The sequence below is a fragment of the Lampris incognitus genome, chromosome 14, assembly GCF_029633865.1.
Source record: "Lampris incognitus isolate fLamInc1 chromosome 14, fLamInc1.hap2, whole genome shotgun sequence".
Lineage (NCBI taxonomy): Eukaryota > Metazoa > Chordata > Actinopteri > Lampriformes > Lampridae > Lampris > Lampris incognitus.
In genome coordinates, this window is record NC_079224.1 from 8282696 (window position 1) to 8414301 (window position 131606).

At 46.3% G+C, this 131606-nt stretch overlaps 4 protein-coding genes across 6 annotated transcripts; 1 reads left to right on the forward strand and 3 right to left on the reverse strand.

The window, feature by feature from the left end:
• Window positions 1–43645: 43645 nt before the first annotated feature.
• irf4a (interferon regulatory factor 4a) lies at window positions 43646–58636 on the reverse strand. The gene is made up of 9 exons (XM_056293755.1): window positions 58559–58636; window positions 58097–58353; window positions 57727–57913; window positions 56797–56882; window positions 56176–56356; window positions 47238–47324; window positions 46468–46860; window positions 44009–44121; window positions 43646–43798 (listed from the first exon to the last, which is right to left on the reverse strand). Exons 1-9 carry the CDS (start codon window positions 58593–58595, stop codon window positions 43646–43648), a joined length of 1494 nt encoding a protein of 497 aa, XP_056149730.1. The 5' UTR covers window positions 58596–58636.
• Window positions 58637–60944: 2308 nt separating this feature from the next.
• Window positions 60945–89667, reverse strand: dusp22b (dual specificity phosphatase 22b). Of its 2 annotated transcripts, XM_056293758.1 has the most exons (8): window positions 89389–89667; window positions 74781–74828; window positions 74026–74059; window positions 73835–73917; window positions 72512–72561; window positions 71069–71143; window positions 66099–66270; window positions 60945–61305 (listed from the first exon to the last, which is right to left on the reverse strand). In XM_056293758.1, exons 2-8 carry the CDS (start codon window positions 74799–74801, stop codon window positions 61165–61167), a joined length of 576 nt encoding a protein of 191 aa, XP_056149733.1. In that variant the 5' UTR covers window positions 74802–74828; window positions 89389–89667; the 3' UTR covers window positions 60945–61164. The 2 variants fall into 2 exon arrangements, with proteins under 2 accessions (XP_056149733.1, XP_056149732.1); XM_056293757.1 differs by lacking the exon at window positions 89389–89667 and having other exon boundaries at window positions 74781–74950.
• ripk1l (receptor (TNFRSF)-interacting serine-threonine kinase 1, like) lies at window positions 88852–100201 on the forward strand. Of its 2 annotated transcripts, XM_056293754.1 has the most exons (11): window positions 88852–89456; window positions 91616–91772; window positions 93869–94006; window positions 94137–94374; window positions 95378–95527; window positions 96050–96126; window positions 96287–96362; window positions 96536–96780; window positions 96874–97162; window positions 97332–97484; window positions 98392–100201. In XM_056293754.1, the coding sequence occupies exons 1-11, from the start codon at window positions 89299–89301 to the stop codon at window positions 98682–98684; spliced, it is 1974 nt and encodes a 657-aa protein (XP_056149729.1). In that variant the 5' UTR covers window positions 88852–89298; the 3' UTR covers window positions 98685–100201. The 2 variants fall into 2 exon arrangements, with proteins under 2 accessions (XP_056149729.1, XP_056149727.1); XM_056293752.1 differs by having other exon boundaries at window positions 96536–97162.
• Window positions 100202–104811: 4610 nt separating this feature from the next.
• On the reverse strand, window positions 104812–119336 carry opn7a (opsin 7, group member a). The gene is made up of 5 exons (XM_056293756.1): window positions 119249–119336; window positions 111712–111874; window positions 110574–110701; window positions 109588–109922; window positions 104812–105465 (listed from the first exon to the last, which is right to left on the reverse strand). The coding sequence occupies exons 1-5, from the start codon at window positions 119334–119336 to the stop codon at window positions 104812–104814; spliced, it is 1368 nt and encodes a 455-aa protein (XP_056149731.1).
• Window positions 119337–131606: the final 12270 nt, after the last annotated feature.

Sequence of the window (131606 nt, forward strand, 5' to 3'; positions counted from 1 at the left end):
CTGATCCATACAGTAGGGTGGGCAACACTACCACTTTGTAGACCATAATTTTCGTTCTGGTCTGGAGGTCGCGGTTTTCAAAGACCCTTTTCGTCAGTCTTGAGAAAACCCCACTGGCACAGCTGAGGCAGTGGTGTATTTCCTCATCAATATTAGCTTTGGATGATAGGAGGCTTCCGAGGTATGTAAAGTGGTCCACATTTTCCAGTCTGGTTTTGTCAACATAGATAGTTGGGGGTGGAGCAGGGTTATTTGTGTTGGGTGGTGGCTGGTAGAGGATCTGGGTCTTTTTTAAGTTAAGGGCCAGACCAAGCTGCTTGTATGCCTTGGCAAAAGCATCCAGAATGCACTGTAGGTCCTCTTCTGAATGGGCCACAAGGGCATTGTCATCGGCATACTGCAACTCCATGATGGATATGGTGTTGGTTCTGCTTTTAGCCCTGAATCTGTTGATGTTCAGGAGTTGTCCGTCGGTTATGTACATGATTCTGACTCCTTGTGGCAGGTGTTTCCCCATAAGATGGAGGATAGCAGAAATGAAAATGGAGAACAGGGTAGGAGCAATGACACAGCCCTGCTCGACTCTAGTGTGAACCCTGAAGGGTTCCGTTTCATCTCCACTGCCACTGAGTGCTGTGGCTGACATATTGTCGTGCAATAGTCTCAGTATCTGGATGTATTTGTTCGGGCAGCCAATTTTGCCAGAACCAGCCACAGAGCCTGACGGTTCACAGAGTCAAAGGCTTTGGTGAGGTCTATGAAGGCCATGTATAGTGGTTGATTTTGTTCCTGGCATTTTTCCTGTAGTTGGCGAGCAGTGAAAATCATGTCCATGGTACCTCTATTTGGGCGAAATCCACTCTGAGACTCAGGGAGAATGTTTTCTGACAGGGGGAGGAGGCTATTAGCCAAAACCCGGGCGAGAGTTTTACCAGTGGTGGATAGGAGGGAAATGCCACGGTAATTTCTGCAGTCTGCCTTGTCTCCCTTCTTAAAGATGGAGACAATGAGGGCATCCCTAAGTTGTGCAGGGATTTCCTCCTTTTCCCATATTTTGAGGAGCAGGGTGTGGATGTGACTAAGGAGAACTGGCCCACCATCGTTCAGGATTTCTGCTGGGATGCCGTCAGGTCCAGTGGCCTTGTTGTTCTTCATCTTCCTTATGGCATCCTGCACCTCATTCCGACTGGGTGGTGCTCCCATATTCTCATTGATGGGTTGTTGAGGGAGTTGGTCAAGGGCCTCCATCTCAGTAGTTGTGTCCCTGTTCAGTAGCTCCTCATAGTGCTCTTTCCATCTGTTGGTAATTGACTCATTGTCTTTCAGCAGCATTAGCCCATCTTTGGAGCGAAGGGGGGCTAGACAACGGTGGCTGGGGCCATATAGAGCAGTTGATACTGATGACATGTACATTCTAGATAGTAATTTTCACTACATTCCTGCTCCCTCACTGTAAGCACTCCCAGGAGACTTGGTGATTAGGTAACTGATTGCCATTAAAAGCCTAGCCATGCCCTCATCCAGTAGTCCAAGAAATATCTGAAAATATGTTTCTTTTTTCTTGTGTCAAAAACAAATACCAGTGATAAAGAAGACAGACTCTCATGTCAATGTCACATGTCTGATGTATAAAAGATCACACTTGCACATACGTATGCTGGCTTTATATCCATCCCTTATCTATACTTGCTTAACCTGGTCAGGGTTGTGGGGGATTTCTGGCTTTATATGCTAAATGATATATATTATGGCTGTGGCTGTGTATACACGTACGGAGACACCATGGGTGGTGTATTCTACCCCAAAATATATGCTCACCCAAAAATACCTGGTGGGTATAAGTGAGATGGAGGGATGCTTCACTAAAAGTTTGGATCAGTAGTTCCCATTGATGTCTTGCACAAATCATGGCATTTGCATGGCAGATAGGAAGATGGACAGACAGTTCACGTTTGAAAATACCTTCTAATTGTTAGCCAGTGAAGGAATCCTCCCTCCCCTCTTCCACCCATCTGATGATATTTGTCAACATACATCATGAAAGACATTGTTTCAAGGAATGCCGCCGCACTAGAAAGTAATGATCTCACTCATATTCGGCGTCACTGCCGGAAATACGATCCCGGGGACACACTGAAAAGCTTTGTAGCCCATGTGAAAGCTCTGTGTTTGAGACTTGTTGTGTGTAAGACTTTGTAACACTAGCTGCTTCCGTGTCTTTAAGAATACACTTTCCAGGCTGGTGAAATATTTTACTTCTATTTTGGTACTTTGAATCCCATGACAAAATGGATTCAAGTGAAACGAAATGCAAAAAAAAGAGTCATGCGCTGTATTAGCAAATAGCATTATTTTGGGGATTAATTTCAATAATGAGGCAGTAATTCAGACAATTAATTCTTTTTCACACAGTCCAACTTGGAAACAACATGCCTCTGCTCGCCCAGTACTGACTCGCGTCACCACCGTGGAGGCCTTCACTCTGCTCCAGCCCTCGGTGTGTGGTATGCCTACTACGAAGAGAATGTAAACTCTGCTTGCAACCCGATCCTCCTCTGTAGCAGTGTGCGTGGATTGAGAGATCTGAAAAAGATTAACACACCATTGCGCAGTGTTTGAAGCCACCAGTGGTGACTAGTTAACCTGTAAAAGTTGGTTTTATGTTACTCGTGGCTAGAATTCCACCCTTTGTTTTGCGCACATCTCTGTTTTCTCCCTGAGCCATGGAAAACAGTTTGGTTTTCTATTCTCTTTGCCTCTGGCTGGCGTGTCATCTGGCTAACTTAACGTTAAGCCAATGAGACCAATTTACTGTTATGACTTCCCACTGCAGACAAGCAAGTACAGGGAACTATTTCATAATTAGCCGTCCTTCATGACAGATGACAGCGGAGGTGCGTGAGAAAGACTGATCCACCCCATTTTTTGAATCATTTCTTGGCTATCACATCAGCATCACCTGATAAAAACAACATTAGTCAGTTGTTTATTTAAACATTCCTGATTAGGACTGGTTGACATGACTGACCGATAATGCGATCATGAATGATCCTGATGAACGCCGATCAAGTTACGGCAGTATGTGCGTGGCGTATGACGCGCATGAGCAGATTTTGAATTTTCTGCAAATGGAAATGTTGATTTATTTTATGTAACATGTTTGAAATGCGTGACAAACCGCCCAGTGCCATTTTCTGCCTTGTTCATCATGAAACTAGATGGGAACATTTTCTTCGAGCCTGCGTGTTAACCATGGCGAAACGCACACCGCAAGTAATCAGTGATTTCCAGGTATTCATTACGGACGTTTCAGACGCTTGCATGAATAAATTTCCTCTGACGGGACGGGGTTTGTCTTGTGTGCTGTGACACCGGCTTTTCACAGGTGTCAAAGCCGGTCTGTCTGTAAGGACACATGTGGGAGAGGGGGAGAAGGGTGGAATTCTCTCAAAAGCCAGCCCACTCTCCCTGATGAAAGAGCTCAGAAGTATTAGCGAGGTGAGACACGAGCAGCGAGCTCACCTACGGGACGTCTTCAGGAAGGCTATCCCTACTAGTCAATGCTATCATTTAAATATTAAGATGCAACCTTAACATTGCATAAAGGAATAGAGTCAAGGGAGAATATGAATCATAGTAGAATTAGAGAAAAAAAAATGAAACATAATTCAGCCTACGTACCAACATCAGAAGCTTGTTATACGCCATTCGGTGTGTTGTCGGTGTCCTGTAAGCGGCATTTAGGATCTCAATTTCATTTCCCAGCAAAAACCTAATTCGGCTTGGTGCTCCTGGCAAACAAGGCCGGTTGTTTCAGGTTGTTATGTTCAATGAGACACGTGCACAGTGAACAGACCACTATGGTGACTCACCAGACGCCTGCTGTTTCTAAACAGGGAAGTTTGTGTTCTGAGACACTCTGCAAGAGACCGGCTCTACCTTTCTCAGGAAACCGGCAGCGGGACAACTTGTGAAGGGATGTTTTCTTTACGACAATCAGTGTTTTTCAGGTCTGAAGAGGGGCGGGGGGGGGTTACGTTGAGGTTAAAGGGGAGCTGGGATGAATCCTTGTTTCCATTTCAGTCTCGTCGCAGGAGGTACGGTGTCCTTTGGTCTGTCTCTTACCTTTGACCCAGGCCAGCCGGTGACATCAGAGAGAGGGAGGGCAGAGCGAGGCCAGAAGAAGAAGGGGGTCATCCTTGGGAAGTCACAACGGCCTCACTTGTTCTCTGTTCTTCAACGTTCGCTTGAAATCTGAAACACTTTCAAACTGGATTGCCAAAGAACTGCCAACACTGACTTGGAAACTTTCCCTAGTTGCACCATGACCGCTTGTCACCGTGGCGATGCGTCAGTGCCTGTCTTTAGCATCACCGTCACGTGTTTGCAGCGGTACTGAACCAAGATGGCTGAGTCCCCGCTTCCACCTCAACACCGGCTATTATTTATTTGGACGTACAGCTACAAATATGGTACGCTCTCACAACAAGAGCAAGGCCGTGTACACGGTGATGGTCTGGGAACTCCATTAAGACGCGTGAAGTGGTCTCATATACACAATGGGAGGGTAAGAGTCAAAGAGTCAGGCTCCATGAAAGCATTTCCCGTCCATTGACCCAATGTCATTCAGTGCCTGTTATGTTTTGAACGGAGATCAAAAACAATCCCTTTGTAATATGATCCACATTCAGCATCAAACAGTCGCAACTAACAAAACAACAAAAGCTGAGGTAAATGGGGTAAAAAAGAAACAGTAGAGGAAATGGCCCCTTACAATGCCATTGTAACAGTAAAGACACACGTAGGAGGCTGGCACTTTCCTTCTTCCCAGATGGACACACCTCTCCACCCGTAATGCCCAAAAAAATTCATAAAGCCTATCTGGATGTGTTGGCTCATGTTGGATCATGGAAGTTTCCAAAAAACAGAAGTTAATTAACAGGATAATACTGGCGGTGAATGAAATGACTCAATACTGGCTATGAGTGGACAGAGATACAAGAAACCGTATTCCACATGTGTACAGAATGACTTGCCATTGAAAAGAAATAGTTTAGTGGAACAAATAGATAATTGCCCCCCCCCCCCACCCCAGCATCACAGGAGCTAACTGTAAAACGTCTGTGAACAGAAACCTGGCATTTGTACGTCCCCTGACGATATTCCACCTTAAATCCAGTAATTGCAGCTTTGCAAATTGGAATTTGTTTTCAATTAAAACAATTTCCTTAAATATGAAAACGAGATTTGGTCACAAGACCGATGAGTGCAGTGTGTGTGGAAATGATGTAGCGTGGTTGGCATGGAGACCCTCGCCCTGACAACTGAAATGTAAAGGATCACCAACTTTCATTTCACCTTTATCCAGTTTTTTTAATCTATTTATTTATTTATTTATTTAATATTTATTTTACTTTTATATCTATATTTAATATTTATTTTAATTCTTTATTTATATTTTATATCTATATTATTTTATATTTTATATTTATTTCAATCTTATATTTCTATGTTATTTTATATTTATGTATTTTATTTTTTTTAGCATTTAACCTCATCAAATTTACAAAGGACATGTTTTTTGAAATAACCAGGGGATTGCAGGGTGTTGGGATAAAGGAGGGTTACACACCTGTACACCCACAAGCCACATTATAAATCTCCCAGAATTCACCTCTTATGTGGACAGGACTAATAGTAAAATCTGACATTTTGGTCACATCAAAACACAGTACGTGACTAAAACTCTGATTTAATACCTCCTATATCTCCTGTGGGTAAACAGATACATGGGGATTCATCGCCACTATAAAAAAAAAACTTTGTGAAAGTGTGTTAATATTAGTGATGTTTACATTGAAAACATATACCATATCATGAAAATTATTGTGTTTACTTTGTTTAATTTGCTCTACCTTTGCTACCTCATGCATTTATGCACATAAGCATGGTGGTGTATGGATAGTTTGTGGGAATGTTTCCCATTAAGTGCGCTTGTAGTTTCAGTGTGTTGGTGCATTAAGTGCGCTTGTAGCTTAGTGTGCCGGTGCATTGTGTGTGCATAGCTTCAGTGTGTTGGTGCATTGTGTGCTCATAGCTTCAGTGTGTTGGTGCATTAAGTGTGCTTGTAGCTTCAGTGTGTTGGTGCATTGTGCGCTTGTAGCTTCAGTGGGTCGGTGCATTAAGTGCGCTTGTAGCTTCAGTGGGTTGGTGCATTGTGGGCTTATAGCTTCAGTGTGTTGGTGCATTGTGCGCTTGTAGCTTCAGTGTGTTGGTGCATTGTGCGCTTGTAGCTTCAGTGTGTTGGTGCATTAAGTGCGCTTGTAGCTTCAGTGTGTTGGTGCATTAAGTGTGCTCATAGCTTCAGTGTGTTGGTGCATTGTGCACTTGTAGCATCAGTGTGTTGGTGCATTGTGTGCTCGTAGCTTCAGTGTGTTGGTGCATTGTGCGCTTGTAGCTTCAGTGTGTTGGTGCATTAAGTGTGCTTGTAGCTTCAGTGTGTTGGTGCATTAAGTGTGCTTATAGCTTCAGTGTGTTGGTGCATTAAGTGGGCTCGTAGCTTCAGTGTGTTGGTGCATTGTGCGCTCATAGCTCCAGTGTGTTGGTGCATTGTGCGCTTATAGCTTCAGTGTGTTGGTGCATTAAGAGCGCTTGTAGCTTCAGTGTGTTGGTGTTTCTGTACCTGCAGCAGATTGTGTGTGAATGTGAACAATCGCTGTGCGGTTTTACCACAGGAAATGCCCTTGACGTGTTTAGCGTTTAGCTCTCGGCTGAACTGAAAAGACACAAATTCCAGTCATGAACACACTTTGTTATGATTGTCCTGGCAGGAGTTGACAGGAAAAGTAAACAGTCAATATTCCCCCGTCCTATATCGAGTTACGCTCGGCCAGTCTCCTTTGTTAGTGCTACGCGGATTTGTATGAACAATAAGTTCAAAGGTGAAATAACTGTGTCTCGTAAAGTCATAACGTGCCTACGTAAGCGGTCAAAAGATTTTGGGCCATCTCTCGTATTGTAATCTCGCGTACTTTTGTCAGAAAGACAAATAAGGGCAGCGTGGCTTCCTGTGCACAAACCAGGCTTTCTTGGGGACATTCGGCGAAGCGGGTTCCTTCAGAGACGTGGCTCTCTTCGCCGAAAGCTGTCAGTTGGGGTGAGGCCCGAATCCAAACACTCGGAGGAGTGGAAGTGAGGAACATGTTTAAAAACAACACACACACACACACACACAGTTCCTCTCTCTCATTCCTTTGTGGATTTTGCAGCTCACTTAATAAGACAAGTGACGAGTGAGACATAAACAGTGTCCATAGTAAACACTCCTGACTCACGTTGGCGTGGGTGGGATTTCTATGCATGGGGATCGGTGTCGGCGAGGGTGTCTCCTGTCTGGCATGCGATGTGGGCTGAGGGACATAAACAAAGCCGACACGCCCGCTTTTCGTGTGATGGCAAAAGCCTCATCATGGGATACTGTGACCCGTCCCACGTAGGCCGTCAGCCTCCAGGTTTACCAAGATACGGCAACCGGTCCACTTCCCTAATCGGTGGACTACCGGCCCCCCCCCCCCTCTAGAAACAAGAGGTTTTACCCTCTAACTACCTCGTGAAAGATACGATAAGGCATAATCATGGCAGGGAGATAAAAAAACCCAACAATTAAGCTCATGTTCCGTGGAACAGGCCAACCCCCCCCCAACAATGACAGGCTTGTGAAAGGAGAAGGAGAAGGATTCTGTAACCTACTTCTGATGATGCTGCACCATACAGTAGAAAAGCCAGCTCACCGGGTGCTGCTCGGCGGTGCAGCGGTGCCCCGTAGCTGGTGCTGCGAATGCTCACAAACAGATCAGTGCAGACGCCCCTATTCAGGGTAACTGTGATTGCCTTTAAATTGCCCCTGATTGCAATTCACTGCTGAAATGATTTATAACCGAGAGGAAAGTTATCGTCAAGCTTGAAAAGATTAAGAAGGGAATCACAGCGGATTGTACGGGGAGAGGTTTTCGCTTTTTCCGGGGCCCATAAACGCCGCAGGTTTGATGTTTGACCCCGCCTCTCGTGTGTTTGAGTGATGACGTAGCGCTCGCCCGTTGTGCTGTTTTAATTGCTTACCTCTGTTGAGTCTTGCACGCTTTCAACTGCTGTGTTGCCTTTCCGGCCAAGACTACTCCTGGAGTACAAACCGATGGTTTAAGTTCGAACCGTCGTTCGGGTTCGGTTTAACACGGGACGGAGCAGACAAATCTCTACAGTTATGGCGTAGAAATATCACGACGGTTATATAACGACACGCTTCTGCGTTTCTAGTGACGAGCTCTGCAACCCGAGAAGCTGGACTCCCCGAGCCGTTGCAGCTAGCATTGTGGGTATTGTATGTTAATGAGGTCAACAGAGTAGGATGTGAAGGCACCTCAATAGGCCGTCTATGGTGATTACAGGGCTTGGTCTAAGTTTACACAGGACACCCGAGATAAGACGACAGTGTCAATGAATTACCGAGCCCATAATTGCCTTCTGCCCTCTGTTTATTTTTCTTTTATTGAAAGTAACAGGCAGCATGATCATGCTGGCTGGCTGACTTGATCGTTGGTTGGTGAAAAGGTTGAGTTCAGCTGCCGTAGATCGTAAATAGGTGAGGCGCTGCATTTTGTCAGGACAAACCAGGTGGGAATCTAGACGCATTTTATTGTTTGGAACAATGAACGGTGATATATTACCTCGTTACGGCATGGGTGACGGGAAGATGGTGGCACAAATTCATGTTTGCAGCGGCCTCACCCAGTACCGGTGTGGGAAAATGGTGGCACGAATTCACATCTGCGGCGGCCTCACCCAGTACCGTCCGTGCAGTGTCTTTGTCACGTCTGCATGTAAGTTTGTGTCTTTGTTTGATGGCTGGGAGAGCTGGCGCTGGATCGGCTGGAGAGCTTGGTCTGATGCGTCCGGTGGGCCCAAGGACCACGGCCCCTGCCCGGAGTTGTGCCCAAAGAGGAATACCAGGGGCGGTCTGACAGGACGCGGAAGTGGAGCAGGCTAAGCTAACTGCTAGCCCATGCAGACCGGCAGTTCTGATAACACTGCGGGTGGTCTGGCAGCAGCCTCGCCTGGCCTTGGCTGTGTTTTTAGTGTCATCGTGTGGAGTGCGGGGAGGTGTGTCGAAGGTGTCTGGCTGGAGAGGTGGCGCTGGATCGGCTGGGGGAGCCTGGTCTGCTGCGTCCGGTGGGCCCAAGGACCACGGCCCCTGCCCGGAGTTGTGCCCAAAGAGGAAATACCAGGGGCGGTCTGACAGGACGCGGAAGCAAGGCAGGCTAAGCTAACCGCTAGCCTATGCAGACCAGCAGTTCCGACAGGTTGGCTGGCGTTGGTTCCCTGGACAGCGGACTTTAGTTTAGTTTAGATATATGTGTAAGTCTGGATATGTGTTCTTGTAGTTCTTGTAGTTTTTGGATATGTGTTTGTGTTGCACTGCTGTGGGCTGGGGGGATGAGATTTCGTTGTCCATGAAATGAAACGAAATTAGGAGCTTGCAGTTTCACGAGCCGCCAACTTGCTGCAACCACATCCACGTATTTGGAGACGGGTTTCATCGGTATGTAAAATCCATGGCTAAATTGCATTACATAATATGCAGCCTGTGATCTGTAATCAGCGTTTTACCGTAAATGAGCGGCTGTTAACCTCCTTTAGATAAGCAAATTCGATGAAAAAAAAAAGCCTTATCAGCCGGGATACAATCGTGCCTCTTATTCGGTGCTGCAACTTCACAGGAAGCGTCGTTAAATGGGAAAGCTATCGGCCCTAATGATGCAATGAAGGTCATGATTTATGTGTTTGTCTACTGTGAATAAAGTTTCAAATTTACGACGCAGGAATTGTTTAGTGTTTATGGTGCGGCCTGCTAATGAGGACAGCGGAGTAAAAATCTATTAAGATCCTTGGAAATGAGATATTCTTATCTTGAAGTCAAAGGTGCAGAAGCAGCAGTGTGTGTGTGTGTGTGAGAGAGAGAGAGAGAGAGAGGGAGGAGAGAGAGAGAGAGAGAGAGAGAGAGAGAGAGAGGGAGAGAGAGAGAGAGAGAGAGAGAGAGAGAGAGAGAGAGAGAGAGAGAGAGAGAGAGAGAGAGAGAGAGAGAGAGAGAGAGAGAGAGAGAGAGAGAGAGAGGGAGGGAGGGAGGGAGGGAGGGAGAGAGAGAGAGAGGGGGGGAGAGAGAGAGAGAGAGAGAGAGAGAGAGAGAGAGAGAGAGAGAGAGAGAGAGAGAGAGAGAGAGAGAGAGAGAGAGAGAGAGAGAGAGAGAGAGAGAGGCATCTCTCTAACTGTTTTCACAGCTGAGAGCGGGAGAGAGGCCTTTCCACACCTCCCGACAGCTGTGTTCGGCCCAGTCACGCCACACGGAGGTGGCGTTCTCCACGTCCAACACACGGCCCTCTGCAGATTCTGTTACAGATGACGCACTACGGCCCGAAACGAGCAACTCACCGGCTGAAAGATGCCTTCCTTCGAAAGCCCGTCTGCCAAACAAAACATGTACCAATCGAGGCAGGTCTTCTCGGTCTTTCAGAAATATTCATTCACGCATGCCGGGTACCGGCTCGTTGTCGAAATGCAACCCCCCCTCCAAATCTTCTCCCTCTCCCCCTCTCCGTATGCCTTTGAAAGCAGCATTTTTTTCATCCCTCTTCCCCCCCCCCCCCTCCCCCGGTCAAAAAATGTGTCACGAGTGTTTTAATCCATGCAAACCGGGTGAGAATGTGCACATTGCACTTGTATCTCAACGGGCAGAGCTCCAATTCCACCTATTATGACGCCTCCATTATTCTGCAGCTTATATCAGAGCAACGAGACGTTATAACGTTATGGGGCACTCCCGCTTTCTACACACTGATAGGGGTGATTAAATGTCTCCTGGTCCAAAGCTAACACGGTCCCATTGTTGTGAACCGAACAGCGGCAGTTTCATGATAAGTGACAAATCACTAATCAGCCATTGTACTGGGCAACGAGAGAGAGAGAGAGAGAGAGAGAGAGAGAGAGAGAGAGAGAGAGAGAGAGAGAGAGAGAGAGAGAGAGAGAGAGACTCACCCACCCACACACACACACACACACACACACCGAGACGGGGGGGGGGGGAGAGCCCTTAAAAAGAAAGCCCGAAGAGCTTTCTATGCAATAAAAAGGAAATCCCAATTAAAATCTGGTCCAAATTGCTTGACAGTGTCGGCCTGCCCATTGCAGTGTGTGGGAGTGAAGTATGGGGTCCACTCAGTCAGCAAGACTACACTAGATGGGACAAGCATCCAGTAGAAGCCCTGCATGCAGAATTCTGGTGAAAACTGCTAAACGTACAGAGGAAAACACCGACCAATGCCTGCAGGGCAGAATGAGGCCGTGTCCCGTTGATGATAAATATCCAGAACAGATCACTTACATTCTGGATGCCCCTTCAAATTTCAAATTTCAAATCCAAGAGCTAAGAAAGAGTCCCCTCGGTCAGCTGGTTGTGAAACTAACTGACCTCATAACCACCGACACAGATGGGTTTCAGACCAGCACTGCTAACCAACCCCAGACTAGACTAAACCAAATCATCGCACAATGCACAACTCACACGTGGAACCAAATGACGAAACAAATCAGAATGTTATCGGGGCCCTAAATAGAAAACACAAACTGGCTGCCTGTCTGTCCACTGTCAGAGACAGTCGGCAGAGACACGTCCTCACCAAGTACAGGCTCGCCGACCACAGTCTAGCCACCGAAAAGGGCAGACACACAAAACCTCTTGGCTACCAAAAGAGCAAATATGTGGTCACTGTACGGCAGGTGAAGCCGAGACAGAGATGCACTTCCTGCTAAATTGTGAGACATTCCAGAACGTAAGAGGAAAACACCAGGAGACGTTTGAAAACCAGATCCAAATGTTCTACTCTGGATGAGAAAGAACAATAGCCACTTGTTTTAGGAGAGGGTCAAAGGTCACACCTTGCGGCACAATATGTGTCAGAATGCCATAGCCTAAGGTACAGGCGTAACTTATGGGGGGGGTCAGGGGGGACATGTGCCCCCTCGATATTTAGAAGAGGTGAATTTGCCCCCCCCCCCAAAAATATATCATGAATGGCTAGCCTATCTGAAAGTGGCTTTTCTTTTACATAAATAAGACATTTCCACATAAATCGACGTAGAAAAAGGGCAAATTGGTGCATAGAAATTCACCAGAGTGCAGGAAATTAAATGTGTGATGCTCAAAATTTGAGAGAGAGATTTTGTTGCTTTTTAATAAAGCTTTTGATGCAATTTGGCATGAGGGCCTATTTTATAAACTATAAACTGATGTGGCGTAGGCGGGAAAACATACGACACAATTCAATCGACGTACACAAGCGGTAAATGTGCTATCAAAATTACCAGAATTGGGAACAAACAAACTGCAAACTTCACCCAAGGGGCGTGGAGTGACCCAGGGCAACCCAATCTCTCTGACCCTCTTCAACATTTATATGAATGAACTGGCAAAGTTATTAGAACAATCTAGTGCTCGTGGTCTCGCTTCGCATGACTCCGAAATCAAGTTCCTCCTTCACGCAGATGAGCTGGTTCTGCTGTCGCCAACAGAAGAGGGTCTACAGCAAAGCCCGGCTCTGCTTGAAAAGTTCTGTGAGACCCGGACCCTGGCCATCAACCCCGAAGAAACTGAAATAGTTATATTCCAGAAAAGGTCCAGGTGTCAGGGAACAAAGTACAACTTCACCCTAGGAGCACCTGAAATCCAGCGATCAGCTAACTACACATAGCCAGGTTGAAGATCAGCCCCACTGGACATCTTAGCTTGGCCGCTAGTGAACCGAAAGAGAAAGCAGGAAGGGCTTTCTATGCCGTCAAAGAGTCGACACATGCTGCCATCCCAGTTAGGACCCGGCTCACAATATTCCAGCTGCACTATGTGGCAGCGAGGTTTGGGGTTCCTGGGAAAAACATCCCACCGAAAGCCTGCATGCAGAACTTTGTAAGAGAATCCTGCGGGTCCAGAGGAAGTCTCCCTACAATGCATGCAGAGCAGAACTGGGCCAGCACCCCTCGAGTAATTCACATCGGAAAAAAGAGCCATTCGATTCCGGAAACGCCTAAAAAAATGAGTGACCCCCAAATCCTGTCATTATAGATCCCCTCAAAACATAGAGAAGAGTCCCCTCAACCAGCTGGTCCTGATGCTCAACAGGCGGACGTGAGACCCCTTCTGACGCCGCTCATAATAACCCGCCTCGGGACGGCGACGTCGCTCCTCGACACATCCCACCCGAGCAACCCGTCAATCGACAAAAACGCAATGATGAAACCTATTGGACCGGAACACAGAGGACAGACAGGCGGTGTCTCGCTGTGGTCGAGCGGTGGTGGAGACGCAGCTCCACTTCTTCACCACATGCGACAAACACAAACGTATAAGAGAAGAATTCCACCCTAAATACACAAAAACACAAATACGTGTTGACTCTGCCCGGGCGGTCCCCTACTTATTGGGTGAGAAAGCCCAACGTTGATGGGGCAGCAAAGTGTGTAGCAGCTGCCACAAAGTGAGGCACAATGAGGGACTAAAATCACGTCACTAATATCTGTCTGTCTGTCTGTCTGTCTGTCTGTTTGTTTGTTTGTTTGTTTTCAACTGTCTTATCTTCTCTGTATTGTTTGTTATGACATGAAGTATTTTGCATCATATGTTATGAATGCTTTGGCAGTCTGAGAATGCCTGTCATGCCAATAAAGCACATTTGAATTTGAATTTGAGAGCGAGGGGGCGAGAGCGAGAGAGAGGGGGGGGGTGGAGAGGGAGAGAGGGAGAGAGAGAAGGAGAGAGACTTGACTTAAAAAAAACAACTTTAAATAAAATGTCACAAATTCACAGCAGCTTTGAAACGAAGACTCAGACACAAACAGAAATGCCATTATCTAAACACAGAGCAATGTTTGAGAGAGAGAGAGAGAGGAGGGGGGTGGAGAGAGAGAGAGGGAGAGAGAGAGGGAGAGAGAGAGAGAGAGAGAGAGGAGGGGGGTGGAGAGGGAGAGAGAGAGAGAGAGAGAGACTTGACTGGAAAAAACAACTTTAAATACAATGTCACAAATTCACAGCAGCTTTGAAACAAAGACAAACACAGAGCATCGTGAGAGAGAGAGAGAGAGAGAGAGAGAGAGAGAGAGAGAGAGAGAGAGAGAGAGAGAGAGAGAGAGGGAGAGAGAGAGAGAGAGGGAGAGAGAGAGAGAGAGAGAGATTTTACACGTGGCAAATGGACCCTTGATATAACCCCTGAACAGATCTCGAAGCAGTGTGTCTCACCTGTCCTACTCCCAGTTTATCTCAGCTTGAACCTTAGGCGCTGAATGTCCGGGGACAGCTTTTAACTGGTGAAGCCCCACAGGGCGAGCCTCACCCAGGCCTGTCCGGGCAGCTTGTATATTTCGTATCAAAAGAGGACTGCACAGGGGAAGATGCATTGAACTCAGCCGTGGAGCTATGGCTGCAGGGTCCTCCTGAGGCACCGTTTGCACTGTTCGGAGGAGGTGTTGATGAAGGAGAACCTGGCACTGTCAGGGGAGGGAGGAAGACACAAAATCAGGCAGCCAAACACAATGAAACGTACAGGAAGTCAACTTGCGGTAACCGTAGGCAGGGTCGAAGAAGGGAAATTAAGATAATTACCCACTCGTTTAATTTTCTCTCTCTCCCTCCCTGCATCTGTCTTGAATTCTCTCCCCACCACTTTAACCCAAACTGAAAGAGAATGACACCATGGCTAAAAGCATGAGAGTAAGAGAGAAGTATGAAGACAGCGACAGAGAGACGACAGCGTCGGGGCATCGGGCTGAATAAGCCCGCATTGTCTCAGGTGGGTTTTGCAGCTTCACGGGGGGGAACAATGGAGTCTGTTCTAATTGCATTAGAGGAGATATTTCATGTGAAAACACCTCAGTAAGGACTTAAGGTGAAAACAAAACATCAGCGCGTCACTCCATACCTCACTGAAAGGGAGGCCCACCAAAAAAAAAAAGAAAAGAAAGCATGGTGTCAGTGAGGAGGTGATGATGAACACCTGTAGAGGAGAGAAACCCTGCAAAGTGAGTGCTGATGATCTGTGGCTGCTGTAAACAGCCCAAAGAATTTTGACTTGTCAAACACCCAATAATTTTCCCCAGCTGGGCTACGCAGTACCTTCTGACATGTCAAGTCACATTTTTGTGACAACTTATCAGTTGTTATTGTATTTTCCATGCAAGTCTGCGCCCCCCCCCCCCCCGACAGACAAGAGGTAAGAACAGACAAATATGAGTATTGTTACCCATATTTGATTCTTGATGCATGCTCTATAATCCAGGTAAGAGAATCAAAGAGGGTTGAATCACTTCATCTAAATACAATGTTTATTGGCAGATACATTTGTTTCATACGTTTGTTTCATGCATGCACAGATACATTTGTTTCATCACTCTTTGGAGTGATGAAACAAATGTGTTTGTTTCATACGTTTGTTTCGTGCATGCAGATACATTTGTTTCATACATTGTTTCATGCATGCACAGATACATTTGTTTCATGCATTTGTTTCATGCATGCACAGATACATTTGTTTCATACATTTGTTTCATGCATGCACATATTTGTTTCATACATTTGTTTCATGCATGCACAGATACATTTCTTTCATCACTCTTTGGAGTGATGAAACAAATATGTTTGAAACAAATATGTTTGTTTCATACGTTTGTTTCATGCATGCACAGATACATTTGTTTCATCACTCTTTGGAGTGATGAAACAAATATGTTTGTTTCATACATTTGTTTCATGCATGCACAGATACATTTGTTTCATGCATGCACAGATACATTTGTTTCATCACTCTTTGGAGTGATGAAACAAATATGTTTGTTTCATACATTTGTTTCATGCATGCAGATACATTTGTTTCATACATTTGTTTCATGTATGCACAGATACATTTGTTCATGCATTTGTTTCATGTATGCACAGATACATTTGTTTCATGCATTTGTTTCATGCATGCACAGATACATTTGTTTCATCACTCTTTGGAGTGATGAAACAAATATGTTTGTTTCATACATTTGTTTCATGCATGCACAGATACATTTGTTTCATGCATGCACAGATACATTTGTTTCATGAGTGATGAAACAAATATGTTTGTTTCATACATTTGTTTCATGCATGCAGATACATTTGTTTCATGCATTTGTTTCAAGCATGCACAGATACATTTGTTTCATCACTCTTTGGAGTAATGAAACAAATATGTTTGTTTCATACATTTGTTTCATGCATGCAGATACATTTGTTTCATGCATTTGTTTCAAGCATGCACAGATACATTTGTTTCATCACTCTTTGGAGTAATGAAACAAATATGTTTGTTTCATACGTTTATTTCATGCATGCACAGATACATTTGTTTCATCACTCTTGATGAAACAAATGTATCTGTCAATAAACGTTGTATGCAAATGAACTGATTCAACCTTCTTTGATCATATTCGATTCAGCTCTCAACCTCGACTTATGTACGGGAATGTGGATTTGGCGGCGCTCCGGTATAGCTCCAAGTTCTGGTTCTGAAAACCCTTGTGAAGTCTTGCGAATAGCAATTCAAGGTTTCAAAGTTGCATATCCATGCAGAAATGTGTACGAAAAGGTTTCCACTGGAGGAGGGTGTGGTTGTCTGACAATAGCTGAGGGTGACTGCAACCAGCAAGCCAGGTGGGGAGGGATCAAAGTTCATGTGCCGTTCCAAACCAAATGTCACTGTGATGCCACTCAGATAGGTAAAGAGGACACACACCATTAAATGCATGCCTGCACAGCTCCACACACGCACACACAGAGCCAGATGTAATGAGACGTATGTGGGAGGGTGATTCACTGGGAAAGACGACTCATTCAAATCAAGCGTTGGGCCTCAGCAGTATTGACTGCAGCACAACTTGTTCTCTCTCTTGGTTTCAGCTCGTCATGGCCGGCAACATGATCACTCTAGTACATATTTTTTGGAAACATTCTCAATCATTTGTTTATATTTTTTTCTGCCTCTTCTAGTAATCTTATTGTTTGTTGCACGTGCCATTAAAATGTCATTCAAAATTCGGATCATTTCGATTTGCTGAAAGGAGCCCAGATTAAAACGCTACATTGCGCTTGCACACATGTTCTCATCGACTCAAAGTGGCATCCGTCCCTATAGTACAAAATGAGAGGCCAGGGTCCTCTTTATTTAAAACCAGTGGCCTCCTAAATTCCTTTGTTAGCGTGTTAAAAGGACTACGCATTGGAACTTGCACCGGAATTGATTTGTTTGAACATATTTTTTAGTATAAATTCAGTATCAGTTCGACATTCAGCAAATGAGCACCAAACTCTGACTTAATCTGATTATTTTTCCTATATTTTATACGACAGTAAAAAAAAAAAGTGCATTATGCAGCAGTCCATTAGTACACACACACACACACACACACACACACTCATATAACAGCTTATCTTGCTCTCAGGGAAGCTGGAGCCTATCCCATCAGTCATTTGGCAGCAGGCGGGGAGACACCCTGAACAGGCCGCCAGGGTGGCACACAGGGCCAACACACACACACACACACACACACACACACACACACACACACACACACACACACACACACACACACACACACACACATTCAAACCTAGGGACAATTTTTAGTACGGCCGATCCACCTGACCTACATGTCTGGACTGTGGGAGGAAACCCACGCAGACATGGGGAGAACATGCAAACGCCACACAGAGGACGACCTGGGACGACCCCCAAGGCTGGACTACCCCGGGGCTCGAACCCAGGACCTTCTTGCTGTGAGGCGACTGCGCTAACCACTGCGCCACCATGCCGCCCATATATATGTATATATATGTATGTGTGTGTGTATATAAATATATATATGTGTGTGTGTGTGTGTGTGTGTATGTATGTATGTATGTATGTATGTATGTATGTGTGTGTATATATATATATATATGTGTGTGTGTGTATGTATGTATGTATATATATATATATATATGTGTGTGTGTATATATATGTGTGTGTGTGTGTATGTATGTATGTATGTATGTATGTATGTATGTATATGTGTGTGTGTGTGTGTGTGTGTGTGTAAAGTGTGCTGAAACTGTTCCTCTCTTGAGGAGTCACGTGTGTTGTTATGACCCCCCCCCGTTTTAAACGGGAGATGATGCTTCAAATTGTTTCTTTTAATTCCCGAACATAAGGGGTGTTTTCCTAAATTATGACATCAGAAACATATGCTGTTGAAAACTAGCTTAAATACCAAAGCGGTGTGGAGTCTAAAAGCGAATGTTGTCGGTTCTCTGAGGTCACGGACGCGAGTCAGAGATGCCACTATGCGCCGGCCGGCGTGTGTGCGCGCGTACTGCGCATGTGCGGGAGGGTCTGACGCTCAGCGCCGAGTCGCGTGACACACGCTGAAGCGGGAAGAGATGAAATGGCGGAGCGTACAGGAAAAATTAAAAAAACAACAACAAATCGATCTTTTAGGGTTTTTCCAAAAGAGGAGGAAGGGTAAGAATTTAGCCTATGTCGTAACTTTTCCATGGTGGTTGAAATTGCCTGCTGAGTTATGATACGAGCCGGATTCGGCACCTACGATGAATCGTCGCGATGAAGGGGAAACCCTCTTCTTCGTGACTGTTGGTGCCGCTTAGCTAGCGGGCCGTGCTCGTGGGATCCCGCGGCACGCTGCTAGTGTCCTTTAGCGGGGGTTTCTCGTAAATAAACCACGTTTCCATGAAACCAACGACAACAGTAACGACTCATTCATACTAATTACTAATATTTTCACAATGTGTGTGTGGTGTGCGTCTGTGTGAGAGACGATAAACGGCCAAGCTAAAGCACTTGGGGCCTTGATTCTTTTTGGAGGTTATTGGGGATGATCGGGGGCACCTATAAAAAATAGCAGAACATTCAAATTATGCATAATTAATTATGCAAAAATATGCATTTTTCTAAAAAAAATGGCTAAAAAACCACTTTTCTCGGCATTTCAGGTGATTCTGAGCATCTTTGATTTTTTTCACCGATATAAAAAAAAATTCTGGGACTTAGAAATGTTTTGGCATTATGCAAAATAAATGCATTTTTGCAAAACTGCACTTATGATCCTCATTTTTTTTTTTTTGGAGGTGGTAGGTATTGTTCCAAAGAGGAAAAATAGCAGAAAATTAAAATAATTATGCGTAATTATGCATAATTATGCAAAATATGCATGTTCTAAAAATGGCTAAAATCCGCTTTTCTCGGCATTTCAGATGATTCTGAGCATCTTTGATTTTTTCACCTGGGATCGACCCTGGATGGATGGACTAATATTTTATGACGTCACAATTCATAATTAATCTGGTGAGTAAACAACAGTTTTTGAGGTACACGTTTAAATTTTTCAATGAGTAAGATGTGTACTTTGAATGTAAATAAGGTGGCAGATTGCATAAAAAAGGATCAAAATAGAGCTTGTTTATCAACAACAACAAAAAAATAGGGGGGGAGGATCCCCCTGAACCCCCTACACAAGTCCCCGAATGTCCTCAAATCCTGGAAACGCCCCTGCCACGATGTGGAAATTGTCCTATTGCTGTGAGGTGAGTGTAGGCTGATTTACCAGAAACATGTGTTTTTAAGAAGTGTGTTCAGATATGCCCCCTACTGGATATAAGAAGTGGGTTTCAGCATCCAAGCTGAAGTAATGGGCCTATCGAGCCGTGACAGGTTTATTTGCTCAGTTTAAGAGCTTATGCACACTAAGAAGGAGTAATGTGATTGTGCTGTGCAAATAAAGAGTCATGTACATGTAATTTACTGGTGATACTGGGCTTATATCCCACGTCCAGTGACCCCTTTTTTTTTTTAACATACCTGGTGTCTTGGGAGTTGAATTAAGGTTAAGGCTAAGTAAAGCAACAACAATTTTACTGTCTTCAAAATAAACACTGAATCTAAGTTATAGGTGCGTGCCACTGCTGCTATTTCCCCCAACCTGTATTTTAGTGTCGCAGGACATTTAGGTCCAAAGATGACGGGATAACCGCACTTGATAACATGACTGTTTTGATTTACAATCAAAATAGTTGCCTTTGACAAACATTATCGCAGCCAAATATTACTTTGTCAACATCGACGGTTTTGCTTTAAGAGCTGCATGCTACCCAATCCTTTCATTGCGTTGTGTATGTTTACCTTGACTCATGAGACTTGGTTGGTACTGAAACAAGTGCACTATTCACTGTGAGTGATAGACAGGCATATGGCTAATCTTCCTGATTATAACACTGCAAATGTATGTACCGTAAGCAAACACACCCTTTGTGTTGGCATAATGATAGCCACATGTGAATGGTAGAGGAAGGCCGATTCCCATCAATGTTCAGCAGGTCCGTATGAAGCAGGACTAGGGCCTTTCCACCACCGCACCAGTGTCTGGTTTGTTGCTCTAACCGGGGTTGTTAAAACCCCCGTATCGCTGTTAAATATGGGTTTCCCAGAGGGCCCGAGGTGGTCTTAATCCTTAAGCTAGACAGGGCCTGTAAGTCTCAGTTAATGGAAGGTCAATATTAGTGCAGAGCTTGTGTTGTGTCCTTCTCATTTTTACACCTTGAAAAGCCCAACTGCAGTGGCACACTCGAGTAATAATGCTACCCTATTACGTTTTGTTTGTGTTCCAGATCCAGCCGGACAGACGTAGGGAACAAGCAGCAAAGCCGAATTGGCTGCACCCGGTTCCTCCTACAGCTCATTGGTTACTGCATCTGGCAGCTGGTCTTCCTCTTTACATCCAACAGCAGCCCTCCACATGACCTGATGTTTCCTCCTCTGTGGCTGCTCACTGTGGTAAGCTCATCTTCTGCCATTTGCCCTGGAACCATCACCCATAGCGTCTTAGCCTGACTCATAGCACGAGTCCTGAATATAGCAGCAAGCAATGGGTTTATTTGAGGGATCATTCAGTAGAACGGCACACGGATCTGATTCTGTTCTTATCCAGAGGTGCTGGTCCAGCTGTGGTTTGACTGACAGCCCCCTGGTTTCACAGACCTGCCCAAAAAAAAAAAAAAAAGAGCCGTTACCGTCTCTGTGTTTACATGGTGGTGCTGCGTTTCAAGAGCGGAGGCAGAGGAGGACTCCCTGTGTTTAGACTGTCTGTTTCCTGTGTGGCTGTTTGGGAGCCTGCGAGAGGAAAAAAGACGCTGCAGACCGAGAGCGATCAAACATAAACACTGAACAATGGAGCGATGGAATGAGCAGAATCTGCTCCAATGCCACATTTGCTATAGGGCATCAGTGTCATCCAAGGACAGCAGGACATACCATGTGAAATTTCTGGAAATGCTTTGCATTTCTACAGAATTTTTTTTTTTTAATTTGTTCTCCCTATTGATTAGTACTTTCAGGGTGAATTGCAGTCCACATGGAAATGTGGTGCTATTCTGTTTTGCATATCCCAGACGTTTCTTGTGTAAAAGTGACTTCCATGACAGATCTCTTTTGGTGTCTGGGGTCATTACGCTAAGTTGTGTGTTTATGTTAACTAATAGGCCCCACGATGCCCACGCTTGGCCTCCAACCACAGCCGAGGTGGGGACCAACAGGCACATTAGCTCGGCCGGGTGAGTAGCGGGCAAGTCCATCGGACTTTGATCCAGCAGCTATCAGAGGCAAACCTTGCTAGATCATTAAGCACTTTCTCTCCCCCGAGAGGGCTTGTCTTCTCTATCAAAGCCAGGAGCCTGCCTCCACTTTACACAACCGGACCCCGGCTCCTGGGTGGTCCCATGGCTTAGCTGCATAATAGCAACGCTGAGCTGTTCCCAGAACTAGTCGAATACACGGAGAATGCCTCATTTCAACCAGATAGGGATAGCCTGATAGCCTAGATGGGACTGATAGGCCACGCTGGGGCCAGACCCGGCTCTGCAGAGTAAAACAGATGGGACCTGTAGATGGGCTGACAGCTGAATCCTTGAAATGATAAAAGAAGTTTTTTTATGAAGTGTTCGCAAGGGTTGTTAGGATAAGTTATTCCCCACGAAGCATTTGAAAAGAAGTTTTCACTTTTTCATAAGGAGTTTTTTTTTATCACTTTCAGTTAGAAAAACTGTCTGTCTCACTGTCATAATATCTTAGCACGTAAAAATGTCCCACCTTTTTTTTTTTTATTGCGGTTTTAGTTTTAAGAAGTGAGGGTATGTTCTATCAAACGGCACAACGAGACTAGTTTTTCTCGTGTCTTGTGTCGTGTATTCCCAATTTTCCAAGTAGGTGCCAGGAAGACACAGGAACACAGACGACTTCGTGTCATTTTCGAACCTTTTCGGGATGCCGTAGGCCAGCGAAAGCCGCGTTGGTGCTGTGTAGGAAGGTCCACGTCAGTTTGACGGCCCTCCGTGAGACATTCTCGTTTTGGTTTTTTTTCTTCTCTTTAACCAAGTTTGTCTGGAACATTTCAGCACTTCATAAGAATTGAGGAATCCTGTGTTACAGCTGTTTGGTTTTACTCATCCTGAATGTGAAAGTCAGATTGCATCGAAGGAGGTCTGTGTCGGGTTCCTTGCTGTTTGCGTTGAGGAATGGGTGGACGTTACCCAGCTGCATCAAAAGTGTGGTCAGCGTGGGAGGTGGGGGAAAGGCCTTTGGCAAAGGGGTCGGAGTGGAGTCTGTGCCTGGGGGGGGGGGCTACATGTTGTCCTCCCCCCCGTGTCTGTCCTGCCACTGTCCCGTGTCCCTGACCTCGGCCCAGAACCTTCTCAGGATTGGAAGGTTAGAAAACGGGGTGTGGTCTGCTCTTCTTTATCCCATTTCCTGCGTTCCACACCAGCTCTAATTGGAAATTTGGGTGGCCCTGTTTATTTACATGGTTGAAATGCGCCGAGGTTGTATTTATATTTTCATGGTGTGTTCTCAGCAGTGCTGCATTACATTCGGCCTTCCCCTGAGACTGCTGTGAGGGGGGGGAGGGGGTTGTAGACCAGACCTAGACCAGACCTATGGCCGACTGTTTCGTACGTGTGTGTGTGTGTGTGTGTGTGTGTGTGTGTGTGTGTGTGTGTGTGTGTGCGGGGGGGGGGGGGTTTAGTTACGCTAAGAAAAGGCTTCATGCCAAATTGTTGTATTTTTTCATTTGGTATATCGGATACTGCAAATGAATTCAAATTATGTAATTATATTTCAGTCGTAAGATGCTCGATATGCACCGCTGTACTTTTCCTGTTGACGGAGAGACGGTCAGACTTTGAAAACTGTTAGTAACTAAGATATGCAAATGAGGGAAATTAATAGAATTAAAAAAAAAACAAGAACATCAAATAAGTTATGCTGTACACAAAATGCCCGCTCGTCGGTCATTGATATGCTCAACATAAATCGACTTAAAGTGAATATATTTTGTTTGCTTACGGGAGATTACTTGAGGAATAATCTGTAGTGCCCCGTCATTGCAAAAAGCAATCATTTCATTTCTCCACGTTAGGCTGTAGCCAATCAGAAGGTCCCTCAGGTCCAGTAAGCATACATGGATAAAAACTACCCCCAGATGAGCCATGACAGAGTGGTGGCAACGTGTGTTTATCTTGCAGGCCGAGGCTGCTGAGTGGCGGAAGGCAGGGCTTTCTAGTCAAGCTGTGGCTACAGAGAGCCTGGACCTGACTCTGGATAAAGTAAACACACACACGCACACACACGCGCACACACACACACGTAAATGCACACACTTCCTTCTCGTTCTCTCTCTCTCTCTCACACACACACACACACGCATGCAAACACACACATGCACTCAGTCGCTGGGCTGTCCTCCTTGCCCGTCAGCTGGAGACCACACACCCAGACCACACAGAGTCTGAACACAGCCTGACTCGCTCTCACGCAACACAGCCTCTTTATCCACCTTCCCAACCCTCCATCAGTCCATCAGCACTGGTTGTGAGAGTCGCTTTTCATGGAAAGGAAGAAAAAAAAAAGATAAATAGATTTTTTTTAAAAATAACAATATAGTGCCCCGAAATATTAAGTACCTGAAAGGTCCCAAAGTCCCTCATTTAATAGGACAGGGCATCTGCTGTGCTTCCAGAGACGTGAGTTTGATAGTGTTAACACGAAACAATCAAGATCAGTGAAAACGTCGGACATTAGGATTATTTTGCTTAGTAGGGACTGGTTTTTCCCCCCCTCTGGATTTCAAAATGTACAATGATATATCGCCCCCTGCTGGCGGGTGTTTTTACTGCACTTAGGTGGCCAGTCAGCTTTGGCAGTGAAAGATGGCCAGTCAGCTTTAGCAGTGAAATGGAAACGTCTCCTTGTGCTTCACTGGATTTAAAAGCCCTTTGTCCAAGTCGTCTTATCACACAACCACAAATACTCTCCAGTGGGACACCCTCGATATCCTAAACCCCCCCCAGATGTTCATGCCAACCAAACTAAACAAACAGCCGGCGGTCCACCCTGTCCATCCTCGCCACAGACCGCTGTGTCCTTATCGACCCATCTGTTTAAAGCTTGTCCATAGTCGTCCGAGTGTTTTTCCACCACTTTGCTGTTTCTTATCATCCAGCAACTGTTATGGCTTTCCTGCTGTCCAAACGTATTGGTTCAACCACATTGTCGTCTAAGAACTCTCGAATAAACACAGACATCCACAAACAATGCGAGGCGATTAATTGTGGTGATAAAGTTATTATTCAGGACGGGGTGCAATTCTTCCTCCCTGCTGCAGATTTTGTACTTCAGATAAATGCCAGTGAATACTGCAACTACACAATCAACCGCTGACAGACCTGGATTGGTCAACATGTAGCCGTCTGTGTAGCGACAAGTAATGGCTCCATTAGAGTACACCATCTGTCACTGGCCGCTGAGGGCTGACCGCGTGATGTATGTGGGGATATCAGGTTCAGGGGTCAAAGATCAGGGAAAGGGAAATGAGGTCAACATCTTAGGGTCAACTAGAGGGGTTTAGTCGGACTCCACTGGGATTAAACGGGACTGTCAGCAGTGGGCAAACAAACCCTGCATCTCGTGTGGAGTAGGCCTGCATCACGTGTCTTACCAATGTGAAGTCAACAGATTTGTCAAAAAGTAAAGACATTCGTAATATTAACACTCAAACACAAGAGTCATGAATATAGTGTATACCTTAAGGAGATTAAGATAATGTAAAATAGGGTAAGATATTTTATTGGCATTGTATACATACAATGACATTTCATTTGGCGACTCTCAGACCAGCAGCGCTAGACAAGATAAATGATAAAAAAAAAACGAGATAAAAACCAGGACAAACAGCATTGAGTATAAATAAGTGAGGTAGCAAATATGATGATGAGACAATAAAAGATAGCGGTGGCTTTACAAAGTTCAAAATAGTGCATGGGGTTATTGCACGTAGTTGTCCATATTGCAGCGGCTTTAAAGTGCGCAATAGTGCTACGATAGGATATTGCAAAACAGCGCATGGGAGATCTGGTAGATAATGTACATTACCGCCCATGTTGTATCAGTTAGTCCTCAGCAGCTATGGGCAGGTAGGTGGATGTGTGTGTGTGTGTGTGTGGGGGGGGGGGGTGATGGAGGCTACAGCTCTGGGGAAGAAGCCGTTCCTCAGCCTGTTAGTCCGGGTTTTGATGGTGCGGTATCTTTTCCCCGATGGTAAAGGAACAGACAGACAGTGGCCTACCTGGGTGTGTTGTGTCTTTGCTGATGTTGCTCACTGTGGCACATTTTCATCAAGTAAATGCATAATGGCAGGTTGTGACAGACGTCCTCATGTCCACATTTGTGTCACTGTATCGTAACAAAATAAAGAGGTGGAAGGGAAATCTTTTCAAAGCCTGAACGTGCTGGTGGCTTACTGATTATCGGCATGTTTCTGTTGATCCATGACTCAGTTATATTGGAGCGGAGCCCCGACAAAGTGGGTTTAGTTAAAACTCAAGTTTGTTAAGTCTGAGACGAAGGAAATGTTGGGTTTTCCGTTCCAGAAAGTGAGGTAACGGTGGTAACGGACTCCGTTACCATGGTAACTGACTCAGACTTTGGCTTACGTGCACCATGCTTGTTGATATATTTTGTCCTTATTTCTATTTCTTATTTTATCTTTATTTGTTTCTGTTTCTATTTTCTTATCTTGTTAGTTTTCAGCTATTAGAGCGTGAGTGTCTGCAATAGGAACCAATTTCCCGTCGGGGATGAATAAAGTATTCTGATTCTGATTACCTCTCTTTCTCTGGAATGGAAAAAGTAGAACAGATGAGTTTCCCTCATTTCAGGGTTAACAAAGTCAGAGTTTTCACTAAACCCGCTTTCTGGAATACACCCCAGAGTACACAGTACACATAACTGGATGATGGGTGAAGAAAAAAATTGCGCATTTGTAAATTTTGTATTCCAACTCACCTTTCTACCCACCAATAACACAATACAACCCTGTAAAATTTCTATTATTATTATTATTATTATTATTTCTATTATTAATATTCATTATTTATTTATTATTATTTATTATTATTATCGGGAGCAGCCGAAAGTATTAATAATAATATGACCAGCAGATGTCAGCAAAAGCCATTGACGTTCATTTTGGAATTTCTCATTTTTGATCTTATGCACAAGGGGACATTGTAAGTAAAGAATAAAAACCATCTCCACCCCAGGATGTTTTTTTACAGGGCAAGTTAAGAAAGTGACATTTTAAAAGAATTAAAACCAGTTCAAGTTTTTTAGTGCAGTTAACATTTATGGCTTTATTTCTTTGAGAAATATTGTAAAGGTCAAACAAACTCTTTCATTAGGGTCACCACATTTAACTGATTATTTTTTTAGGGTATGTCAACGTCTGCACAATGATATGTCAAAATTCTAGCAGAGCCCCAGATGCGTTTCAGTACAGTCATACAGTTTCACTGTCATACAATTGCTCGGTGTCCTTGATACCATGATTTCTTTGTATAAAACTTGTATTCATGGTTTCAATAGAAATTGTCTTGCGGGTCCTGGCTGGTGGTGTGGGGATGGAAATGGTGGGTCACACTGCTTTAAACTGAAACAGGACTACAAATGATGTGGCTTCCTGCAGAGGGGGAAACACCATGGCAAGCATGTCATTTTTCATACCAAAACTGCCTCTCTTTGCCCCTTCAGCTCGGCGTCAGCTCATCATCAAGTGGCGCAACTTGCAAAAGCAGCAGATTATAGCGGAAGAGGGGGGTGAACCATTAAGGGAGTTTTTCTCTCCCCAGGGTAGATTTTTGAAGAAAACATTATTACAACAACAAAAAAAAACAACAATTATTGTACTTGTTAGTTAGGTTGTGTTAGCTATGAAAAAAAGATTTGTGTTTCAATGATGATATTTTAATAATTTTTCGGTATGTTGAAAATTCAAATGTGCCAGAATTTCACTGTTTTGGGCTTGTCCCCAACACAGACTTTTTAACTAGCCCTCTATTATAAAGTAATAAAAGTGGTTAAAACCATTAAAGCTTTACTTTGCATTTTCTCATAATAATTTAAAAAGACATATTTCAAATTCGTATGTGCAATTTGCACATTTTTATAGTTAACTATCACTGTCCCTCGTACATCTGTCATTACATCACACCGAACATTTTTGAGCAATTCATAGATGCCCTGTGACGTCACTGTATTTTAGCACCACCATTTTTGTGTCCAGGTCACAGCTGCACAACCACTACTGTCAGAGTAGACTAGTTGTGATTCTAGAGTCTCTAGACACAAGAAAAGTTCATACAATATACCCGGGATATGTTGCGCTGCTGGCTGTAACAGCAGTTGTCAGAGAAACCCCGGACTACAATTTTATTCAATCCCAAAGGAGCTAGATCGGCGGAATAAAAAGCTGACTTCAATCAGAAGGGACCGCTGGCAGCAACTTCTAACTCCAGATTGTGCAGTCAACACTTTGTCACCGGTAAGTTACGTTTGCTTTTAACTTAGCTAATTATTATTTATATCTTTTAGCACCTTCTTTCACTTGCACCTTAATAAAAAGGCTTCAGCTGCCAGAGTTGCTCCAGTGTTCCTCTCTACCTTGATGCTTGTCCTCACTGAGAAGCACCGGACTGCTGATCAGCAGATGCGGGCTGAGATCACCCTTCTTGTTAAATATACATTACAGTACTTACCGGCAGCGTAAAGGTGAATAAGAGAGAAAATTGTCTGAGAGAAAAAGATAAAGCTGAAAGAGAAATTAGCTTGCTCAGGTCTGTCAATATCTTTATGGTATGCACACATGTAATATTCTACCATTCCTGCCTCTCTGTCTGCTTAGGAAGAAAAAATTACAACCCCATGAGCCCTGATTATGTACCCAGCCTGTTTGCACACACTCCAGCTGGACAGCGGCAGAAAAACATCTATGCCAACAGTAGGTTTGAGCATACCCAGCAGATGAAATAGGAAAGGACTGAGACTTTGGCCCCTAGCAGTGACACTGACCATGAGACTGTGGCCCCTTCAAGCACCAGTGATGACATCGGCAACACCATGGGAGTACAGGCAGACTCTGAGCACAATTACTCTCAAGCCACTCATAGCCCAGGTATCGTGGAACCATGCTCAAATGCAGCCTGCAAAGCTACAGTCAAGGCATTAACAAATGAGTGTGTTCAACTTAGAGCAGAGGTTAATAGTCTAAAGGAAAAAGTGGATCTGCTTTCTTTTAGCGAAGAGGCATTTAAAGGAAATGATGAAATGGTACAAGAACTCGCAGGCCTTACAAGCTATGCTAAATTACTGGTTGTCTTTACCTTTCTGTCAGGATTTCTGAAAGCTAGTCCAAGTCTGACTCCCTTTCATAGCTTTCTGTTAACACTGTTGAGAATGAGGCTCAATTTACCTGTATATTTTTTTGTCTGTTTATTTTGTGTGTCTAAGACAAGTGTTGCCAGAATATGTAATAGTACATTAGATGTCGTGTATGTTAGACTGTCACCACTTATATTTTGGCCATCGAACAAATTCAGGTCAGTCTGCCCATCTGTTTCAGGGATAACTATAGCAACTGCACATCTATCATTGACTGTTTTGAAATATTTATAGAGAAGCCAAAGAACGTGAGAGCTCGAGTACAGACATACTCTCAGTACAAGCATCACAGCACTGTAAAATACCTGATATCAATAACACCACAGGGTGTTGTATCCTTTGTGTCAAATGACTGAGGTGGACGCACAAGCGACAAGCACATCACCGAAAACTGGATATCTTGAGAAATTGTCACCAGGAGATGTCATTCTTGCAGATAGAGGCTTCAGTGTCAAACATACGGTTGGCCTGTATTGTGCACAGTTGAAAATACCAGCATTCACCGAAGGCAAGCAACAACTGCATCCACTGGAACTAGAAGCAACAAGGGGACTGGCTGCCATCAGGATCCATGTGGAAAGAGTCATCGGCCTGGTCAGGAACAAGTACGCCATCCTTCAGACCACCATCCCACTGTCTCTCTGCCAAGCAGCCACTCAAGGACAACCTACCTCCTTTGACAAGATGGTAACAATTTGCTGTGCTCTTTGTAATATTTGCCCATCTGTGGTCCCCACAGAATAGGCACGCAGTAGTTGCATGTAAAATGTAAAACTGATACATCAAGGTAATAAATGTGACCTTTACTGTAGCCTGTGGACTCATTGTATTTGTCTTTAAATAAACCAACAGTAATAGGGTTTACTTTTAATGCAAAAGCAACCTTGACATCTCCAGTAGTACATCATTCATTTCATAATGTCTCCTACCATTTAAAAGAGTAACTTTGTAGGGGTCAGAAATATAAGTTGTCTGCCATCTAGCATATATGCTATGTTTTATATATATATATATATACACTTACTTTCTGCACAATCTACGGTATTTGCATGTGTTCAGTGATGTCAGATGAACGCATACAGACCATAAAGACAAAAGAAAAAACAGCAACAGTAGATCAGGGGCCTCATAACATTTATTCCAATTACAGTGTCCAAGTAATTCATGAATCACTTACATTTCCTGTGATAAGATAAGTATGTTTTGTCTCCAGGTGCCATATCTTTGTGTCGTTCGCCCATCCTGTAACTGCGTATTGATAGGCATCGGTACTCTTGAAAGCCCTCGGGCTATCTCCGGTGTATGGGGATGGGTTGTGTACAAGGTAAATATAAATGTAAGGAAAAGTAAGTTGGGGCAGACGCTTCGTGGAAGTTAAGGGACAAAATAAAGCTGAAGGTAATAAATAGGGATCGCTCCCAATAATTGATGTTGTTTCCAAATATCCCTCTCTTCCTCTCTCATTCAAATGTGCAGTGTTGGCGGTCATGATGGCAATGACGGTCACAGTCGAAAACTCAAGTCACTTGGACACAAATATGGCGGCGGGCATTTCAAAAGTGACATATTTGGTATCCATGGATAACGTTTTTGGTTTTTTCAAACAACCACAGTGTAGTTGCCATGGAAATGAGAAGTGCCAGAGGCACATGAGCAGTCATGGCAGAAGCATGAGTTTTTCATGTCCACAAATGTAAGTAATTTGAAGATTTATATGCCCCGATCTGACCGTATGTTTATTAGGCGTCATTACTGAACAAGATACTGAGTGTTTTAGTTCAGAAATAATAAATGTCACTGTATTCACGTATATTCATTGTACATTGTACGCTAGCTAACAAGTTAGCTTAGCAAGTCTAAGACTTAGCAAACTTTTTCTCCAAAAAGTGAACGTTGTCCTTACCATCACGTGTCATTACCATCACATTTTACCGTTACAACTTCGGAAAAAAAGCATCATAATATCAAACTTATTTTGTAGGACGATCAAAGCTATATTTGTTCCAGACCACTTAAGAGAGCTTTTGAAAAAGAAAAAAAAACAGATTTTAAACAATTTTTTTCCCCCCAAAATTTCAAAAGCCAAAAGTGCCCCAAATTGAAGAATCACCCGTATATACATGCATGTGTTGGTGCCTTGTAACACTGAGACGTGTTTGACCATTTACGCTGAAGTCACAAGTGTGTTTGTATCGTTGTTATACCACCACTATAAGGCGCAATGCGACCGACTGACGGAGCGATGCATGCTGCGGATAGGAATTCGTGTCACATTTGAACGCAATCACCACAGTGGAAAGATGTGACATGTAATGCGTACATGACATTACTTTTGAACGGTGATGTTCGGAAACTGCTGGAAAATGAAAAGCAAAACGTTCATTACGTTGCTTTCCGGAAAAACAGTGAATGGGGATTTGCTTTTAAAGAAGGAGGTGCTGAATGCATGTCGGAATGGAGCGCAACCCACCTTGATTGTAACAACTAAGTATTGTTTTAGTGTGTTGTTACATTATTGTTATATTGTTGTGCATTGTTTTTGTTACATTGTTGTACATTATTGTTGTTACATTGTTGCTACATTGTTGTACATTATTGTTACATTGTTGTACATTATTGTTGTTACATTGTTGGTACATTGTTGGTACATTGTTGTACATCGTTGTTGTTACATTGTGCGTTGTTACAGTATAGGAACTGGCTAAGACAGAAATCTTAGGTGTATGAGTTCTTTATTTTCAGTCAATGGCATTAATGGTCGGTTTACGTCATGGTGATCTTCGTAAGTGTATATGTCTACCATGAGTTTATTTTTTCCTTTAAGATGACTGGCCTTTATGCTACAACACCTGACCACATAATATCAAGAGCCTGTGTGCTCTCTTTGGAATTTTATATATTTTTTATTTGTTTGTTGCAAATATAGGTATTAATTCTGGCAGAAAGAATTGGGTTTTCTAGTTTTCAGAGTTTTGTTGAGTTTCTTTGCCGATTGTGCAATTCAAGCAGCAGCATCCCTGAGGTGGGTTATGTATGGGCTGTTGAAGCCATTGTGAAAGTGATGTGGTTTAGTTATGAAGGAAGTAATTGCAGAGATTGAAACCCTGACCCGTAAAAGCAAAACAAACTAAATAAAGCCTTTATCCACCTTCCCACTTCAACATCACTTCTACTTTTGAGACTTCCCTGACATTGAGGTCTTGAACCATTTGTGTGCACTTTCTGCTGATGTTAACTCATCAATAGGATCCGTCTACCGTCCTGATGGGGAGAGCGTGGATATTTTGTCGTTTTCTGATTTTCTCTTCTCTTCGGCATCATGCGTACTCAGTGCTGTGGTTTCAGTTGGACGTTACATAGGCCTGGCTGGTGTGGGCATGAGTGTCCCCAGCGTTGGGAACTAAAGAGCTTCTTCCTTGCTTGCACAGACACAGAGACCACATAGGTAGTTTTCCTTCCCATTTTTACGCACACTAGTTTCAGCACAAGAGGAACAAGGTGTGATGTGAAGGCATGTTGCGGGATGAGGATCATGTTTTCCATTCCAGTAACCATCCAGTCACCTTACATACACTATCTACGATAGCCCATCATGTGTGTGTGTGTGTGTGTGTGTGTGTGTGTGTGTGTGTGTGTGTGTGTGTGTGTGTGTGAGTGAGTGAGAGTGAGAAAGAGAGAGAGAGAGAGAGAGAGAGAGAGAGAGAGAGAGAGAGAGAGAGAGAGACCTACTTGTCACTGTGGTCCTGTCGCCCTTTTATATCCATCAAGTATTATGTTCCTATAATTTCATCCTTTGTAATTCAATTTAAAGGAAATGTGATATGTGATAAGAATATATAGTATATATGTGTGTGTGTATGTGTACTTAAATATGTATATATATATATATATATATATATATATATATATATATATAAAATCCATTATTTTATGGATTATTTTGAGCACTTTCCCTACCATTGAGTGTTTCTTTCAACAAAGTTTATATATAAATACAGATGCAGGAAAAAAAGCTGTAATATATATCAGTACAAGCATATTTCATGCGTCGCGCACTCGTCAGCTGCTAAAGAGGATATGTATATATATATATATAAAATTAAGTGTGTCAGCCCTGTGATGGCCTGGCGGCCTGTCCAGGGTGTCTCCCCGCCTGCCGCCCAGTGACTGCTGGGATAGGCTCCAGCATCCCCGCGACCCTGATAGCAAGATAAGCGGTTTGGATAATGGATGGATGGATAATTAAGTGTAAAAAAATGGAAATTAAAAAACATTATTTTTCCTGGGTCTCAGGAGGATATATATATATATATATATATATATATAATTTTTCTGACAATCTCCAGTCATTCAAGCAGATATAAACACAATCCAGGATATATTCTGGTATGTCTCCGCATGGGCTTTAGGACGTGACCTTTGGTTCAAAAACCTACATGTGTGTTAGAGTATGTTAACTAAGACAATGTGTTTTACTCTACCGTCTGGAGTTTCACACAAAATACCTGGCTACTTTAAACACATCGTATGTTAAACACACGAATCACAAATCGGGGACTTTCATTTTGCAGAAACTATATTCAGCAAAGTTTTGTAAAGAATTGAAAATCCGCTGCTGTTTTCCAGTCCAGGAGAGAGAGAGAGCGCACCAACCCCTTGTTTGTTTTTAGGTTCAGTCAGTCATTTGGATGTGTTAAGTTCAAGTATGGTCAGTGACATATGGACTTGGATGTTAAGTGGACTTAGGTGATGAGAAGAGTTGAAATTAGGATCAAAACACTCAAAACGACAGGCACATTTTTGGTGGTTCCAAAGCCATCACCTTCATACTTGCCTCCTTGGTCGTTAGAGCAAGTTTCATGTTGACGGGATGTTTAGCGAGCACGTGAAAACAGTTCACTTACTTCATGCAGAAATGTGCACGACTGATTCATATTTTGATCAATTATGACCAATTGCTTTGCTTCTATCATAGGCTATGACCACACCAACCCACTTTTACTGCATTTACAATGAGAAGAAGTCGTTTGAGGGTTTTTCAGAAACGGCAGAAAATAAACCATGAGCAGTCATAATGGGCCCGAAACAACAAGACATGTCCAGGCACAAGTTTCACATCTGTAGGACTGATGGGGCGGCCTGGGTACCTGTTAGATATTAGTAGTAGTAGTAGTAGTTGTATGAGACATTCAGTAAGTAGGAAGTGACTTGAACTAGTCATGTGGCAAATTAAAAAGCATGTTAACAATAAAAGCTGAGTTATTAAAGCACTACAACGACCAAGGCCGCCATTTTGGCGGTTTTGAATTTTCAAAGTTTATAAGTTTGTTGGGGGGGGGGGGGGGGGATACAGACCTGCCACTCCCTGGATGCCCCTAAAATTGCATATATTTGCATTAAAATTAGTTTTAGATCTGTTGCACAAAAAAAAAGTTACAATAAGGTCTACCTAAAACGACCATGGGCCATTAAAAAGACAGCTCCTAATTTGCACGTGATTGTGCGCGTCATGTCAGTGTTTATGACGTGTGTTGGTGGCGTCATTTCCTTCGTGAAGTTCATTGCTCTGTCCTAGAAACACATTAGCGTCTCCCAGTGCAGAGAAATAGTCTAAACTTGTTTTTTTATTATGTCCAACATGTCTGGATACAGACGCCGTTACAGACGCACCATGAGGCGCTGCAGTATTTATAGGTATTAGACAGTGGCCATTTTAATTAACAGACATACTAACATATGTAATGCATTAATGTCTCAACTGGGTATTTATCTTGACAGAATATAGAGTTTAAAAACCATGGCAGTCATTTTGACGGCCCATGGTCGTTCTAGTAGTTTTTAAGTTTGGTCTTTGTTTGGACTATTTCAATATTTTCAGTTTTTTTGGGGTTTTTTTTTTTTACATTTCACGTTTTATAGGCCTTTTTACATTTGTTAGATTAGCAATATGTGTTTTCTGTTTTGTTTTTCAGGTAATATTTTAACTTTTTCAATTTTGCTATTCAAGTTCGGCCATGTCTCTTAAGTTTAATTTTGGTGTCAGTTAGTTTCATAACAGACATACTAACATATGCAATGCATTAATGTCTCAATTGGGTATTTATCTTGACAGATATATAGAGTTTAAAAACCCGCCATCATTTTGACCGCCCACGGTCGTTTTAGGTAGGAGGGAAATCCCGGTCATTTAAACAAAACAGGACAGAAAAGTTGTAATAATTGTAGGAATTCCAGCAAATAAAATGGGTTTCCTTGCTTTACAGCGGAAACTTGAACACCATGTGAGCCAAGTCTGGTAACACTGTTTACATGCAGGATGCATGGTGGGTACATCCTTGGCATTTAGAGCTTCATTTACAGCAACCTAACGAACCACTATAGTTAATAACAGTGATGCTTGAAAGTTTGTGAACCCTTTAGAATTGTCTATATCGCTGCATAAATATGACGTAACACATCATCAGACTTTCACACAAGTCCTAAAAGTAGATAAAGAGAACCCAATTAAACAAATGAGACAAAATATTATACTAGGTCATTTATTAATTGGGGGAAATGATCCAATATTATATATCTGTGAGTGGCAGAAGTATGTGAACCTTTGCTTTCAGTATCTGGTGTGACGCCCCCTTGTGCAGCAATAACTGCAACTTGTGGAGTTAGAAAACAACGAGACAGGAGACGTGAGAGTAGACGTAGTCGAGGTAGTTTACTAGCTCCAACTTAGCATGTCATACATTCGACAACGACACTGAACTGTCAACCGGAAGCGGGAGTGCATTATCTCACCCCTCGCCTCTTCCCTTAAAGGTACACCGTCCTCTTAGGTGAATGTCTCTCGTTATATAGATGTGGGTCACCACATAGGCCCCCCCAGAATTCACCTACACAAAACAATGCAAAACAGCAAAAGTGCAAGTCATGAACATAAAAATAGACTCTACAACAGAACAGTCAATGACATAGTGCAAAGTCACGGGGAAAACAGGTGACGAGTCGGGGGGCGGACCCTGCGGCCATAACGGCTGTGCTTCACAGGAGGGGAAACAGATGGGGCCGAAGCAGGAACAGAGGCAGGTGCCGGGGCCGACCTAGGAGGGCGCCCCCGCCGCGGGGGTAGGGCCAATTGCACTGGCTCCCCAATGTCGCAGTGAGCGGGCTTGAGACGGTCTATAGCGACCCGCTCTGGCCTGCCCCCCATGTCCACCACAAAGTTCTTATCCCCCGCCTCCAGGACGCGGAAGGGCCCGTCGTATGGGGGCTGCAGCGGGGACCGATGGCTGTCGTGCCTAATGAAGACGTACCTCGGCGATGGCAGATCCTTGGGGACGTAGGACCGGGGGAGGCAGTGTTGAGACATCGGAACGGGAACGAAGGAACCGGCAGCGCTCCGGGACGCACTGAGGTGAGAGGCGGCCGACCAGGGAGCCGTAGCATCCGGAAGAAACTCCCCCGGAACCCGCAGGGGCTGGCCATACACCAGCTCAGCGGAGGAGGTCTGGAGGTCTTCCTTCGGGGCCGAACGCAGGCCAAGCATGACCCACGGGAGCCGGTCCATCCAGTCGCAGCCAGTGAGGCTTGCCCGCAGAGCGGCTTTCATGTCCCGATGGAACTGCTCACAAAGTCCGTTGCTCTGCGGGTTGTACGCCGTAGTGCGGTGGATCTTCACCCCCAGGTGCTTAGCGACCGCCGTCCAGAGCTCCGAGGTAAACTGGGAGCCCCGGTCGCTCGTGATGTCACCAGGCGTGCCGAAACGGGCCACCCAGCAGCCGATGAACGCCCGTGCTACCTCTGCTGCCGTCGTGGAGGACAAGGGAATAGCCTCTGGCCACCTGGTGGCCCTGTCCACAATAGTGAGGAGGGACGTATAACCACGGGAGGGGGGCAGGGGACCCACCAGGTCAACATTGACGTGGTCAAACCTCCTCTCTGGAACCACAAACGGCACCAAAGGGGCCTTGGTATGGCGGTGCACCTTGGCGCGTTGGCACGCCACACACGAGCCGGCCCAGGCTCTAACATCCTTACGGAGCCCAGGCCAAACGAACTTGACGCTCACCAGCTTGGTCGAGGCCTTCACTCCCGGGTGGGAAAGGCCGTGGACGGTGTCGAAAACTCGGCGCCGCCAGGAAGTGGGCACCAGGGGGCGCGGTTGACCGGTGGAGATGTCACAGCGGAGGGTGGTGTTGGCCGCGTCGAACGTCACGTCCTCCAGCCGTAGCGCCGTAGGGGTCGACCGGTAGTCTTGCACGGTCGCGTCCTTGGCTTGGTCCGCTGCCATAGCGGCGTAGTCGAGTCCCAAGTGAACGGCGTTAACAACCACCCGTGAAAGGCAGTCGGCGACGGAGTTATCCTTGCCCAACACGTGTTGTATGTCCGTGGTAAACTCGGAAACCGCCGCGAGATGGCGCTGCTGACGCCCAGGCCACGGTTCTGAGGTTTTGGCCATACAGAACGTCAGCGGTTTGTGGTCCACGAAAGCGGTGAACTGTCGGCCCTCCAATAGGAACCTAAAGTGTCTGGTTGCGAGGAAGAGACCCAGTAGTTCCCTATCAAAGGTGCTGTATTTGCGTTCGCTCTCACGGAGTTGTTTACTGAAGAACGCCAACGGCTGCCAGCCCCCCCCCCCCACCCACTGCTCACACACGGCCCCCACGGCGTAGTCGGAGGCATCCGTTGTAAGGGCTATGGGGGCGGCAGGCGACGGGTGAGCGAGCAGCGCAGCGTTGGCCAGCGCGGTCTTGGCGGCCACAAAAGCCTCGTCCATCCCCGAAGACCAGTCCAGCTCGTCCTTAGACTTCTTACCCCGCAGGGCCTCATACAGGGGACGCATGATGTGGGCGGCACGGGGCAGGAAACGGTTATAAAAGTTCACCATGCCCAGGAATTCCTGCAGCGACTGTACAGTGCGGGGGCGGGGGAACATGGTGACAGCCTAAACCCTGGCAGGGAGGGGAACGGCCCCCTGTGGAGTTATGTGGTGTCCGAGGAAGGTGATGGACGACTCCCCGAACTGACACTTAGCTGGGTTGATGATGAGGCCGTGTTCGCTGAGCCTGTCGAACAGCTGTCTGAGGTGCGTCATGTGTTCCTCCGCCGACGCGCTGGCCACGAGGATGTCGTCTAAGAACACAAACAAAAATGGCATGTCGCAGAGCACAGAATCCATAAGGCGCTGAAACGTCTGCGCCGCCCCTTTAAGGCCGAAAGGCATACGTAAAAACTCAAAGAGCCCAAAGGGTGTGATGACAGCCGTTTTTGGGACATCCAGTGGGTGGACCGGCACTTGGTGATATCCCCGCACTAAGTCGATTTTGGAATAGATGGCAGCGCCCGCCAGGTGGGTAGAGAAATCTTGTATGTGCGGTATGGGGTACCGGTCGGGGGTCGTGGCATTGTTTAGGTGACGGTAGTCCCCGCATGGGCGCCAACCCCCGTCGGCCTTAGTAACCATGTGAAGAGGGGAAGCCCACGGGCTGTCAGAACGGCGGACAATGCCGAGGCGCTCCATAGTCGAAAACTCCTCCCTGGCTATTGCGAGCTTGGCCGAGTCGAGGCGTCGGGCCCGGGCGTAAACTGGGGGGCCCACTGTGGTGATATGATGTTCCACGCCGTGCTTGGCCACCGCCGAGGAGAAGGTGGGTGTGGTGAGCTCGGGGAAATTGGCGAGCAGGCGTTGGTATGGATCCCCGGTGGAGAGTGTGCTAGCGAGGCACAGCGCTCCAGCCCCCCCAAGCGTGCAGGGGTATGACGCAAAAGAGACGGCATCAATCACGCGACAGTTTTTAACATCCACCAGCAGGTTGAAAGCACAGAGGAAATCCGCACCTAGGAGCGGGGTGGATACAGCAGCCATCACAAAGTCCCAGCCGAAACGTCGGCCGCCAAAACACACGTCCACATGTCTGATACCGTACGTCCGAATGGACGTGCCGTTGGCGGCGTCCATCTGGGGGCCGTGACTGTCGGTCATCGTGTCCACAGCTTGTGCTGGTAGTATGCTGCATTGAGCGCCAGAGTCAACCAGCAGCCGCCGGCCCGACAAGGAGTCTCTGATGAACAACAGCTTGCAGTCACGGCCGGCGCCCATAGCCGTTAACGAGCGCCGGCCGTGGCGTTTCCCTGAACCCTGTAACTGCAGGGTTTGCGACACTGTTTTGCTTTTGCCCCAAACCTGGCATGGTAATAACAGAGCCCGTCGTCAGGTTGGCAGCGGGCTGTCACCGCAGCCGCGGTGTCCATGTAGTCGTACACAGGTGGTGGTGGGGCAGTCTGGTGAGGTAGCAGGGCATGCACAAACTGTTGTCGGTTGGCCAGGAAAACCCTGTCTGCTTCAGCAGCCAGAGAACGGTAGTCCTTGGAGGCGGCGAGAGGAGAACTGGCCAGTTCTGTGCGTACAGGTGCGGGGAGCTGCCTCAGAAAAATGTGTGTGAAAAGAAAGGCCGGATCAGCCGATCCCAGCACAGACAGCATTTTTTCCATTAACTCAGACGGTTTGCCGTCGCCGAGGCCATTCAGGGACAGTAAACGGTCTGCCTTCTCCAGCTCCGACATTTCAAATAGTTTCAGGAGGAATGTCTTTATAGCATCGTACTTGCCAGCAGCTGGCGGAGCTTCCAACAGTGTCATTGCTCCCGCCATTGTCGATGCGTCTAACGCCGCCACTATGTGGAAGTACTGCGTTGCATCCTGCGTTATCCCTCTCATCTGGAACTGGGCTTCCACATGTTGAATCCACGGCCGTGGATTATGCTGCCAAAAGTCGGGTAGCTTCACAGTAGCGGCGTAAATGCTAGCGTTAGCAATAGCCATGTTGTTAGCACCGGCGTCGGGGTCAGGTACCGCGGCAGCATTATTCCCGGCGTCTTCGTTGTCAGACGTACTCGTATTAGTAGTTCGATCACGTCGGGGTCACCAATGTGGAGTTAGAAAACAACGAGACGCCCCCTTGTGCAGCAATAACTGCAACTTGTGGAGTTAGAAAAAAACGAGACAGGAGACGTGAGAGTAGACGTAGTCGAGGTAGTTTACTAGCTCCAACTTAGCATGTCATACATTCGACAACGACACTGAACTGTCAACCGGAAGCGGAAGTGCATTATCTCACCCCTCGCCTCTTCCCTTAAAGGTACACCGTCCTCTTAGGTGAATGTCTCTCATTATATAGATGTGGGTCACCACAAACTAAACATTTCTGGTAACTGCTGACCAGTCCTGCACATCAGCATGGAGGAATTTTAGCCCATTCCTCCGTACAAAACAGCTTCAACTCTGGGATGTTGGTGGGTTTCCTCACATGAACTGCTCGCTTCAAGTTCTTCCACAACATTTCGATTGGATTGTCTGTGAATGTTCTCATTCATCCAGGTCATGGTTATCCAAAGGAGTTGAATCAAGTGCGACTGGACTTGGTATATATCCGTGAAGACGTTTCGTCTCTCATCCAAGAGGCTTCCTCAGTTCGTGCCTTTCTGACTAGACCAAGCTAGTCTGACTGGCTGGTGATGAGACTCAGAATTTATCCTCTAGGAGTCGTTGTCAGAGCTATTGATATGCGTGGCTCTTTGTGATCCGATGTTTACCAACGCCCGTTGCTAACAGCACCATAGATATGCGTGGCTCTTTTGTGTATCGATGTTATGGCCACGCCCGTCGTTATCGGATTGGATTAAGGTCAGCACTTTGACTTGGCCATTCCAAAACATTAACTTTATTCTTCTTTAACCATTCTTTGGTAGAATGACTTGTGTGCTTAGGGTTGTTGTCTTGCTGCATGACTCACATTCTTTTGAGATTCAGTTCACGGATGTCCTGACATTTTTCTTAAGAATTCGCTGGTATAATTCAGAATTCATTGTCCCATCAATGATGGCAAGCCATCCTGTCCCAGATGCAGCAAAACAGGCCCAAACCATGATACTACCACCACCATGTTTCACAGATGGGATAAGGTTCTTAAGCTGGAATACTGTTTTCCTTTCTCCAAATGTAACGCTTCTCAATTACAACCAAAACGTTGTATTTTGGTCTCATCCGTCCACAAATTATTTTTCCAATAGCCTTCTGGCTTGTCCACATGATCTTTAGCAAACTGCAGACGGGCAGCAATGTTCTTTTTGGAGAGCAGTGGCGTTCTCCTTGCAACCCTGCCATGCACACCATTGTTGTTCAGTGTTCTGATGGTGGACTCATTAACATTAGTCAATGTGAGGGAGACCTTTAGTTGCTTAGAAGTTACCCTGGGTTCCTTTGTGACCTGGCCGACTATTACACGCCTGGCTCTTGGAGTGATCTTTGATGGGCGACCACTCCTCAGGAGGGTAACAATGGTCTTGAATTTCCTCCATTTGTACAAAATCTGGGCAGCATGGTGGGGCAGTGGGGTTGGCACAGTCGCCTCACAGTAAGAAGGTCCTGGGTTTGAGCCCCGGGGTAGTCCAACCTTGGGGGTTGTCCTGGGTCATCCTGTGTGGAGTTTACATGTTCTCCCCGTGTCTGCGTCGGTTTCCCCCGGGGACTCCGGTTTCCTCCCACAGTCCAAAGACATGTAGGTCAGGTGAATTAGCCATACTAAATTGTCCCTATAGGTACGAATGTGTGTGGATTTGTGTGTGTATGTCGGCCCTGTGTGATAGTCTGGCGGCCTGTCCAGGGTGTCTCCCCGCCTACCGCCCAATGAATGCTGGGATAGGCTCCGGCATCCCCGCGACCCTGAGAGCAGGATAAGCGGTTCGGAAAATGGATGGATGGATGTACACAATCTGTCTGACTGTGGATTGGTGAAGTCCAAACTCTTGAGAAATGGTTTTGTAAACTTTTCCAGCCTGATGAGCATCAACAACGCTTTTTCTGCGGTTCTCAGAAATCTCCTGTGTTCTTGCCATGACACACTTCCACAAACATGTGTTGTGAAGATCAGACATTGATAGATCCCTGTTCTTTAAATAAAACAGGGCGCCCACTCACACCTGATTGTTATCCCATTGATTGAAAACACCCGACTCTAATTTCACCTTCAAGTTAACTGCTGATCCTAGAGGTTCACATACTTTTACCACTCACAGGTATGTAATATTGGATCATTTTCCTCAATAAATAAATGACCAAGTATAATATTTTTGTCTCATTTGTTTAATTGGGTTCTCTATCTACTTTTAGGACTTGTGGGAAAATCTGATGATGTTTTAGGTCACATTTATGCAGAAATATAGAAAATTCTAAAGGCTTCACAAACGTTCAAGCACCACTGTACATTTGCCTAGTTTGCACTAACATACCAATACTGACCGTCGGTTTTCTTGTCTTTGGTGTGACTTTGTGTTAGAGAAGGGGAGGCGAGGAATTGCGTGAGAGACGGTGCCTCGGCGCACCACCAGAGAGAACAGAACAAGACTGCTGGAGGTGTGTCCTGCAGTACCCCACACAGCCAAGGGGGAAACAATCTGTGATAACAGCTTCCTCCACTGCACCGCCACACGGGCGATAACATCGCTTTCTCTCGCATGTCACTCATGAATAACACAGAGCTGCACTGCTGGGACTCGAAGCAGACTAGGGGGTCAATAACTGGCCAGCTAGTCTTCATTTTAAACATCGTCACACGTCAAACATTTCAGGGGATAAAGATCGCTATAATTTTGAGCTGTCAAAGAATACCCTCAGGCTCTGATAAAACTTTCAAGTTTGCTATGAATTGATCCTTATCACATCTCTCTAAAATGTGTTGGTTTTTTTTTTTTTTTTGCCAAATGCTGTTTTTGGTTGCTTTGTTTTGCAAAAGTGGTGGTAGGTGCACTTTTGCTGCTCCAACGGCAAAACACTGAAGTGGGAGAAAACTTTTAACAAAAAAATGAAATAAACACACCGTTCATTCATACTTCTCTCCGTGCTACCACTTTTCACATTTGAGTTTCTCTCAGGGGCCATTTCTTCCTCTGCACCTGTGTTCTCCACTTCCTGTCTAAGTGGCCTGTCAGTTCACATTGGCCTCATACCCCCCCCACCACCACCCACCCCTAAACCGCATCCTTTACACTATCACAATAGCGCGTGCAAGCCAGAGCAAGTTGTGCTCCTCCACCGTCGCTCAAACGCCTTGATGTACAGCATACGCTCACACACATAGGAGTGAGTGACACAAATAAGGTGGTGTAGATGCAGCAGGGTCTTCCCCCATTCCACCCCTAAGTCCCATCGAAAGTTCTACCGTCAGCCCTATACCGCAATAACGGGGTTTTTTTTATGGTCTCTACCTGTGAGCTCTGAGCAATTTCCCATCAATACCCAAAGATCTAACAGGAAAAAGAAACACACACACACACCTTACAGTGATAAAGCTGCCCCTGCTGCTCGAGCCATGAAGAACAGAAACTGCATCCTCTTTATCATTACTGCACGGGTTCTTTTTTCAATATCTAACTTGTGTATTTTGTACACAGTCACGGTGTACTTATGTAGCAACTATCACATGCACAATCACAGGACACATCTCATTGACACAGTTAAACTGACAGTAGCCAGCCAGGACCTTCACACTTAATTTATTTAGAAAACATAATCTCCGAGACATTGTATACAAAAATACAAAATAAAGTGGTGCTTCTATATTTCTTTCACAACGGATGTGTGGCCACATTCGTGTGTGTGTGTGTGTGTGTGTGTGTGTGTGTGTGTGTGTGTGTGTGTGTGTGTGTGTGCGCGCGCGCACGTGTGTGTCACTCCTGAATGTGCTGCAGGGGTTTCTGGGTAGGGTAGTTGCCTAACGGGGCGCCGTTGGGCTCCTGGATGTGATCGTAACCCTGCAGGTAGTGGCCAGTGCTCTGAAGATGGTAGTGGTGCACCAGCTTTTTGGCGAACACGGGCTCCACCTGAAATTGAAATAATTTCTGTGTATGACATGGGTTCGCCGCCTCTGAATCACATTCAAAAAGCCTGTCTCCGGGGAAGAGGCTAAACAGGCTCAGATGAGGACTGGTTATTTTATCTAGACCTCTCGCTGAAACAAACATCGCTGCTCCATACAATTTCCAGAATAATCAAATCACAATTTCGAACCCACAGTCCTTGTTTTGTTATACCTGCGCTGTAATCATCTTCCTTTGGCGCTGTGGGTCAGGGTACTCATCTCCAAAACACAGTACCACCTGGTGCCTTGGTATGCGACAGCCATGATGGACAGAGTCCTGTAGCTCTGGAGGGAGAAAGAGAACGAGCAGATGAAGGGATAGCATCTCGAAAGAATAGATTAAGAAAAATCCAGACTTAGCTCATCAACACAATGCTCTTTCTCATTGACCTTTAAAAGGTGAGAGGGAACATTCATTGAATGTGCATGTGACACCATGAAGCGAAGACTCTTGCATCCTCGATAACGAACAATCAGATTTCGGAGCCTGTCAGTGTCGCCAAGGCCTCGCTTATCAGCCTCCACTGGTTGGTAGACCACAGGAGGTGGGTGGGGAGTCCCCCGGCCCGCTGGTCCTCGATGCTGAGAATATGAAAGGCTTCTTCTTTACCGTTTATGAGTGAGGTGATGTAGACGCTAACAGGGATTTGCCCACCGTCTGTCTTCTTTGAAGTTATTTTGGCTAACAAGCAGATATGGTAGACCAAGCATAGAGAGGAGACTTTACCAAGAGATCCTACGACATCAATAGCTGTCAACCTTTATATTTATTTATTTATTTTCGTGGCGGGCAAGGTAGTGGCGCAACAGCACTGCCCAATCTGTTTCATGTTGAATGCATTTTTGGGATTAGGGTTCAAACACAACTGCAATTACAACATATCACCATGGGTGTCAGTAAATTCAACAAGGATCTTGCTGATTGTGTCTTTAAAGTAACAATCCTGAAGATTTCATTTAATTAATGCTTGTGATGTAACTATCTTGCGTAAAACGAGGTGACACAATGCAGATTTTAATTTCCTGGTGAAAGCCCCGGCATTTGCAGTAATACGGAGAAATGCAAACATGTCTGTGGCAACATGCCCATCAAAAAGGCCAAGCACCCCACAGGAAGTCAGGGAGTGACATATTTTATATCACCCAGCAGTGGTTAGGGTTAGGGTGGGATAGAGTCAGGGTAGGTTAGCGTGGGATATAGTCAGAGTTGGTTTGGGTGGGATAGAGTCAGGCTGAGTTAGGGTTAGGGTGGGTTAGGGATAGAGTCAGGGTAGGTTAGGGTTAGTCAGGGTGTGTTAGGGTGGGATAGAGTCAGGCTGAGTTAGGGTGGGTTGGGGTTTGGGTGGAATAGAGTCAGGGTGGGTTAGGGTGACATAGAGTCAGGGTGGGATAGAGTCAGGGTGGTTTAGGGTTAGGGTGACATAGAGTCAGGGTGGTTTAGGGTTAGGGTGGAATAGAGTCAGGGTGGGTTAGGGTGGGATAGGGTGACACGGTGTCCCAGTGGTTAGCACTGTTGCCTCACAGCAAGAAGGTGCTGGGTTCGAACCCCAGGCCGTCCCAGGTCCTTTCTGTGTGGAGTTTGCATGTTCTCCCAGTGTCTGTGTGGGTTTCCTCCGGGTGCTCCGGTTTCCTCCCACCATCAAAAAACATGCATGTTAGGGTTAATACTCCTGTCTGTGCCCCTGAGCAAGCCAATGGATAGAACTGGAGTTGGTCCCCGAGTGCTGCAGCTGCCCACTGCTCCTGTACAACAGGATGGGTTAAATGCAGGGTCAAGTCATTGTATGTATGTACAATGACAAAAGTGTGTGTCTTCGTAGGGTTAGGATGAGATAAGCTGAACAAACGTTGTGGTGGACAAAGTAGTTTGCTGTTTAGAAATTACTCCCGGAAAGTGTGTACCGAAAAATAACAATTGAAATCTTCAAGATTGATTCTTCAGTGTTAAAAACAAAATATATTCTTATAAAAAAATGTTGTTTACATTTGATTTGAAGTTGTGAAAAGCCCATTTTCTGCCCTACTTGGTTGATTTTTTTTCTTTTATTGTATGTTTTGTATTTTCCCCCTTTTTCTCCCCAATTGCATTCTGCCAATTACCCTTTATTCCGGTCGCTGCGCCACCCCCTCTGCCGATCCGGGGAGAGCTGGTGACTCCTCATGCCTCCTGCGACACACATGGAGTCACCAGCCGCTTCTTTTTACCTGACAGTGAGGAGTTTCGCCAGGGGAAAGTAGCGCGTGGGAGGATCACACTATTCCGCCCCCCCCAGTTCCCCCTCCCCCCTGAACAGGCGCCCCGACCGACCAGAGGAGGCGCTAGTGCAGTGATCAGAGCACATTACATACCCACATCCAGCTTCCCACCTACAAACACGGCCAATTGTGTCTGTAGGGACGCCCGACCAAGCCATAGGTAACACGGGGATTCGAACCGGCGATCCCCATGTTGGAAAGGCAACGGAATAGACCGCCACAACACCCAGACGTCCTAAGAGGTTGATTTTGACTAGAAACGATCTCCATTAGTCGTCAGTGTTGTCTTCACTTTATTTCTAAGAAATATAAGATTTAAAGAGTAAATTGGCCTGTTAATTTTTTGTGTGAGCATTAATATATACTACCACTTACCAATTAGGAACTGCTGAGTGTCAAACAGCTTGCACGTCTTGTCTTTGTCCAGTTTGTTGGGTTTGTCCGTATAGGGTGCCAGCGGTCCTTCCCAGTACACTCGTCCCTGGCACAGGCGCTTAGCGTACAGCCCATCAGGAGCCATCCACAGAAGCACGCCCTTCTCCAGGATGTTGGGAAGGTTCTCGGCGCCCTGCCTCTGAGACTCTGGGTAAGGGCACGGGAAGAGGATGATTTCTGCCCCATACAGCCGTTCCTCCTGGCACGGGGAGGAGGAGGACGATGAAGGAGAGGAGGAGGAAGAGGAGGTAATGCAACAACCATCCAGACTAGAGGTGGTGACCTCCTTCACCAAGGACTCTCTGTAGAAAAGGGAAACATGGAGGCTGAAGTCTGAAAGAGAGAGATAAGCCTTTATCAGAAAGACAAGGTGTATAAGAAAACAAATGGTCATGTTTTCAATTTTATAAAAAGACGCTTGGATCTGTGATACTCTTAAGCGTGCTGAGGTCCTCCTCAGTCATTCAGTTCTCTTATCATCATAAGAACCTTTCATATGCTCGTGTGGCAGATGTATTTATAACAGGACGATGACTTTGTTGACTTAACTTTCAAGAAAAGGGAAGTAAATTTACAACGTCAATGTGGCTGTACTTTCTCGTTTCTAGTTTTGAAAAACAAATTGAAAACTAAAACAACTCATTAAGCTTGTATTAGGGTAGGTCTGAATGTGTGTGTGTATTTTTTCTGTGTTGGAGCTATGTCTTTACCAGATATGGCATTGTTGTGGTCCATTGCAAATAAGGCTGGTTGGGACTCTGAGGAGTATGTATAGAAGGATGCAGTGACCTGGAAACCTGGGGGGGAAGAACCTACATGAATACCATAGAAGATCATATTCCCCATGTTACTTTTATATCCAATCACCAATTACATCTGAGGGTAAGGACCATAACTATACTATACGTGACTGCACTATACTATATTATACTATACAATACTATACTAGAATATACTATATGATACTATGCTATACTACACTTGACTATACTATACATGACTATACAATACTATACTTGACTGTGCTATACTATACTACACTTGACTTGACTTGGCTTGACTATACTATACTATACCCATCATGGCATGGAGATATTTGTCTTTTTCTTCTGAGTAAAGACCCCATATTGAATTTAAAAATGAACAACTGCTTATATTGGATGCAACCAAGCTGTCACTGACAGTGAACCAATGGAGCGACCTGTCATCCAGTCCCTGGCAGCATCTTCAGTATGGTTTGTAGTTGTTTAGGAGTCCTGGGCTAGTACTAATAAATTAGGTGGAATTAATGTTTATTTTTACTCAATCTCGTGTGTGTGTGTGTGTGTGTGTGTGTGTGTGTGTGTGTGTGTGTGTGTGTGTGTGTGTGTGTGTGTGTGTGTGTGTGTGTCAGGCCCGGCTCCAGGGGGCGCTGTAGTTAGGCTTAGCCCCCCGAAGCAACATTCAGTGCCCCTCCCCCCACTCACCCACCCAAATTATTTCAAGATGTTTAAATCCTCTAAGTAAATCAACGTCGTCGTTGCATTATTTCATGTTGGTGCGCTGTTTACCAAATTATCATTTTAAATTCAATTTAGGAAAGATTAATTTTTTATGTTAGGCGGCTATGCAATCCAAATCATATCTGTTTTGCACATTTCCTTCACCTGTTGCGTCAGCAGGTGTCTCGCGAGCTTCAGTAGGGTAAGGTATGCTCAGTCGGTACACTGTTTTCGCTGCGCGCGAATTGATGAAAAGTCGAAACAGATATACGAAGATCCTTCAAGGTAGACAAAAGTAAATTACCAACTCAAAATGTTTGAAACGAAGAAGGAGGAGAGGGAACCGAACCTGGAGTTACTGAAGCTAGTCCACAGAGCGAGGAGCAACGGGGAACCGCTTCCGAAGTAGCAGAGGCATGGAGGGGGGAGCAACGGCCACGCGTAAGTACACGCGTATATGAAGGTGCAGTGCCAGCAGGGGGCGATGATTAACTCAATGCCAGCAACTCCCCGCGGAGGAAAAGAAGCATACAGCATTTTCCAAAATCCCTCCCCTAACCCTAACCTGCCTTCACCTCTTAATCATCGCCCCCTGCTGGCACTGCACCTTCATACACGCGTGTACTTTTCACGCCTGGGCGAGGCAAACCGTGACACTGACACTTTGGACCGGCGGGAGTATTACATGCTTTGGTGTGATACCGAGTTGCCAGCCCACCTTGAGCAAATTCCAGTTCGTGTGTTTAAGGGTCAGAAACGGTCTAGCGGTATAACCCCAGGGAGTGGCTGGAATACAGCGTTAAAGCTGACGCAGCATTTTGTTTCGCTTGTCGCTTGTTTGGAGTTGACTCGGTGTTCACCAAAATGGGATTATCTCACTGGCAGCATGCGATCGAGAAAGACAGAGGCCTGAACAAACATGCTGCATCGAAAGAACACGTCGAGAATGTTGTCAGAATTGAATTGTTCAGTGATTCTGGCGTGCATACCCAGTGCTAGACCGAAATAAATATTAACTTTACGGAGGAATAAACACAGTGAGGCGTCAGTTCTTCTCTTACCGGAATCAACGTAGAAAGAGAAACTTTACTGACAGATGCACACTGTTATATACGCACAGACCATATGTCAATCTCAGCGTATTTCATTGGCTGTTATCACAGTCCATCATAAAGTACTCATATGTACTCAAGTTTGCTTATGTGTTAATACAAAAATATAGATTTACTTCTACAACTGAGAGCACACTTATTTCATATATGTCAACACCCCCACTTGCTCTCATGTTGTTCATCTTCTTAACTCAAAACATCATAAGGTTTTCTACTTCGCATCATGCAACCTTTCACTTGCATGGTTACTCTCCAAACATAAACTTTGCAAACTTAATCAACTTAATTTTTGTTGCGGGTTTCGTCATCACATCTACCATCTGGTCTATTGGGCAATACTCCAGACTTATTTTTCTATCAGTCACAGTTGACCTTACAAAGTGATACTTTATGTCAACGTGCTTACATCTCTGTCTGCTTACAGGATTCTTTGCCAACGCTATTGCACCTTGGTTATCCTCATTAGACCTTAGGTGGTGCATACTGACGTCTGTCAATACCTTCTAGTACTAGGTACATACACTCTTGTGTAGTTGCAGCTAACGCCATATACTCTGCCTCACAAGTGGACAGTGCAACAGTGGGCTGCTTTCTGGTTTTCCATGAAACCAAAGGACAATTTTCATTTAGGCTTATACAATAACCAGTTGTGCTGCATCTGTCAGTTACATCAGCCGCCCAATCTGCATCACTGTACGCTTGTAGCCACAGTTTCTCATCGTCACATTTCCTGTAACACAACTCTTTGTCAGTTGTGCCTTTCAGATATCTCAGTACATCTTTTACAGTAATCCATTGTTCTTCTGTTGGCTCAGTTAAGTACTGTGACAGTTTACTTACTACAAAACTTAGATCGGGTCTCGTACATGTAGTCAGATAGATTAGGCTACCTATTATCTCTGTATTTTCTGGCATCACTCACCATTTCTGCATCATTATTGTACTTCAGTTTTTGTTCACATGGTGTTGCTCTAGGTTTACAATCTTGCATGTCAAACCTTTCTAGCATTTTTTCCACATACCTCTTCTGTGACATTTTCACACATTTATCACACTGGTCAAAATCGATACTAAGAAAAGGTTTCAATTTACCCAAGTCTTCCATCTTGAATTTTGCTGTGAGCATCTCCTTTACAACCTTCGGTGTATTTTCATCACTGGCAGATCAACCCATATTATAATTATTGCTTTCTCATTTTCTGTTTCCCTTGTGTAAACACAATGATCAACTGGATTTTGCAAAAACTAATTTTCGCTCAGATACTATGCAACATTTTGTTCCAGTTCCTGCCTGACTGTTTTAACCCATATAATGACTTTCCTAGCTTATACACCAACTTTTCATTTGTACTAGATTTCACCTCGTAACCCTCTGGTTGTTCCATGAAAATCTCGCAATCTATTGGTGCATGTAGGTAGGCAATTTTGACATCCATCTGATGTAAAATCAGGTTTTCCTGCGCTGCTTTCTGCATCAACACTCGGATACTGGTCAAGTTAGCAGTAGGAGAAAATGTCTCCTCATAGTCTACACCCATCTTTTGACTGTATCCCTTAGCTACATACTGTGTCGTGTATTTGTCAGATCCATCAACATCGTTCTTAATCGCATATACCCATCTACCCCCCACTGCATTCTTACCCTCAGGTAAGTTGGTCAGGGTAAATGTGTCATTTTCTCTGAGCGATTGCATTTCGTCATCCATTGCATTGATCCATGCCTTTGAGTTAGTTGAGGTTACTGCTTCCCTGAATGTTAGGGGTACATTACACATCAGTCTGTAACAGTAATCTATGTTTGTCAGTACCTGATCGTCACTCTCCTCATCAGATACATATTCACTTAAATAACCTGGTTTCTTCCTCACTCTAGAAGGGTATCGTGTAGGCTCGTGGCTGGGCTTGCCCATCTGTGTTTGGCTGTTCACCTCAGGCCTAGTTACTAGGACCTGGCTCTGAGCACATCCTGGACTCACGTCAGTATTTTGCCTGGTCTTGCTAGCCCTATTCTGCACCTCGAAGTCATTGTCATCAGGCATCATGTTAGTATGTGTCTGCTGCTCTGCAATCGTTTTTGTCACAAACTTAACCAGTCTGTGCTTCTGCACTTTCCCATTGTCAGGATAATAGACCATGTAGGCTGGGCTATTCATTTCATTACATTACTGTCACGTACCCGACAGATTCCTTTCTCACACCTCGAGTCTAGTTTTCTCTTGCCATGCTTATAGGCATAACACACTGACCCAAACTTTTGCATCCTAGAAATGTTAGGCCGTTTTCCTGTCAACATTAAGTAAGGCGTCTGTTTTGTGCAATTGCAGAAGCATCTGTTCCCCACTACAGCTGCTGTCTGCACTGAATAGGTCCATAACACTTTTGGCAACTCGCTCTCTATTAGCATACACCTTGCCATGTCAAACAGGGTTCGCCAGTTTCGCTCAGCTGTGCCATTCTGGTGTGGTGAGTATTATGTTGAGGTCTCATGCCTAATTGCATTTCTGCTGAGCAGTGCCTGGTAATTCTTTCCTATGAATTCTGTACCATTGTCAGATCTGATACATTTAATTTTCCCGTATGGGGCTGTGTCAGCTAGAAACTTCTCTGTTGCTTGCACCGTGTCATTCTTATTTTTTAGAAAGTACATGAACACTGCACTGGAATAATCATCAGTGAATGATAACGCAAACCTATACCCGTCTCTGGGTCTATTGGTCCCTCTAGATCTCTGTGTACCAACTCTAGAGCTGCTTTGGCTCTCACATCAGGCTCCTTATTCATAGTTTGGATACATTTTCCCTGAGTGCACACTTCGCAATGTAGGATAGGTTTGTCTACTTTGCCCTTGATTGTCATACTATCAACAACATTTTGTAATTTCTGAACATCATCGTAATTACAGTGCCCTAGAATCTCATGCCATGCCTGTATATCAAAACACGCTTTACATTGGTCATCACATTCATCATTTACTGTGTGCAAGTAGTATAGTCTGTTGTGCTCATGAATGCGGAATTGTGTACCGTCTCTGTCTCTTAGAACGTCCTTTCCTTTCCCGAAGATTACGGTCGTTCCGCTGGCAGTAGCTGCTTTCACAGAAAAGATGTCCTGCGGGTATGAGGGGATGTACAACGCCTGTCTCAGCGTCGTGTTGTGGCGTCGCCCTCTGCTGTCGATCAAGCACACCTCCGCGTCTCCTCTGCGCTTTGCTGTTCCGTTGCTCCTTGTGCCATCAGCCAATTCCACGCAGTGTGTCTCGGCCTGGAACCTGTCGAATTTCTTGAACTTTGCTATATCCGTGATGATATGTGAAGTTGCTCCCGTGTCCCCCATCAGACCTCTCATCTTGACACCGCGCCCTGGCTGGATCTCCGCGTCCCCGTCGCTCGTCAGGAATGCATCCGCCTTGTTGCTCGCCTCCTCTGACACTTGTCGCGCGTCGTCCCGCCACTGTCTCCGTCTGCAGGTTGCGTCTCGATGTGTGGTGCTTTTGCACTGACTACACCACTGCTTGCGTTGACATGCTCTGGCTTTGTGTCCTTTCAGGCCACATCTGAAGCACACTACGTATGTCCGCACTCTCGGCTCCTCGATCACCAGCCCTCGCCAGAGCGGGTCTCACACTCGGCTGCACTCGCGCCTTCATGACGATGTCGTCGGATGCTGTTGCGCGCATTTTCTCAGTGTCCTCATAGCTCCGTATTTTCGTTTTGAATTGGGCAAAAGGCCTTGTCACGTCACTTTGCGTGACATGAATAGCGAACGGTTTGAATGCTTCTGGTAGTCCCTTCAAGATCATTGCTACCAACAGCCCATCACTCAGGGTCTCACCAGCGTTTCTCAAGGCGGTGCTGGCTGTCTCTGCGCGGATAAGGTGTTCAGTCACACTCTCACTGCTCCACTTCTGAAGTGACGTCAGTTCCGTATACAGGCTAATTATCTGCGGCTTCCCTTTACCTGCATAATAGCCTCTCAGCATGTTCAGCGCTTCCCGCCCATCGCCCGCTGCTTCCCGCATTACCAGCGACAAACTTTTATCATCCAGAAACCGGATTAGCTCCGCACAGACCTCGGCATTTCTCGCTCCATCTGCTGCCCGTCCATCATCGTCGGTAGGCTTGTTTAAAATAGTGTCCTTTAGCCCTTGTAATCGAACATGGCCCAAAAATGTCGTCTCCCACAGTTATTTTCATCTCCGTCAAAGACGAGTCGAGACCAACGGTTGCTCGATCTTTCCATCCGGGGTCTTTCTCCCCTGCTGTTTGACTCGGCGACCCTTCTACTCGTGGTGCTAGCATGCTAACCCACACACGCGGTACGTTACGATATTTCTCTCGGTGGCAAATCGCTTGATAACGATCTCTGGGTAACTCTGGGCCCATAACCTGTTGTCAGAGTTGAATTGTTCAGCGATTCTGGTGTGTATACGCAGCGCTAGACCGAAATAAATGCTAACTTTATGGAGGAATAAATACACAGTGGGGCGTCAGTTCTTCTCTTAGCGGAATCAACGTAGAAAGAGAAACTTTATTGACAGACGCACAGTCATATTCGCACAGACCACGTGTCACTCTCAGCGCATTTCATTGGCTGTTATCATTGCCCATCATACAGTACCCGTATGTACTCAAGTTTGCCTGCGTTAATACAAAAATATAAATGTACTTCTACAGTTGAGAGCACACTTATTTCATATATGTCAACAGAGAATATGACAAGATGAAAAGAGGGAGAGACGAGCAAACGCTGGCAAAGAGGTGTCGACAATGGTCAACACAGAGCAGTTAGCGAGAAGTCGTTATTATCTCTCTGCTGTCGTTGATATGATAGAATCTCTAGCGTCAAATCGGTTAGCTTTTCAGGGGAGCAAAGACCCGTTTCAGTCGCGAGAGGAGGACAGTTGTGGCCCGTTTCTCTCTTTATTTGAATACGCTCTAAGGAAAGATCCAGAATTACAGAAAATGTTGATGATGATAACCGAAAATACACAATATTGTAGCGAATTCGGGGGACAATGCAACTACAGGAACTGCCGCGGCCGGGAACCGAACTCGTATCGCCCGCACCGCAGGACACATCGCTAACCGCTCGACTAAAGCGTCAGACCCGCCAGCCAGCGGCCAGCGTGTCTACTTATCCATGCACGTTACAATATATTTCACACCATATAAAATGAGCTGATTCGCATAATGAGTGATGTACTGACGGAGAGAATTGTAGATGAAATTGGTGAGTCCTGGTCTACTAATAAAGCGGACGGGACCCGACTAGGATTAAGAATACTTCCATTTTTCTGCGATTTGTAGCAGATAAATATGAGGTGAGGGAACGGCTGTTGACCATAGCCAGTGCAGAGACTTGTGGTGCACAGACGCTAGCGAACACATCCTGTCTGAGTTACAGAGAGTTGGACTCGGTCCATCCAAGATAATTAGCCAAGTCTATGACGGTGCGCCGGTGATGTCAGGAAAGCACGGTGGTGTGCAGCAGGTTCTGCAGGACAAATTGGACAGAGAGATACCGTACGTCCACTGTTACAACCACCAGCTACATTTAATAGTCACCAACGCTATGTCACATGCAAAAGAAATCGAACATTTTCTGGCGGTATGTGGCACACTGTACAGGTTTCTTAGGGAACCCACTGTAGCAGTTCACGTCAAAGGTGAAAAACTGAAGCGACTTCTAGAACAGCGTTGGACAGGACATTTGGCCACAGTAACCGCTGTACTCCGATCCTATGAGTAAATTTGTTCCTTATTGACTCAAATTGACAGCAGCTACAAATACGGAGCAGATTTGCGCATTGGGGCAACGGGTTCGATTAAGGCCATTACTGACCGCAGCTTTTGAGTTCATTGCACGAATGCTGCAAAAAAAATACTTTCGTTGCTTAATCAACGAACTCTTACAAGCAGAGAACACCGATCTTCTGTCTGGTCTTGGGACTCATTCGAAGTGCGGCAGAATGTGTGGCAAAACGTCGCTGTGAGAGTGAGTTCACCACCATTCTGGAACAGTGCCACGCGCGCGATGCTGAAAGGCCGCAAAAACGGAGAAGGATGCAGAACAAACATCTACAGGGCTTCGTGGTTGAGTTGGGCAGAGAGAAATTGATGATGAGGAGCGTCAAGATAATGAACTGACGAGGTTGTTTCCGTGCGAGGAACGGTGAACTGACCAAAGCTATATCAGCACTTGACCCATGTAGGGACTATTTTCTGGATGCCACGCAGGTACAGCCAATCTTGGCTTTATCTGGAACTGATGCTCTAGAATCCGAGTTTGAGGTTGCGCGCCAATTTCTAAGAGGAAACACAAGCAGTGATGATAACTGGACCATCTCCCGGATTCTTCGCACACTGCTTTGCAAGCAATGCCGAGTGTTGTTATGGCATTCAAGCATGCACTCACCTTAGCGCATCAACTGCCATGTGTCGAAATCCGTTCTAAGCGTTGAAAAACGTCTGTACAGACAAAAGGCATGAACGGAAGGCGCAGTCGGTACAGTTGTCCTTTGAAACGGACTTGACAGCAAGATTTTGCAATGAGCGGAAAGATGACGTCATCCAGAGATTCAACTCGCCGTAGTGGATGTGGACTGATGGCTACAGGGTCTATACCTTTTCTGCACGGGAAGCGGTTGTACTACGATGTATACGTTTGGAACGAGTTGCGATGTTTTGTACCAATTAGATTGCACGCCTTTATTTGTCTACAATATGGTGCCTTTGACAGTGGTCAGATTGGTAATTTTCCGTGTTAATATCTCTCGCCCCCCCCCCCCATTATTCACAATGCCCCTCTAACAATTTTGCCCTGGAGCTGGGGCTGGTGTGTGTGTGTGTGTGTGAGTGTGTGTGTGTGGGGGGGGGCGGTTGTGTTTGAGAAATGAGAAGCAGAGTGAACAGTATATACTGTCCATGTAATCTCACCATTTATGAGATTATGACTGACATATGTTCATAATTATACAAAATAAACATATGAATCAGACCGAGTCGAGCTGTAATAACCCCTCGCCGCTCGTGCGTCGCGGTGCAGGGCCGCCTTACCGTTCTCCGCGTGCAGGCCGTGCCAGGTCCGGCTGAGCGGCGACGGGAAGTGGCCGTACTGCAGCTCTCCGGCGTGGTGGTGCGGAGGAGGAGGAGGAGGGAGGAGGGGGGGCTGCTGCTGTTCGGCCTGGCTGTAGTCCCGCCACTCCCGCTTGTCCTGGGACACCATGTAGCCCGGTACCTGGGCAAGCAACAAGGGCACGCTCACACAGCAGCATTCCCAAATGCCACGCCGTACCGACGGTGGTGGCAAAACCCCTATTTTGTTGTTTTGTGACGAACTTCCAGAGGATGTGGTGCAGTTCCTTCACAGTTAGCTCTTTTGAGAAATAAATTAGATACGTTTTGGCCAACAAAAGCACTTTTCATACAATTATAAAGCCGAGTTGTGGTAATTATGAGTGTTGCGTGACTGGTTATTTGTGAGACTGTATCGTATTTATGTGACTTGTGATTATTTGTGAGATTGTTGTGATTTTAACTACTGTGTTGTGGTTCTTTTGTGTGCTTGTTTGTTTTGACTCGTCGAGTCTGGTGTAGAGGAGTTGTATCCTGTGCCAGAACATTTTTCATTAAATTTAATTAAGCGATCTGTGAAACGGTGGAACAGAAGAGTCTCACCTGGTTGTGCAGAGACGAGTAGGGAGAAAAGCAACTGAGAGAGTTGACGTGTAATATCGTGTCCTCTATGTTGACCATCTTGATCCCTGTAGGAAGCAAAGGGGCCGTGAGTCTAAAGACCAGAATAGGAGGAGGACCAGACATAACCACGCTCAGTTCAACTAAATGTTCCAACGTTTGGTAGCAAATGACCACTTCCGGTTTTAAGACCCCCCCCCCCTGTATCACACCGACCCTTCTTCAGTCAGCGGAGTCAATTGTGGGGGGCAAGAGTTCACCACAGGCCCACTACTATCCCATACACCTCAAGTTCACCGTCGGCGCGAGACCAACACGGGCTCAGTCTGCAAGTCTGCAAGTCTCGCCGTTTACAACCCCCACGACCGCCTAATTTGCATCTCGCTGATGACACTTGGGGCGAGTTAATCTCAAGCAGTTTTCTGGAGAGAACCTCTTCGACTCAAGGCCGAACGTGCTGCTGACCGGCGCGTGACAAAAGTGCTAAACGGAGGTGAAGGCTCGGGTCACGCGAGGCTGGGGGCTGTCTGGTGATGTTGAAGAGCACTCGGCACTTGGTAACCGAAGCCCTCTAAAAAAAGCACTCAGGCCTTCTTGGTGCATTCTTTGGCTTCCTTTGCGCTTCCTGCCTCATCAGAATCAAATGCAACGCTGGCCATGCATGTCATGCATGCGTGGTTGCCTCTAGGGGAAAAAAAGCGAGCTTGAACTAAGAGTTCACCGTGCAACAGGTGGGAGACATAAACCATTTCTAGGCGGGGGATGAGAGGACGCTGCTAAGATACAAAAAAATCATAAATATACTGACCTTTTTTATTGGACTCAACCTACTTCATCATTTACACTCAAAAACACTGGGGTTTTTTTTGGGGGGGGGGGCACGTCGCATGGCCAATCACGAAACACGCTTGCCTTTTTTTGCGCCCTCTGGTATGATTCTGTACACTTTGTAGGGTTCGGAGATGTCCAACTGGCTTCTGTCCACCAACTCGTCAAAGTCATTGCTTTTATTGAGGGCACATCGTAGTCTGGTCTTCCACGTAGGGGGGTCTGGCTTGTCCACACCTTCCTTGTATTTCCCCTTGAACATCGCCCAGGCCTGCAAGAGACGGCGGCGCCAAACAGATCAGTTTACGTTTCTCAACACATGAGGGGGGAAAACGGGTTCAGCCCATCTCGTCGACCGCTTCGTTTCCTCGGCCGTGCCGCGCCACGAAGCGAGAGAGAGCGAGAGCGAGAGCGAGAGAGAGAGAGAGGAGCGCGTCTCCCCGGATGGTCTCACCTTGAAGAGCGCAGCATCTTCCTCCCTGTTGTAGTCTTGCTTGCCCGCGTGCTTCCACGGGATCCTGAAGACGGTCTTCTCGCCGTTTTCCCAGACCAAGCCGGGGTACCCCCTGCTGTTGATCTGGTCGACGAGCCACTGTCGGAGTTTGCCGTTGCCGCAGCTGAGCGACAGGCTGCTGTCCTCCTCCGGGTTCATCTGGGCCAACGCAAACCCGAAGACGACGGGACGCTGCGGGAGCTGCAACTTGCAATCAACTGCGATAAAAAAACAAAAAAACAAAAATTCCTTAAAAAAAATAGTCACACTCACACGTGCCGATAAGCATAATTTTGGAAAACAACAAGAAACCTGCGCATTTGCATGGCGCCCAATGGTGCGTTTATCATCTTGGCGTCGGGTCAAGGTTGTATTTCTTGACAGCCCGTTTCCGCCTTATTTGTCGAGCTGCTCCCCCCTTACCTTTGGTCGAGTGCGGTCCTCTGAGGAAATCTGTCATAAAACTGTCGGTGTGGCGGTGTTAAATGCTGTCAACTGTCGGTGTGTCGGGACTGTTTATAGGAGGAGCCTCTGTGGCACCGAAGTGAGATGCTGCGCACAGCGCGCCCGACTTCTGTAGAGCTGTTACGCGCCTTCAGTTGGCCTGTTGTGGGAACGTGGTGCCAAATTTTGCACCCCCCCCCCAAAACAAAACATGTATCCCATACATAGATATGGGGAAAACAAACATATTCACCATTTAATATTTTGTGATTGTTCAGTTCAATTCCAAACTTTATTGCAGACTCAGGGTCCATAACAAAGACAAACCCTAGAGCAGTGTTTCTCAACCGGGGGTCAGCGGGCCCCTAGTGGTCCGTGGTGTACTTGCAAGGGGTCCGTGAAATTAAAATATCTTTTAAAAAAAAAAGATCCTATGGCATTTATAGAAATAGGATTATTTTACTCAAATGTGACTGAGACCTTTATCTACCTAAACTATAAAGGGTGACAGGACTTTTTTCCCTAATTACATCTGTTTCACAAGTGTAATTTATTGTATTTTAATAAGAGATCTCGCTCCCGTTTGCATTGTTAAAAGTTACTGCATAAAAATTCTCTTTTGTTACATATATCTGAAAGTTACTGAATACATATTCTGTTTTGTTACATATATCTGAAAGTTACTGAATACATATTCTGTGTTGTTACATATATCTGAAAGTTACTGCATAAAAATTCTCTTTTGTTACATATATCTGAAAGTTACTGAATACATATTCTGTTTTGTTACATATATCTGAAAGTTACTGAATACCTATTCTGTTTTGTTACATATATCTGAAAGTTACTGCATAAGAATTCTGTTTTGTTAACTATATCTAAGTTACAACTGAAAGCTCTTATTTTTGCCCCAAAGAGTGAATAAATGCTGTAATGCAATTTAAAATGCAGTTTCTACTGTTTCTATCAAATTGCAACCCCCCTCCCCCAAGATCAGGTGGAGGGGTCCTCAGGGTAGATCAAAAATACGCAGGGGGTCCAGGACCCCAAAAACGTTGAGAACCACTGCTCTAGACAATACACAGAGTAAACACAATAAAACAACATAAATGGAACAAATCGGCGTCTTATAAGAGGGCATTATGTTGTGGCATTTAATGGTGCGTTTATCAATCATGTTGGCACCGGATCCAGGTTGTATTTCTTGGCTGCCTGTTTCCGCCTTGTTTGTCTAGCTGCCCGGAGGGTTATGTTTTCTTTGTTATCTGATTATGTTTTCCGTCTTATGTTTTCTATTTTTTGATTGTTTTGTTTTCAAACAGGCTACTTACTGTAGCACACAAAGCGCGTGTCTTTCCACCTGTTCCCATCCTTTTCTGAACCACGTCTAAAAAAATAGCTTTAAAAAAATGGACATGTGATAACCCAGGTCCACTTTAACTGAATCCGTGCCACGGATAGATGGGGTGCAAATGGGGCTGTTTTGGGGGATACAAAACCCCCTCATGACACCCGGCGAGCGATGCAGTCAACGGTGAAGGATGGAACAGTTTTCCAGACTATGATCCGCATCAAAAGTGTGTGTGTGTGTGTGTGTGCACTGTGATGGCCTGGCGGCCTGTCCAGGGTGTCTCCCCGCCTGCCGCCCAGTGACTGCTGGGATAGGCTCCAGCATCCCCGCGACCCTGAGAGCAGGATAAGCGGGTTGGAGGATGGATGGATGGGACGTGATAAACCAAAGATTCTCTGAGGGAAAGATTGACTTCAGTTAGTAAATGTTGCTTGACAGTATGGCTGCCCCCTAGTGGCCATCGATGTGCACCGCCCTGCTGTCTGCAACAGTACCCCAGATCTCACAATGGGGATTGTCTGTGAATGTTCTCGTTCATCCGGGTCATGGTTCTCCAAAGGAGGTGAATCGAGTACAACTGGACTTGGTATATATCCGTGAAGACGTTTCGCCTCTCGTCCAAGAGGCTTCCTCACTTCGTGCCTTTCTGACTAGACCAAGCTAGTCTGACTGGCTGCTGATGACACTCAGATATTTATCCTCTCCAAAGAGGATATCTGAGTTGCACTCGATTCAATTCCTTTGAACACAACGGTGATTGTACAGAAACATATTTCAAACTGTAGAGGCTCTGAACATGAAAAAAAAGAAAGAGAAGAGCAAACCATGAGACCCCAGCTGCGATACAAGAAGATGAAATGCACGACCTGCCACGCACGACCTGCTTTTGCAAAGCTGACAAACAGGAAGAGCGCCAGGAAATACATGGGGTACTGAATGACCCATAATAACACCAAATGCGACAGACCAACAACTACTGACAACTTCATTAATTAAACAGAGACTTTCTTCCTTTTATTACTGAACATATGACATAATAATATAAATGATATAAAAACCCAACAAAACAACACTGTACATGACGGTCATAAATTAGGGGGGGGGGCAGTCTTTCCTGTGGAGACGCGTTACAACAGACATCTGGTCCGAAGCAGAGTAGACAAAGACCTCCAAAATAGGTCAAGGATAGAATCATCTGGTAGTGCAGACCTCCAGGCCATGACATGGAGGATCCTCAGGTGCCTCCATGTGGGGGTGATGCCTGTACCTCATTCTCCCCGCTATCGACTTTGGCGCCCCCGGTGAGCAAGATGCGGATGTCGACCTCATCGTTGAAGGGGTTGTCTTTGTATTCCTTCTGCAGCCACTCTCGAACCTACAAACACAGAAAATCAGTTTACCTTTTGATAATGGTGGATTTCTCCCCAATTGTACTTGGCCAATTACCCCACTCTGCCGAGCCGGCCCGGTCGCTGCTCCACCCCCTCTGCCGATCCGGGGAGGGCTGCAGACTACCACATGTCTCCTCCCATACGTGTGGAGTCGCCAGCCGCTTCTTTTCACCTGACAGTGAGGAGTTTCACCAGGAGGACGTAGCACATGGGAGGATCACGCTATTCCCCCCCCTTCCCCCCGAACAGGCGCCCCGACCGACCAGAAGAGGCGCTAGTGCAGCAACCAGGACACATACCCACATCCAGCTTCCCACCCGCAGACACGGCCAGTTGTGTCTGTAGGGACGCCCGGTAGGCAATGGACTAGACCGCTACGCTACCCAGACGCCAAAGTAACACACTTTTAACTCAAAAGTAACACAACTATATAACCCTGAATTGTTCATATTGTTCTTGCTTTTATTAAAAAGTCTGACATCCTTGTGAATGTGTAATTGCAAACAGATGTCCTTTACCTTGACACATACGTCCTTTATCTTGACACGTGTCTTTTATCGTGAAACATATGTCCTTTACCTTGAAACATATGTCCTTTACCTTGAAAAATATGTCCTTTACCTTGACACATACATCCTTTATCTTGACACGTGTCTTTTATCGTGAAACATATGTCCTTTACCTTGAAACATATGTCCTTTACCTTGAAAAATATGTCCTTTATCTTGACACATATGCCCTTTATCTTGAAACATATGTCCTTTATCTTGACACATATGTCCTTTATCTTGAAACATATGTCCTTTACCTTGACACATACGTCATTTATCTTGAAACATATGTCCTTTACCTTGAAACATATGTCCTTTATCTTGACACATACGTCCTTTACCTTGAAACATATGTCCTTTACCTTGACCCATATGTCCTTTACCTTGACCCATATGTACTTTACCTTGAAACATACGTCCTTTATCTTGACACATGTTCTTTATCTTGAAACATATGTCCTTTACCTTGAAACATATGTCCTTTACCTTGACCCATATGTCCTTTACCTTGACCCATATGTCCTTTACCTTGAAACATACGTCCTTTATCTTGACACATGTTCTTTATCTTGAAACATATGTCCTTTACCTTGAAACATATGTCCTTTATCTTGACACATACGTCCTTTACCTTGAAACATATGTCCTTTATCTTGACACATACGTCCTTTACCTTGACACATATGTCCTTTATCTTGAAACATGTCCTTTACCTTGACACATACGTCCTTTATCTTGACACATACGTCCTTTATCTTGACACATACGTCCTTTACCTTGAAACATATGTCCTTTATCTTGACACATAGTCCTTTACCTTGAAACATATGTCCTTTACTTTGACACATACGTCCTTTATCTTGACACATATGTCCTTTACCTTGAAACATATGTCCTTTATCTTGACACATATGTCCTTTACCTTGAAACATATGTCCTTTATCTTGACACATATGCCCTTTACCTTGAAAAATATGTCCTTTACCTTGACACATATGTCCTTTATCTTGAAGAAATATTAAGTTTCATCTTTGGAACATAAGGCCTAACAATCAGTGATGTATTACAGTATTATTAACACATTGTCTTGATTCATTATCACAGGTGTGACGTACACATGTCTTGATAAATGCTGTAACACATGGCGTGATTGTGTTATAGATGAGGTGAAAGAATCACGGTGTTACTTTCGTCTCAACGATGACTCCTGACAGTCAAACCTGTGTTGCTTCTATGCTGCAAAAGTCTGACACAGGAAACTTCCGGATGTGTCACTACTAAATAATCTGTCAAATGGTCATGACTGACACAGGAAACAATACACACAACATGTCATTAAAAAAAAAGTACTGCTAGAGTGAATTTACCTACCGTGATAGAACATAGCTTTTCAGGTATAACTCCGTAAGAGTATGATGTAGCCACGAGGTTTTTTGCGGTTCTGGAAAGTGTTGCGTACTGTACATGCTGATGCAGTTAGACGTGTCAGACTTGCATGGGCTCGGAGATAATCGCCGTGTTACGTTTGTCTCATGTTACTTTTGACCCGGTTCTCCCCTACATCCAGTCTCCCAAAACCACGTGGAAAAATGTGTCGTGGTGTGATGAGACCGAGGCTGAACGTTTTGGCCATAATTCCAAAAGGTGTGTTTGGCCCAAACCCAACACAGCACATCAGCAGCTGAACAGCATACCCGCGGTGAAGCATGGCGGTGAGAGTGTCAGGCTCTGGGGCTGCTCTTCTTCAGCCAGAACTGGGGCTTTACTCCAGATAGGGGGAGTCACGAATAGCTCCAAATACCAGTTGATTTTGGGGTGAAACCTTCAGGCGTCTGCTAGAAAGCTGAGGATGAAGAGGAGTTTCACCTTTCAGCACCACAGTGACCCAAAGCATACATCCAGATCAACAAAGGAATGGCTTCACCAAAAGAAGATCAGCGATTTGGAATGGCCCAGCCAGAGCCCAGACCTGAATCCAGTAGAAAGTCCTGAAGAGGGCTGTGCTTACGTGACGCCCTCGCAGTTTGACGGCTCTAGAGCGTTTTTACAAGGAAGAGGGAAAATATTGCCAAGACAAGATGTGCCAAGCTGACAGACTCTTAGCCAAAAAGACTGAGTGCTGTCATAGATTCAAAAGGAGCTTCTATAAAGTATTAGTTTAGGGGTTGCACACTTATGAAACCATGTTATTTATTGTAAGTTTTTTATTTTTATTTTTTTCCCTAAAACGTTTCTGATTGGGCCTGCTGCCCAATGACTGCTGGGATAGGCTCCAGCATCCCGCGACCTCAATTGGGATAAGCAGCTTGGATAATGGATGGATGGATGGATGGATGGATAATGCATTCACTTGAGGGAAAAAACGTTTGCTCTGTTTTTCTGAATTAACTCGACTATCATCTCAGAATTGTGAGAAAAGTTTTCATGGAAGAAAAAAAAATATTCTCCATTTTTCTAAATTAACGAGACACGGAAGGGTTCTGCTGCCAACCAACCTGACCCTCTGACACGAGTAGCCCCCCGTCCCCCAATATCTCAACCCAACATAAAACTGGGTTAAACTAAATAGGCGGGACACGTCTGCTTCCAGGAAATCGAGCTCTCAAGTAAACAAGCGCTTCTCTTGGGATTCTGAAGTATCGCAGTGATTCAGAGAAACAAGGCAGATGTTTTCACATGAAAACTTTTGTCAGAACACTGAGATGATAATCTCATTAATTCACAAAAACAGCAAACATGGTTTTCTCATCAAGTGAATGCATTATGCTTCCCTAGTTTTTCCACTTTTCTTCCCCTAGGTTGTAATTTTTTTTTAAAAAGTGGAAATAGTTGACAATTTATCTTGGTTTTATTTTTTGACATCACAAAAACCTGCTATTTTAACAGGGGTGTGTGGATTTTTTATTTCCACTAATATATATATATATATACGTACATATATACATACATACATACATACATACATACACACACACACACACACACATATATATATATATATATATATATGCACTGATCAGCCAAAACATTAAAAGCACTGACAGCTAAGTGAATTATTATTAACAATTATTATGATTATCTTGTTACATTGGCACCTGTCACGGGGGTCACGGGGTGGGCTATATTAGGAAGCAGCAAATGAACAGTCAGTTCTTGAAGTTGATGTGTTGGAAGCAGGAAAAATGGGCAAGCGTAAGGATCTGAGTGACTTTGACAAGGGCCAGATTGTGATGGCTAGACGACTGGGTCAGAGCATCTCAGAAATGCCAGGTCAAGTGGCTCGAGGAAAAACAACCGGTCATCCAGCAACAGGATCATGGGCGCCCAAGCCTCATTAATGTGCATAGCGAGCGAAGGCTAGCCTGTCTGGTCCGATCTGATCTGCTGAAAAAGTTAATGCTGGCTATGATAGACAGGTGTCAGGCCACATGGTGCATTGCAGCTTGCTGCGTATGGGTCTGTGTAACCGCAGACTGGTCAGAGTGCCTATGATGACCCCTGTCCACCGCTGAAAGTGCCTACAATGAGCACGTGAGCATCCAAACCAGACAATGGAGCAGTGTAAGAAGGTGGCCTGGTGTGATGAATCACATTTTCTTTTACATCATGTGGACGGCCGGGTGTGTGTGCATCGTTTGCCTGAGGAAGAGATGGCACCAGGATGCACTATGGGAAGAAGTCAAGCCGGCAGAGGTAGTGTGATGCTCTGGGCAATGTTCTGTTGGGAAACCTTGGGTCCTGGCATTCACGTTGATGGTACTTTTGACACGTACATTCTACCTAAATACTGTTGCAGGCCAGGTACACCCCTTCATGGGAAGGGTATTCCCTGATGGCAGCGGCCTCTTTCAGCAGGATACTGCAGAAATTGTTCAGGAATGGTTTGAGGAACATGACAAGAGTTCAAGGTGTTGCCTTGGCCTCCAAATTCCCCAGATCTCAATCCAACTGAGCATCTGAGGGATGTGCCGGAAAACAAGTCCAATGCATGGAGACCCTACCTTGCAACTTACAGGTCTTAAAGGATCTGCTGCCAACATCTTGGTGCCAGATACCACAAGACACCTTCAGAGGTCTGTGGAATCCATGCCTTAATGGGTGAGAGTTGTTTTGGCAGCAGAAGGGGGTGTTTTGGCTGATCGGTGTGTGTATGTATCTATGTAGTATAAACTAGTTCTGCTTCTGAGCTGGTACCCTGCTGGTACCATCTCTGTCACGGTACTGACCTGTTCAGCTTGAGTAGCCTCAAACTCCTGGAGTTGGCGCTGGAAGCCCACGTTGGGGCCGGCGCAGGGCCGTGCCACCCTCACTGCAGCCAGTGCCTCCTGCCAGCCCAGTCCAGTCACTGTCATGATGTAGGCCACCACCAAGGTGACACTACGGGACACGCCTGCCAGACTGCCAGAGAGAACGTTAAAGATCAACAGTGAGATATGAGAAAAACAAAGTAAAACAAGGCTTAAGATATTGACTGTTACTCCACCATATTCATGTGCTCGTCTGGAGATTGGTAGAGCCCATACTGTAATGTGTACACCCTGTGCTAGCCTATATTGAGCTGCACACTTTGAGCTGCATATGCAGTGGCAGTCGAGATGACAAACATCGAAAGAAGAATGCAAAGCCATATCTGATCTGGCTAATGGGGAGTTTCATATGAGAGCAATATTTTTTATTCATTCTGGAGATTGCCAGATAGTGAATTTTGATATATTTATCTCCCATTCCTTCACCACACCAACAACCTGCTCCCAGCATCTTATGGACGAATCCTTGGGACTAATAAAAATAACCTACAAAGTGGAGAACAACCCCCAAAAATGCACTACAATCCAAATTTTTCAGATAAATTTCATCCATTCATCCATCCATTATCCAAACTGCTTATCCTGCTCTCGGGGTCGCGGGGATGTTGGAGCCTATCCCAGCAGTCATTGGGCAGCAGGCGGGGAGACACCCTGGATAGGGCCCACACACACAAACATTCACACCTAGGGACAATTTAGTCTCTCCTATTTAGCTGACCTACATGTCTTTGGACTGTGGGAGGAAACCGGAGGAAACCCACGCAGACATGGGGAGAACATGCAAACTCCACACAGAGGACAACCCGAGATGACCCTCAAGGTTGGACTACCCCAGGGCTTGAACCCAGGACCTTCTTGCTGTGAGGCGACCGTGCTAACTACTGCACTGCCGTGCCGCTCAATTTATTGCAATGATGTATTTCATCATCTGCAAATAAATCCTTTCTTTTAAATGGATTTTGGAAAGTTAGTTAAACCATATCAATCCTTTTACTGCCACAGCATTGATTAGTTTATGACATTTAGCATCTTACAATGCTGTGATTGCAAACATTCCCCAGTCCTCTGTGAATAGTACACACAGCCATTGAAACTCTAGTTAGTAGTCACGCCCATATTTGCATATGAAACCGGTCGTTGGTTTAGGTCGAGATGTCACTGTGTTGTTTATAAGGGTGGGGATACCTGCAGTCAGTTGAGACTGAAGAGGTCACTTAGATGATGATGAAACCTTTCTCTCAATAAATCCATTACTTTGATTTCCTTACCTGGATTATTGAGCATGCATCAAGACAGCATTTAGTCATTTTGCCACCTACATGTTCTGCATGAGGAGCAGCACAGCGTTAGCCATGCCCACTGGCGATTTAGATTCTCCAGTTCACTTAACATGCATGTCTTTTGACTGTGAGAGGAAACCCACACAAACACAGAGAGGACATGCAAACTCCACATGGAGCAGCTGGCATCGAACCCAGCTCTCTTGCTGTTCGGCCACGACGCTAACCACTAATCCATCATGACACCCAGGCCACCATGCCGCCCAGTATATGGAGCAAAACCATTCATGCGCATTCTAAATAACAAATCAGCCAATAATGTGTAAAAGTTCTAAATCAATTTGCAAAATGTGTCAATGTGGATTTTCAAAGTTTTAAGATTATTGCCCTGTGATGACCTGGCGGCCTGTCCAGGGTGTCTCCCCACCTGCTGCCTAATGACTGCTGGGATAGGCTCCAGCATCCTGCAACCCTGAGAGCAGGATAAGCGGTTTGGATAATGGATGGATGGATGGAAAATTATATTTTCATTTTTGTGAATTAACTATGGTCTACAAATTTGTTTTTGGCTATTTTGTAAAAAAAAAAATAAATCTGGATCTGCAGCACCCTTGGTGGTCTTCTCTCTTGGAACTGATGGTTGATCAGCACAGTGGCTTGACTGTGACTGACAGCTGGCTAACATAATCTGTTAGTGTGAGGGGTTTACAGAGCAACCCTTGACCAGTTTGACCGCCTCCCAAACCAATCTGAATTGACTCAGTAGCGTCAAGCACGTTTTATATTCAGGACCAAACATCTGCATTGGTCCTGAGTGAGCCCTTTAGTTTGTGGGGATCAGTGCTTTTTTTTCCAGAGTTGAGACCTCCAGCAGCTAATTAGAGCTCAGTTTACAGTGACGTAAGGCCAAAGTGAAAATGGAAACTCTGAAAAAGGATGCACAGAGATCATCCACAAGCACTTGTGATCTTTTTTTTTTTCGTTGAGTTGAGTCATAATTTCCATTTTAATGGAAAATTATGATTTTTTTATTATGTTATTTATTTAATTATTTAGTAATTATTATTGTTATTTATATTTATTTAATATTATAATTTAATATATTTATATTTAAATGAATAAATAATATATTAAGTATTACATTTATTTAATATTATAATTTTATTTATTTATTTATTTATTATTATTATTATTTAATATTTATTTATTTACTATATGAATCACATATGAATGTTTGGGAATGTTTGTTTCCAGTTTCATATTTGCATATGAAACTGATCGTTGGTTTCGGTCGTGTTGTTTATAAGGGTGGGGGTACCTGCAGTCAGCTGAGACTGAAGAGGTCACTTATGTCCCTTCTCCACTACATGGTACTGGCTCAACTCGACTCAACCTTCGTTTTCCATTACTGGGAAGTACCGGCATTTTGGTAACTGTTACCACTTTTCTGGTACCACCTTTGTCGAGGTTCCAAAAAAACTGGAGCCGGTACCAAAACCAATGCAGACCAGCTACACTGAGGGGGTACTGTTACGGTGATGGAAAACGACACTCTGCGAGTTGAGTCGAGTCGAGTTGAGCCGGTACCGTGTAGTGGAAAATAAAAGGGGCATTAGTTTCACTAGTGAAGAAAGCTGCAATTTGCTGCACACCACTTTTTGCTTGGCGTCACTGGAAATCACAAGTTGCAATGAGGCTAGCAGACATCCGTGATGTGTGAAGAAGCAGCAAGATTAAAATCTTGTGTGTGTCACCCCATCTTTGTCCAATTTGTCATGGAACCATTCACACTAGTGTCAAAACATCATTAAAATCTGTCATTAAGTGTGAAATGCTCTGTGTTCTTTTCAAATTAGTTGATGTTTCAAAACGTATACTGCTGCGTGTGCGCTCAATTTTATAGTCCCAAAAAACAAATTTTCCATAACATCTGAACCAGTAAACACCAATTTGACAAATGGCTCATGCAGAGCCTTCTCCTTTGTTGGCATACCCCAAAGACGAATCGAGAAAGTTCTGCCTAAACTAACCTGAGAAAGACCCACATCTTCCTCTCCATGTCTGAGAAGACCCTTAGCCTCAGCAGATAGTCTGCCCCATCACGTGCAAGGCCATCAACAAACTACACAAACACAAATTGTTCAGATTACAGTGTTTGTTGTTGTGTTTGGGGAAGTTCAGAAATAGCCTTTTGCTTAACTATTAATCTCATCTGCTGGGAACAGTCACACATGAGTTGACTTGTGTGCACCTGGTATCACAATTCTTCAGCGCCGGCATAACATTTATTTTGCTACTCTCTACGAATAGATTCCAGGATAGAATGAAATCAATTTGGTCTTGAGTTTATTACTTAACCAGCATCTCTCCTTGGGTGTGAGGACCTTCTATGAATTAACCCTCTACAGACACAACACGCTTTGAATTAACCCTCTACATAGCCAGCATGCTATGAATTAACCCTCTACAGAGCCAACATGCTACGAATTAACCCTCTACAGATCCAACATGCTATGAATTAACCCTCTACAGATCCAACATGCTACGAATTAACCCTCTACAGATCCAACATGCTATGAATTAACCCTCTACAGATCCAACATGCTATGAATTAACCCTCTACAGATCCAACATGCTATGAATTAACCCTCTACAGACCCAACATGCTATGAATTAACCCTCTACATAACCAACATGCTATGAATTAATCCTCTACAGATCCAACATGCTATGAATTAACCCTCTACATAGCCAACATGCTATGAATTAACCCTCTACAGAACCAACATGCTATGAATTAACCCTCTACATAGCCAACATACTATGAATTAACCCTCTACAGAACCAACACACTATGAATTAACCCTCTACATAGCCTTCATGCTAAGAATTAACCCTCTACATAACCAACATGCTATGAATTAACCCTCTACAGATCCAACATGCTATGAATTAACCCTCTACAGATCCAACATGCTATTAATTAACCCTCTACATAGCCAACATGCTATGAATTAACCCTCTACTTAGCCAACATACTATGAATTAACCCTCTACAGAACCAACACACTATGAATTAACCCTCTACAGAACCAACATGCTATGAATTAACCCTCTACAGACCCAACACGCTATGAATTAACCCTCTACAGACCCAACACGCTATGAGTTAACCCTCTACAGAGCCAACATGCTATGAGTTAACCCTCTACAGACCCAACACGCTATGAGTTAACCCTCTACAGAGCCAACATGCTATGAGTTAACCCTCTACAGACCCAACACGCTATGAGTTAACCCTCTACAGACCCAACATGCTATGAGTTAACCCTCTACAGACCCAACACGCTATGAGTTAACCCTCTACAGAGCCAACATGCTATGAATTAACCCTCTACAGACCCAACACGCTACGAGTTAACCCTCTACAGATCCAACATGCTATGAGTTAACCCTCTACAGATCCAACATGCTATGAATTAACCCTCTACAGATCCAACATGCTATGAGTTAACCCTCTACAGATCCAACATGCTATGAGTTAACCCTCTACAGACCCAACACGCTATGAATTAACCCTCTACAGATCCAACATGCAGTCTCGCTCACCAGTGAACCAGGCAGCCCTCTCCTTTTAGGCGCGACTCGTGCATGAACATTATGCTTTGTTTGAAGTACTGAGTCCTGTGGAGGACAAAAATGCTTGTTATAATAGCTCATGGTCAAATAATAACATTGCAAGACAGTAATAGCAGTGAGTGTACTGTAATATGAGCACAAGGTGACCCCGTTTGAAAATATTGACAATTATACAAAAAGAGATGATCATAATTCCCATAGAGTCCTAAAACTAAGATGGAGGAGGGGGTATGGTGTGTGTGTGTGTGTGTGTGTGTGTGTGTGTGTGTGTGTGTGTGTGTGTGTGTGTGTGTGTGTGTATGCACATGGGACCGTGTAATCGTGCTTGACTTGTAAGGGCCCTGACACACCAGGCTGACAGTTGGCCGTCAGTGACCCTAGTTTTTGCGGTGTGTCCCGCACCGTCGGACCCCTGTCGGCATCTTTTTGGCCGATTCGCATGTTGAATCGGCGGAGCGCGTCAGTGAGACAGATCACTCTGATTGGCTGTTCAGCTTAGCGAATCAGAGCTAAGCTAGCGAATCAGGGCCGTCAGCTGTAGTCTTTGCGGTGTGTTCAAGTGCTTACTTTTTGGCCCAGACAGCAGGCGACGTGAGGCGACGCAACAGTCACCCTTCATCGCCGCTAGTCGGTTTGGTGTGTCTGGGCCCTATGGCACATCCACTTCTCATCCTAGCAGGACCAGGAAGAGGGTATGTGGAGGTTTGACACACTACTTCTATGCTGAGGAGGAATAAGGTGCCCAGGGTTCTAAAGGGGACAGGGGCATGTCGGTGCATATATGCGAGTGTGCATGTGCATAATAGCTTTGCATGTGCAACTGTTACTGAACCACAGACATCAGTAAAAATAGAGGCACAGCACCGACCATCATACTTAAGCTGCAAAGCAAGAGCAGAGAGACTTCCTTCCTGCTCAAATTCTAGACCTCCAGCAGAATGAATTTTGCAACAAAAGATGTGTGTGTGTGTGTGTGTGTGTGTGTGTGTGTGTGTGTGTGTGTGTGTGTGTGTGTGTGTGTGTGTGTAAATGTATCCCCATTTTACAAGCAATAGTAATGGAGGAGTTAGTGTAAGGGCAATGACTGTTCTAGCCCTATTTGGCTCACTGCATTAAAGGACCTTGTGTGCACGTATAGGGTCTGCAGGTGTGTCGGTGCATGTGTATAAAAAAATCAATTAATTAATTTAAAAAAAAATACACCCATGGCTGAATCCGCGAGTTTTATGTGATCTTTTCAGAGATTTGGTTCTCAGCAAAATGGCAAGCTTGTGAAAGCATATAATTTTCGCATTACAGTGAAGAAAACGAATGTCAGCCGCCTACACAGTGCAGTCTCGAATGGAGCCGCTGCTCTCTGGTTCAGTCTGTCGTTCTGCTCTGGGCTGCTGTACTGCACATTTGGGTACTTACAGATTTTGTGTGGGCAGGTCGGCTGCTGAAATGCATAGATAGGTCATCTCCTGCGGGACAAAGGACGCTAGTTACCCGTTGACAATCTCATGATCGCGCCTGCACTAATGCATCACATACCAGTAAGGCACCATTACCAGTAAGGCACCATTAACATGACAGATCATTGTAGCAGGTAGGATCGCTGCTCATCCTCACACTCAACTTTTTTGCAAAATGATTTTTTTGATTTTGCTATACTCTATTGATCACCGTAGGGAAATTCTTCTCTGCATTTAACCCATCCTAGCTGTGTAGCTAGGAGCAGTGGGCAGCCGCCCTCCAGCACCCGGGGACCACCTCCAGTTCGCCTTGCCATGCCTCGGTCAGGGGCACAGACAGGAGTATTAACCCTAACATGCATGTCTTTTAGATTGTGGGGGGGAAACCGGAGCACCCGGAGGAAACCCACCGCCGACACGGGAGAGAACATGCAAACTCCACACGGAGGACCACCTGGGAGGACCCCCAAGGTTGGACAACCGCGGGGTTCAAACCCGGCACCTTCTTGCTGTGAGGAACCAGCGCTAACCACTGGGCCACCGTGCCACACAAATGGACCCTCGTCTTGCCAATACACATTGCCGGCAGCAGAGCACAGACATACGCTGTATCATACGTACGGTGATGACAATTTACAGGTTTATCAGCGGTCAGCCTCGTTAGTTTCCCCACGGACCGCTGAACTGATATACAGCGACGCAAGCCGCTCTCTGAGTTCAGCAAACCGGGAAACTAGGGAAACTGCACCGTTAATATGAAATAAAGATCAGAGTCCACACTGTCTGAGGCGAGAGCTGCCGCCTACTCTCGGCTTACCCTCAGCCTACTCTCCCCAGCCCACGCAACAACAACCCAAAACACTGCCCATACCAACTGTTGTTGCTTGGTGCATGTAATGGTGCTGCAGCAGCAGCAGGGGAACAAGAGACTCACTGTTTCTGCTTTATTGTGTCCTCATTCAGGAATGAGCACTGTTTGTGCAGGAAGTGGCTTGCTTCGGCGTTAGCAAACGTTACGGCAGCGCTCCCTGAATTACCAGACAGACTGGTCCAAGGACTTTTTCCAGAGCTTTTGTCAGCTGTTGCTGCACCGTCGTGGCCTCAGGGGTCGAACCATTTCCACGCACGTTTTCATATTCAACCCAGTGAACGGAGGGAAGTCAGAAACTGAAGTTGTACACTTAACAGTTGATTACTCAAGACACTCACGCATAGCGTATAAGGGAACAACTGTGGGGGCCAAGTTGTTAGATATAACAAGGGGCCACGGACAGCTTCTTACCTGCAGGATAGGCGCCGCACTATCGTGGATGGACAGAATGTGCGTGATGTTGTTTCTTGCCAGCTGCTCTCGGTCTCTTGCATCTGAGATACAGACAGCATCGAAACCAAACCGTGAAGACCTGTGCGATTTTCATGCACGAGTCCAAGAGGAATAATTCGGAAATTATGAATAATGAAGCCTGCGCTCACCTTTGAAATTCCCCAAATACAAGTCGGGCAGGACCTACGGGAGAAAACAGTCACGCACGTATGCCCAGAGACACTTGACAAGCATCCTTGTCGAAATGGTGACACGGTATATATTTAGAAGAACAGCACGACAGCTGAGTGAGCTCAAACAAATGACACGAGATGCCCCCCCTCCCCCTCCCCCCCCCAATGTACAGGGGGATAACACGTAATCATACTGGAGTATTGGGTATCACGGAGCCACCCCGTGACTCTGAGAATCTATCTAGATAGATGAAAATGTGCGCGTGTGCCCCCCTCCCCGTGCCCCCCCCCCCCAGCAGGGTGGCATTACGGACCGGGTGAAGTGAGTTGTAACACTAGACGGCGGGCAAAGTTGGAAGATGCTTTTAAAGGATCGCTACGCCAACACTGATTTGTTAAAAAAAAAAACCGAGCCACGTTTGCAGTAATTCAAACTGGACGTATATCGGATCGTCGGTATCATCAAGACCACATGAGACCTGCATGAGGAGGAGCATCTACTTTTTTTACTTGGCGGTACCGAGCCATGCACGGTAGCGTGAGCTGAAGTCATTTCCCCCCGTCTGCAGACAACACGTTTACACTCCTGCAGAGAGCGCACCCCTGTTATAAAAACCCGTTCCCCCCAAAACCTGGGGACAGTCTTACTGGATTTAAGGGGACGACGGCGAGGAGCGCCGGTGAGAAAACTTCACTTTGCTGGAGGCATGCACAGCCAGGTGAAGTCGTACCTTGTTGATGCCGTTACCCATGGTCGGCGATGACTTCTGCAGCGAAGGCTGATAAAAGAAGAGAAGAAGAAGAAGAAGAAGGGTTACAGTGGGTCGTCACGTTGTGGTGGGAGATAATAATCCAGCCTGTTGTGGAGACACCTTTGCTCCGCTCCGATCCGCGCTGCAGTAAAAACTGTGCTCCGCCGCCGGCTCGTCATCGTTCGCCGGGCTGCTGGGACTTGTAGTCTCGTGACGGCGCGCGGCGCTTCGCGCAGAGGTTTCTCCGCCGCGAGTTTGAGCGGTGCCACTTTACGGCCCTCGTGCCGGTGAAAGGTTAAACAATAAGTAATAAGAAGCCGTGCTAATCGTCCCGCAGATGTATGGTCACATTTGGACAGAACAAAAATATGGTGTTATGTGTCGCTTATACTACAGGTTGTATTGTGCCGCGTGTGCCTGTGTGTAGAATGTGTGTTATGTGACAGTAATGATGATGAATGACTGTTAACAGTGATGGATAATAATACTTGATACACGATGGGGCTGTAGTGGGTTCGAGAAGGGGAATTTTGAGGTGCTCAAAAGAGAGAGAGAGAGAGAGAGAGCGCAAAGGTTGGCTGATGTGGGGGTAGTGAACCAGTAAGTGTGGTGGCCTAGCAAGGAGGAAGTGAGATCAGCTATGAAGACGATGAGGAGCGGAAAGGCAGTTAGTCTAAATGACATACTTTTTTTTTTCTTCTCTTTTCTTTTTTTTTACTACTTTCATTGATCCCCGTGGGAAAATTCTTTCTCTGCATTTAACCCACCCTAGCGGTGTAGCTAGGAGCAGTGGGCAGCTGCTAGTGCAGCGCCCGGGGACCAACTCCAGTCAGGGGCACAAACAGGAGTATTAATCCTGACATGCATGCCTTTTTGGCGGTGGGGGAAACCAGAGAACCTGGAGAAACCCCACCGCAGACACGGGGAGAACATGAAAACTCCACACAGAGGTCGACCTGGGATGACCCCCCCAAGTTTGGACAACCCCAGGGTTTGAACCGAGGACCATCTTGCTGTGAGGCGACAGCGCTAACCGCTGGGTCACGGTGCCGCCCAGTGGAGGCACGGAAGTGTTAAGGAGTGATTGCAGTGGAGTTCTTGTCCAGATTGTTTAACACAATCTTGGAAAGTGAGAGGATGCCCGAGGAGTGAAAAAGACACATACTGGTACCAATTTTCAAGAATAATGGTGATCTGCAGAGTTGTAGTAACTACAGAGGTATAAAGTTGATCAGCCACAGCATGACGATATGGGAAAGAGTAGGTTGAGAAGAGGTGATGATTAGTGAGCAGCAGTATGGTTTCATGCCATGAAAGCATACTACAGATGTGATGTTGCTTTGAGAATGTTGATGGAGACGTATAGAGAAGGCCAGAAGGAGTTACATTGTGTCTTTGTGGATTTAGAGAAAGCATATGACAGGCTGCCGAGAGAGGAGGTGTGGTATTGTATGAGGAAGTTGGGAGTGGCAGAGAAGTATGTAGGAGTGGTGCAGGATATGTATGAGGGAAGTGTGACAATGGTGAGGTGTGCGGTTGGAATGACAGATGGGTTTCAAGGTGGGGGTGGGATTACATCAAGGATCGGCTCTGAGCCCTTTCTTGTTTGCAATGGTGATGGACAGGTTGATGGACGAGATCAGGCAGGAGTCTCCGTGGACTACGATGTTTGCAGATGACATTGTGATCAGTAGTGAGAGTAGGGTGCAGGTGGAGGAGAGCCTGGAGAGGTGGAGGTATGCACTGGAGAGAAGAGGAATGAAAATCAGCAGGAGCAAGATGGAATACCTATGCGTCAATGAGAGGGAGGACAGTGGAATGGTCAGGATGCAAGGAGTAGAGGTGACAAATGTGGATGAGTTTAAATACTTGGAGTCAACTGTTCAAAGTAATGGGGATTGTGGAAGAGAGGTGAAGAAGAGAGTGCAGGCAGGGTGGAGTGGGTGGAGAAGAGTGTCAGGAGTGATTTGTGACAGAAGGGTACCAGCAAGAGTTAAAGGGGAGGTTTACAAGATGGTTGTGAGACCAGCTATGTTGTATGGTTTGGAGACAGTGGCACTGACAAAAAGACAGGAGGCGGAGCTGGAGGTGGCGGAGATGAAGATGTAAAGATTTTCGTTGGGAGGGACGGCTCAGGTTGGACGGTTTGGACACAAAGCAAGAGAGGCAAGCTTGAGATGGTTTGGACATGTGCGGTGGAGAGATGCTGGGTATATTGGGATAAGGATGCTAAACATTGAACTGCCTGGCAAGAGGAAAAGGGGAAGGCCAAAGAGGAGGTTTATGGATGTGGTGAGGGAGGATATGCAGATGGCTAGTGTGACAGAGGAAGATGCAGAGGACAGGAAGAGATAGACATGGATGATCCGCTGTGGCGCCCCCTAACGGGAGTAGCCAAAAGTAGTAGTAGCCCTCAGGTGCTCTGGAAGGGATAGTAGCGTGGATGACCTAATTGTCACCATCTGCCCCAGTACATACACAGACATCTGTATGGCCTTCAACAGGTATCCTATGTTGATACAGCCTCCCACCAGACTGCAGACTGGCTGAAGACAAAGTCCTCACCTTAATGAAGCTGTTAAAAAACAACAGCTCTTCAAAAAATGTATATCTGTGGTGGAGCACCGGGCTCTCTGTTGGCTTGGAAGATATGCTATGCCTGCAGGACTGACAGTGGCACAAGACCATTGATGTCAGCCTCTTGCAGCCCTATCAAGAACAGCTGTTTGCTGTATCTGAACAAACCAGTCTTCCTTCATAGCAGTCCTGCTGTGTCGATGGCTTGACACAGCTGAACTGCAATGAAGGAAGACTGGTCTCAGCTCATAACACTACAGCACTGACTGGGATGTCTGGAGTGGGGCCACATCCCCACTCCTCAACTGGAGAGCATAGGCCAGCTTCCTGTGTCTACTGCTGCCCAGACCAGAAGAAATGTATTATGGTCTTTTGTACCTCTTCAGTTAGGCCCCTGGGTGGAGGTAAGAGGCTATGTCTGTGCCACAGCGTTGAGACAGCCAAATTATTGGCAACCAGAGCCCTTCCTCTATATGACAATCGGGGCAGCAGCCATTTCCAGTAAGACAGTTCACACATATGCTCTCCACTACATCCTACCAATTCTGTCTTTCAAAGTCCTCCATACCCAAGTAGAGTCCAAAATTTGTCAAGCGAACCTCAATTGTATTTTCAAGTTTATTTTTCTAAGTCATAGTACTGTCAATGCATTAAAGCTAGAATGTGGGACTTTTACATATAAATGAATGTCCGTGACATTCAAGCCCTTGCCAAACGAGTTCACACAATGCTGATTAAGCCTGTCACCTCCAGGTAAATCTCTGTATATTTTGCAGTATACGGGAGTTTTAAATATGTTATCTTGGACGACATTCCCACGCTGGTGCACCGGAAGTGATGCATAGTGATGCACTTTACATCCCCCAGCATTGATCCCCCCCTTTTTTTCCCCTCCCCAATCGTACCAATAGGCTCGGTGCATTAATGTCGCGCTGCGGAACTTCCAGGTGTCTGTTTGCATAAGAACATCCGTTACAACCGGATGCTTACGTCCTACTGAATCATTAGTTAGCTGCCAACTTATCCGTCCAAAATCTTAATTTCGTCCGAAAAATAGATGAATCAACCAGGGCAAAAAGGGGCGTTCAAGTATCAACGCCATGAATCAGGCTGCGCTGAGCACTGTTGTGCGCCACAATGTGCGAATTCGGCGCGTTATAATTCTCCCTTAAGTTTCCATTCATTCCCTTGTCACTGCCAGGAAAGAGCTAAGTGGCTAGCCAAGACTCGGAGGGACGCATTTACCGTCACCAAGAGTACAAGAGTGTGTAGTCGGCATTTCGAAGCGGGTGATTTCGCTGTGCCAGCTACAGGTGTGTTAAGGAGGCTCAAGAAGGAGCTGTCCCCACACTCTTTGCGTGGAATGAGTACTCCAAACCCGCACCCAGCTCTGGACTCCTCTGATAATGAGATGGATGTCAGCAGCTGCCTGCGAGAGCACGGCTACTGCGTGGCTCCTAATCCTGCCGCTTTGGATGATGCCCTGGCCCACAACGAGTCAGTGAGGAAACAAATAGAAGTGCTCCAGAAACAACTCGAGACCGTCCAGCTACAGTCCAACTTCAGTCCGAGGCGATTTTCAGGTTCCGATGAGGACATTCGGTTTTACACCAGATATGCCTGATTTGTATCATTTCATTTAATTGCCTCTGCCAAATTAACTCGCCTGTTCCGTCTCTCCGCCCCCCCCCCCACCATGCCTCTCTCACACACACCCACACGTAGTAGATTGCTATAAGTACTGGGCTATACTTTAACAACTGTACAGACGATACAATGCGAAACTACCATGTCAAGTATTGTGGCTTGTGTCCTAAGGTTTGCTACCTATGCGCATTGCATGTGCTTCTGGCGCTTGATCGAGATATACATCTTAAACCCCTTTTCTTTTTTGCTCGTCTGAGCTGGTCCTGGGTACGATGTTAAACTGCAGCCGTCGGGTCGTCGGCGACTAAACCGGCACCCCCACTTCAACACTTGGGTTGTTGTAAGGAGGGTGTGTGGACACCCAGCAGGACTAAAAACAAAACCTGTTAAAGGGCGGATGAGTTCCTCTGTGAACCAACGGGCGTCCATACCTGGAGAGGAGATAGGGACCACCAGGTACTCCCCCTACTGGAACACAATGATGGCTCAACCGAGAGTTATTGAGGCATCAGCTGTGCTCCTACGACTATCGTAGGTTACGGAACTGATGATGATAATGATGATGATGATGGGCTACCGAAGAAGCACTCATGATGCGATGCACATCGTTGACCGTGGTTTTAGGGAGGTCCTGCAAACAGCGAGTGTAAAACAACGCCATCTCTTCCCTCAACAAACCAGACCGGAAGTTCTTGTGCAAGTACTCATACGTCGGAAGTCGAACGACGCCATCTTACACACCCAGGCTATTACCCCACTCTTCCGAGCCGTCCCGGTCGCTGCTCCACACCCTCTGCGGAGCCCGGGAGGGCTGCAGACTACCACATGTCTCCTCGTGGAGTCGCCAGCTGCTTCTCTTCACCTGAGACGAGTTTCGCCAGGGGGACTTAACGCACGGGAGGAACACGCCATTCCCCTCAGTTCCCCCTTGACAACCCGGCCGACTACATGTCCCGTCATCCCCCACCCACGCAAAGAGGTGACAGCACGCAGGCAGCAAAAGTAGCAGAGGAGTATGTCAACTTCACGACACGTCACACTACAGCCAAAGCAATGACTCACATAGATTAAAGAGGAGACTCTGAAAGACCCGATCCTACAAAAGGTCATTGCACGTATCAGAAACAATATACGTGGTACAAGGTCACACATGACACACAACACACTGCCATTCTGAAGCAGTTCAGACAAATAAGCAGTGAACTAACAGTGTCACCCACGGATGATATCTTATTAAGGAACACGAGAATCGTCATCCCCACAGCCCTACAGAACAGAGTCCTACAGCTCACCCATGAGGGACACCAGGGCATTGTTAAGACAAAAACACTCCTCAGGACAAAAGTTTGGTTTCCAAACATGGACCAGCAAGCAGAAGCAACAGTCAAAAACTGTATAGCATGCCAGGCGGACACACCAGTCACACACTCAGAGCCACTGCAGATGTCTTGAGTTACCAGAAGCCCCCTGGCATAGCACAAGTGCAGACTTCTATGGACCTCTCCCCACTGGAGAGTATCTACTTGTCATTGGGGATGAATACACATGGTACCCAGTAATTGAGGCTGTTAAGTCAACTTCAGGTAACACAGTCATACCAGTTATAGACAAAGTATTCTCCATGTCTGGAATTCCCAGTGCTCAAAACAGACAATGGCCCTCCATTTAACAGTGACCAGTTTGCCCAGTTCGCAACCTAACTTGGGTTTCACCACTGCAGAAACACACCCCAGTGGCCCCAGGTTAACGCCACTGCAGAACGTTTTATGCGAACACTAAGCCAGACCATCCGTGTTGCAGGAACACAAGGCACACCATGGAAGCAGCATCTCAACATCTTCCTCCGAGAGTATCGTCCCACACCACACAGCACCACAGATGCTTCACCAGCGGAGCTTCTCTTCCAACGGAAGATCTACACAAAGATTCCCACTGTCAACCACGCCACTTCCAAAAGCTCAGATCATGGAATCCGAGCAACAGATGGAGAAGCTTAAGCTAAGATGAAAGCAAGCACAACACCAAGTACTCTCACCCCAGGAGAAACCGTGCTCCACCGCCAGCCTAAGCACACCCAAGCTCACCACGCCCTACAACAGTGAGCCATACACTGTGTCAAATATCAAAGGCTCAGTGGTCACAGCAACAAAGGATGGACACTCCATCACAAGGAACTCATCCTTTTTCAAGAAAATCCCTTTGAGCTCCAGAGCCAGAGCCAGAGCCCGATGACGAGGGCGACGAGACTGTTGTCAACACACCACTTCCAAGATATCCTGTTCGGCACAACAGACGCCCTCCTCCCCATCTCCGTGAGCATGAGTAGTCTCACGAACCAATATGGACTGTTATAAGCTGAGAGATTATTCTACCTCATGTACTGACAATGTTGGTGTCATTTGAGACTTTTTACAAACAAAGTCTTGTTCCATGGACTGTTCTATATCGGCAAGCTTAAAGCACAAAGTAAAGAACTGTATTTGAGAATGCTTACAAGGAAAGTACTCCAGTAACTGAGTTATTGTTAAAAACAAAAAAACAAAAAAGAGTGATGTAACGTCCACAAGCTGACTGAGTTCTTGTCTAAGTACGCCCCCTGCTGATAGGAGGACACGGTATCCGGCTAGGTAGTCAGGCACTTCTGTTCTGTCTGGAAACCAGCTACCATGTGTAAATATGTCCTGTCAGACTTCACTAAAATCATCGTCTGTCCATTTACTGATGTTATGAGAAGCACAAAACATCACTGATAAGATGCTGTGGGATTACAGTTGGAGGGGGGGGGAAAACATTACCTTAAAAAAGTTGTGAGAATTAGTAAATAACAAGGTGGTCTTGAAGTCTTGGATTTTAATTTATTGAATAGTGATTGTAAGATTAAGTGGCTTATAGAAAGTTTACAGAATCAAAACAATATCTGGTCTTTATTTTAATTCTACTGGTGGCATTGACTTTTTTGTTTATGTATTTTCTGTTGACAAAATTCCAACTAAATTAGCTAACTTCCATACAAGGAATTTTACTAGTTGGTCAACTGATAAATAGAAATGGGGATTTACTGTCATATTCAGAATTTCTTCCCAAATTTAAGATACCAATCACACCCAAAGAATATGCTATTATATTTGATGAGATTCCCATGAGATTCTGTTTTTAAAGAGTTGTAACCTCACAGAAATGAACATCCACCCATTATCCAAACCGCTTATCCTGCTCTCAGGGCCGTGGGGATGCTGGAGCCTATCCCAGCAGTCACTGGGCGGCAGGCGGGGAGACACCCTGGACAGGCCGTCAGGCCATCACAGGGCCAACACACACACACATTCACAGGGACAATGTAGTACGGCCGAGTCACCTGACCTACATGTCTTTGGACTGTGGGAGGAAACCCACGCAGATACGACCCCAAGGTTGTACTACCCCGGGGTTCGAACCTACGGCCAGAAATGAAAATCATAGGCGTCCGGGTAACGTAGTACTAGCAGTCTATTCCATTGCCTACCAACACGGGGACCGCCGTTTCGAATCCCCGTGTTACCTCCGGCTTGGTCGGTCGTCCCCTATAGAAACAACTGGCCGTGTCTGCGGGAGGGAAGCCGGAAGTGGATATGTGTCCTGGTCGTTGCACTAGTGCCTCCTCTGGTCAGTCGGGGCACCTGTTTGGAGGGGGGGGGGACTGGAGGGAATAGCGTGATCCTCCCACGCGCTACGTCCCCCTGGTGAAACTCCTCACTGTCAGGTCAAAAGAAGCGGCTGGTGACTCCACATGTATTGGAGGAGGCATGTGGTAGTCTGCAGCCCTCCCCGGATCGGCAGAGGGGGTGGAGCAGCGACCAGGATCGGAAGAGTGGGGTAATTGGCCGGATACAATTGGGGAGAAAAAGGGGTAAAAATCCCAAAAAATAAATGGAAATTATTACCTTTAAGCAAATCTTCATTTGAGATATTGATACTCGACATAAAACGCGCAGTAACAAACGCTGCAGTAACAGACACAGCAGTAACAGATGCTGCAGTAACAGACACTGCAGTAACAGACACTGCAGTAACAGACACAGCAGTAACAGATGCTGCAGTAACAGACACTGCAGTAACAGACACTGCAGTAACAGATGCTGCAGTAACAGACACAGCAGTAACAGATGCTGCAGTAACAGACACAGCAGTAACAACGCTGCAGTAACAGATGCTGCAGTAACAGACACAGCAGTAACAGATGCTGCAGTAACAGACACTGCAGTAACAGATGCTGCAGTAACAGACACAGCAGTAACAGACACTGCAGTAACAGACACAGCAGTAACAGATGCTGCAGTAACAGACACAGCAGTAACAGATGCTGCAGTAACAGTGCTGCAGTAACAGACACAGCAGTAACAGACACAGCAGTAACAGATGCTGCAGTAACAGATGCTGCAGTAACAGACACAGCAGTAACAGACACAGCAGTAACAGATGCTGCAGTAACAGATGCTGCAGTAACAGTGCTGCAGTAACAGACACAGCAGTAACAGACACAGCAGTAACAGTGCTGCAGTAACAGACACAGCAGTAACAGACACAGCAGTAACAGACACAGCAGTAACAGACACAGCAGTAACAGACACAGCAGTAACAGATGCTGCAGTAACAGACACAGCAGTAACAGACACAGCAGTAACAGATGCTGCAGTAACAGATGCTGCAGTAACAGACACAGCTGTAACAGATGCTGCAGTAACAGACACAGCAGTAACAGACTCAGCAGTAACAACGCTGCAGTAACAGATGCTGCAGTAACAGACAGAGCAGTAACAGATGCTGCAGTAACAGACACAACAGTAACAGATGCTGCAGTAACAGACACAGCAGTAACAGACACAGCAATAACAGACACAGCAGTAACAGACACAGCGGTAACAGATGCTGCAGTAACAGATGCTGCAGTAACAGACGCAGCAGTAACAGACACAGCAGTAACAGATGCTGCAGTAACAGACACTGCAGTAACAGACACAGCAGTAACAGATGCTGCAGTAACAGATGCTGCAGTAACAGACACTGCAGTAACAGACACAGCAGTAACAGATGCTGCAGTAACAGACACAGCAGTAACAGATGCTGCAGTAACAGACACAGCCGTAACAGATGCTGCAGTAACAGACACAGCAGTAACAGACACAGCAGTAACAGATGCTGCAGTAACAGACACAGCAGTAACAGATGCTGCAGTAACAGACACAGCCGTAACAGACACAGCAGTAACAGATGCTGCAGTAACAGACACAGCAGCAACAAACGCTGCAGTAACAGATACTGCAGTAACAGACACAGCAGTAACAGATGCTGCAGTAACAGATGCTGCAGTAACAGACACTGCAGTAACAGATGCTGCAGTAACAGACACAGCCGTAACAGATGCTGCAGTAACAGACACAGCAGTAACAGACTCAGCAGTAACAAACGCTGCAGTAACAGATGCTGCAGTAACAGACAGAGCAGTAACAGATGCTGCAGTAACAGACACAACAGTAACAGATGCTGCAGTAACAGACACAGCAGTAACAGACACAGCAATAACAGACACAGCAGTAACAGACACAGCGGTAACAGATGCTGCAGTAACAGATGCTGCAGTAACAGACGCAGCAGTAACAGACACAGCAGTAACAGATGCTGCAGTAACAGACACAGCAGTAACAGATGCTGAAGTAACAGATGCTGCAGTAACAGACACAGCAGTAACAGACACAGCAGTAACAGACACAGCAGTAACAGATGCTGCAGTAACAGACACAGCCGTAACAGATGCTGCAGTAACAGACACAGCAGTAACAGATGCTGCAGTAACAGATGCAGCAGTAACAGATGCTGCAGTAACAGACACAGCAGTAACAGATGCTGCAGTAACAGACGCAGCAGTAACAGACACAGCAGTAACAGACGGAGCAGTAACAGATGCTGCAGTAACAGACACTGCAGTAACAGACGCAGCAGTAACAGACACAGCAGTAACAGATGCTGCAGTAACAGACACAGCAGTAACAGATGCTGCAGTAACAAACACTGCAGTAACAGATGCTGCAGTAACAGACACAGCAGTAACAGATGCCGCAGTAACAGACACAACAGTAACAGACACAGCAGCAACAAACGCTGCAGTAACAGATGCTGCAGTAACAGACACAGTAGTAACAGATGCTGCAGTAACAGACACTGCAGTAACAGACGCAGCAGTAACAGACACAGCAGTAACAGATGCTGCAGTAACAGACGGAGCAGTAACAGATGCTGCAGTAACAGACACTGCAGTAACAGACGCAGCAGTAACAGACACAGCAGTAACAGATGCTGCAGTAACAGACACAGCAGTAACAGATGCTGCAGTAACAGACACAGCAGTAACAGACACAGCAGTAACAGATGCTGCAGTAACAGACACAACAGTAACAGACACAGCAGCAACAAACGCTGCAGTAACAGATGCTGCAGTAACAGACACAGCAGTAACAGATGCTGCAGTAACAGACACTGCAGTAACAGACGCAGCAGTAACAGACACAGCAGTAACAGATGCTGCAGTAACAGACGGAGCAGTAACAGATGCTGCAGTAACAGACACTGCAGTAACAGACGCAGCAGTAACAGACACAGCAGTAACAGATGCTGCAGTAACAGACACAGCAGTAACAGATGCTGCAGTAACAGATGCTGCAGTAACAGACACAGCAGTAACAGATGCTGCAGTAACAGACACAGCAGTAACAGATGCTGCAGTAACAGACACAGCAGTAACAGATGCCGCAGTAACAGACACAGCAGGACTTTCATCTGTTTTTTCACCGTGCCCTTTCAAAGTTATTTTGGATTGATATGCAAGACTGTATAAATGGAAAAATGGGTACTAATATACAGATTAATGTAATTGGTGGGAGGTTATACTGTGTTTTTATGGGCTGGACAGCAACTCAGCTTCTGATTATTCTCGGTAAATATCTCACCAATCCAAATGGTCTGACCCCAAACCTGCTTTCATCGATTTGTTGTTGAACTCCAGCAGTACGGCACCTTAATTCATAAAAGTGAAAAACAAAAAAGCTGTAAAGACTTTCGATATTTTAAATAAAGTACATTTTATTGGAACTCTGAAAGGATGTTGAACTCCCCTGATCTGTAGTTGTTTTTTTTGTTTTGTTTTTGTTTTCCTGTATGACCATTGTATAGCTCTTTGTTGTAAATAAAAGTTGGCCCTGTGATGGCCTGGCGGCCTGTCCAGGGTGTCTCCCCGCCTGCCGCCCAGTGGCTGCTGGGATAGGCTGCAGCATCCCCGCCACCCTGAGAGCAGGGTAAACGGTTGATATACTCTACTGATGCCCCGGGGGAAATTCTTCTCTGCATCTAACCCATGCTAGCTGGGTAGCTAGGGGCAGTGGGAAGCCGCCGTGCAGCGCCCGGGGACCACCTCCATCCAGCTCGTCTCGCCATGCCCCGGTCAGGGGCGCAGACAGGAGTATTAACCCTAACATGCATGTTTTTTTGATGGTGGGGGGAAACTGGAGCACCCGGAGACACCCCACCGCAGACACGGGGAGAACATGCAAACTCCACACAGAGGACGACCCGACCTGAGATGACCCCCCAAGGTTGGACAACCCCGGGGTTCGAACCCACGACCTTCTTGCTGTGAGACGACAGCGCTAACCACTGTGCCACCGTGTCACAATGAATGACTGAACAACCATGGACTGTTCTGTCTTGCACTGATTGGTGAAGACACAGCCCTCATTTCATTTTTAACATGTGCCTGCACATTGTTTTTAATGACAATAAAATTGAATTGAATTGAATTGAATTGAATGACGTCCGACAGGTCATCAGCAAGTGCAGGCTCAGTCATCGGTGGGTGTGCACATGATAAAGCATCAGCAACAGAAAGTTCCTCACCGCGTTTATAAATCACATCCAGGTTGTAGCGATGTCATTTCAACACCATGCCCTGCAGGCGGGGTGACGCGGTTCCCTCGGAATTGTTATTAAAGGCCGGTGGTCGGTTTCGACAGGACGTCCATAGATGAAATCATGGAACTTCTTGGTTGCAAAGACAAGAGCCAACATTTCTTTTTTCAATCTGTGCATACCTTGACTCGGTGGGTGTGAGGGCACGTGATGCGAATGCCACAGGCCTCCCTTGCTGGAGACCCACCACACCCAGATCATGTTGTGACGCATCAGCTGATATGACCGCTGGTTTCGGTATGTCAAAGAACTGTAGAACTGGTGGGTTTGTCACGGCTTGTTTCAGCTTGTTGAGTGCCGTATCGTGGGCTTCATGCCAGGTCCACTCCACATCTTGGTGTTTTTCAACCGCTCTGGACCACGTCATAACTCTACAGTCACTTTTTTTTTGGGTGCAATTTCCTTCCTCTTTATTGACTATGCGTTCATCTAGTTTTCTGTCAGGTCCCTCATGAATACAGCAACAAGAACTGTAATCCTAACAATGCAAAAAAAAGTGTCCTATTTCTTCCACTGAAATAAAGCTAAGGCACACGTCTAACTGGGTGATCAGTGTTAATATTGTAACGTGCATGGATAAGAAGACACGCTGGCGCGTAGTTAGCGAGTCCAACTCTTCAGTCGAGCGGTTAGCGCTGTCTCCTGCGGTGCGGGCGATACGGGTTCGCGTCCCGGCCGCGGCAGTTCCTGTGGTTGCGTTGTCCCCCGAATTAACTGCAATATTATGCATGAACTCCTCTCAAAGTTGGCAAAATTCAACTTTGTTTAGGAGGTGTGTCGGTTTTCTGGTTCTTCCTCTTCTTCTTTGATAACTTTGTTAATTGCATTTTTTTCTTTCTAATTTCATTATTTTTCATTCCGTTTATGTATTTTGTCATTATACAGACCGCTGTTATATTTTAAACGGGGGAGTCTGTTTTGTTCGTTGCGAGTTTCTGTTGTTACGTGTGACGTTGTAGGTACATCGCCGTCATGTCGACTCCTGCACGTTTGAAAAAACAAAAACGGACACGATCGCCTGACCACTCGCCTTCGTGGTCTCTACAAAAACGATGAACTCTGTTGTAACGTAATCCTCTGCTTAGCCAAATTCTTTATTCATAAAAATAGATACTTTAAGTCATCGCCCAAATTTGTTGTTTTTTTTTTTAAATGAATTTAGATTATACTTGAAATCTTTAAAACTAATGACCGATATAAAAAGCTCTAAAGATTTATGAGGTGTTAAGACATTTTCCCACCGAATCAGAAGACTGATATCCTTATTCATTCCCCCTTGTATGATGGAATATGTTTTATTATTTTTCAATTAGTGTATGTCGTGTATTCAATTTATTATTGTTTGTGCTGTAACCGGTTATTTTCTTGCCCGGTGCGGGATTCGATCCTGGGTGTACTGCACCACAAGACGACATCACTAACCGCTTGGCTAAAGGATCACCGGTTAGCTAGGGGCTAACGTGTCTTATTAGTAGTTTACACTACCCTTACTTTCATAATACATTACCGTATATTTGTCATGTGACATTCAACCTCTATGTACTTCCTGATATACTGTATAGAAATGTGTACATACTGTTCCCTTGGGCACTTTGGATATCTCTATGTATTTCTGGATGGAATGTATATTTGCCATGTTTGTTTTATAATGAACTTTCTTCAAGAATCTGTACACGAATATGAACAATGTTCAATAAAAATATATATAAAAAACAAAAAAAACTTCGTAGTCTCTGACGCCATTTCCGCCCCTCTGAAAACTTCCGGTGAACTCGAGCTCTCCGCCCCCCAACCGGCTTTTATGTAGTTTTTTTCGTTTCCTTCCTTTTTCTTTTTTTTTTTCGCGCAGCCTGGTTTCACGAGCCACGGTTCCCGGAAGTGCAGCTCTGTCCGTCTGTCATGGGATAACTCACACGATAGTTTCGGGGGATACCGTTTTCCTAACTTTCATTGTTATCGCCGAGGACGTACGGGCAACGTACCACGGGACAACATGACGTTATAACACGTTATGAGCGGGTTTGGGTTTCGGATCGACGTCGACTTTACTACAGTCGGTCGTTGTCGGCGTTTAACTTCCAGGCGTCTAGTTGGCGATCTGACGGAAGACGTCCTTCTCTAAAAGAGCACACATCCCGAGCTCCGGAACCCGCATGGCGAGCCCTTTCAGCGTCGACTAGCCGAGTCCGAGCCGACTCCCCCGGGCTACTTTTCGTCGAAGTCCGTCCGGTGGTCTCGCGTAAAACCAAAACAAAAAAACGGGGACTTCCGACGTAGGATGGCGACCGCGCCGGACTCGTACCAGATGAGGTCGTCGGACCTCATAAAGAAGGAGCCCATGGACTACGGCGGCTTCGGCGAGGTGTACCTGTGCTACCACAAGACTCTGGGCCAGGTGGTGCTGAAGACGGTCTACACGGGCCCGTCCCGTAACGAGTGAGTCCGCCGCCTCAGCCGGGGGATTCCCCCCCCCCCTCTCCACCCACGGGTCTCCTAGTGCAGTGTTTCTCAACCGGGGGGTCCGCGGACCCCTAGTGGTCCGTGGTGTAATTGCAAGGGGTCCGTGAAAATAAAATATCTTTAAAAACAAAAAGATCCTATGACATTTATAGAAATAGGATTATTTTACTCAAATGTGACTGAGACCTTTATCTACCTAAACTATAAAGGGTAACAGGATTTTTTTCTCTAACATCTGTTTCACAAGTGTCATTTATTTTATTTTAATAAGAGATCTCGCTCCCGTTTGCATTGTTAAAAGTTACTGCATACATATTCTGTTTTGTTACATATATCTGAAAGTTACTGCATAAGAATTCTGTTTTGTTAACTATATCTAAGTTACAACTGAAAGCTCTTATTTTTGCCCCAAAGAGTGAATAAATGCTATAATGCAATTTAAAATGCAGTTTCTATCAAATTGCAACCCCCCTCCCCCAAGATCAGGTGGAGGGGTCCTCAGGGTAGATCAAAAATACGCAGGGGGTCCAGGACCCCAAAAAGGTTGAGAACCACTGTCCTAGTGTATAGCGATCCCAGCTTTACTCTGCTGGGAATTTAGGATGCACCGTTTATAATGTTGTTTCACGGTGATCGTTGACTAGCGCAGGACACTGCTGGTCTAAGCTGATGCGGAATTTCCGACGCCACATGTCTGGTGGCCTAGTTACTCAACAAGTAAAGTTCCCCAATCTCAACACACGCTTCAGTTTGGATCTATAGGCTAAATGCCAGGGTACAGCTCAGTGACAGTGTGCGCCATCCCAAGTCTGAGCACTGAAATTGCATTGTTCTGAATTATTACACTATGCGCAACGCATTGCCATTTACGTTATATCTACAAATAATGTTATCTTTGTTGTTCACAGTGGTTGAGTTTGTATTGTGCAGAACAACTTGCATTGAATGTGGACTATACAGTACAGTGTACAGTGGGAGTTGAGTTGGAAATGTATAGCAGCAGAATTCACTTAAGAGTAGGCGAGAAGAGGTAGGGAAAAAAAAGAAGTCTGTACTTCCTACTCCTTTTCGAGTAATCTGATGCGTACAGAGATTCACTGAGTTTGATGTGTGGATTTGTTGATCGCCTCAGCTTATTGAAAATGGCTTCTCTGTATGTTATATCTTGTTTATTTACATGTTCAAAATAAATCATCGTTCATTCATTCCAACCCAGATAGCATCCAGATGTGGGCCACTTCAGGCAATGATGCGGCACTGATGGCCTTCTTCTGGCCCTGACAAAATGGATGTGAGCCTGAAGTGGCCCACATGTATAATAGCAAATATGGCCCAAATATGCCAAATCACATGTGGGCCTTTTTTGGCAAAGATGCGGTGCTCTGGGCAACATGTGATCTGGATGTGGCCCTGAAGTGGCCCGTGTGGTAAATGGTGAATATGGCCCAAATATCACAAAACAAATATGGGCCACCTTTGGCAAATATGTGGCACATGCAGCATTGATATGGCTTGGTTCTGGCCCAGATCTGGCAAACAGGAGTGGACCACCCAAGTGCCATCATTCCACGCTGTATGTGGGCCGGATGAAAGTGTCGGGTGTGGGACCGGTCCGGCCCACAGCAGTTTTGCTATCTGGGGAGCAACTTGCAAGAGCCATCAATTAGCAGACACATTCAAGTGTTACTAAATGGTATAATAGAGCATTATACAGTAGTTATATCATAGATCATAGCCAAAAGTGCATTTCAAGTCGATAGCATATAGTGTAAATGTGCCTTAGAGCGTCAAGAGGCGGTGAATAGGCTAATCAAAGTACAAGGATTTACATTGATGCAAGTCAGAAAATGGGCAAATTATGCTGCCGAATGCAAATAGAAAAGGACTCAATAGTAGACATCAGTGGTAATGGTATTGATGTAAGTATGGGTGCAACAGTTACAGTCAACGCCAATTCATATTTATTGCAAATTTGCCATGAAAATGTTTCGGCCTTGAAGGAAGTAAGGGAATCAATAGGTCTGATACCCAATATCATTAAGTGTTCTGCCACTACAAGGTATGATGCTAGTATTTTGTTTGTTTTTGCTTTGTTTTGATTTTTTTTAATTTAAGCTCTACCTTACCTATTACAGGGGCAATAAGAAGTCATTGCTGGAGGAGGGGAGCTTAATGACCAGACTGAATCATGAGCGGGTGGTGAGGCTGCTGGGTGTGATCATGGAAGATGGAGACTACTCGCTGGTCATGGAGCTCATCCCGAAAGGCAACCTGCTGGCCATGCTAGAACAGGTCAGAGGTCTGAATAAAATTATCTCCACTCACAGCTAATAATAGTAATCCATCCATCCATCCATCCATCCATCCATCCATCCATCCATCCATCCATCCATTATCCAAACTGCTTATCTTGCTCTCAGGGTCGTGAGAATGCTGGAACCTATCCCAGCAATAAACTTTATTTATATCACATCTGTCTGAACAGCGTTACAAGGTCCTTTGCACAACAGGATAAAACAATGCACATGGATAAGAGAAAACAACAAAATACAATAAAAATATAGGCCATAATGCCAGATCCACGCCACAGAACAAGGTAAACCACAGTCAGGATAAAATCACAAGAGCATAATCAAAACGAAGAGAATTAGAGCCAATAAAACAATGATTATAATAAAAACAATTAAAATAAGGTGATGCAAGAAAAATATAAAGAATTAAAGATAAAACAGTCACAGTAGTGTGTATATCAGACAAAACCATGTAGGCGAGGCGCGTTGCTGCCAAATGAGCTCCTGAGCGCCTCAGGTAATGTTGGATGAATCGGTACGTTTCAGTTCAAAAAAACTTTGAAATGGGGCTTCAGAAAAAGGACTCTGTTCAGTCAGCAGAGCAGGAGGGATGCATTGAAATCACTTTTTCGCTGCCAATACCAATTCTGAGTAACGGCCGATACCAAGTTCCGATCCATTTGACTTGACTTGACTTGACGTGACTTGACTTGACTGACCTGCAGACTTAGATTAGTTTGGAGTCAACGGGCAAAATAATTGAGATAGAATCGGTTTTTTTCCCCCACCATTAAATAAATACAGGCTTCCATGGGCTGAAAATGCAGTACATCAAGCCATTTTGATTTTATTTATGACATGTTACTTTTGGGTTTTGTATCAGATTTTAGTCTTGGGTAAGATCTCCGATACCAGTACTCCATTTTAGCCACTGCAGACACTGCATGGACATTACTGGGTGAGGCCACCACAAATGTGAATTTGTGCCGCCATCTTCCCACACCAGTACTGGATGAGGCCGCTGCAAACTTGAATTTGCGCCACCATCTTCCCACACCGGAAGCGGAACTCTAAACATATTGTAAATAACAATAAACATACTGTTATATACAATAGGTTTAGTACAATACATATTTGTTACATTATTACAAAATGTATTACAATAAACATTGCAGTTCAAAGAACATTATTGTACAGCCAAACGAAATGAAACCATGAAGGTGAATATGAGATTTCCAAATTGTAATTTACTATGTGTGTGTGCACTGCATATAGGTATGTAACTTTCTGTCCCACTAAAGACTAGCGTGTTCAAATGAATGAGACTTGCAACTTTACACCAGACTTACACTGTGTAATAAAATCATTTTAAAAGGAAAATGTTCAATAGAATTAAGTTTATCTGATGAGAAATCATTAGAACAGTATCAACGGTGGCCTGGCATGCATAAAACCTCTAGTGATTGGCTGGAAAAACATGACGGTTGTCTTAAAATGATTTTGAAAGTTACCCCTAAATACTGATTCCAATCCCAATTCACATACAATTAAAAGTTAAAAATGATTAAATCAGTTAAAAACTGATCCTGAATCAGCAGCCAGGACAATTTAGTAAATGTATACAGTCTACTGGTGAATGACAAAAGTATGGTACATTTGTGCACTTTTTGGGTAAAATTCGTGTACTTATATGATTATCGTAGTACATCTGGAAATGCTGCAGTACACAAAGGCAGAGTTAGGGTCAAGCAAGGAGTGGCTTGAGAGACCCTATGTTGAGGTACCCTGCCCAGATGTTACACAAGATAACCTCAGTCGTCACATGAAAAGCAAGTCTTTGACCTTTCTACAACTGGCATTTCTCTAATCCAAAGTGAAAAGAGACAGGAAATTAGTAAGTAATTTAATCAGTTGTATCATATTGTAATTATACACTTAAATAGTTACTGTACCTGTACCTTGAACTTCAAAGCTAGGAACATGCAGAAATGGGCTTGTTGAACTAGTCCAGCCAGTCTCCTGTTGGGAACACTGTGTATGCCTTCTTGATACTTAAGCTGCAGGACTCAAGGTATAAAATGTGGTCTTTCCTCCCAGGTTCCTGTCCCAATATCCATTAAGGGCAGAATCATTCTAGAGATTACCGAAGGAATGATTTACCTGACAGAAAACCACATCATTCACAAGGACTTGAAACCTGAAAACATTTTAGTGGACAAGGATTTCCACATTAAGGTATACCACACCATAATTCACCCATTGTCATTAAGGTCTTCACATTTTTAAATGTGTGTGAAGCAGTACCACATGTAGCGCATGCATGACTGATGTATGTAAACATATATTTTATTTCCATGTGAGCCAGATTGCAGACCTTGGCTTGGCTACCTGTCAGACGTGGAGCAAACTCACAAAGGAGGAGTCTCGCAGGAAGAGCCGTATGGGGCTGTCAGTTGGTGCTGGTGCAAGAGGCGCCGGCACGCTGAGCTACATGGCCCCAGAACACCTAGAGAGCATCCATGCCCGCTCCACCGAGAGGTCTGATGTTTACAGCTTTGCCATCGTGATTTGGGTCATCCTCACAGGCCAGGAGCCCTATGAAAGTTAGTGTGTTTTGAGATGTTTCTCTCTCATTTATGACTTCATAAGAATTAGTTTGTTGTTGAATGTGGACCGTTTACCGGTGTGTCAGTAATCATGACCATTCAGGACCAATTTATGGTCATCTCATTCATGTACTTGCGTACACAAAAGAGATGAAATTTCATTTCTCCCAGCCCACACCAGTGCAACACAAAAGACAAAAACACACACCCAAAACCTCCCAAAAAACGACACCAACAAAAACATACAAAACCAGAGAGAACAAAGCAAAAAACACAAACAGTCCACAACGCAGTCCATTCAGTAAATTTGCAACACAATTCAAAAATTTCCCTACCCAAGAGAACGAACGCCAGCCAGGATGACTGTCGGAACTGCCAGTCTGCATGGGCTAGCGGTTAGCTTAGCCTGCCCCGCTTCCACGTCCTGTCAGACCGCCCTCGGTGTTTTCTCTTCGGGCGCAGCTCCGGTCAGGGCCGTGGTTTTTGGGCCCACAGGATGCAGCAGACCAGGCTCCCTCAACCAATCCAGCGCCAGCTCTCCCAGCCAAATACCTTCGACACTCCTCTCTGCACTCCACACGACAACACAAACACAGACACAGACAGAAACACTGCAGAGTCGATGCTAGGCGAGGCTGCTGCCAGACCACCCTCAGTGTTATCTTGGTGTTATTGGAACTGCCGGTTTGCATTGGCTAGCAGTTAGCTTAGCCTGCCCCACTCTCCCAGCCGATCCAACTCCAGCTCTCCCAGCCATCAAACGAAATTGACTATCCCGGACATACATTTTCGTAAAAGCTCTTCACACGATGACAAAAAACTCAGATGTCACCGTGGACAAAGACACTGCGTAGTTGGCACTGGTTGAGGCCGCCGCAAACGTGAGTTCACGCCGCCATCTTTCCACACCGGAAGACTTGGTGTAAAGGGTAATATTCAGTTTGGTCAAAGAAAACAAAAGATTCGGTCAACTTCATGCAATGCTTTTTTAACTGTCCAGATGCCAGGAGTGAGGACCATGTTTGCCAGCGTGTCCGTAATGGTGACCGACCTTCAGAAGACCTCATCCCAGCTGACACACCTGCAGAGATGATTCAGCTTATGAAGAAGTGCTGGCAGCATGACCCACAGCAACGGCCAACATTTCAAGGTGTGTGTGTGTGTGTGTGTGTGTGTGTGTGTGTGTGTGTGTGTGTGTGTGTGTGTGTGTGTGTGTGTGTGTGTGTGTGTGTGTGTGTGTGTGTGTGCATGAATCACATTTGAACAAAATTGCATTTATTTCCATACTGAACATACACTGAACTGAACATTATTGGGAGAACTACTTGAGCCGCAATGAGAGGTTAACTTCCAAGCTGGCCAGGCATTTTTGCAAACACACAAATGGTACTGAACAGATCTCACAAGCACAAGGCTCATAACATTTCATGACTCTATGGACCAATGTTTAATCCTCAATTTCCCCCAAGAAACATTTAAAACTCTTGAAATGTGGGTGACATGGCTTTCACCCAACAACAAAATAGCACCCCCAGCCTTCTCGTGTTGTTGTCAACGTGGTGTAGTACAGGCATACACAATGGATCTTGTGTAACTCATGCAAATGTTTCAGTTCGTCATATGACCCCCAGAAATTTCATTAAGTTCTTCTCCTTTTTTTCTGCCTTTTCAGAGAGCTACGGCTTCTTCTTGCCTTTCTATTTGAAACAGCTGGAACAGTATGTAGAGAGAGACACGCTTCAGCTAAGGGCAAGTGCAAGTTCTTTTAAACGGGAGTAGATTAATATGTACATTAATTAACACACAAGTAGTTTTTGAAGTTGAAATAAATAGATGGAGGCTTTTAAAACATACACACGAATATAAAGCTTATTTCATCTTGACTGAAACTCATGTGATGGGTACACAGAACATGTATGAGGGACCGGTGGAGCTTGTTGAGAAGATGAAAAGGCTGCCAGTGCCCTCCGAGTGTCTTTTAACAGGTGAGTAAAGTTAGCGTGAGGTAGGTTTGATGTGCATGCTGCTGCATTATGCTTCTACATTCTACAAGGCCTCAGGGGACCAAGTTTATCAAATGTTAATGGGAGAAATGGGAGACGCTCCACCAGTTTAATTGAAATCTTATCACAACCTCTGTCATCCTGTCCAACTGCAGATAACCCGGCTCCTTTGTTAAGCTCAGAAAGAATTCCGCCTGTTCCAGTGGAAGCCAGTATTGAGGACCTGCATTTGATCCAGTTTGAGCATCCCAAGGAGCCCTCCATCCAGACAGATGCCAAAGCTATCAGTAGGGAATCAGCCTTAGAGAACAAGCTGGCCCAGGAACTGCAGTACCACAAAGGTGGTAGTTATACGTGTCCAGACCAAGCTAGCTCTGCCGGCCTCTGCTGTCCAAGCTATGTGAGTCCTCACGCCCCACAGCTCCTCACCTCTACAGATCACATAGCTAGGCCGCTGGTCCAGGACAGACCCTCTCTCGTGTCCTCTGTGCAGTCCTGGACAAAAACTGAGCCAGTCCAGCCTGCCAGCCAGGAGGATTCCTTGTATCCCGCATTTGGTCTGTATGAGTCCATGGCCTCCTCAGCATCCAGATCCTCTGAAGGTCACATGTCCACGTCTTCCAGTTCCCCAACTCTTTCACTGCATCCCCAGCAATATCAGTTTCCCCTGTGCGACCGCCAGCAGTCATGGCCATTTTGCCCGGTACCTGATACAGCTGCCCCTGATTTCACTGCTGGGCATCGCTTGACGTCTTCCAAGACTGGATCTCTACAAGATACAGGTGCTAGTTAAGATCTCTCGGTTAAGCAATTCTCTATGTAGTGACCACAGTAGATGCCCAAAATGTATACTGTTGCTTCAACCACATGCTGATTTGCATACATAATTAAGTGTACCATATGCTGATTTGCATACATAATTGTGTGTGTGTGTGTGTGTGTGTGTGATAGGAGGTCTTTTCATTCAGAATGCCAGTGGGATCCAGATAGGACACAACAACACACTAAGCATCAGGAATCCTGCCTCCCTTCATAGCTTTTCATCCTCTCCTCTATGCAATGGTGCCGCTAACTCGCTCCTCAAAGAAGACATTCATAAGTACGGTAAGCCATGGCAATATTTTTGGTATAAATTGGCATCCATAACCATAGAAATTATTCATTCATATGATATTCATGTCATTCATATAAACAGTCCTGAACCAGCTCATAAAGACAGCATGAAATAAAAATGGACTTTTTTACCTTCTTAGGCTCATCTCTCCAGTCATATTATGCACCTGTTCAACAAGTTATGCAAAAAAAAAAAATCACAAAAATCCCCTTTTTTCTTATTTTACATCAAAATCTAGTCTACTTAACTTCCTCTAAAACAGCAAAGTTTTTCTGATTGTGCACCCAGTGTGGACAGGTGGGGATCAACATTTCAGTCAATAACATCATGACATTTTTTTGCACCATCCAATCAAATCACATACCTCCCTATATTTTGTCTTCTACTATTACTGTTACTACTGCTACTGCTACTGCTACTACTACTACTACTTTTGGCTGTTCCCGTTAGGGGTCACCACAGCGGATGATCTGTTTCCATCTCTTCCTGTCCCCTGCATCTTCCTCTGTCACACCAGCCACTTGCATGTCCTCCCTCACCACATCCATAAACCTCCTATTTGGCCTTCCTCTTCTCCTCCCCCCTGGCAGCTCCATATTCAATCAATCAATCAAGCTGCATTTTTCATAGTGCTTTTCTAGCTGCACCAGCCACTCAACAGCATCCTTCTCCCATTAAACCCAGCATCTCTCCTCCGCACATGTCCAAACCATCTCAGTCTTGCCTCTCTTGCTTTGTCCCACCCTAATATCCTGTTTTACTCAAGAGACGCATCGCATTACGGAAGCAAGATGTGCTCTGAATGCCGGTTCATGCCGTCTTTAGACTCTTTTGCCTGTTGTAGTGGCTCTATCAATCACTGTCTGAAGACATGCACATGTTTATCGACACATTTAGAGGACCAGGCGTTGACCGAGGAGCACCTGGATCTGTTGAGGGACAACATTGGGTCCAACTGGAAGCGTTGTGCGCGGCGCCTGGGTCTGACCGACGTGGAAGTGGACACCATCGACCATGACTACAGTCGCGACGGCCTGCCGGAGAAGGTACACCAGATGCTGGAGCGCTGGAGGATGAAGGTGGGCAGCATCGGCTGTACCGTGGGCACACTGTGCAAAGCTCTGGAGGGCCACATCAAAATAAGTCTCATCCAGAGACTTCTGGACACCTGCCAAAGCAGTTCCTCCTAGACTCGGTAAATCTGCCCTCATTTAGGATTTGTCACACCCCTGCTTTCGTTGAAGCATTAAGACTGCAATAACTTTCGTGTTTGAATTGCTACTGTTGCGTTAAAACAGTTTATTTCAGATTGAGATGCGAAAGTTATTTTTTTACACATATTTCCAGATTTTGTGGCCTTTATTTGCACCAGAGAGGAGCAGAGGTGAGCATGGTTGTTTGGACATTGAGCGGTAATTCAAAGGCTTAGGATTTCAGAATGGTGGGGGTATTTTATCTAAGAAATATTTGGGCAATGAAATGCATCCAAAACGTCTGTGAGATGTCAGAAATGTGTAATTTTTTTTTTTTTTTTTTTTTTAAGAAATAAGTGAATTCACACTCCAAAAGCCTTCATTGGGATGTGTTGTGTAAAAATGTGCAGGAGCCCTCATGGTTGTTGTACTAGCTGGATAATGTACCACACTGGTGCGGAATCATGTCAGCCAGGCAACACAACTACACATGGATGTAGTTTAACAGACCTCGGCCTGTTGTGCATTATTGCTAAAACAGTGCGGTCTAAATGACGGCGCAGGACTCAAACGTCCCATGAAATGAAAAATGCATTAACATTTTGGTAACTCTCGTCTGCGCTTACTGTGTTCTAGAGATTCACAAAAAAACAGTTTTATTTTTGTGTTGGTAAGAATAATGTTTTTCTCTTCTGAAAAATAAAAATGATATTTTACTTATGTAGTCCTGCACTTGTCCAGTCCTCCATTGTCCAGTGAGCGAGATGGAGGGAAGACAAGTGGTCCTCTACCGCCAGACTGAAACTGGCCAATAGCAATGTCAATGTCCACAGGTTTTCAAAAATGCCGGGCTATGATTGGCTGTTGGTCAAAACGAACTCACACCCCTCATGAAATCCCACCCAATCGCTCCACTCGGTTCAGCTGTGCGTCAAATCGTTGGAGGTTTGGTCTCATGGGACCTGTAGGAGCCAGGTAGCGCTGGCTTGTATAAATAGGAACCAATCTTTGTCATGGTAGGGCTTCCGCCCGGAAGGTTGACAGTTTTTGACTTGTGTTATAGAGGCTAAGCTGACGCTCGGCTCCCCGTTGGGGAGTTGAACCCCGCTCTCCTGCGTGACAGGCGGGGATCCTGACCACCTGGCAAGTAAGTCTCAGACTTTGATTCATCAGACACGGTAACATGTGGGTCAGTTACGCTGTTTGTGGTGCAGCACCTCGGTGGCTTAAAGCGTCGGCTTAGCCTCAGTAGGACCTTTTAGCCATAGTTTTGTACTGGCCTGTGCTTATTACTGCTGTTGTTCCTCCGTTTGGAGACGTTTCATATTCTGCACACCGTGGACGATTACTGGTGGAGGTGTTTCCTCCTCCGTCCACATCTGTGAAGTAGGCTACGATGTCCCAAAGGGGAACTACTGCTCACTGTTGCCTTTTATTTTGCCTTTTCTTAAGAGAAATACAGTCGCAGTTATTTTTGGGATCGCTGAATTCTGAGTTGTGTCACCTCACACACACACACACACACACACACACATGCTGCCTTGCTTTAGAGAAAGAAGAGAGCAAAGGCATCAATCATTGTTTTCAACAAATTGAGATAAAAAAAAGCACTTTCAGAATGACAGGGGAACTATACCAAAAAATTGTGATCAAAGGCGTCCAGGTAGCGTGTCAGTCTGTTCCGTTGCCTACCAACATGGGGATCGCCAGTTCGAATCCCCATGTTACCTCCAGTTTGGTCGGGCGTCCCTACAGACACAATTGGCCGTGTCTGCGGGTGGGAAGCCGGATGTGGGTATGTGTCCTGGTCGTGGCACTAGCGCCTCCTCTGGTCGGTCGGGGTGCCTGGGGGAGCGGGGGGAGGATAGCGTGATCCTCTCACAGGCTACATCCCGCTGGCAAAACTCCTCACTGTCAGGTGAAAAGAAGCAGCTGGTGACTCCACATGTATGGGAGGAGGCATGTGGTAGTCTGCAGCCCTCCCCGGATCGGCAGAGGGGGTGGAGCAGCGACCGGGACGGCTCGGAGGAGTGGGTAATCGGGGAGAAAAAGGGGGAACATTTTTCCAAAAAAAGAATAACAGGGGAACTATACAAAAAAATTGTGATCATCATCTGTGATCTGTGAAACCATAAAGTTCATTTTCGGACCTTGGTGCCATCTCATGAGACTTACCAGAACCACTGGAGTGAACCTAAATCCAGATCGTGTCAAGCTCTTACGTGTTGATTATATTGGGGCAGGTACAAATGTTGTTTTTTCAGAAGTATGAGACAACTTTTCCGCTCTTTAATGTCAAACAGAACTCTGTTATGTCTGGGAGGAGTATGTGGAATAAAGATGAGATCTTATTTTCAGCTTTCTGTGCCTCTGGTGTACTTTTGCACAGCATTTCCCAGTGCGACAGCGTGTGAAACGTGAAGGACATACACGTCAAGACATTGCGGACAGCGTTATTGAAATGCTAATCGAAATGAACTCCAGCAGTATGTTAAGCATTTGTGTTACACATTTTTTTCAGCCAAAGACACTGGGTTATGCTCGTATTTGTTGTCACGACATTTAGAGGGGTTTTACACTACCGGGTTCATCTGTATGAGCGAGCAAGAGAACGTCTGATATTAGTGATTGGTTTCTTAAAAAACTGGTTTCAACAGCTCAAACAATGTATGTAACGGTGGCCGTTATGACTGCCCGTTGCATTGATACAGATATCCTGGGTGGCACGGTGGAGCAGTGGTTAACCTCACGGCAAGAAGGTCCTGGGTCGAACCCCGGGATTGTCCAACCTTGGGGGTCATCCCAGGTCGCCCTCTGTGTGGAGTTGGCGTGTTCTCCCCGTGTCTGCGGTGGGTTTTCTCCGGGCGCTCCGGTTTCCCCCACCATCAGAAAGACGTGCATGTTAGGGTTAATACCGTCTGTGCCCCTGACCGAGGCCTGGCAGGACGACCTGGAGTTGGTACCCGGGTGCTGCGCGGCGGCTGCCCACCGCTCCTAGCTACACAGCTAGCATGGGTTAAATGCAGAGCGTAATTTCCCAACAGGGATCAATAAAGGATATCAAAAAAAATCTAAATCCTGCTTGATCTACTTAAAAAAATTAAGGCAACTTTTTGCATCAGATCATTATGTAGATCAAGCAAGACTAGTCTGTGTGTAAACTACTTAATTTGTTGTATGTGAAAAAAATACATTTTCAAGTTATCTTAAGTCTACCAAATTTCAACTTTTAATTGAAACCTACTTAATTTTTTTTAAATTTCCATATTACTTGAAGCGGGATTTACTTCTTTTTTTTCCCCCCGAATATGCTGGTCTCATTTTAAAGTTACATTTACTCACATTTTCTAGTTAGCAGCTGAGTATTTCTTATACCGAAAATATCAGTTCAGATAGTTGATTATTTACTTTGGCAAACATTTTGTCAGGGGAATGGAAGTAATGGGGGAATGGGGTTTGCACATTTCGGCCTTAGGGTGGCGCTAGTGGAAAGCTCATGTGGTCATCGAATTTGACAAGGGTTCATCCTCAAGGCAGCAGGAATGCACTTTCCAAATTTCATGGCAATCTACCCAATAGATTGTGACTTAAAATACAATTTTTGACATCTTGGCCGTAGGATGGCGCTAGAGCATTGGGGATGTGACACCAAAGTTAAGAGGGTTCATTGTCTTAGGAAGCACGAGTACATTCAGCAAATTACGTGGCAATCCACCCATGACATAGATACTATGTTGTGTGCAAGTCAAATGTTTATCCTGAGGGTGGCATTAGAGGAGAGGTCATAGGGTCACCACAATCGAGGAATCTTCCTTTCGCGAGCATGAATGCACCCCCCAAATATTATGGCAGTCCAGTTATTACGTTTTGTGATATCTTGTGTATAAAGCTGACAAATTGGCCATGAGATAATCAAAATTGACAGGTTTCAAAGTATAGAAATGATGAATGTGCTCACCAGAATTCACGGTGTCTGCCCCACACAGTTTGAGGTGTTGCGTACAAGACAAAATTGTGCCTCATGCTGATGCTTGGTCTACTACTACTAGTTTTGGCTGCTCCCATTAGGGGTCGCCACAGCGGATCATCCTAGATTTTTGGTGACCAGATAAAGTCACCAAAATTGACAGAGTTTATTGTCTAGATATCATGAATGTGCTCACAAAATTTCATGACGATCCACTCATTACATATCAAGATACACTATATGGACAAAAGTATTGGGACACCTGGCCATTACACCTACAGCAGCTTTTATGACATCCCATTCTAAATCCATAAGCATTAATATGGAGTTGCCCCCCCCCCCTTGCAGCTATAACAGCCTCCACTCTTCCGGGAAGGCGTTCCACAAGATTTTGGGGGGGGGGGGTGTGGGAATTTTTGCCCATTCATCCAGAAGAGCATTTGTGAGGTCAGGCACTGATGTTGGACGAGAAGACCTGGCTCGTAATCTCCATTCAAGTCCATCCCAAAGGTGTTCGATGGAGTTGAGGTCAGGGCTCTGTGCGGGCCAGTCAAGTTCTTACACACCAAACTCACCCAAACATGTCTTAATGGACCTTGCTTTGTGCACCGGGGCACAGTCATGCTGCAACAGAAAAGGGCCCTCCCCAAACTGTTCCCACAAAGATGGAAGCACAGAATTGTCCAAAATTTCTTAGTATGCTGAGGCATTAAGATTTCCCTTCACTGGAACTAAGGGGCCTAGCCCAACCCCTGAAAAACAACCCCATACCATTATTCCTCCTCCACCAAACTTTACAGTTGGCACAATGCAGTCAGGCAGGTAACGTCCCTTTCCCTTCAGAGACTGGTTTAAACCGGTCCTCTAAGGGGAGAGATACTAACAGACATGTTTTCAACATCTATATAGATATGTATGTACATGTCCTCTTTGGAGAGACCGTTACGCAACGCATGCTGTGTGACACTCTATCCCTGGCTGTGCTTTTTTGATAAAGACCAACGAAAGACATCCAAGAGTTGTCAAAAGTCTTCATTTATTCAACAGGGTGTTTGTGAGGCATTTATCATGTGCTCTGTTGTCGGATGACGAGGCTTTTTGTATTTTTTAGAGTTGTGTTGCAAAGCTGCCTCCATTTGGTATGACGGAATGCACAGTAAAATGAATGTGTGCCACTCGCTCTTATGTAAGAGAACGTTTGACTCTAGAGAGCAGGGTGCCCTCTAGTGGTTCGTTTGTCAAAATAAAAGATTCCAGGCCAGAACACACGTTTTGAAAGCCAGAAATCCTAGCACCTGGCAGAGCAATGGTTGTTTTGTTGGTATGGATGGACAGTCCCCTGATACATAATGGCAACTTTTTTGCTAAGCTATAGTCAAAATTGTTCTGATAGCAGCTTTAGTTGTTAAAGTGCCGCCCTGTAGCTAACGGATGTCGTTTTGTTGCCCGAGTAGTTTGGTTGCGGCTGCTTGTGAGATACCTTTAGGGCAGAAGAAGAATCCTTATAATGCAAAGAAGGTTCCAGCACTTTGTGTTTAGACCCTTAATAAGAAGTCGTAGTTAAAAAAAAAACTTTAGCCTTTATTCATCCTGCTACATGTTTTATGCTTTTTTCCGTATTATTATTGTTACTATTGTTATACTACTACAACAGTAGTACTACTACTACAGAAGTATTACTACTACTACTACTACTACAGATATGATTATTATTATTATTATACATTAGAAGTAAAAGTATTAGTAGTTGTATAATTGTATTGTTGTAAATATACTGAATGTTGTGATCATGGGCTGTGAAAATGCGTTTCTTTTACTTCTCATCCAATAGGGCTGAAAGTATTCTTAAAATAATCGGATACCTGAAACTGTCTTCACTTTAACCTGGACATCATTTAAAAAGCTTTAAACGAAAACAAAACCCAACAAACAAACAACGGAAAAAACAGATGGACGCTTGGATACATAAATACACAGAATTTCAACATACATGAATTGACGCTGCACCATTAAACAGTATATTCCTGAATTCTTGAATAATACAAATAACTTGCACAGTTTCGAGAATATCCACTGCAAAAATATGTCCAGAGATGTAAACCAGTTGGAACAACTGTAATTGTGACGAGCTGTAAACAGTATAAAGTGAGGGAAATTTCAAGGCCAAGCCACTTTGGTATGTCCTGGTACCAGCTCCAGATTGATCTGGAGATTATCTATCTCAGAGGTCTGTTTTCTGCGCACAGGGATGTTCCGCAGAAACGTTTTGCGACAGGCTCTCTTTGGGTTTAGTGCATTTGTTCGGGGCTCTGGAGGTGGAACGCCCAGGTTCTCCGGTGTTTCGCCGCCTACGACGGGACTGGCGATGTGGCACACTCGAGGGTATTGTCTAAAGCATTCAAAAGTGTCACTGCACCTCTCGCAGCCTCTGCCGACCTTTGCCCCCACCGCATGAGTTCGGACGGAGGCGTTGGCGGAACAGACTTGGTCAGTCTGCCTGCAGATGGTGCAAACCCCGGGTCTGATCATGGGCTTGAAGTGGTGGAATTTCTCTGGACCAAGGGAGCAGAGGCAGACCCTCAGACAGGCACGCCGCAGCTTGCCCAGATCCCTGCACATCACCTTGCGCAAATTGGGCCTCAGCATCAGGTTGATGATGGGGTTGTAGATGGTGGAGGACTTGGCAAACATGGCCGGCATTGCGAAAGCCAGAGGAGGGATGTTTTCAACGTGTCCGAACGTGGCCCACATAGATACCACAGCGTAGGGACTCCACGCCGCTAAGAAGCCAATGCAGACAGCGACACTTAGCTGGACAGAAGAAACCAGAAAAGTAGAGATAGATTAACTGATATACATTGGAAAAAGGCACGGGACTGATTACTGGGTCACATTTTTGGTGCATTCTTCCAAGCGCTGAGTTAAAAAAAAAGAAAAAAGAAGAAGAAGCAATGACTGGGTCCTGAAGGTAGTGAAAAATTTAGATTTAGATTTTTCACAGCACGACCAAGACGGTCATTATGAACGTTTTGGATTTTCAAAGTTTAACAACTTTGTGGGGAAAAAACAAAAAAGATACAGACCTGCCGCCCCCTGAATTCTCTTAAAATTGCATATATTTGCCCTTTAAATTAGTTTTAGATTGATTTCACAAAAAAGTTACGATAAGATCTAGCTAAAACGACCATGAGCCGTCAAAACGACCGCTTGTAATTTGCGCGTGACCGTGCGCGTCATGCGGGGCCGCCGCTCCCGTAACGCGCATCACGCACTGTGCGTAGGGCACCAACTGCCGGAGAGGGCGCCAGAATTATTTATTTATTTATAAGTTTCATAATGATTCATTTTTTTTAAAAAAAAATAAGACAACGCAGAGACTGTTCAAGGGGTGTTCGGGACGACAGACGGAAGAATAGGGTCACATAGGTAACACAAAAGATATGCATATTTCCTTGAAATAATAACATGAATTATGGTGCCCCCCCTCCTCCTCCTTCCTATGGTCTGTGCGATGGTGCCTAACAAACTCAAGGGGTGTACTGCACCACAAGGCGACATCACTAACAGCTCGGCTAAAGGGTCAGACCCGTTAGCTAGGGGCTAACGGGTCTTATTAGTAGTTTACAGTCGTCACCCTCTCCCGGAAGCGCGCCCTCGCGCTTTGTTCTTCCCGCGCTCCGAAGAGACTTCTGAGGATCCGCACACTTCCGGATCCCACCGCTGCCTCCAATGTAACCGGTTATTTTCTTGCCCGGTGCGGGATTCGATACGGGGCGTACTGCACCACAAGGCGACGTCACTAACCGCTCGGCTAAAGGGTCAGACCCGTTAGCTAGGGGCTAACGTGTCTTATTAGTAGTTTACAGTAGGAAACATCTTGAGGCAACCCGTTGCTAGAGTTAGCAAGCTAAAGATTTTATAACGTTAGCTGCAAGCTAACATCTCATCATCTTTAACGTCACTGTTGTATCTTCCTTAGAGTATTGACCAACTTATATACTGCTGTTAGGTTACAACATAAATCAGTCGGGAGACGGATTCGCAATTTGCCGCCATGACAGCCGGTGGTTTTATTATACAACAACTGTCACATGACACTCCAAGGCACCCGTAATGTCAATACCCTGGTCCGCCTATAGGTGGCAGCAACGGACCAGGTATAATCACAATATCACCAGCGTTGTTTAGGAGGCAGATATTTAAGGGGAGCTGGCAGTTACGTCACTAGGTGCAGATTTTCGGCAGTAGGTGAGGGTTTATTGTGAAATACACGGATACGTTCCTCTCCGGAATAATTAGCCTACTCATCACGTGTCAGTACCCCTTGCGTCAAAAGCAGTCATTAGCCTGCCAGATCCGTCCGTCTTTAGCAAAGCATTTACCCAAGTTCAGCATATTTCTCTCAAAACACGGCGTTTGCAGGACCCACGATGGTCGTGTTTGAGAGAGTCAGGTCGTCGCCTCTTAACGCACAGGGATGACTTGTGGACATCGGAGGCTGCTCGTGATCAGGTCTGACACGACAGATGGACCAGCGTTCAGAGACTGCTAATTGGCTGTGTGCTTTGTCAGGGATGCTCACATTTCTTCATGACAGCCACCTTCAGGAGGTCTGTCCAGATCTCTGGATGGCTCTGCATATTGCATTAACCCCCCCAGTTACAGCCGCCTCAGCTGAGCCAAGTTATTCAAAACTTGAGCTCATTAAAACATACCTGCGCTCATCAATGGGACAGGAACGTCTAAGCGGTCTTGCTGCCATCAGCATCAATGCAGAACTCGCTCAGGAGCTGTCATGCGATGCCTTAATTAACGGTTGTGCAGCCAGGAAATGCAGACGTGTGCGTCTGTAGCGCCTCCTGCGGCTGCTGGAAATGCCTGTTGTGCAGTGCAGTATATAGGCCCCGCTGTCTGTTGCAGTGTTTTGTGAAGCTTTGTAACTTGTGTTTTGTGTGACTAATTGTATAGTTCTGTTTTCTTATTTGTATATATATTAATCTAATTTTATCAACAGTAGCAACATTGATGATTAAAATATAATTATTTGGTTTATGTTAACGAAGAAGGTTGCACTTGTGTGTGTTGTTGTTGTTGTTGTTGTTGTTTCAACTGTCCTATAGTGCAGTATATACTGACTTTACAAAGTTTGTGAAGCGCTTCCTGCAACTGCTGGAAATGCCTGTTCTGTAGTGCAATATATACTGACTTTTGCAGTGTTTATGAAGTTGTGTAACTTTTCTTCTGCTTTGTGTGAGTACTTGAATAATTCTGTTTTTCTTATTTGTATTTATTTAGTTTTAACCACAGTTGCAACCTTGATAATTACATATATTTCTTTGTTTGTATTTATTGAATAAGATTGCGCTTTCAAATATTTCTGTGCCATATTTTCTTACCGATACAAATATTTATACAAATATGGGGGGGGGGTTCCCTGGGGGATTTGTGGGGTTGGGGGTGTGGCTGGTAGTTTGTGCACCACCACACGGCGGGGAGGGGGGGGGGCAGCACAAAGCAATTACGCCTAGGGCGCCCAAATAATGGCTAGCAGCGGCCCTGGCGTCATGTGACTATTTGTGACGCGTGTTGGTGGCGTCATCTCCTTCGTGAAGTTCGTTGCTCTGTCCTAGAAACACACTAGCGCCCTCCAGTGGAGAGAAACAGGCTAAACTGGATTTGTGCTTATGTCCAACATGTCTGGTTACAGACGCACCATGACTACCACCGAGGCGCTGCAGTGTTTACGGGCGTTGGACAGCGGCCATTTTAAATTGTTTGAAAAATAGTAGTAAAGTTGTTTAAAATTTTAATTTTGGTGTCAGTCGTTCCCTAACAGACGTACTAACATATGCAATGCATTAATACCTCAACTGGGTATTTATCTTGACAGAATATAGAGTTTAAAAACCGGCGGTCATTTTGACCGCCCGTGGTCGTTTTCGGTAGTAGTAACCTCTTAAGGATTTATCAGAAAACCTCTTAGTCTGTGGCGGTTAGATACATACAGAAAGAGAATTGGTGAAGGACTGGTGCAGAGGTGTTGTTACAGACAGGGACACATTATGATGAGCATTAGCTGTGGGATCCAGCTTCTCATCCATCATAATGTATTTTCCCCCAACCGCAGCCGATTTTTGCTAATGAGAAGTTCCATCACTGGAGGATCTATTGGGGGCCCGATGCCAGTTTCACCGAGAAACGAAGGACAGGGGAACTCTGGGGAGCAGTTTAGTCTCCAGGGAGGCACTTCGATATTCAGAACACCCCCATCATTTGGCCGGCCGTTCGTTATATTAAACCCTGCATGGCTCTGCTGTCAGCCGGGCTCTCTCAAACGAGTGTGTTCTGCACCCTGGGGCCACCTCTCTCACACGTTTGTAACGGAGACGGGTCACAGACAGACCGGATGTGTGCCAGTCATGGGATTCGCAATAGTCGCCGCTTTTGCAGCGATAACGGTTGCTGCAGAAGCGCGGTTTTGTCAGTGCACCCTACACATGCCTGAATGAGCGTGAACGGTTTAATCAAATACCACTGGGGAGTGATTAATGATGGGGGGGGGGCGAGGGTTTCAGAAGAGAGAGAGAGAGAGAGAGAGAGAGAGAGAGAGAGAGAGAGAGAGAGAGAGAGAGAGAGGGAGAGAGAGCAGGAGCATTAAGAACAACTGAAGAGGTGACAAACCTCTCTGTATATTTTCTCTGGTGTTGAATAAAAATAAGCTTGAGGGGAAATATTTCACCGCAGTCTGTAAGTGACCAACAGCAACTGTGCAGACAGTATGGAGGCCCTCTCTGGTATGTCTCTTTCCATGGCATGGGAATCCAATTATGACTGCGGGGGGGGGGGGGGAACCTAGTATTTGACATACCTATATATATATATATATATATATATATGAGAGGAGGGTAAAAGGAATAATTGATTTCCTCTCACCTTAACAATAACTGTCTGGATGTTGGTCATGTGCCTCTTCCTAGCTGTGTGCTGCTCCATGGTTTTGCGGGAGGAACGCACCATGACCGCGATGCCTGTGTACGACGCCGCGATAGCGCAGCACGGGAGGATGTAGCAGAAGACGAACAGCGCCACGGTGTAGGAGCGCGCCTCGCTGCGCTGATTGGACAGACTCCAGTCGATGCAGCAGGCGGTGCCATAAGGCTCCGGTCCGTACTCGCCCCAGTGGGCCAGCGGGGCGCAGGCGAACAGCAGAGCGTAGGCCCAAGTACAGGCGATCAGCAAACACCCATGAGCAGTGTTAAACCGGTTCCCTGGGGGGGGGGGGTAAGATTAGGGATTAGAGTAGTAGGGATACAACTACAGTATTAAAGCTGACAGATATTCCAGGATTCGGTCCACACTCGTCAAACCGGAGCGATGCGGACAATTTAGTACGGCCGAGTCACCTGACCCACATGTCTTTGGACTGTGGGAGGGGACAACCCCCAAGTCTAAACTACCCCGGGGCTCGAACCCAGAACCTTCTGGCTGTGAGGCGACCGTGCTAACCACTGGCGCCACCGTGCTGCCAGGGCATCAGATGGTATTGATAAATTAAAAAGAACAGCTACAATAGCAGAAGAAGTGGTTCATTTGGTTTAATAGAATCGATAACGAGAAAAAGACAATCTTATGTGTGTCTACCATTCTGCCCACTTTCTGTACCTCTCATTCTGTGCAAAACACCACTTTCTACTAGGTCAATAGAAAGCCTATGTGCACCATATTAGCCAACATAAGTAAACACTTATTGCACGCAGGGTACTTAACTTACTAAGTCATCAGCAAAAGACTAATGGGAAGTGGTTCCCTCAGGGATTGTCCCTTTCCCTTCCATCAGTAAATCAACGTTCAGCCACTTCAGGATTTGACGTTTAATCCCGTCATGTCAGCAGGGCAGAGCAGGCTCCTTGAGGACTTACCATAGAGCGGATAGCACACTTTCAGAAAGCACACCATGCTCAGCATGGTTAATGTAGTCAGACTGCAGAGGCCGAACAACATGCCACAGAAAGCATACGTGTAGCACACCGTTTCCCCATACAGCCACCTGTGGGGGGGGGGAGGGGGGAGAGTGGTTGTTGCAGAAAGAAGAGGGGAGGCGGGATCATTGAGACAGAGGGCGAGATAAAGGAGGGAGACAGAAGAGAAAGAGGACAAAACTCCATACTAATTAGCTGTACTCTTGCTAACCAACTGTAATTAAAAATGGCAATCTGGTGTAGGGGACTCTGACTCTCACGTGTCACCTATGACCCATTTCACATTAAAACAGCCACACACAGGGCGTCCGGGTAGCGTGGTGGTCTATTCTGTTGCCTACCAACACGGGGGATCGGCGGTTCGAATCCCCGCGTTACCTCCGGCTTAGTCGGGCATCCCTACAAACACAATGGGCAGTGTCTGCAGGTGGGAAGCCGGATGTGGGTACGTGTCCTAGTTGCTGCACTAGTAGCGCCTCCTCTGGTCAGTCGGGATGCCTGTTCGGGGGGGGCTGGGGGGAATAGCCTACATGCTACCCAGATAGCAAAATTGCTGTGGCCCAGATCCGTCCCACACCCGACACTTTCATGCGGCCCACATACCGCGTGGAATGATGGCACTTGAGCGGTCCGCTCCTGTTTGCCAGATCCGGGCCAGAACCGAGCCATAGCAATGCTGCATGTGCCACATCTTTGCCAAAAAAGGCCCACATGTGATTTGACATGTTTAGGCCATATTTGCTGTTATACATGTGGGCCACTTCAGGCTCACATCCATTTTGTGAGGGCCAGACGAAGACCATCAGTGCCGCATCAGTGCCTGAAGTGGCCCACATCCGGTACATCCGCCCGGTGAAACTCCTCCCCGTCAGGTGAAAAGAAGCGGCTGGTGACTCCACGTGTACGGGAGGAGGCACGTGGTAGTCTGCAGCCCTCCCCGGATCGGCAGAGGTGGAGCAGAGACCGGACGGCTCGGAAGAGCGGTGTAATTGGCCAAGTACATTTGAGAGAGGAAAAAAAAGGGTGGGGGGGGGGGGGACATCCACACACAGAGAAGGCCAGGTGATGGAGGCAGTACCTGTGAGAGAAGCTGGAAGTTATCGCCATGGGGTAGAGGGACAGCGTCAGGCACACGTCGCTGACGGCCAGGTTGACGATGAAGAGCTCGGCGGGCTTCAGCGGCTGCTTTTTCTTGTGGGAGACGTACAGCAACGTGCCGTTGCCGAAGACGGAGCAGACTCCTAGAGGAAGACAGGACCCCCACCCCTGACTGTGAGAGCTACAAGCGCACACACCTACACACACTGAGGCAGTAATGTTGAAAGACAGGTGCTGGGTGCGGGGGGAGGGGGGGGGGAGTAGTCGTTAATTGTTGCTACACAATGAGCTACTGTTCAGCAGAGGTGTAAAAACCCGGTCCAGAAAGTAGAAACCCTAACCGGGTCTTCACTCCATCCATGTATTGAACGGCTGATTTGGGAAACTAGTCAGTGCAATCTGACGGTTTAGCACATGGGTGGAGTAAAGACACGGTTAGGGTTTGTACTTTCTGGACCGGGTTTTTACACCGCTGTGCCAATCTAAATACTCTTCCTGCTGCTTGTGGTACTGTTTAGCTTTTGTTTTCTTGTTTTATGGGGGGGGGGTTTCCCCCCTTTTTCTCCCCAACTGTATCCGGCCAATTACCCGTCCCGGTCGCTGCTCTGCCGATCCGGGGAGGGCTGCAGACTACCACGTGCCTCCTCCCATACATGTGGAGTCGCCAGCCGCTTCTTTTCACCGGACAGTGAGGAGTTTCACCGGGGGGGACGTAGCGTGTGGGAGGATCACCCCCCCCCCCAGTTCCCCCTCCCCCGAACAAGTGCCCCGACCGACCAGGCAGGGCCAACTGTCCGTCTCTCTGAAACCAAAGAACTTAAAGAACGGACTCGTGTCCTTGGGCAGAACGTTCCCGCTGGTTGCCTTCTTCCTGGTATTGCGCAATATCCCCAGCACAGAGGCCGCCGGAAGTGCTCCAAATCAGCAACTGCGCTTTATGACCCAAAACAGTTGATGTTGTACAATAAACCTAACAGGAACCCTGACCGACCAGAGGAGGCGCTAGTGCAGCGACCAGGACACAGACCCACATCCGGCTTCCCACCCGCAGACACGGCCTATTGTGTTTGTAGGGACGCCCGACCAAGCCGGAGGTAACACGAGGATTCGAACCGGCGAGCCCCATGTCGGTAGGCAGCTAATTAGGCGTGGGAACGTGACAACTGAAGTGTGGCCACGTATACAGAATCTGGGCAGCACGGTGGTGCAGCGGTTAACGTTGTCGCCTCGCAGCAAGAGGGTCGTGGGTTCGAACCCCGGGGAGTTTGCATGTTCTCCCCGTGTCTGCGGTGGGGTTTCTCCGGGTGCTGCGGTTTCCCCCGCCCTCAAAAAAGACACGCGTGTCGTGACTGAGGCAGTGGCAGGATGAGCTGGAGTTGGTCCGCGGGCGCCGCGCTGTGGCGGCCCACTGCCCCTAGCTGCACAAATGCGGAGCATCGTTTCCCCCGGGGATTAATAAAGTACACCAAAGTCAAGAGTGAATAAATCTGTTGTTTACTGACGACACCGGGTGAGCTCCGCAGCGCTGTTATCCCACACGAAGCACGGATACGTTTGAGTTAATGTCATTTTATTTTAATCTTGGGATGAATTATAATGACATCCTGCAGTCTCTTCCGGTTAACATGGCGTCATCATCAGGAAAAGACGCTTAACTGGTCACGCCATCTACACTTCCGAGAGGCGCGAGCATGCCGTGTACACTTAAAAACGGATTGCACGTCTGCATCACCAAGCGCGTGGGCTCCGATATGGACTCCATGGTGCAGTATCCCAGTTCCACACAAGCACGTAAATAAAACTTCCATAAAAAAATCAAATCAAATTGTTTTCAGCAAACGTCACCGCATTCTTGTTCAACGTGTCCACAAAGTGCCCCTGTGATGGTTTTCATCTTGTTTTGCTGCAGCATTTTTTAATAGTTGGTGGCTAAAACGTCATCTAATATATTTATCTATTTATCCTGACGTGCAATCGATTTTGAAGTGTAGATGGCGTGGCCGCAGTCAAATTAACTGTATTTGACCAATGGTGACAACACGTGCTTAACTGTGTAACCTGTTATTTTCTTGCCCGGTGCGGGATTCGATACGAGGTGTACTGCACCACAAGGCGACATTACTAACCGCTCGGCTACAGGGTCAGACCCGTTAGCTAGGGGCTAACGTGTCTTATTAGTAGTTTACAGTCGTCACCCTCCCCGGAAGCGCGCCCTCGCGCTTTGTTCTTCCCGCGCTCCGAAGAGACTTCTGAGGATCTGCACACTTCCGGATCCCACCGCTGCCACCAATGTAACCGGTTATTTTCTTGCCCGGTGCGGGATTCGAGACAGGGTGTACTGCACCACAAGGCGACACCACTAACCGCTCGGCTAAAGGGTCAGACCCGTTAGCTAGAGGCTAACGTGTCTTATCATTAGTTTACAGCTGTAACAGATTGGGGGGCTATCATTATAATTCATCCCATGATTAAATAAAATGAAATCAAATGTATCCATGCTTCATGCATGGTAGTCGTCTCACAGAGCTCGCCCGGTGTTGTCAGTAAACAACAGATTCCGTATACGCCGCCACAATTTAGTTATCACGTTCCCACCCCTTATTAACTCGTGGGCACAAGTTAATTATCTCATTGCCACGCCTTATTAAGTCGTGGGCCCAACTTCTCGATCTTTTGGTCACGCGTTATTAACACGTGGCCACACATTACTAACTCGTGGCCAAGCGATAATATTTTCCCCTCCAGTGTCACTAGGGGGCGCTCTGTAGCATTCACCCTGCGTGTCTCGACTTCACACATCTAAAGAACGAAACTGTTGGTCAACAGGAAGCAGAAATCCTGTTCATGTCAGACACAGGCGAAAAAATAATGGAGTCCTGAGATGACGACATTTGGGGGGGGGGGTCTGCAGAGACGAGGCTCCTCTTGGCAACGTCCTTCCTCTTAACTGGATCATTGACAGGTGAAGACAAATCTACATTAGTGTTTCAGTACTGACCACCAAATACTGTACACTCCACAATATATACTTGTCTGCAGACACACGTCTAGTTTAATAGTTTAAAGCTTCTTTACGCCTCTATGCTGACGCCAGACCATTTACCGCCAGTACGTTCCAGTGTTGTGCCGTAATACGCACCCCTGCCATGAAATGCACCCCTTCATTTAGCCTGAAATGCCGCATGAAACACTTTCAACTTGCTCAACAACAAAAAATCTAAAAAAAAAGTTGAAACTGTATCACGTGGCGTTTCACGCGGCTATATAAGGGGCGCATTTCATGGCAGGGGTGCATATTAGGCCACAACACTGAACACTAATGGCGGTCAAGCATTGGCATCAGCATAGAGGCGTAAACAAGCGTTAAACTGCACGTATCTTGGTAACAGACGTTTGCAGTAATGCTTTGTACTACTTTCAACTTGCTCAACAAAAAAATCAAAAAAAAGTTAAAAGTGTTTCACGTTGCGTTTCACGCCTGAATAGGTTTCACGACAGGGGTGCATATTATGGCATAACACTGGATTGAATAAATCTACACTACATCCATCCATCCATAATCCCAACCGTTTACCCTGCTCTCAGGGTCGCGGGGATGCTGGAGCCTATCCCAGCAGCCACTGGGCGGCAGGCGGGGAGACAAAAAAAATCTGCACGACATTTAAATTAAAATTACACTAAATAAAAATTAGCACGACAGACCAGCCTTAATACACAGCGACACAATATGAAGGGAGACCGAGTAGTCATTCCATTTTTCCTTTGCACCGTCGGGCCCTAAAGCCCCTACAGACTTCGGTCTGTTTAAAAGCCAGCTGTAGTACACAGTATGAATTTGTATTAGTAGAAGTATGACAAAGACATTTTTAGAAGAGTCCTGGGGCCATTTTCTTTGACAGTGAACCCCATGCAGTATCATGGTCCTTGTATAAGATGCATCTGAATCGATTTCTACAGGTGTACACCACACCTGTTCATCTAGGCCCTGCACTGTTCTGCTTAATGTCAGGCATGACCCAGCTCAGTTCAGACCCAGGCATGACCCAGCTCAGTTCAGACCCAGAGATGACCCAGCTCAGTTCAGACCCAGGAATGACCCAGCTCAGTTCAGACCCAGGGATGACCCAGCTCAGTTCAGACCCAGGCATGACCCAACTGAGTTCAGACCCAGGGATGAACCAACTGAGTTCAGACCCAGGCATGACCCAGCTCAGTTCAGACCCAGGCATGACCCAGCTCAGTTCAGACCCAGGCATGACCCAGCTCAGTTCAGACCCAGGCATGACCCAACTCAGTTCAGACCCAGGCTGACCCAACTCAGCTCAGACCCAGGCATGACCCAACTCAGTTCAGACCCAGGAATGACCCAACTCAGTTCAGACCCAGGCATGACCCAACTCAGTTCAGACCCAGGAATGACCCAACTCAGTTCAGACCCAGGCATGACCCAACTCAGTTCAGACCCAGGCATGACCCAACTCAGTTCAGACCCAGGAATGACCCAACTCAGTTCAGACCCAGGAATGACCCAGCTCAGTTCAGACAAAAACATGTCCAAGCTGCGGAGAGCCGCTGCGTGAGGTGAGGGGCCCCGGTGAATAACGAGCCGCTCACCCTCTTTTTGAGAGAAATCAGCACCCAGTCTGGGGAGAAGGACACATTACTTCCAGCAGGCACATGTGAGAAAAGGATATAAATGCGTTTTTATATCTCTTCCTGTTTCTTGGAACATGCAGGTACCAGACCCCCCACCCCCCCCACCCCCACACATCATCATCATCATCATCATCACATGCACACACAGCATTCAAGTTATTTGTCAGTGTGTGATTGGCAGTGTGCACTGGGTACAGCACAGTGTTTCTGCTTTGCCTCCTTCAGACACTACGTAGTATCAGCCTACATTACATGTGGGGAGGTGTGTCTGGCTGGAACACCTGGCGTTGGATCGGCTGGGAGAGCCTGGTCTGCTGCGTCCGGTGGTCCCAGGGACCACGGCCCTGCTGGAGCTGCACCTGAGGAGGAAACACTGAGGGCGGTCTGACAGGACGCGGAAGCGGGGCAGGCTAAGCTAACTGCTAGCCCATGCAGACCGGCAGTTCCGACAGTCATCCTGGCTGGCGTTCCTTCTCCCGGACAGTGGACTTTTTGGACTGTGTTGCACTGAGTGGACTGTGTTGTTAACGGGGTTTTTGTTGTTTTTGCTTTGTTCTGTTTCTTTATTTTTTGGGGAAATGTGGGGTGTGTGGTTTTGTCTTTTGTGTGGCACTGTTGTGGGCTGGGGGAAACGGAATGTTGTTTCTTTTGTGCACGCAAAAATTCTCCCTAATTCCTGATTAAATATGGGGATTCTGTAATATTCTTCAAGTTGAAGAGTGAAATGAGACTTGTTCTGACTTCTGGGTTTTACAGTATGAGCCCAGACACCTTTGCATCTCGTGACTCTGAATGACAGGGTTGTTATATAACTAGACTACAAATATCATCTATTCCAGACTCACCTGGACTGCAAATACCAATCCGAGATACACAAAAGCACAACAACAGCGCAACTTGCTCTGGAAAGTCTTGCAAACGCAGCCATACGAGCCCTCTTATAAGACTCGTCCAGAGTTGTGTCCTTGCCTGTCCAGTGCTGGGTGGGAGTGGCCCTGGCGTGTCTAGTGCTGGGTGGGAGTGGCCCTAGCGTGTCTAGTGCTGGGTGGGAGTGGCCCTAGCGTGTCCAGCACTGGGTGGGAGTGGCCCTCGCGTGTCCAGTGCTGGGTGGGAGTGGCCCTCACGTGTCCAGCGCTGGGTGGGAGTGGCCCTCGCGTGTCTAGTGCTGGGTGGGAGTGGCCCTCGCATGTCCAGCGCTGGGTGGGAGTGGCCCTCGCGTGTCTAGTGCTGGGTGGGAGTGGCCCTGGCGTGTCTAGTGCCGGGTGGGAGTGGCCCTCGCATGTCCAGCGCTGGGTGGGAGTGGCCCTCACGTGTCCAGTGCTGGGTGGGAGTGGCCTCTCAGTACAAAACCAAATCCAAAGTGGACAATGTGAGCAGGACAGGTGGAAGGAGAGCAGGCGCACTGATGAGGAGCGTGTCCCAATACTACAGGGCAGTACGCCACAGAGCTTGCACTGAGCACACTGGTCGATCCCTCTCTCCCGCTTTCCCAGAGTACACCCTTATTTCCTCTGGGCGCAGGTTGAAGAAAGAAGAAAGCCACTTTGTTTTTGTCATTGTACAGCAGGGGTCCCCAATTACTTTTCATAGCGGGCCACTTTTAGGGCCACTTTTAAAACCACGGGCCACTCAACCTCCAGCAGCATGTTGTTCTTTAGTTTGTTTTGGGGTCGATACGTTGCAGGTATTATAATTTAAACAGAGATTTTTCATCTATTTTTCGATATATTACTAGTCTTACTTTTACTGAGAAATTATTTTATTTTTTATTTTTTTGGTAGGGAAATAAAAAAAATTCTTCCTTCTGGCATTTCTCCAAAAATTCTCGCGGACCATAAATCAACCCGTCACGGGCCGGACGTGGCCCGCGGGCCGCCTATTGGGGACCCCTGTTGTACAGGTTACAACAAAATGTGTTCTCTGCATGTAACCCGTCATATTGTATAGGAGCAGTGGGCAGCTGCAGCACCCGGGGACCAACTCCAGTTCTTCTTTCCACTGCCTTGCTCAGGGGCACAGGCAGGAGTATTAACCCTAACATGCATGTCTTTTTCATGGTGGGAGGAAAACGGAGCATCCGGAGGAAACCCCCGCAGACACGGGGAGAACATGCACAGAGAGGACCTGGGACGGCCTCAGGCTCGAACCCAGGACCTTCTTGCTGTGAAGCGACAGTGCTAACCACTGGGCCACCCTGATGGTGTTTCCTAATGCCCAACATCAAGACAAAAAGCCATCAACTCCTTCGGGCCTAAGGATCTTACAGCTTCTAAACAAGAGCAGAAACTGGTCCGGTATGATGACAGCAATGGAGTGAATAGTGAATTCTTGGGGGTTTGACTTTAACGGGTTGTTTATTGTGTGCAAATTCTCTCTGGGCAAATTAAGACTTTTTATTCATTTATGCATCAATTAATTAATTAATTCGGGCAGAATCTGCTCTTAGAAGCTCCTTGTCAGACGCCGCACATGACGGACGAGCATGTACACCGGTGGCAGCCTCTGCGAGTCTGTATCTGCTGTAGACCATCACGTGCAGGTGTGTACGTCTACAGTGAGCAGCGAGGGGCGTTTGTGCCGCTGGGTGTATTCGTTTTGTGTACTGAGGGAGGCCGAGTGCGTGCTGCCAACCCACAAACCAATATGTCAAGACACGTGCCCGGCTTCACAGCGTGCAGTTCTGCAACACGCTGGTAACCGACCGCACCGCAACTGGAGCAGAACTGCTGCAGAAAAATCACTGGCGAAAATCATTGGTTTTCATTTTGGCCATGCGGTTCTCCGCTCCTCTCCTCGTGCCACTGCACCTTTACCCGGCTGGCTTGAATGAGATGTGAAGATTGCTTTGATTTAGCACTTACCAAATACAGAGTAGATTATTGCCACTGCTACGTCCACTGCTACGGGTACATTTGAATGGAAGGCCGTGTCATCAGCACCCGGCACCATCTGAAACACAAGCAACGCATTTCTGTTGTTCAGCATTCAAAGTTGAAACTGCTTTTTTAAAACCAGCAAGTAGTCCTGCACGTGCAGAAACGCTGCCCTCATATTTGATGATGTCCTGTATAAAGTCATACATGAAAGTCTGAATAGATGTGATTAGGACATTCATGCGGAATTTGGAGACTGTCCTCCACCAAAAAAAAAACAAAAAAAAAAACGACCCCATAGATCGTTTGTACGAGCAGCTTATTACGACGTATAGTCACGTTTTAAAGTTAAGCGCCCTCTAGCGGTCGTGCTGCCAATAGCAATCTTATTTACTATACTAGACGGCGAAACAACACAAAAACGCACTGACTACATATTCTATTGTTCTCACAGTGTTTTAATCACTATTTACTGACGACTTACCTTTACTAGCCTATATGAGGCGTTGTCAACAAGTAGATAAAACCCCGCCGCCGGTAGGGGCGCTAATTTAGGAAAGGCTAGTGTGGGTCGTATTAGAGGGTATACGACCTAGGTGGTCGTATGGGTTGGAGGACTTGTTGGGAATGCTGCATCATCGCACTAAATGAAGACCACGAGGGAAAGGTTAATTACAAGTCCACGAGCTGAGGGACCGATGTGTTCTGCTGAGATATGAGAATATTAATTATTAGCGTTTGCTAAACTGAACACATGGACAGGTAACTTGACATGTTCCGAAGCAGAGAAATCAAAAGACAGCTGAGATGAGCCGGTAACCTGCTCCAAGTGTTTCCCTGTCTTCTGCAAAATGCCTGCTGGGATAGACTCCAGCCCACCATGACCCTGAACTGGATTAATCCATCCATCCATCCATCCATCCATCCATCCATCCATCCATCCATCCATCCATCCATCCATCCATCCATCCGTCTAGTATAGATAATGGATGGATGGATGGAAGATTGAAAGAATATACAAAAACTAACATTTTAACATGGTGCGGTATCCAGGCGTGTGTCAGAGATCAATCATGTGACTCCTGAATTTGGTACTGAAACAACCAAACCTTGGTCAATATTCTCAGCTCTAGGTCACCAATATAATGTGCCGCCAAGCCGAGGCAAGACTATCATATTAACTCGTCCTCAACCTTTTACTGGGACCAAATGATGACCACCCTCTCTTAGAAAGCCCCCCCCCCCCCTCTGTAACAGCTCAATTCGGGACACAGACTGATGAGAAGCAACAAACAACCATAATGCCCACCATGTTTGACAGAAGAACATCCATCATCCAAACAGCCTATCCTGCTCTCAGGGTCGCGAGGATGCTGGAGTCTATCCCAGCAGTCACTGGGAGGCAGGCGGGGAGACACCCTGGACAGGTCGCCAGACCATATCCCCCCCCCCCCCCAGGGACAATTAAGTACGGCCGATTCACCTGACCTACATGTCTTTGGACTGAGGGAGGAAACCCACGCAGACACGGGGGAGAACATGCAAACTCCACACAGAGGACGACCCGGGACGACCCCCAAGGTTGGACTACCCCGGGGCTCGAACCCAGAACCTTCTTGCTGTGAGGCGACCGCGCTAACCACTGCGCCACCAATACCGATGCAAGCTGTTTCCTGATCAGCTTTACAAACCACATAATACAGACATTTAACACAGCCTGTTTCCTTTAAGACCACTCAGTAGTGCAAGAAGCACGGATGCGGACTGACAGGACCGCCATCGGTGCTGTGCCCTCGCAGGGCACCGATGGAAACTCTCAAATCCGCCGTGGCGACCCCTGGGAATAAGGGGAAAAAGCCGGGAGAAGAAGAAGAAGAAGCACAAGGAGCCACGGTTCGCCAGGCCAATAGTTTGGTGGTATGTCAGGGGGGCTCTGCCACGCTGGGTGGTCAAAAACAGGACGACGAGTGAAGGTTTCGTCCTCTAGCCCGTGTTCTGGAAGTGTTTATCGTCCGAGAGACACGAAAACAGAACGTGCCGTTTGGAGCTTTCGCAGAACACGTTTTGTTTTTCCTCTTACAAAGCCTGATAAATATTTATCAACCCAAACCCTGCAGCTTATTATCACAAACAGCGCGTCGTTATGTAATTACGGAGAACGAAAACAATATCTCTAACGTTTGATATCATTATAGTTACCCAAACAAACAATGGTGCTGGAGATTGGGGACCTTTAATTTCCAAACATCCCCCGTTTTGACGGGGTCTGAGCCACGTGTACAAGAGAATTTTGCAAACACGACTGTAAGTTTTGAACGGGGAAAAAAATGTCCCGCATAGCATCCGGATGTGGGCCACTTCAGGCAGTGATGCGGCACTGGCGGCCTTCTTCTGGCCCCGGCAAAATGGATGTGAGCCTGAAGTGGCCCACATGTATAATAGCAAATATGGCCCAAATATGCCAAATCACATGTGGGCCTTTTTTTTGGCAAAGATGCGGTGCTCTGGGCACCATGCGATCTGGATGTGACCCTGCAGTGGCCCGTGTGGTAATTGGTGAATATGGCCCAAATATCACCAAACTAATATGGACCACCTTTGGCAAATACGTGGCAAATACGTGGTTCTGGCCCAGATCTGGCAAACAGGAGCGGACCGCCCACGTGCCGTCATCCCACGCGGTATGTGGGCCGGATGAAAGTGTCCGGTGTGGGACGGGTCCGGACCACAGCAGTTTTGCTCTCTGGGACCGATGGAAAGAGACCAAAACAAGACCCACGTCGGTGCGCTTAGGACAACCTCGGCACACCTACGAGGAGAAGACGCACGGAGTAGCTCTAACACGTTTAACACAAATATCACTTAACGTAAATCCAGCCCATTTCCACCATGCACGACATACCTACATTACAGATGACGTTATCATAAAATATCATCTAACAATTAAAAACGAGCCGGTGCGCAACAAGCGCATGGCTGCGCGCACGGCTGCGCGCTTCAGCTGCCAGTTCACTCATGCTGCAACTGGGTTGACTTTAACGAGAGAACACCGCGAGTTCCCTGCAGTGTTTCTCAAACCAGTCCTCAAGGACCCCCTATCCTGCAGATTTTCATCGTAACCCTGCATAAGTAGCCCTGCTTGTACTTACTCAACCAATCATCTCAATGCACTTAATTATGCAAGATGTGCAAACTCTTGACATTCATTGCTGATTGGTTGAATAACTATAAACAGGGACCTATTCAGGGTTGCAAAGAACATCTGCAGGATAGGGGGTCCTTGAGGACTGGGTTGAGAAACACTACAGGACCAGCATGACCCGCGAGTCGAAACAAAAAGAAATCCAAACACGACCTTACCTCGACGGAGGGGGGGGAGACCGTCCTGCCTGAGCCGCTGGAAGATTTCTACGGAGGTCCGAGGACGTTCCCCAAACATGAGCAGCGCGTCAACTTTGGTCAGCCCTTCCCCAATGACAAGTGTTTGGAGGCAGGCTCGAACCGGGAATGCTGCCGTTACCGCACCCACGGTGTCATCGCAGCAGTTGCCGAGAAAGTGAAACGGGCTGCGGGGCGTCACGGGTGCGCGTGTCCCACTTCGCGTTGAGTGGCAGTTGTTGTTTTTTTACGTCTGTACGTGTGGTTTGGTCCCGAGACTCTTCCACGTCCAGCGCGCCGGAGCCAGCCGACGCGTGACGCGCTTTCGTCCAACGGTGACGTCAGAACGCCAGATGCGACTGATTCTACGCGCCACACGCGTGCCTGCATGGAGCGCGTGCGCGCGCGCACGCACGCACACGCGTCGTCTGAGTGACTACCGTGAAAGGGTTTCCTAGCTTGTGATAGTTTAACCTATCTGTCTGCACAGGGTTCTCCCTGAGGGAAACATCTGGCAATGCTGTCCATTTCATCCTGCTGATCATGTTTCACTTCCTGGTTGCTTGGCGGGGTCTTGGCAATGGATGTCCCGATCCCTTTCGGTGTCTCGTCCTCTTCACTCTTGGACATAATGTAAATGGATGGGCAGGGTCTCGTCCATTGTGTTTGGAGTGTCTTCTGGAAGTCTGGGAAGTTCTCCAGTTTCAGGTCTCTGATCCGACACTGTTTCAGGTGCGTCTTCTCTTTCGGGTTCAGGGTCAGACGAGTTCTCTCTTTCAGGTTCAACTTCAAGTAGGCTCTCTCTTTCAACTGTCGCCTCTTTTCTTCAACCAGGACAGGCTTCAGTTCATTTTAACAGCTTGGCGCAATATGCCCATCTTCTCCATAACAGAAACAGTACCAAGGACGAAGCCTGTTAGGTGTCGCCCCCCCCTCCCCCAAACTTGGCTGCTCTTCTATTCTCTGGTAAGTAGGTCGGGGCAGTGTCTGCATGGACCAAGCCGCCTGATGCCGCTGCCGCTCCTGCTGAGAGTGGATGTAGTTGAGGAAATGAAAGGCAACGTCACCTGGCCTCCCCGCTCCACTGTACTTCAACAGGCACGGATGGCCACCTACTTGCATCTACATGACTGACTAGTCATTGCGGGCAAGGTCAAGCGGTGATTGCTAGCAGGATCAGGTCCATTCAATGAGGCGGTGAAGGCTACCTGGAGCTTATCACATAAAACCTATGCAGTGCTACAGCAACTCATCCCAGACAGCATCCGGATGTGGGCCACTTCAGCCAATGATGCAGCATTGATGTTCTTCTTCTGGCCTGACAACATGGATGTGAGCCTGAAGTGGCCCACATGTATAATAGCAAATATGGCCCAAATATGCCAAATCACATGTGGGCCTTTTTTGGCAAAGATGCGGTGCTCTCAGCAACATGTAATCTGGATGTGACCCTGAAGTGGCCCGTGTGGTGAATGGTGAATATGGCCCAAATATCACAAAACAAACATGGGCCACCTTTGGCAAATATGTGGCATATGCGGCATTGCTATGGCTTGGTTCTGGCAAACAGGAGCGGACCGCCCAAGTGCCATCACTCCACGCGGTATGTGGGCCGGATGAAAGTGTCCGGTGTGGGACGGGTCCGGGACACAGCAGTTTTGCCATCTGGGATTCATTCATTCAATCAGTCAATCACTCACTCGCATACCCACAACTAGCTCAAGAAGTCCCTGTCTCGGTGGGGGGACAAATAAAAAAAAATTGATCGCAGGGCCTTAAAAATCTGCTCGGTGAGGTTTGAGAGGTCTGAAAATGAAAACAATGAAATTACCCAAACCGTAGGAACACTGTGAGCGACCCTCAGATGGATTATAGCATTTTCCCTCCTTCTTGCTAGTGAAATATACCTGTAATAGTTCCAAAGCCCAAATTAAAACATACCGAATGAGGAATCACTGAGTGCAAGTTCACTAAATCTTTTCTTGCCGGAATTGGATAATGGTAGTGCTCTCTATCCATGAAACGTTGTGTTGTTGTTTTCAGAGTATCAGCCAATTGCACTGCGTTGATAAATGATTACGTGGTAAACTATTCATGTTGTATCGAATACAGTTCAAGGTGTTGAAACGTGCAAATATAGAACAAGAATGCCAACTAACAATTGCATGCAAGTACCTTGGTAAAACATTTGGGTAGTTGCTGGGCTTTTATTCATCCATCCATTATCCGAACCGCTTATCCTGCTCTCAGGGTCGCGGGGATGCTGGAGCCTATCCCAGCAGTCATTGGGCGGCAGGTTGGGAGACGCCCTGGACAGGCCCGCCAGGCCATCACAGAGCAAACACGCAGACAGACACATTCACACCTAGGGACAATTTAGTATCTCCGATTTACCTGACCTACATGTCTTTAGACTGTGGGAGGAAACCGGAGTACCCGGGGGAAACCCACGTGGACACGGGAAGAACATGCAAACTCCACAGAGAGGACGACCCGGGATGATCCCCAAGGTTGGACTACCCCGGGCTTCAAACCCAGGACCTTCTTGCTGTGAGGCGACTGAGCTAACTACTGTTTAAAACCCTGGATAAAAACACTTTCTATTTAACCAACACTGCTACTTAAGCCTTCTGCCTTTGCTCGCATTCGTCATTATGATTACCCCCTCTTATGGCCTTGGCATAGACATCAGCAAGCCTGTGTTACAGAGTGCCAAGAGGATGCATGTCATCCATCCATCCAACCAATCACTACATCAGCTGGTTCCTCTGATTAAACCAACTTCAGCCAAAGAGGGCAGAATAATCAGGGAAATAATTTAGTGTGACTGATTTGAAGCAAAACATTTTTTTTTAATTTTATTTACCCCTTCCCCCCTTTTGATTTAAATTCAACATCTCCTGTTCTGTTGTCTACCACTGCATGCTCTTAAGGTGGTTGGGGAGCTTGCAGACTAGCCACACGCACCCTCTGCTGCACTTGGAACTGCTGACCACTTCTTTTTTCACCTGGCAGCAGCAGGTTTCTCCGAGGGAATGCAACACATGCGGAGGCCCAGGTTATTTCCCCCAGATCCACCCACAGCTGTACAGACTCCCCGCCATCTCTAGGAGTCATTACTTGCTATGTTAAAGCAGGAAACTACCCCTGCTGGCTACCCACCCATGAGTATTGGGAACTGCACTCTACAAATACCTGACCGAGCCGGACGCCACACCAGGATTTGAACTCTGAACTACAGAGTCGGGGTGCGAATTTCCGGAATGCAGGGTGGCAGGGGAAGGCTCATTAATATTCATGAAAGAAGTGCTGCCTGATTGGACGGTGAAACGCGATTCCTTCATTGACCTGACAATGCTTGGCTAGTCAGCTACGTTAGCTAGCATAAGTTATAACCGATCTTTGCCCATTACATCAATGTACTATACATATTTATCCCCTAACCCTAACCCTAACCACTATCCGTTAACAAAAGTTAATGTATTAACGCTTGCGTACCTTACGCTCATCTCCTCAGGATGTCTTGACAGGAAAAATGCAAACGTCAGAGCGAGCAGCAACGTTTCACCGGCCAATCAGGCAGCGCTTCTTTCATGAATATTAATGAGCCTCCCCCTGCCACCCTGCATTTCGGAAATTGTCCTGCAACACCTCATGCTGTTGGAATTTCTTGGCATATGGTTGCTTTTGTTTACCTTTTCTTTACCTTGTTTACCTTACCAGAGGTGGCAGCTGCCACCCCTTGCCACCCCGTAGATCCGCCCCTGGTTGGCAGGGATGTCATTTCTTTAGCTCAATCTTGTCAATAGGCTGCTTTTTAATCTGTTGTTAAAAATGAATTCTTGCACACACAACACTTTGAGTGGGCTCACAGACCTTGAGACATGGAGGCATTCTGCGAGTGATGTCATTTCAAGTGCCTCAAACCGGATTGGCTGGAAAAGGTTAAATAGTACGTTGATGGGTGCAAATTAAAGGAACAGTTCGATTTTCTTTTAAAACTCTGCTGTTAGCAGGCTTGGAATACCACACAGGGAATTTGTATGCCAGTGTGTCCTTGACAGAGCTAATCTGCAAGTGGAGACCAGATTCTCCACCTGCAAAGGCGATGTTCCTTAATTATCAAGATAATAACTCCGTCCTTTGGATGATCCGTGGGATGACAAGTGCACAGGGTTTTTGTTGTACGTTTAAAGATGCCACCGGTCTCCTCCGTCAGCATGTTTGATAAGCTGAACAACCAGTCAGCATTGCTTCTCCAATGAGGGGGACAATAACCACAAGGGAACCAAAGAATCTTAGAAATGAAAAAATGACAACATGTGTCTGATAAGACATAGACATAGAAACAGACACTGACATGTGTGCGACAAAACATAATTAAATCGATCTTACCAACTGAGAGAAAAAAGGGGAGAAGGACTTAGAAGAAGGATGTAATCCCGAGAGTGTGTGGTGTAGATGCTAGCAGTGTGGATGTGTAAGTGAAGTGTCCTCCTGTGAGTGCACGGCGTTAGTCCCAATTAATTCTGGTGTCTGAGATCTGCAACGTATCGTAGTGCCTCCCAGCAGCAGGGAGGCTCGGCAGTCAACCAAGGGCCCCGCAGTTGTGCAGACACCCCATGACCAAGAGAACAGCTCGAACACTGAGCCAACAGGGGGGGGGGGGCAGGTGCCCACAGAGCAACAGTTTCATTCTTTTCCTATAAGACTTATAACATTCCACTTCCGGTGAGGGATCCATGTTTGCAGCAGCCTCAACCAGTACCGTCCATGCGGTGTCTTCGTCCACGTCTGTGTCTAGGTTTGTGTCTCCGTTCGATGGCTGGGAGAGCTGGCACTGGATTAGCTGGGAGAGCTTGGTCTGCCGTCTCCCGTGGGCCCAGGGACCATGGACCTGATTGGAGCTGCGCCTGAAGAGGTAACACATAGGGTTGACAGGACGCGGAAGCGGGGCAGGCTAAGCTAACTGCTAGCCCATGTAGACCGGCAGTTCTGTTAGCACCAGCGGCGGATTGGCGACGGCCTTGCCTAGCCATGACTGTGTTTTTGGTGTCGTCGTGTGGAGTGCGGGGAGGTGTGTCGAAGGTGTCTGGTTGAGAGAGCTGGCGTTGGATTGGCCGGGGGGGCCTGGTCTGCTGCATCCGGTGTGCCCAGGGACCACGGCCCTGCCTGAAGCTGCGCAAGAGGAGGAAGCACCCGGGACGGTCTGGAGGGACGTGGAGGCGGGGTGGGCTAGGCTAGCTGCTGGCCCATGCAGACCGGCAGTTCTGACAGTCATCCTGGTTGTTCGCTCACTTGGACAGTGAACATTTTTTCTTTTTTTCTTTTTATATGTTGGATATATGTTTTTTTTTGTAGTTTGGATATATGTGTTGTTGTAGTTTTGATGTGTTGCAGTGCTGTGGGCTTGAGGAAATTATGTTTGTTTCATGGTGAAGACACACATTTACTGCGTCACATTCTCTCTCGCACTGTCATACGTGAAAGAGAAACAGCCATGGGCTGATCTGCTGGAAGAGCCAGCATGAATGGACTGGGGACCGTTGATGTCTCACATGGTTCCCCACCCATACGATGCCGTGTTATGAATATAAAGGGTTCTCTTTAGGAGTCCCTCTCTGTGCACATCTCATTGTCGTCAGGGATTTGAGAAACTGGGTCCTCGGTGAGCTATTGGTCCACAGTTGAAATCTGTTAGAAATCACAAACACTTTATTTGGCATTTCATTTCATGCACTTGCACATATGAAATGAACGAAACATGGTTTCCCCCAGCCAACAGCAGGGCAACACAAAGACAAAAACACATATCCAAAACCCACAAGAACACATATATCCAAACTGACACATATATCTAAAATAAGAGATAAAAAATCACTGTCCAGGAGAAGGAACGCCAGCCAGGATGACTGTCGGAACTGCCGGTCTGCATGGGCTAGCAGTTAGCTTAGCCTGCCCCGCTTCCGCGTCCTGTCAGACCGCCCTCGGTGTTACCTCTTCGGGCACAGCTCCAGGCAGGGCCGTGGTCCCTGGGCCCACAGGATGCAGCAGACCAGGGGCCCTCCCAGCCGATCCAGCTTTCCCAGACACAGAGACGAGTCTGAGCAATTTTACGTATAAGCACAACGAATCCTTTGGTCATATCTACATTACACTTCTTACCGCAGCTTCGCGCACATCACGTCTAGCGATTATAATTTGTAAACCGGTTCGTAGAAGCTTCATTCTGGTTAACCTGGCCCTCTTGACAATGACAAACTCATAGCTCTCATCAGGTCACAGCGTCTTTATATCGCTTCAAGTCAAGTTCATCTGTATAGTTCAAAATCACGAGGTAGTCCCGACGGGCTTTACAATCAGTACAACATACAACAATATACGACACGACATACGACACCCTCTATCCTTGGACCCTAGACCCGAATGAGGGAAAACTCCACAAGATAAAGTAGTCCTAAAGTAGCCAGAGGGCAGTAGGACCCAGTAGAGCCAGGGCTTTTATCGATCCAGCCAACCTACTGTATAGAAGGAGCAGGTCTATTGACCACAAGGTCGCATAGCTGGTGTTGCCCTGAGGCCACAGTGTTTGCTGTGCATGCTGTCTGTTCACTTGGCCGTGGCCTAGAAAACTGTATTGTTCAAGAAATACTCCAAGACCCCCCACAGACGACGTGATAACCTGTCTGCCTGTCATCATCGTGGCTCCCTCTGTACACACTCCAGTGCAGCTAACACAGCTTATTCCATTCAACCCCTTAAAGGCGTGAAAGTGATTTAAAACAAGTATTTGCCAATGTAGTAATCCTCAAATATTTACAAAGCAAAAATCCCTCTTTGTTTCCTTTCCCCCCATTCGTAGCAATTATTATATCTACAGTGTGTGTGTGTGTGTGTGTGTGTGTGTGTGTGTGTGTGTGTGTGTGTGTGTGTGTGTGTGTGTGTGTGTGTGTGTACGTGTGTGCTTTAACAAGGAGATCCAGTTCTGTTAACAAGGAGATCCAGTTCTGTGATGGGTTGGCAGCCTGTCCAGGGTGTTTCCCCGCCTGCCGCCCAATGACTGCAGGGAGGGATAGGCTTCCAGCATCCCCGTGACCCCGAGAGCAGGATAAGCGGTTTGGATAATGGATGGATGGATGGATCCAGTTAAGTTACTTTTGAATACAAAAAAAATCCCTCTGTAATATCACTTTAACTCACACTTAGAGTCCTGGCCTCATTACTGAAGCGAACCTGCTACTGCACGAGGTCAGGTTTCCTCATCGCTTGTTTCAGTTGGCGAAACTTCAGTTCCACACATCACGCCGAGATGACTTCAATCAAGGGCTCTACTTGTTTTCGTTCAACAAGGAAATGTGCAGAAAAGCTCTTCCATGCTCAAGGGATCGGCACTGAAAATCATGTTGTGATGCTGAAAGTGAACCCACTATCAGTAACGTTACAGCCCCTCAAGGCTGCATCAGCTCACCGCCTACTATGTTCACCTTGTGCGCTTTTGACCCGCAAACCAGCTCATTCTGAAGTGCTGTGATGACTCCATCTCACTGGGGCCTGACAGGCTATTAAACAGTCTCGACAGTAGGCCTCAATCGTGTATGCTATGTGAGGGCACAGCAAGTTCAGGTATAGCAAACCGTATAGGATTTCCATAAGGAAATTCACATTTCCTTCTTAGTAAAAAACATTTCTTAGTTTTGTTTTTACTCAGAATGGGGAATAAGTTCATGTGCAGAGGGTAAAGCCCTTAACTGGACAATAGAATTAAGCTGAAAAGCTTCCACAGTGCAGCACAGTCAATAAAGTAGAACCAAACCAACAAAAACAAAGAACAAGGAATAGTCAGGGACTTATTAATTTTTTATTATTATTAACTAATTAAGGCCAGAATGGCTGTGACTTCGGTGGTCGCAGACGCAAAAACTCAGGTTTGGGAGGAGTTCAGCGAGGCTATGGAGGAAGGCTTTTGGCTGGCCTCAAGGAAGTTCTCACATACCATCCAGCGACTCAGGAAGGGGAAGCAGGGCTTAACTCAGGCTGTGTTCAGCCGGGGAGGGGAACTGCTGACCCGGACTGGGGATGCCGTCGAGTGGTGGAAAGAACACTTTGAGGAGCTCCTGAACCGGCTAACACGCCCTCAGTGGAGGAGGTAGAGTCTGAAGACTCAGGGGAAGCCCCACCCATAGCCCTGGCAGAGGTCTCCTCGGTGGCAAGGAGAGATGCTGAAGGCTCTGGATATTGCTGAGCTGCCTTGGCTGACACGCCTCTTCAGTGTTGCGTGGAGGTCGGGGACAGTACCTGTGGAGTGGCAGACTGGGGTGGTGGTTCCCATATTAAAAAAGGGGGGCGGAGGGTGGGCTGCAATTATTGGGGCATCACATTGCTCAGCCTCCCTGGGAAAGTACTCTAGGGTGTTGGAAAGGAGGCTCCGACCGATTGTCGAACCTCAGATCCAGGAGGAACAATGCGGATTCTGTCCTGGCCGTGGAACAACGGACCAACTCTTTACTTTTGCAGAAGTGCTGAGGGGGGCATGGGAGTTTGACTAGCCAGTCTACATGTGTTTTGTGGACTTGGAGGAGGCTTACTACCGTGTACCCCGGGGCACTCTGTCGGGGGTACTGCGGGAGTATGAGGCCCTAGGCAGTTGTTACAAGCCATCCAGTCCTTGTATAACCAATGTGAGAGCTGTGTCCGCATTCTCGGCACAAAGTCAAACACGTTTTCGGTGGGTGTCGGACTCCACCAAGGTTGTCCCTTGTCTCTGATTCTGTTTGTGATATTCATGGACAGGATCTCAAGGCGCAGACAAGGTGAGGAGTGTGTCCGTTTTGGGAACCTCGGAATTGCATCTCTGCTCTTTGCAGATGATGTGGTTTTGTTGGCTTCATCAGAACTCGACCTCCAACGTGCACTGGGGCGGTTTGCAGCTGAGTGTGAAATGGCCGGGATGAGAGTCAGCACCTCCAAG

Excerpts from the sequence above, each read along its gene's own strand:
- irf4a (XM_056293755.1), bottom strand. The coding sequence starts at position 58,595 with ATGACAGATTTCCTCAGAGGACCGCACTCGACCAAAG. Across the intron at positions 56,883-57,726 it reads ACCAGAGGGCGCAAAAAAAG|GGATCAAGATGGTCAACATA; the intron begins GCAAGCGTGTTT and ends TGCTTCCTACAG. Across the intron at positions 43,799-44,008 it reads GGAAGATGATTACAGCGCAG|GTGGAGCCCGTGTTCGCCAA; the intron begins GTATAACAAAAC and ends TTTCAATTTCAG.
- dusp22b (XM_056293758.1), bottom strand. The coding sequence starts at position 74,801 with ATGGGTAACGGCATCAACAAG. Across the intron at positions 71,144-72,511 it reads GACCTGCCCACACAAAATCT|GACTCAGTACTTCAAACAAA; the intron begins GTAAGTACCCAA and ends TGTCCTCCACAG. Across the intron at positions 61,306-66,098 it reads AGGCTACTCAAGCTGAACAG|GTTCGAGAGTGGCTGCAGAA; the intron begins GTCAGTACCGTG and ends CTGTGTTTGTAG.
- ripk1l (XM_056293752.1), top strand. The coding sequence starts at position 89,299 with ATGGCGACCGCGCCGGACTCGTACCAGATGAGGTCGTCGGACCTCATA. Across the intron at positions 91,773-93,868 it reads TGCTGGCCATGCTAGAACAG|GTTCCTGTCCCAATATCCAT; the intron begins GTCAGAGGTCTG and ends CTTTCCTCCCAG. Across the intron at positions 94,007-94,136 it reads ACAAGGATTTCCACATTAAG|ATTGCAGACCTTGGCTTGGC; the intron begins GTATACCACACC and ends CATGTGAGCCAG.
- opn7a (XM_056293756.1), bottom strand. The coding sequence starts at position 119,336 with ATGGTGCCGGGTGCTGATGACACGGCCTTCCATTCAAATGTACCCGTA. Across the intron at positions 111,875-119,248 it reads AATAATCTACTCTGTATTTG|GAGTCTGCTCCGTCTTCGGC; the intron begins GTAAGTGCTAAA and ends GTCTTCCTCTAG. Across the intron at positions 110,702-111,711 it reads ACTTCCAGCTTCTCTCACAG|GTGGCTGTATGGGGAAACGG; the intron begins GTACTGCCTCCA and ends CCCCCCCCACAG.